Consider the following 137024-nt stretch of genomic DNA (forward strand, 5'->3'; position numbering starts at 1 on the left):
TGAGCCAGGAGTAACCCTTGTGTATCGCCGGGTGTGACCCAAAAACCAAAAAAAAAAAAAAAAAAAGAATAAAGACAGAGGGCTATAGTGAAATGCTCACATAATTTTCTTCTCAAGAATCATTCTAGGGCAGGAGCAACAGCACAGCGAGGAGGGCGTTTGCCCTGCCTGTGGCTGACCCGCGTTTAATCCGGGCTCACATGGTCCCTGGAGCCTGCCAGGAGGAACCCTGAGTGCAGAGCCAGGGTTGCGCATGTGTGTGGGCCAAAAGCAAAAACAAAGACAAAAAAAAAAAAAAAGGTTGCTTGCAAGGTGCTATTAAGTCTCACAGCTATTTGATAAGGTAGGTGTTATTATTCCTCTTATTTAAAAAAAAATGTACTTTCAGGGGTCGTGGGAGCCAGGCTTGGTAGTTCAGGGGGAGGGCATCAAAGCCAGGTGTCACGCCAGGCATGTGCCGCCCCTAACTCCCCAACTCAACTCCCATCCCTAGCTCAACGCCTTCTGTTCTACAAGGAGGCCACTGGCCACCCCAGCAGCGCCCAGGCAGGGGTTACTCCAGCCTTGGCAGCCAGGATCACTCCTGGTGGGCCGGGGGGACCCTACAGGGCGCCAAGATTGAACCCTGTCGGCATGAAAGGCAAAGGGCCAACCCACTGAATTATCTCTCTGGTCCCTCGGGCAGCGTTTTAAATTGGTTAAAATCCCACAGCCAGAAGTTTCCCTCTCCCCCTCTCTCCGCCGCCTGCAGGAGGCCGGGTGGGTTGGCAGGGCAGCAGGCGGGGAAGTGCCCGGGACAACAGGCACACTCTCCTGGGGCTGGCCGATAATTTCCACGGTGTTTAAGTGCTTTTTTGCCTCATGGAAAACAAATGAAGGCCCATTTTTGCAGAATTTTTCTCCGAGGACTAGCGGATTTGAGGAGAGGTGCTGCGGGCCAGGAGAGGGGAGGCTGGGAAGAATGGGGGAATGATTAAAGAGATGAGATGAATCTTCTAGTCAAGACTAACACTGAGGGACTTGTGGAACAACTTATTTAGCGGTGATTTCATTTCCACAGTTGCAAGAACGCATCCCCAAGACTTTTTTTTTCCCCCTTCTGGAAGCCCTGCGGTTCCTCCTGGCTCTGCATTCAGGAATTCCTCCTGGTGGTGCTGGGGGGACCATATGGAATCCCGGGGACTGAACTTGGGTTGGCCGCGTGCCAGGCGAGTGCCCTTCTGGCTGTACTGCAGCTCCGCCCGGCTCTTTCAGGCAGGTGATCGCCGTCCTTCACCCCTCCTGGGCATATTTCTCCAAAGAAAGGATATCCTTTTCCGGAACAAACTGCATGATCAGAATCACGGACTCACCAAGAAGACAAAACAAACACACAGAAAACCAACCCCCAAGCCCCTCTGACAAAAACCTTACATACAAGGATGGCAGCACCTCCCCTGGGCTCCGTCCCTGGGTCCTGCATGCTCCCGAGTGTGACCGACCCCCATAGAAACAAACACCCAGAGGATCCCAGGTCTTATTCGGCTTCACGGCGTCCAGGGCAGAGCAGCGAGGACCCAGGGCACCGGCTGGTTCACCGCGGCCCATTCCTGGGGGGTCTTCTCTGTCTCCGGGGTCACAGTGTCTTGTGGAAAAGTGGGGTCCAGGGTGCCGCTGTGCGCCCGTCTCCCGTCCTCATCATACTCAGGGTTTGCACTTTTGACCGGAACATTCCAGAACAGCCCGGTTCCTGCAGCCCCGGGCGGGGTGGAGGGTCAGTGCGCCCGCGTCTGAGGGGGCGCCGGGAGGTGTCCCTCTGCCCCCAATTCCAGTCCCGAAAGCCCTGCTTTCCTCTGCATGGGCCTGCACCGAGTCACTGCTTCCCCTTGGCGGCTGTGCACCGGCCACGTGCACCCCCGGCGGCGCGTCCCTCGACGCCTCCCGGAGCCACTGCCCCGCCAGGGCCGCCCACGCCGCTGCCCTTCCACCTCACCGGCCGCCTCGCCTCGTGGGAGGAACGGCTGGCGCTCCCCGCCTCCCCGCCGCCCCCCGCAGCGTGCAGCCCACGCTCCCGCCCAGGGCTCCCAGGACTCGGGCCCCGCCCCCGCCCGCGCCTCGCCGCGGACTACGTTTCCCAGAGGCCCCCGCGCGCCGCGTCATCAGCGCGCGCGGGCGCCGCGCCGGGCCGGCCCCGCGGTTCCATGGCGGACGCGCTGAGCGTCGGCGTCAACCTGGAGGCCTTCGCGCAGGCCATCGGCGCCGTGCAGGCGCTGCGCTCCAGCGTGAGCCGCGTCTTCGACTGCCTCAAGGACGGCATGCGCAACCGCGAGACGCTGGAGGGCCGCGAGAAGGCCTTCATCGCGCTCTTCCAGGACAACCTGCACTCGGTCAACCGCGACCTCAAGTAGGTGCCCGCCGCCGGGGGTCGCGCCCCGCCCCCGCCCCGCCCCGGGAGCCGCGCGGGACCCCGGCCCGGGCGGGCGCACACCCCGGGGTCGCGCCCCGCCCCCACCCCGCCCCGGGAGCCGCGCGGGATCCCGGGGACCCGACCCCGCGCCCCCGCGGCCGGGCCGCCCGTCATCCCCGCCCCCTGCGGCCCCGCGCGTCGGGTGGGGGGCGGCGCGGCCCCGGGCGGCGCGGTGGACGCTGGCCCCTTCCTTCCTCAGTTGGTCTCCTTAGGAAGCAGACGGGAGGGGGAGGGAGCTCGGAGGAGTGGGTGACCACGTGGTGCCCACCCCCAGTTGCCCGTCTCTTCTCTGGGGGGCCCGGGGGAAAGGGCCGGGAAGTCACACGCCCCTCCCTCCCCCTCGTCGGCGGTTGGCTGTTGGGTGTCCAGTTCATGTTCATGATGCCCAGGGGGCAGGCTGGGGGTGCCCCTCTCTGCCGGCCCCTCGCATGCCCGGGAGCCGCTCCCCGCCCCTTGTGTCACCTCTGTGCGGTGGTGGCAGGTGGGTGGTGGGGGGAGCTTCTGCTGTGGTGTCCCTGCGCCCGCGGGGGTCTGTGTTAGGGTGCCCGCGGGGTGGTCCCGGGCAGCTCTCTGGTCCTTGCAGTCCTGCCGGTGACACCGCGGGAACCTCAGGCGGGCTGCCCCCTGCCAGGCGCGGTCGTTTGGGGTGGCCTTTCGGGGTGCTGCCGCTCCCAGCGCCCTTTCCCCTCTGCCTCCCCCAGTGGCCCACGCTTGATTTTTATTTTTATTTTGCTTTTGGGGTCACACCCAGTGATGCAGAGGGGTCACTCCGGCTCTGCACTCAGGAATTAACCCTGGCGGTGCTCGGGGGACCCTATGGGATGCTGGGAATCAAACCCTGGTCAGCCACGTGCAAGGCAGACGCCCTCCCTGCTGTGCTGTCACTCCAGCCCCCCACGCTTGATTTTTAAAGTAGGACAAACTCCTGGGAACTGTTGATTCCTTCCACCGTATGAGGAGCATTCCCTCTGCGCCGGGAATGACCCCTGGCGGTGCTTGGGGGGGACCCTGTGGGGTGCTGGGGTGGGGAATGACCCCTGGCGGTGCTTGGGGGGGACCCTGTGGGGTGCTGGGTGGGGCCAGGGCAGCCACGTGCTGTCTGTCCAGTGCCCCCAGGTCTCCTCTGTGGGGGGAACAGGAGGTGCGAGGGGCAGGTTGTGGGGAGGGCGGGTGTTTCCGAGCCAGGCTGACGCGGTCTGTGGCTTGCAGTGAGCTGGAGCGCCTGAGCAACCTTGTGGGCAAGCCCTCCGAGAACCACCCGCTCCACAACAGCGGGCTGCTCAGCCTCGACCCGGTGCAGGACAAGACGCCGCTCTACAGCCAGCTCCTGCAGGCCTACAAGTGGTCGAACAAGGTAAGGCGCCCGCGGCTGGGCTGGGGATGGCGGGCGCCTAGGGCGCGTGGCTGTCGCTTTTCTGGTGTCACGATTCAGCGGGGGCGATCGAGCTGGACGTTTCAGGACTTAGGAGCGGTTTTTTCTTCTATTTGCTTGTTTCTGGTTTTGTTCTTTTCTTGTCTTGCTTTTTGTTTCGGGGGCACACGCTGGGGGCACCCTGAGTGGTCAGGGTTGGCTGGGGCAGCCTGCTCAGGCCCAGAGCTTGCCCCGGGGCCTCCCTCTGGCCTGGCAGTGCGCTGTCTGGTTTTGGGTCCCTTGAGGTGTTTCTGGGGGTCTCCGGCCTGCCCAGGAGGCTGGGACGGCTCCTGCCTTTCTCGGCCTGCTCGGCTGCTGGTCCCCGTCTCTCCAGGCCTCCTTTGAAGTCTCTGAGCGGCGGCCAGACCGATTTGGAGATTCAGTTGGAAAGAAAGTTCTAGATCAGCTGTGTGGAACCTGGGGTACAGCTGTGGGGCAGCAGCTGGCCCCTGGCATCAGGGGGACTTGCTGGCGTCCTCAGGGGCTGCGGGTCTGATGGTGGTAGCCTGCGTCTGGGGGCGATCATCTCTGCGGATGGGGGCGCCTTTCTCTTTGTGGGAGGGGGGCTGAGCGATTCCCCCGATGGGGTGGGGTCAGGGGCCAGCTGGTCTGGTCCTCCTGTCCCCACGCGTGCCTGTTGTCCTCGTCTCAGTGTCCTTGCGGCAGATCTTGCCTCACTCCTCTCCAATGGCCAGAGGCCCCGTGGTGGGAAGGGGTCGTTCTGCATGTGCCCCCCGGGACTCACAGCTCGTGCTCCCCCGCAGCCGGCAGGCCCGTGGTGGCCCAGGGAGGCTGGCAGGGCCGCTGTGGCCTAAACAGCAGCGTTTGGAGAGATCTGGCTGTCCGGTGCCTCGGGCTGTTGCCTGTTTGGAGAGTCTGGAGGCCCTGCCCTGTGGGCGTCCCCCAGGCCATCTCCCTCTGCTTCCTGCCTGGGGCTGAGGCCCATCCTCCAGGAGGGCAGTCCCTCTGCTCCCAGCCGCACCTGCTGTCCTGCTACCTCGTTGCCAGGAATCCCTCGCTGATGTGCTCTGGGCAGTGGTTAGCGCCCTGCGGCCGGCGTTGGAGCCTGGGGGCCGCGTGTCAGCGGGTGCCCGCTCTGTCCAGCACGTCAGAGCAGGAGCCGGGGCCCGAGGCGCTGCCCGAGGCGCTCACACTCAGCCCTGACCGCCGCTTCTTGCGACCCTGCGGCGGCTGGAAGGCCTGTGTGAGCCATAGGCTGCACACCACGTGGGCGTCTGCCGCTCTGGCCGCTGCAGGCAGCCTGCCCGTCTCCGGGGGCCATCATCCCAGTGGCCTTCGGGTGTCCAGGCCAGAGCCCGCGGGATTGTTCGCTATGGCCAGCCCGTTCCGTCTCCCCCTTCCTTCTCCAGCACAGTTCAGTTTGTGAGTCAGCTGACACTGTGTGTGCGTGCGTGTGCGTGCGTGCGTGTGTGTGCGTGTGTGCACGTGTCTGTGTGTCCCCGCCCTTGTCTCCCCACTGGTACCCTGATGTCTCCCTTTGACCTGCTTCTGGGGGACACTGGGTGTGCCCGGGGTGAGGCGGGCGCCTCTGGGTCAGGGAGTGCCTGGGTTTTGGGAGCCTGGGGCTGGGCTGTGGGCTGAGGCTCCGGGGCTGGAGACACTGAGGACATGGCACTGCGTCTGTGAGTGTGTGTGCATGTATGTGCGCGTGTGTCCGTGCGTGCACGCATGTGTGCATGCGTGTGTGCGTGTGTATGCATGTGTGCGTGTGTGTGTGGGGGGAGTGTTGTCCGTCTCCCTGGCTCTGTGCTCACTCCCACTCGGGCCGGTGGCTGCGTGTGGTCTGGCGTGCTGGAGGCGGGGGGGGGGGGGGGGAATCTGGACCCAGCGCCGGTTCAGCCCTGACACACAGGCCGGGGAGCGGAGCCGAGGGGCGAAGCTGTTTTCCAGCTTAGCTCCGGGTTCTTCCCTCGGAGACTTGCGGCTCAGGTTCAGGTTAGGACCCCAGGAACCCCCCACACCCCCTGCACGGAGCGCCTCAGGCTGCGTCTGCTCCTGAAGCTGTATCGTTTGCCCGCCCCCACGGTCTGGCGGGCACGGGCGTGGCCGTGTCTCGCCCTCCCGTCCTCCCGCTGAGGCTGAGAGTGGGCCGGGTGGCGGGGGCCCTCCCGAGTCTCCTTCTGTCACGGGTAGGCTTTCGGGATAGGTTGTATGTTACATGTATGTATCACGTGTGGAAACCCCTGAAAGAGAAAGACAAGGGGAAGGCGCCTCGCCTGCATTTATTTGGTAGCTCAGGACTCGCCCCGGAGATCGCCAGGGCTCTGGTCTTCAGCCGGGTGTGCACGCCGGCAGCAGGCGGTTAGAAATAAACACGCTTATGTTTGCCACTCCTGCAAATGAAAAGTCTCGTGCATATTTTTGGGGGTGGGGTTGGCACCAGCTGTGCTCAGGGCTCGCTCCTGGGAGGCTCGGGGCACCCCATGGGACGCTGGAGATGGAACCTGGGTCGGCCGAGGGCAGAGCAGGCGCCCTCCCTGCTGTACTTTGGCTCTGGCCGGGGTGCTCGTCTAACCCCCAGGGGCCGACCACGCATGGGGCTGGGACCCTGGCGGGCTCGGCTCGTGCCGCCCCGTGCCATCCCTCGGGCCCCTGAAAGAGCGTGGGGATTGTTGAAGCTCCCGTCACCGCTTTACCCTCAGAGTTTTAGCCGTCAGCACCCTAGTGTGTTGAGGGAAGCGTGGGGGCACTCGCCGGCGGCAGCTTTCTGCGCCCTGCTGAGAGTGGGGGTGGGGTGGGGGGGGAAACGCGGGCTGGGCTCTCCGGCCCGGGCGGTGCCGGCTGTCTCCCGCGCTGCTGGCCAGAGGGGCTCGTTCGTGCCCGTGACCAATTATTTCTCCGGGGGGAGTTTCTCGTTTTTGTCGAGTCACTCGGGATGTTAATTGCGTGGCGGCTGGCACGAGCGTCTGAGGAGCACGTTTAGAGATGCATCCGGTGGGGGCTGCTGCCAGGCTGCCGGGAGCCTCTGCTGAGTCGGAGTCGCGCTTGGAGCTGCTCGGCCCGCAGACGGCCGCTCCGTGACGGGGCCCGGGCACGCTGGGCGCCCTGGCCGAGGCGGGCGCTAATTGGCATTGGCACAGCCCTGTGACGGCCCGCTGAGGCCTCGCTGACGGCCAGAGCGGCTCTCGCTGTGCCCGGTGGCCCACGGCCGGGGCTGGGAGCCCTGGGGAGGGTGTCCATGGCCTGGGGCCAGCGCTGCCCCTGCTTGTGTTTCCCGGCTCACTCCTGAAGGGGTGTAGGGGGGAGAGCGGGTGGGCGCTTCCTCTGCGCCTCTGTCCCCGGAACCTGCTTCTGTGGCCGCCACCATCCCTCGAGGCGTGGCCCCGTCCTCCCGGGGGCCTGAGGGCCAGGCTCTGTGCCCAGGGTGCGGGGCAGCCCTCAGAGAGACGCCTGGTGGGGCCCGGGAACCGTACGGGTGTCAGAGGTCAAAGCTGGGTTGGCTGAGTGCAGGGCCAAGCCCCCCCCCCCCCACAGGCAGGTCACATGACCGCGGGGCTTCCAAGCTGGGGTAGGGCAAAGCAGCCCCCCCATTCAGGACGCGGGGGCTTCCCAGCGAGCCCGTGGCCTCAGCAGGCGCACGTCCCCTCTGTCTGTGTCTGCCCCACACCCAAGGGGCCTTCTGTGGTTGTGGAGGTGGCGACACCCACACTCTGTGCATGAGGAGCTCAGCGGCCACTCCACAGCGTCCCAAAGCAAGGAAGGTTCTCGCCTGCACGTGGCTGCCCGGGGTTTGGCCCCCAGCACCCCTACGGCCCCCAAGCTTGCCAGGAGTGGTCCCTGAGCACAGAGCCAGGAGTCAACCCTGAGCACGGCTGGGTACGGCCCAGCTGCCCCCACCTCTCGAAGAATTACTCTTTTCAGAAACTTTCTGCAGGTGTATAAATTAGGGGATTGAGAGTATGATTCATTCCATGCTGGTACATTTTAAGATTTACATGAAATTCGTAAGTCCTATAAATGAATAATTTAGTGAGCGTGAAGACAGACGAATTAATGAGGGAAAATCTGAAAGAAAATTGTGTTTTATCCTGAAAAGGAAATGTTTGATTTTGGATGGAAAATATTTTATTAAAGATAATGCTTGAGAATGTTCATTAAGATGGAAAATAAAATGTCTATGGATGAAAAAAACGGACCTGCATAGATACAGAAAGAGCATTAAGAGTAAGTGAACTGTTAACTCACACAACACGTGGCTAGCGGGCGTAAGGGACCTTCCTGCGGACAGCGGCCCCGAGAGAGCCACGCCCGGGCGAGTGTGAGAGGTTGTCCTGTCTCAGAGAAGCGTGTCCAGCCGGGCAGCGGGTCGGGCTTGGCCCTGCACTCAGCCAGCCCAGCTCTGGCCTCCGACACCTGTACGGTTCCCGGGCCCCACCAGGCGTCTCTGAGGGCTGCAGTGCTCGGCCGCCCGCACCCTGAGCACAGAGCCAGGAGTCAGTCCTGAGCACTGCCAGGTGCGGCCGGCTGGTCGTGCGCCAGGGCTCGCGCAGGCCGGGGACTGTCCACGCGGCCGCATGTTGGCCTCTCGAGTCTGCGCCGTGACCTGGCGCCCGAGCGGCCCAGGCGAGGGGTCCGTCCACGGGGCGCTTGCTGCTGGCTCCTCCGTCCTCTCGAGGGGTCCGTCCGCGTCCTGCTGCTGTGGCTTCTGCCTGTCCGGGTGTGGCGCTGCTGGCTGCCGCCCGGCCTCGGGGCAGCCGTGGTTCCTTTGCCTCGGTCGCTCCGTCGTCCGCCTCTGGCCTTGGGCGCTGGTGACGCTCCGTCATCCACGTGTTCTCGGGCCGCTGTGGGCTGGTTTCCGGCCCCCCCACCTTTCCCACCCCCCACCTTTCCCACCCCCCACCGTCCCAGGGTTTTCCAGAGGTTTCTGCGTCTCCTCGGAGCTCCCTGGTCTTCCCCGCTGCGCCCAGACCTTCCCTGGCGTTCCCCCTCAAGCCACGGCCCTCAGCTGTCCCCGAGGAGCCCTTGTGCCCTCCCCACCCCCGTGGGCCGCTGACCGGCTACGGCGTTTCTCCCAGCTCCACAGGCGTCGTCCCCACAAAGGTGTCTGGGCGCTCACAGACCGTCCGAGCTCGGTGGGCATCCCCATGGCGTCCCGTGGCGTCCCGTGGCGTCCCGTGGTGTCCCGTGGTGTCCCCGTGGCGTCCCTGTAGCGTCCCGTGGCACCCGCTGAGTCGCCGAGGAGTGTGGCTGGGCGCAGGCGTCCGCATGGGGTGTGGCGGGGAGAGCGGCTGGGCAGCAGGGGTGGCAGGGGCCGGCCTGCTGGCACGCGGACACTGGACGTGGTCAGTGCTCGAAGTCTGGCTGCTGTGCGTGCGGCGGGCAGCGGGGCGCAGGCGGGGCTTGGTGGGGCAGCTGCGCGGCCCGAAGTGTCCCCTCGCGACAGCCGGGAGGCCTGGGCCCGGGGGGCTCTGTCCAGGGCCGTGGCCTGAGCCCCTCTCTGTGAGAGGGGCCGAGGCAGGAGGACAGTGCGGGGCCGGGCCTCTGCCTGGCCTGGGCTGAGCCCGATCCGATCCCTGGCCCTGCCCGGAGAGCCCTGAGCAGGGTGCCAGCAGTGGCCCCTGGGCGAGCCCCGGGCCCTGTGGGTGCCGCCCCAGGCCACAAGCGTTAAGCAGGAAGCGTGGCTTGTCCTTTTCCCCCTCTTGAGTGGGACGCAGGCCACGGTGGGGGTGGGGGTGGGAGCGTCTCGGCAGGGGCTTGGGGCGACCCTGCGGCCCCCTCTGTCCGGGGAAGCTCCGCTGCATCCCTCTTGCTTCTGCGGTGGGCTGGGGCGTCGCTGTGGGTCCTCGTGTCCCTGCTGCCGCCACACCTCCATGCTGGCCCGGGCCCCGCCCTCCTCCCTCCTGCTGAGGGTCGGGCTGCGGGCATCGGGCTCAGCCCAGGGCCCGAGGCGAGTCTCACGGGACCACTCGCCGTCGGCCCTCCGGGTGAGGACTCCAGGGCCCGATGCGGTTTCCCTTCCTTCTGGGGGCAGATTCCGGCTCCTCAGCACGGGGAGTGCCCGGTGACCGCACAGGGTGGGCCCCAGCCCCCGGCTGCGATGTCTTGGCCTGTGTCTGGGTGAGTTGAGGCAGAGCCCTGAGCCTGGCACGGGACCCCTGGCTCCTTCCCACTTGCCTCCTCTTTGTGCCAGTTCTTGCCTGTCTGTCGCGAGGGCCGACCTCAGGGCCTTTGCACCATCTCCTCTCCCTCCTTCTCTGGGGAGGGTCTCTTAGGTGTCAGCCTGGCTGCTGCCCCGCCCTGGGTGTGCCCCCAGACTAGGTGCCCATTGCATCCCTGTGCCAGGACTCGAGACTCTGGGCTAAGAATCTCGGTTTGCCTGGGGAGGTGGCCGGGACGTCGAGGTCTGATGACAGAGTCTGTGTGGTTGGTGACCTGGTGGCGTTTCCTGACATGGTATCAGTGTGTGGGTCACTGGGGCCCCTGCGCCGGGGCGGGGTGGGCTCGTGACGGCTTCCCCTGACTCCCCTCAGCCCTTCCAGACAGGAGGCTCCCCTGGGCCCCCCGCCCCCGCCTCATCCTGGGCCTCTGGGTGGGGGGCCAGAGAGAAGGCGGTGCCCGCCCTGCCTGGGCGGTGCCCGAGTGGTGCCCACTGTCTGGGCGGTGCCCCGCAGCCCCCGGGCTTGGCTGTGCTGACTCGTGCTCGGCTCCCGCTTTTCCCCGCTGACCAGACGGGTGCCTGACTCTGCGCCCCACCTCGCTCCCCCTGGGCGCCCCCCCTCAGCGCAGCCTCCCCCGGCCCACCAGCCCGGAGCCTGCCCCGCAGAATCAGCTCCCGGCCCGTGTCTGGCCCGTCCCTGCATGAGGACCCGGCCCCTGCCTCTGTCCTCCGGCCCTCCCCACCCAGGCCGGCCATTTGTGATCAGAGCTTCTGGGCCCGGGGTGGGGTGCCGTGGGGGCTCCCCGTGTTTGCCACTGGGCCGGCCCCTTTTCTCGGAGGCCCCCTGGGCTCTGCAGGACGGTGTCGCCCGCGGGTGAGGCCGGCCTTGCGCTCACCCGCCTGCCTCCCGCGCCCAGACCCTCCACCCCTGTGACATTTGTGACGGGGACAAAACTCCAGGGCTGCAGGACGGGCTGCGTGAGCCCCAGCATCTGTTTCGGGGGGGGGGCAGGGGGGCTGAGCTGTGCCGAGCGCCAGGGCGGAAGTGGGTTCCCTGCCGCGTGCCGGAGGCCCTCCCCACCTGCCTCTGCAGTGCACAAGCGTCCGAAGACGCATTCTGGGGCCCGTCAGTGCCTTTCCCCCAGACGCCCTTCTGACTGCACCCCCTCGCCCCCCCCCCCACTCGCCGCAGCATGTCTGGTCACCTCCGCTGCCTTGGGCCTGGCTTGGCCGGCGGAGCTGCTGGCTCCCGTGGCCGGCCTCACCGCCTGCCCGCCCGCCTGCAGTGGACGCTCTCTGCAGTGCCAGCAGCTCTGCCAGCTGCTCCCGGAGCCTGCGGCCTCGTGCGCTGGGGCCGGCCTCCGCGTCCTCCCGTGCCCTTCGCAGCCCGCGAGCCCGGGCCGGCTCGCTTTCGAGGAAGGTTCTGCGCTGCTGGTGAGCAGAGACGCTCCCTGGGGCGGCCGCCGAAGCCGATGAGTCACCGTGGGGGCGGGACGGTGTCTACACTCGGGTGGACTCAGGGCAGGGCTGGCGGGAGTCGGGCCCCACTCCAGGAAACCAGGCGGTGGGGCCGTGCGCCCGCCCTCGCCCCTCCCGGTGTGCAGGGGTGCGGCTGCCACCGCCTGCGCTCAGAGTGAGGTGCCACCACTGTCCTGTGGGGACCTGTCGCCGATTCCTCCCCGTGCTGGCCTCAGGCCGCACCGTGGCTCGGTCAGATGCCGCCCGTCCGCTGGCCGCCGCCTCCTGCTCGCCCGCCCTGCAGCCGCACGTGTCCACGGCCAGTCACGGGCAGGGAGCCCTTGCTCTGCGCCGCTTTGCCCCTCGGCAGCGCCCCAGCCCCCGCCCAGCCCCCTGTCCCCGGAGGGAATGTGGCCACAGGGGCTTCCGGCCCCACAGCCCGGGGGGCTCGGAAATCAGGGTTTTCCTTTCTTGTGCTTTTTGCTGTGGCGGGGCTCAAACCCAGGCCCCCCGTGTGCAAGGCGAGTGTCCACTCAGGCTCCTCCGGCCGCGGGCTTCAGTCTGAGTGTGCCTGCTGGGAGCAGGGTCAGGCCCAGCTGGCTCTGCCCCATTGCTGGGTCCCGTTTCTGCCTCCCGCTCACAGCCCGGCTTGCTGAAGGATAAAGCCCATTAAGTGTGTGTGTGTGTGTATGTGTGTGTGTGTGTGTGTGTTAAACGAGTTTGGGGACACCAACAGAAGGCAAATTGTCTTAATTATCTCGAGGCTGGTACGGAAAGGGCAAAGAAAGGATACAGCAGAGTCGGGTCTCTCCTGCTTATTCCCGCTGTGTCCCCCCCCCCCATGTCCCAGGGCCTCCCGGGTCTGGGTCTCCTCCCGGCCGCCACCGTCTGTCCCCTGAGAACCTGCTCCGGACTGTTAAGTGACTGTCCCTGCCCTGCAGCCCAGACGGGCAGGAGCCCGGATGCCATGGCCGGGAGCCTGCAGAGGTGGCCCCGCTGGCCCGCGCTGCCCACTGCGGCTGATCCCCTGCTCCCGCCGGCTAATAGACGCGTCCTCGGCTGGAGATCTTCTCGCACCAGGAGGTGCCCCTTTTCCTTGGCATCCTTGAGGGGGTCCCTTTGTGGTACCCCCAAACTGATTTTAAAAAAGCGTCGGCCAACGCCTCATCGGATCTGACCGCGGCTTCGCGCCCGAGCAGCGGCTCTCGGAGCTCCCTGTGCGGGGCAGGTCTGGGCTGGCCGTGTCGCCGAGCTCCGGCTGGGGGTGTCGACGGACGCACCGTCACGGGCACAGGCTCGGGCTGCCCCCGGCTTGGTGGGCGTCGGTGGGTCTGTTTCCAGGAGAGGGTCCCGTACTGCCGCACCCTGCTGTGGCCGGGCGGCGTCGCCTCCCTCGAGGGAGGTGTGGGCTCCCCGCCTGTCAGCGCAGCCTCAAGCCGCCCCCCCCCCCCGCAGGCTTCCGGCACGGTGAACGTCACGGCCCAAGCTCAGGGCGGGCGGAACCCAGGGTTGGCGCCTGGCCGTGCCGTCACCTCCGTGGCCGCAGGACTCGCTGGCCCCTGCCGTGGGCCTGTCCATGCTGACGGGTCCGGAGTGTCGGGGACAGTCCCGTGACGCTGACTCTCAGCCGGGCCGGGCCGCCGCGGGGTGACAGGCAGGGAGACGGCACCTCTGGGTCTCTGCCGCCCGGCCTCTCCCGTGGCTTCTAGCACCTTCCTTATGGTAAGGGCCTGCAGAGGTGCTGGGCCGAGCTCGGGCCTCCTGCCGCCTCCTGGGAGCCTTCGAGAGAGACTGTGATACTGGCAGTAAGGTATTCCCGAGGCGCTCAGAGTCATACGCTAAAAGGTATTTAATTGGAGATGATTGTAGTGCTTAGCTCTTTGTGCGTGCGCGTGCCTCTGTGTGTGTGTGTGTGTGTGTGTGTGTATACACATACAGTGCCAGGGATGGAACTCAGGGCCTCACACATGTGAGACAGGTGCTCTTACTAACACCCAGGGTCGGTAGAAACCAGCACCGGGAAGATTGGGCAACGGTTGGAAGCCACAAATCAGGGGGAGAGGGGCCGGGGCGGAGAAGGGACCAGTCTGACGGTCACCGTGGGCGAGAACTGAGCACTGAAAGGAGGTAGAGGGGTGTGTATACATGACAGTGTATGTGCCGGATTGCAAACCATAATACCCAGAGGGGGGAGGGGGAAGGGGAGAGGGCGGGGGGGGGGGGAGAGAGAGGGAGGGAGGGAGGGAGCGAGCCTGAGTGCCACAGAGGCAGGCTGGGGGTGGGGCGGGAGGGAACCTGGGGACGCTGGTGGGGAGGAAGGTGCCCTGGCGGGGGGACGCGTGTCGGAGCACTGGGTGACTGAAACCCACTCGTGAGCAGCTTTGTATCTGGATCTCACGGTGATCCGTGAAAAAGGGAAGATAAAAGACCCGCGTTCTTCCTGCGGCCAGCCCCGGGCTAGCTCTGGGGCTCCTCGCCGAGGCCTGGGGGCACTCCGCAGGGCGGCACGGCTCCCGCAGGCCCGGTGAGGCCACGGGGGCACAGGACCAGGGCTGGCGTCGAGCGGGGGGCCTGGTGACCCGCCGGCCTCTCTCGGCCTCTGCTCCCGGGACTGGTGGGGTCTCTCTTCGTCACGGCCCCCGGAGCTGCCCTCCTGCGCCTGCCCGGGCCCTGGCAGGCCGGCCTTGGGTGCCGCCGGCGCGGGGACTTGCCAGCACAGTTTGTACTCTGATTAGTTTATTTAATCCATCTAGCACCAGCCTGCGAGGATAGTCGCGCACAAATCACTGTTTAAACTTGCAGCTCCCCGCCAGCCCTGCCCCGTGCTGCTGTGCAGCCCTGCCCGAGCCCCTGCCCGGCCCTCCCGAGGAGGCTGGCCCCGGCCCCACCAACGCCCAGAGGGAGCCGGACACTTCCGCGGGGAGGGACGCGGCTCTGGGCTGAGCCCGGGCAGCGTCTGTGCTTGCTGGGACTCCGGGGCTGCTCCGTCCCTTCGGCTGACCCGGGCCCGGAGCTGGAGGGCTGCAGGGTGAGCACGGCGGGGGCGCCCCCGCCGTCTCTGCTCTCTCTGCCGCAGGTGCCTGTTCCTTCTGGTGAGCCCTGGAGAGGACCCCCCCGCCCCCGCTCCCAGGTAGGGGGTGGGATGGCCCCCCGCCAGTGCTGTGGAGAGATGCCGGACACGGGCATCCGCCCTTGACCTTCACGTGCCCTCCCAGTGCTCACAGCGCCTGAGTGCCAGGAAGGGGCCAGGACTCCTCGGGTCTCGCCACCCCGCGCCCCCGGCCGTGTGCTGAGCTGGTACACGCCCTGAGGGGCAGCCCAAGGCCCACGCCGGCGGGCGGGTGCTTCTGGCTGCCGGCCCAGCCCCTGGGCCCCTGATTCCTGCTTTCATCTTCTGGCTTTCAAGACTTCGCTCAGATCAGCCGCCTGGTCTCCTAATTCTCCGCTCAATCCGCAGTCGAGAGGTGCTCCAGAGAGATGCCGTGCAGGGCCCGTCTGAGCGCCCGCCTTGCAGCTCGATCCCCCCTTTGACCCTGACGCTGCATGTGGCTCCCGAGTAGGAACAGAGCCAGGAGTAAAGGCCTGGGCACGTGTGACGTGACCCCCAAACCACAGAGCAGACATCCCGCAGGGGGCCGGAGAGGGGGCAGGGGTTGAGGCACTTGCCTTGCACAAGGCTGACCCTGGTTTCACCCCTGACCCTGCCAGGGGCGAGCACAGGACCAGGAGTAATCCCTGAGTGCAGTTGGGTGTGGCACATTACCCTCCCTCTGTACAAACCCCCCCAAAGATAACAATAGAAGCCTGGGGTGGGGGCTGGCGGAGAGCTGGCCGGGGTGAGGGCCTGCTGGGTGCAGGCTCCCTGCTCTGTCCCCGCACTGAGGGCAGCCCAGCCCCCAGGCCCCGGCTGGACCGGAAGCACCAGACAGACCTGCAGCCTCTCCTCTCCCTCTGCCCCGGCCTCCCCTGAGGGGGGTGAGGGAGAGTCACCGCCTCCGGGCCTCCCTGGGACTCAGCCACCCCCCCCCACCTGGCCAGCGGCCACTCGGGACACCGGGGAGAGAGCCCGGCCAGTGGCCTGGAGCAGCGCTTCCCTCTCCGAGACTAACCGGGCGTGGTCACCCTGATGCTCTCAGGAAGCCGGCCAGCTGGCGGGATGCGGGACGCCCCGTCCAGTCGACTCGGCCCCTTCAGGGCACATGAAGCACTGGCGCCTCTGAGCTGCCCGGGTGTGACCCCCTTGGCGCAGGGACCGCACCCTCTCCTCCTCCATCTCCCCATCTTGCGTGGGTGCAGTCGGTCACTGTGCACGTGTGCGTGCATGGTGTGTGTGCGAGTGGGATGTGTACATGCTGTGCACACACTGTGTGCACGCGCATATGGGGTGTGTACATGCTGTGTGCGCATGGTGTGTGTGCGTGTGGTGTGTATATAGTGTGCGCATGTGTGTGTGGGGTGTGCATGTGTGTGCGTATGGGTGTGTACATGTTTGTGCACGTGGTGTGTGCATGTATGCATGCATGTGGTGTGTATGCAGTGTGTGAGTATGCGTGTGTGCGTGTGGTGTGTGAGCATGCAGTGTTCAGGTGCACACGTATGGTGCTTCCTCCTGGCTTGCGGGTGGGTATGCTGAGTCCCCGCAGCCACGGCCCTGAAATGCCCGTTCCCTGGGCTCTCCCCCGCCCACTTCCTTTCCCTGAGGGATTGTGGAGCCCACAGGCGCCCCTGCGTTGACCGGCCCACCCAGTGGTCAGTGCTGCCGGCACATGTCCTGCTGGAGAAGGCTCGAGATCGTGGAACTAAAGGGGGCGGCGGGCGGGCCCGTCCCCAGTGTCCTTCGGTGGGGAGGTGAGAGTGCGGCTCCTTGGGAAACGGCCCAGGAGTGGAGCAGCCCCTGGCCTGGCCCTGCCCGGCCCGTGTCCCCGCACACGTCGTGTCTGCGCAGGGACCCCCGAGCTCCGGGAGATCCCGCCCTGGAGGGTTCTGGAGAGCAGCAGCCGCGCGCGGGGCGGGGGCGGGGAGGACACTGGCCTGTGTGTGCAGGGGTGGAGGGTGGGCCTCGCACCCCGAAAACTGCCCTGTGTGGCCACAGAGGTGGGGCAGTGCCAGCCCCTGCCATCGCGGCTGCCTCGTGCCGCCTCGAGCCCGGAGGAGTCTGGTGTCCGCCCGGCGCCCAGCGGGGGGTGCTGCGGGAGGGCTGCAGGCAGGCGGCGCGGGCAGGGGTGCTGCGGGAGGGCCGCAGCGGGCGGGCGCCTTGCTTCCCGGGGGTGGTGCTTCATCCACTTACTTTGGTTTGGGGCCACACCTGGCGATGCTCAGGGCTTAACTTGGGCTCTGCACTCAGGAGTCACTCCTGGCAGTGCTCGGGGGACCATGTGGGATGCCGGGGATTGAACCCGGGCCAGCTGCGTGCAAGCACCTCCCGCTGCCCTGTCCCTCTGGCCCCCAGGGACGGCGCTTTCAGCCATTTTCCCTGCTTTGAAGGTTGGGGCCCCGTGCGTGGCGCGGGTGTGGGCGCCCTCCCCCACAGACGCAGCGTGTCCGGCCCCCCTGGAGTGGGCGTGGGGGTGCTTTCTGCGCCCCGCAGAGCCTTCCTGCCTCCGCAGAGGGGCCCCGGCAGCCCCCGTCGCGGGCAGGCGCGTCTCAGCAGCGGATTTCATTTGCGGTTGTGAGGATGAGGTGACCCACAGCTAAATCCTCCTTGATCTAATCGTCTCCGCTGTCCTGTCTGATCTTGTAAATATTAATTTTGTCTGCTCGTCCGTGTGGCTCTCAGTGGGCCCGGGGTTAATGACGGTGTTTTGTGAGAAAGCGCCCGGTGGGGGAGGGGCGTGTGCGGCCCCCGTGGCCGTGCCGGCCGGGGCTCTGGGCTGGCGGCTGGCCTTCCTGCTTCCAGAAATGCCGGGGGTCGCTCCGCAGGCCTTTATATCGGCAGACGGGAGGGGCCGCTCTGTCTCCCGAGGAAGCCTCGGGGAGCTCTGGCTCGGGCCTGCAGAAGTGTTTCGGGGTGCTTCCTGGGTGCCAGGCCCGGTGGGAGAGGGGTCGGGGTCAAGGCCAGGCCCCTCCGTGAGGCCGGCGGGAGGGGAGGGGCGAGGCGGGAACACATGAGGTGCAGGAAAAGGACGAGTTCAGCGAAGGTTTAGTTGAAAAAATTCAAACCTAACATACGGTCTCGACCAACTAGGTGCCGAGACTTCCCCACCGGGAGAAATCGGTTCCCCGCCACCACCTCGTGGTTTTGGGGGTCAGCTGGCTTTGCCCCCTTCCCTGTCGCTGGGGCACATCTGGCCTTGCAGGCGGGTGGGAGCAGTCTCTGGACTAACGCACGGGCAGCGTGTGGGGTCGAGGTGCAGGGCTGGTCCCGCCGGTGGCCGCTGTCCTTCCCTTCCTGCGTGCCGCGCAGCGTTTGGGCTGTGGTGAGCGGAGGGGCCAGCAGCCCCCCAAGCCGTTTCCCGTCCTTTGGCAGGGTGCCCGGGGCGGCGCTGCCGATGGAAGTGTGTGTCTAATTTCATTGCATCTTCACTGGATTCTAATTAAATAACTGCGTGTGTTCGTGGCGTAGCAGGGGTGGCACGCCCTGGGGGAGCGCCTTCCTCATTTGGCTGTATCGTGCTGTGGGGGCTGGGGGCGGGTGGGGGAGGCCTGTGGGTGGGCGGGAGGAGAGCGGAGGCCCTCAGCAGCTCAGAGCTCCCCTGGATGCAGATGAGAGAAGGACGTGTCGACGCGCCGTCCTGGGGGCTAGAGAGATCACACGGGGTTAGGGCGCTGGCCAGGCCTGGAGTCAGCCCTGAGCCCAGAGCCGGGAGTCAGCCCTGAGCACAGAACCAGGAGTCAGCTCTGAGCACAGAGCCGGGAGTCAGCCCTGGGCACAGAGACGGAAGTCAGCCCTAGCCCAGAGCCGGGAGTCAGTCCTGAATACAGAGCCGGGAGTCAGCCCTGGGCACAGAACCGGGAGTCAGCCCTAAGCCCAGAGCCGGGGGTCAGCCCTGGGCACTAGAGCCGAGAGTCAGCCCTGAGCACAGAGCTGGGAGTCAGCCCTCCCCTCCGCTGGGTTGGGCCTCCTTTGGGTCCGAGCTGATTTTTCTGCCCGTTTGACAGTGCCCTGCGCTGTTACTGGATGTACCTCACAGTTGGAAACACTGTTGCCACATGGGACGGCGCTTGTCCCCACGCTGGAGCTGTGTGTGCTGGGCTGTTGCCGTGTGACCCAGAAGCACCAGTGATGGCCCCGCCCCTCCCGGTGCTGCCGGGGGCCTGGCCCAGAGGCCGCCAGTCTGGGCGGGAAACTGCCTCCCAGCCCCGCTGTGGGCTGACCCGCAGGGAGAGTCGCGTTGGGCAGAGTGACCCGGTGGGCCAACTCATGCTGCCTGGGACGGGGGCGGGGTCCGCAGGCGAGCTGGGGGTCCCTGCAGGCGCCTGCCTGCCTCTGCCCTGGGAGCAGAGACCTGTCCCCGTGCGGGGCTGAGTGGCTGCGTATCTTAGCTGGCCAGGCCCGGCTGGTCCGGGGTCCCCGCCGCGAGCCCCCCGGCCTCCCACCCCACCTGAGCCGCACGCCTGCTCCTGTGGCCAGGGGGGCTCCTGCTGTCCATGCGTGCCCTCGTGCTGTCCCGGCTCTGCGGAGACCTTTCCTCGGCCCTGCCTCCCGCGGACCCATCGTCCCTGGTGGCCAGGGCCAGGAGAGTGGGTCGGGGGCCGCGCGCAGCTGTGCGGGCCCCGGTGTGAGGACCTGCCCGAGCCCCCGTGCTCGGCATCAGCTCTCTCACCTCCTTGTGTGAGGTTAAGGAGAAGTATTGGGGGGCACTGGAGTGACAGTGCAGTGGGGAGGGCGCTTGCTTCCGTGCAGCTGGCCCGGGTTCGATCCCCAGCACCCTAGGGTCCCCCGAGCTTCCACCAGGAGTGATTCCTGAGCACAGAGCCAGGAGTCAGCCCTGGCCCCCCCGAAAGAAGAGGGAAAGACTATTTTAAAATCACACGGAGCCAGTGAGCACGTGTGTTACATGATGTGGCGTTTCGTGACAGGACCAGGCTGCACGTGTGCTCCAGTGCTGGGCGTTTTGTCCCGGGTGCGCTGAAACAAAGGGATGTTACCCGCTTTTGTTCTCCCGGCGCTGCCTGCTCCCTGCTGGCAGTGCTCTCGGCCGTCTGCGCTTTGATGGGCGTGTGGTTGGGGTGCCGTGGGGTGCTCCGCCCGTGGCCGCTGGCCTCTTCTGAGGGTACCTTCTCGGCCCCAGCCCAGCTCTCCCGCCTGTCTGAGGTGTGGTCCCGCCGGGGCCCGGAGCACTGGGAGCACGCGCCCCTCCCCGCCTCAGGCCTGAGCGCGCCGGCGGCCTCGCCTCGGATCATTGGCGGTTTCCCCTGGTTTTTCCCACAGTCTGCAAAGCCGGCTTCAGGCGCACCAGGATTAAGTGGGATTTACCGGCATCTCCTCTCCGTCTCCCGTGTCTCTTGTATGAATGTGTCCTAATAACTATTGATATCGAGTTCATCCCTCAAGAAGCCGGGCCCGACCTTCCGTGTCCTGCTGAGTTTGCAGTTTGACGATGCGTTTCCCCTGCAAGTAAAATCAATGGGGATAAATCTCGGGAACTCGCGCCGCGCTCCGAGGTGGCCAGCCCGCCGCCGTGGAGGGTCCCCGCGCGGGCCCACTCCCGGTTGCACACAGGGTCATTTTACCAATCGATGGGCCACGCCCCACTCGTCAAGGTCGAGCTGGATTGCATCCGGGCCGGGTGGCGAAGGTGCCGGGGCTCCCGGCGGCTGAGCGGGCTGCAGGGCCGGGGCTGGAGAGAGGCCCAGAGCTCGGTTCATCCTGAAAACTGGCCATGGCTGCTCCGCGCTGCCTCGCCGGTGGTCTGGCTCGCTCCCGGAGACCCTCACACGCGTGGGGCGGCGCCCTGGCGGGCAGCCCGCACACCCCCCACCCTCGTCACCGTGTCGGCTGACGGACGGGCCTGAGCACACTGACAGGCCCAGAGGGTCCTGTCGTTGGCCCTCCGCGAGCAGCCGGGGCTGGAGAACAGATGGAGGGGAAAGGCCTCCGCGGCAGGCTGGGGGCGGCACCTTTAGGTTGGGGGGGATCAAAAGAACAGTTTAGTTATTAGCGGCGTTCTGCGTGACAGCTTGACACTCTGTAATTGTCCGCAGAGACGCACGCCTTTGGAGCGGTGTTCCTGCAAACGTGTCAGATCCCATCTTCCCCCCGCCTAACAAGGAGGACTGGTCTGATCTGAATAGTCCGGCATAATTTCACATTATTTATTAACCGTCAGCGGTGGGAATGCCTCTCCACGCCACGGTGATCGAGGGAAGGCCTGGAAACGAGGAATTGATATTCCTGCGTCCAGGAAACATCCCCCGCCCTCCCCCTTCCTCAGAGCAAACTTGCCTGGAAAATCGAGAATGTGATTTTGGTATCCTGGGAGGTAGTGTTGAGCTTACTGCAATATAAGAGAACCGTTTTTTTTTTTTTTTCCTGGGGAATCAGTTAATTACTGTTTTCAAAGGAATATGTGCTCATTATTCCAGTCTGAAAACGTAGAGATGCAGAAAGGGGAAAATCACCGTATCCCACCACTTAAATTCAGCTCATTAGCACTCCCGAGCCTTTCTTCCCTCTTTGTTCCTCAGCCGGCCCTGGTTAACTCGGTTGCCCTCACGCTCCACGAGCGGCCGAAAGCCCTCCCTGCTTCCCTCCTGACCCTCAGGAGTTCCGGAAGACGCACGTGGCAGGGTTACTGCACGAGCCCCGGCCAGTGAGGTCAGACACTTCTCCAGCCCGATGCCCCACGCAGGGTCCCTGGCAGGCCGGGGTTCCGTCTCCTGTGTCAGATGCTGACGGGATGAACGTCTTGCCCGTAAAGTTCCAGCTTTGCCCACGAGTCCCGGGGGAGAGGGAGGTCCCAGAAGCAGGGCCAGGGGTGTGGGGTGTTCCGGCATTTGGAGGAGGTTGACAGTAAACTGTAGTCTCGACTCCGTGGTACTGTGTGGCTTGGTTGCCCTCCTGCACCAACAACCCACCCAGCCTGAACTGTCAGAGGTGCGGGTGTGCCCTGTGTGTGTCCCTGTGTGTGTCTCTGTGTGTGTCTGTGTGTGCCGTGAGTGCACAGTTTGCTGGGAATCCCTTTGGCCTCTCCTCTGTCCTCTTGCTTCCTGGCTGAGGTTTGCTGCCCGTCACAGGAGTGCGTGGCCGTACTCAGTATCCCCTGACCGCGGGAGGCGTCATCCTCGCACCGTCAGGAGGATCTGCCTGCTGGCCTGTGTGTTGGGCTGGCCACGGTCCCCCCCCCCCCCCCCCCCCCCCGCTCGCCCCGCCCCTGCCGCCGGCAGCTCTCTGCCCCTCCCAGCCTGCCTGCCTGCCCTGCGGGGTCTTGCTGTGGCCTTGGGGCCAGCAGCCCTCCCAGAGCAGCGGGTGAGCTGGGGAGGAGTCGAGGGGCTGGCTTTGTCTGCTGCCCCGTGAGGTGCTTTCCGAGAAGGGTGTGAGTGTGTGTGTGTGTGTGTGTGTGTGTGTGTGTGTGTGTGTGTGTGTGAACTTCAGACGGGCCGTCAGCGGAACAGCGCCGGTCTTCCTTCCCCGACGTCCTCGGGGCTTGGCGGGCAGGAAGACAGTCTGGGCCCCCCCTCGCCCCGTGTCAGGGGTCACTCCCGAGGGTGCGGGGCTGGAGCTGCCCATCGAGGCAGGCGCCTACACGGGCAGTTCCTGCCCCCGAATCTGTTCTTAGCGTGCGGTGAAACTGAGCTTTCGTCCCGCCCTGCCCCGCGCTTCTCGCCCCGGGCAAGTTACGAGCCCCAGCCCGGGCCTCCCGAGTCCAGTCAGACGTCGGTTGGCCGCATTAGGGGCCTCGCTGCCTGCTCGAGGCTGCACCCCCTCGCCTGCAGGGCAGCCCCTTGCCGCTGGCACAGCGCTCCTTCCCCTGCTGCCCGTGGTGGGCTGCCGCAGCGCCCGCTCTCTCACGCGGACCCTCGGAGCCACCCGACGGGCGGAGGGGCCTCGGGGCTCTCGTGCCTGCAGGGGCGTGTCCCGAGCCCGCAGACCCTCCTGCTCGAGTCTCTCGGCCAGGACGCAGAGCCCCAGCTGGCCTGTGCCTGCCCTGCGGGCTGCTGCGGGCAGTCCCGGGGCTGGAGTGCAGGTCCCGCGGGGAGGGCTGTGCCTCGCGCCTGCTGACCGGGTTCCATCCCCGCCATCCCCCGTGGCCCTGAGCACAGAGCCAGGAGAAACCGAGAGCACTGCTCGACGTGGCCCCCCAAAACAAACAAACAAGCTGGGGCTCCGGGCCAGGAGAGAGTGCTGCGTGTCGTGTCGGCCCGGGGCCAGCCTCACTGCGCTGGTTCCTGCACGACGGGGGTGGCCCCCGGCCCCTGGCTCTGGGGGTGGCCCTGCTGAAGTTGGGGTCTGCCACCAGGAAAGGAGATTGGGTGGTGACGGACACAACACTGCTGTCTTTGGGTCACAGGGGCGTGGAGGGGGAGGGGGGCTCCGCCCTCCACCCTCAAGACCAAGACGAAATTCTTTGAAGGCTGTGTGTGTGTGTGAGAGAGAGAGAGAGAGAGAGAGAGAGAGGAGAGAGAGAGAGAGAGAAGGAGAGAGGGGGAGGGAGAGAAAGGGGGAGAGAAGGGGAGAGAGAGAGAGAGGAAGAGAGGGAGAGTGAGGGAGAGAGGAAAGAGAGGGAGGGGAGAGAAAGGGAGGGAGAGAGAGAGAGGGACGGAAAGAGAGAGGGAGGGGGAGGGGGAGAGAAAGAGAGAGGGAGAGAGAGGGAGGGAAAGAGGGAGGGGGAGGGGGGAGAGAAAGAGCGAGAGAGGAAGGAAAGAGAGAGAGGGAGGGGGAGGGGGAGAAAAAGAGGGAGAGAGAGAAAGAGGGAGAGAGAGGGAGGGAGAGGGAGAGAGAAGAGAGGGAGAGAGGGAGAGAGAGAGGGAGGGAGAGAAAGAGGGAGAGAGAGGGAGGGAGGAAGAGAGAGAAAGAGGGAGAGAGAGGGAGGGAGAGGGAGAGAGGGAGAGAGAAAGAGGGAGGGAGAGGGAGAGAGGGAAAGAGGGAGAGAGAGAGAGAGGGGGAGGGAGAGAGAGAAAGAGAGAGAGATTGGGCGTTTTCCAGTGGCAGGAGACTGGGGTGGGCCCTTGGGCACTGTGGGGTGCTGAGGGGGGACTGGGCGCCCCGAGACTTAGATGCCAGTGTTGCTACAGACACTCTGGCCGAGAGAGCCGGGCGACTCGGCACCACCTAGGGCCCCCTGCGCCCGCGGGAGTGAGCCCCGAGCCCCCCAACAAGCCCTAAACCACAGCACTGGGGTGGCCTTCAGAGTGTACACGGGTCTCTCCGGGCATCGGGAGTGGCCGCGCTCGGCGTGTGCAGGGCCGTGGTCTCGGCGTCTTACCTGGGCGCTTACCTGCAGGGGCGGGAACCGTGCCTGCCGCCTTCGCTCTGACAGCACGTGGCCAGTCAGTGTCTTGGACACGTCCTTTTCACAAGCAGCCTTTTTGTTGTGTTCTTTGACACTATCACCATAAGTTTTCCTTTTCTCAGTTTTCCATGTACTAAGTTGTCGTTTGTGGCTTTAGACTTGGTTATATTTTCTTTTTTTTTGCTTTTTGGGTCACACCCGGCAATGCACGGGGGTTACTCCTGGCTCTGCACTCAGGAATCACCCCTGGCGGTGCTTAGGGGACCATATGGGATGCTGGGAATCGAACTCAGTTCGGCCGCGTGCAAGGCAGACGCCCTCCCCGCTGTGCTATCGCTCCAGCCCCTGGTTATATTTTCTTTTTAAAAATACACACAAAAATGTTAAGTAATTAGTTGACTCTGTTGGTTTGGGTTGGGTTTGGTCTCCCGGTGAGGGCCACACCCAGCTGTGCGCAGGGAGGGGCCACAGGGGGTTTGAGGCTTGGACCAGGTCGGCCGCGCCAGCCGGTGCCCTCCCGCCGTGCGGAGGCCGGCCCAGCGTTGCCGCTTTGTCTTCTGCTTCTTGAGCTGGGAGAGGAGTTTGCGCGGAGACGCGCGTCTCTCTCCTCCCGGGCTTCCGCTCTGACTGGATTTCACCCGTGTGACTCTAATTGATCTGAAACTCCTTTTGATGTGTGGTCTGAGGTAGCGCGAACTTCCCCTTCTGCTTTTAGTGCAGTTTCGTAGAATTAAAGAAAAGCTTATTTTTGCCTTGTCAATGGCCTGATTTCCATTAGATGAAAACTGACCAGAAACGGGGAGAAATGAAATGAGCGCCTTCATTTGCTCCAGTTCCACAGGTAATTTTCCACCCGTGGACGTGGCGGGCAAATGCGCCGGTTTGATCGTCTAAGCAGATACAGGATTGTCCTTCAGCCTGAGGTCGGCGGCAGCTGCAAAGCAGATAATTAGAAACAAAGTTGGCTTGCAGGCTGCAGTGGCGCAGCCTCCGCGCCCTCCCCGCCCGGCCAGGGGGCGGTGGGCGCCTGTCCAGCCGCCGGGCTGTCCGTGCTACTGCCCCGGACGCCGCCGGAGTGTCCCCACCCGGTCCTGGGCCCCAGCTCTGAGCCGGGCGCTGCCCACACCCCGTCTCCTCCCTCCTCCTCTCCCTCCCACCACTGCCCGAAGGGGCGGGTGAGCCTGGATGTGTGGGGACCCCAGGCTGGACGCGACTGGCAGCAGCCGACACTCGGCTGTGGGCTGGGGTGGGCCCTCACCCCCAGACTCTCCCCGACCCTCCCCACGGCCCCCGCCCGCCACCTTGCCGGAGCCCACATGCCGCCAGCCTTCCCCGCCCATGGCTCTAGGCGGGAGACCCCCCCTTTCTGCCCGGAGGCCCCGCGGCCCCCAGCTCAGAGAGGGCCCAGCTCCGCACTGGACACCAGCTTGGTTCCTGCTCCAGCCTGTGTGGGCTCTCGGCGTCCCGGCCTCCCCGTGCCCAGCCCAGCGTGATGGGGACGGTCACTCGACGGGCCCTGTCATCGACAGGGGACAGTCACCACACGTTTAATGCCCCGTTTGCCTTGCTGGTGTACCAAACAGTATGCAGTAGATTTGTTTGTCCCGCAAGGGGCTGGTCTGGGTGGGAGGTGAGGAAGGTCTGGGGCGGGGGTGGGGTGGGGGTGGGGCTGGTGTTGGAGCCCTGAAGGCCTGAAGCTGCTGTGCGGTGACCATCCTGGGAAGTCCTGGGCTTCCTAATAAAGAATTTAAATAAAAAACCCAGACCGGGAGCCCACGTCTTCCAGTCGTCACTGCCGGCTTTTCTCCCAGAAGCCGTTTCTCCCCGCCAGCTCGGGCCTGATTGCATGTATTTTCATTTGCTTTCTTTGGTGGGCAACCAGAGTTTTTTTCCTTTTGTAAATTATGAAAGATTTTATGTATAAAATATGAATCTACTCGCATGTGAAATAGGGACCTATGAAATGTATAAATAGTGATAAAGTGGGCCCCCGTGTGCCCACCCAGCTGGGGAGCCGGCAGGGCGCGCCTGGCCCCGCACGCCCCCTCCCAGACCCCGCCAGTGCCCCCCCACCACGCAGCCCTCGGAACCGGGCTTTATTACCACCCCAAGGCAGACATTTTTATTCCTTCTTTTTGAGATGGGAAAATTGAGCTTTAAAGGTTAAATGAGTTGCTCAGAGTTTGGCAGTAACAATAACTGAGACAGGAGCATCTAAATCTTAGGCTCTGGGAACCGAGGTTTTTTTCTTCCCCTGGCAAACCTTCTACTACCTTCTTATTTGACCTTTTTTTTGGGGGGGGGGTGTTGGGCACTCCGAGCAGTGCTCGGGGCTTATTCCTGGCTCTGAGCTTGGGCATCACTCCTGGTGGGGCTCGGGGGCCCTGTGAGGTGCGGAGATCAACGTGGGGTGTGCCACGCGTGAAGCCAGCCCCTGCCCGCACTCCTCCTTACAGTGCTCCTGGAGGGAGCACTTTCAGGTTGATTGGAGGGGTCCTGAGTCGGGGGAGGTTTACGTTTGCTTCCGAGGGCGAGGAGTAGAGTGGAGATTAGAACCCCTGCCCCGGCCCTCCGGAGTGCTCTGGGGGGCTCTGGGGTGCGGGTCCCGAGCCCCCTTCCTTGCTGCCCCCTCTGTAGGCGGGGGACGTGCTGTGACTGAGGGCCACGGCCCGTCCTTCTGTGGCCAGCTAATGGCTCAGCAGACAAATAGCCTGGGCGAGACTCGGCCAGTCCTTCCAGAAACTCAAACCTTGGGGATTTTCCACTGGATCGGGTTGAGGTTCTCGCTGAGTTTTACAGCGTCCATCAACATTCGGGTCACGGGCGTGGGTTGGAAGTGGGGCCCAGTAAAGACCCTCATGAAGCCGCCGTCGCCCGAGAGGGTGGTTCCAGGAGTCCACGCAAATCCCGGCCCGGCCTGGGCTGTGCGGCCTGGACCCGCGGCCTTGCCTCTCTGAGCCCCGTCCTCTCCGAGCCCCGTCCTCTCCCTGAATGGGGACACCCAGGTCTGCTGGGTGTGGGTCACACGGACCTCAGGGCACAGGTGACTGTGCCTCTCGCCTCCTCGCTCGTGGGGGCCGCGAGTCCTGGCCTTCCGGCCTCTCGGGCTCCACTGGGGCATGGACCCCCGGGAGCCCCCCACAGCCGCCCCCCTCCTCCCTGGTGCCGCAGCGCGTGGCACTTGCCTCTCCAGAACCCGCAGGATCCGAACGACAGATGGTGCTGTTTTGAATTAAAACAATTTAACTCCAGATCCATCAACTGCCAACATCAAACACCCTTAAAAGAAGGAAAGAAACTCATTATCAAGAGTCTTTAAGCAAAGTAGGTATTTAATCTAGCTTAATCATTTGCATTCTCGAGAAGACGCGGCCGTGGCAGCTGCCGCCCCGGGCCGGACCGTGGAGGCTCCTAATTGCTCCACGCCAACCCCTCCCCTCCCCCTCCCCCCCTGCTCTCCTGCCACTCGACACTAATTTGGCCGTCAGTCCTACATCCTTAAGTGACCCGATTGCTTTAAAATTTAAAAACGTCATCCTGTTCCTAGTCCCTGCCCTGCGGTGCCCCCACCCGCCCTCCCTCGTGCGGCCTGCCCACTTCCCTGCCCCTGTCCCCCAGACCCGGGCTGAGTAGTCAGACCTCTTGGGACTCGGAGCCGTCGGCTTGTCCCGAGGCTGACGCCTGGACAAGCCGCAGCTTCGCCTGCCCCGAAGGCACGGACACCCCCGGCCCCACGTTCTTCTTCCCGTCCTGGGGCTTTGGGTCCTGGTGCCACCTGCTGGTGGGCGTGGCTGAGGGTCCTGCGCCCCGTGAGGCCTGCACCCCTGCGTCTGGGCGACGGGCCGAGGCCAGGCTGGTTGGCGGGGCGCCGTGACCGTCGCTGCTGCTGCTGCGTGGCTGTGGCCCGCGTGGAGGCTGCTGGCCCAGGCCAGCCCTGGGCCCCGTCTCCGCCACCCCCGGGGCTGCCCTGGGCCCGGGCACCGGCGGCCCCTGGCCTGCTCTGGCCGGAGGCTTCTGAGCGACGCTTCGCGAGCTGCCTGCCTGCCACGCGGCCTCTTCCCGTGGGTTCAAACTCTCCTCCCGCGGGGAGGGGAAGCTCCGAGGTGACGGCACTTGCTTTTTCATCCTTTAATCATCCACTTCCCCGCCGCGGGGAGGACTGGGCGGCGCCGGCTTGAAAGGCCCTGGGTGTGCGGGGAGGCCGGGGCCGGCCAGCACCACGCGCTCCCGAGGGATGGGCCCGTTGCTGACACGCGTGAGGCGGTGCTGCGGGCGTGGGGGCTGACAGCTGACGGTCGAGACCCCAGCCGGAGCTGGGGACCCGGCACCGCCGGGGGGAGAAACGCCCCACAGGACAGGGGAGAGTGGAGCTGGTGCGGGGCGATGGGGTCTCCGGGGGACGGGAAGGGGCGGAGGGCACGGGCCTGGGGGCCACAGGCCGAGTGAAGGGCGCCCTGGGCCAGCCCTGCTGCGGGTGTCCTCCTGGTCCCTCCTCCCTGGCCCTGGCCCTGGCCCTGGCCCGTCTCTGTTCCGCCCTCGGAGCTGCACAGAGCAGGCTGTGGACGGCCCCGCCCCTGCCCTCCCTCTGGCGTGGCAGGGTCTCCCTCTGAGGGTCTCCCCCGCCAGGCGCCCGGGGGCTGCTTGTAGATATTTGCCCAAAAGCCACCATTTGGGGGACTGGGACATCGCTCACATCCTGCAGTTTGGTCCCCAGCGGCGAGTACCCGGCCCCGTCGCTCCGAGCACCGCAGGAGGCGCCTTCTGAGAGGACGCTGCGTCCCAGGAGCACCTGGCTTGCTTTGTCATCTCTTATTTCGGGCCTCCCCTGGTGGTGCTCAGGTGCCCTCCCCACAGTGCTCTCTCCAGCCCGGCTCACCCCCGCCCCACTGTCCACCTTTCGGCCATGAATAGCCTGTTTTTAAAACTCTTTTTGGTTTTGGGACACGCCCAGCAGCGGGCTCTGCCCGGGTCACTCCTGAGCGCTGGCACATTGCTCCCTCTGGAAGGTGGGCGTTAAATAAAGCAGCCCGGGGTCCCGGGAGCTCGGGACGCGGGCACGTGTTGGGGAGTGGCGGGGGGGTGGCCTGACACCCCGGGGACGGGGTCTGCCCCCCTCGGGAAGCCCCTCTGGTTCTGGCCCTCGCTCCCCCGCCCACCTGCCCTGCTTCTGTGGAGAGGGACCCGCCGTGGCAGCCGCCGCCCAGCCTGCCGTTGGCGTCCGTGCCGTCGGCGTCCGTGCCGGCCGGCCGCTGGCGGCTCCTGGTGCCGCTGTCCCTTCCCTCCGGGCGCCGCGGGAGCCGGCGCTGCGTGTCGCGGGCCCATCTGTTCCTGGAACGCCTGCGCCGCAGGTTTCGAAACAGAGCCGCGCGCTCCCTGGGTTTCAGCTGGCACCGTTGGTCCCACGCGCCAGCGACTCTGCTTTCAAGTGTCGGAACCCGAGTCCCGGGAAGCCCGCTCGCTCTGGCCCGGGTGGGGCCGGGGGCCGCGCTCAGGGCCTCCTGCTGGTCTCCGTCCCCTCGTGGGGGCGTGTGCGGGGGGCTGGCCCCCGAGGCCCCGTCCCTTGCCCCCTCCCCCCGTGGGGAGCACGCCTGCACATGTGTGTACACCCCTCTTGGCTTCTCTCCCGAGCATGGCCGCCCTCTGGGGGCTGCGCCCGGGACCCGTGGCCGTCTCCCTGGGACGGGTCTGTTGCTGGCCGCAGAGCCCGGAGCCCGGGCCGTGTCCCGAGCCCCTCCCTCCCGTGTCCTTGGCGCCGTGAGCAAGGCCTCGCGCAGCCGCCCTGGGAACTGGTTGTCTCAGGATGGGGGAACTGGGATCAGGGACAGTGAGCACTTTCCCGAGAGCAGCAGGGGCAGCCCTGAGTGTCTCTTCTCACGCTTATTCCCCGCACTTGCAGTGGGAACTCGGGCGCCTGCGCTGAGACCCCCGCTGACCGCCCGCGTTGCTTGGGATGGCGCTGGCCGGGGGCCGAGCACAGACATGGGCTTGTTTCTTGGGAGGACACCGCAGGCGCTGGCTGGCCAGGAAGACGCCGCCTCCGGGTGGGCCGCAGGGCCCTCACCTTGGCCATGGTGGGTTTCGGTTTCTATTTATTTTATTTTATTTTGGCTTTTTAGGTCGCACCCGGCAGTGCTCAGGGGCACTCCCAGCCCGGCTGGTGCTTTTGCTGGGTGCTGCCCACTTCCCCTGTGGTGCCGCCGAGTTGCTAGGTCTTTCCTGACGCAGGGGTGAAGGGCAGCGCCAGCCTGCGTTCCCGCGCGGCCTCGCGTCGGCGCTGTGTGTGGCCGAGTGTTGGCGGGAAGGCTCTCGGTGGACTCAACTCACGGGGCCAGCGGGTGAGTCTCTCGTTAGCCCCAGTCCAGGGGCCAGGGGGCCCCACCCGCACCCCAGCCCCCGGGAGACCGCCAAGGGCCTCGCGCTGAGTCCCTGCCCCCACACATGAGTTCACAGGTCAGCCCCCCCCCCGGCCTCATCTCCCCCCTGCCCTGGACGCGTCCCCGGGCACCTGCCTGTGTCCGTGCTGCTGGCTGCCCTTCCCGCGCTCTGCACGAGGCCCGTGTGTCCCGGCTCGGCCCGCAGGCATCGTGTGTCTCTGCCCTGCAGGCCCGGCCCAGCCCCCGTGTGTGTGTGTGTGTGTGTGTACAAGGGGGTGGGGGGGCACCTGGTGTCCGGCGCCTCCCCTTCCTGGGACAGCCCGCGGCAGGGCAGGTGCTGGGAGGGGTGCTCACCGCCGCGTCCTGCCTGGCCTGACCGGGAGTCCCAACACCACGTCTGCTCCACCCATGTGTCTGGGGTCAGCGTGTGTGTTTACACGCGTGTGCGCTGCTGGCTGCCGTGTGGCCAGGCTGCTTCACGGCTGCCTCAGCAGTGACGTCCCCACGGAGACACGGCACGGCAGCACGGTGGGGAAGGAGACCATCGCCCACGCCGGCTCGCACCGCCCGTCTCTCTGTCCCTGTCTCTGTCCCTGTCCCTGTCCCTGTCCCTGTCTCTGTGTGTCTCGCTGTCCCTTTCGAATCTTTTCCTTTTGTTTTTGGGCCCCACCGTGGTTCTCGGAGCTGACTCGCGGCTCTGTGCTCGGGGATCAGGGTTGGCAGCATGCGAGGCCAGTGCGTTACCCTGCACACTCTCTGCCGTCTTGGGCCCCTTCTCCTGGGCCGGTGCGTGCTGTGAGCCAGGCCACGCGGCCCGAGACGGCTGCAGGCGGCTGCGGCCAGACCCCACGGTTTGGGTTTTGTTTTTGCCACACCTGGTGGTGCTCCTGGCTCTGGTTCAGGGGGCCCTACGGGATGCCGGCTCTCGGACCCAGGCCAGCTGAGTGCAAGGCGAGCGCCCGCCCCGCTGTGCCATGGCTCCGGCCCAGACCCCGGGCTCTGGCAGCGCGTCCTCCACTGCGGCCCTGGCCAGGCCCTGAGAGGACTGCGGCTGGCGGCGTCCCCGTCCCCACCGCTGGCCTCAGTGACCTTCCGTCTTGGAGTCTGGTTCCCTTGAGGAGCCCCCGAGTCCCGCTTTCCTCTGAGTGGCTTCAGCGCCCCCCCACGCCCCGGAGTCCAGGCAGCCGTGCTTCCTGCTTCAGATCTGTTTGTATTTATGAGCTAATGATCCGCCGTGCCGGGGGGGGGGGGCTGCTCGCGAGGCTGGAGGGGCGGCAGGGCTCAGCGCCGAGATGGGCGCCGCTGTATTATTAATAGTCCCCGTCACCCATGCCGCGCGTTTAGTCAGAACATGAGAGGCACCTAGCATGAATGAGAAGCCGCAAATTGGAAGTGTGGATGCTATAAAAATTTTAAAGACGGGAATGTGTTATGCCTGAACAAAAAGCTATTTTATTTTTCTGATTTTTGAACCACACGAGGCAGTGCTCAGGGTGACTCCTGGCTCCGTGCTCTGGGGTCACTCTTGGCATGGCCCTGGGGCACGCACGGGGAGCTGGGGATCGAGCCTGGGCCACCGCGCGCCAGGCGCGCGCCCTTCCTGCTGCAGACGTCGCCCACCTAGGCGGCGTGATTCCAGTCACCGCCACATGACTGTCCCGGGATCCTCCAGTGAGGGTCTGGGCGTGCGTGGGCAGGCGGCGGGCAGGCGTCTCCCGCGTCCGTGCCGGGCGAGCCCCGAGAGCGAGGAGCGAACTGACCGGCACGAGCGCGAAGGCCCTGCCCGCCAGCCCGGCCGTCTCCGAGAGTTGGAGAGTCATGTCACAGATGCCCCCGCGCTGGTGACACTCCGCGGCTGACCTTTGATGATGAATTTTCTTGCCCTTTCGAGGGGAGTGGAGGGAGGCGGTGCTATACTTCACAGGACGCTAAATTTACCAAAGTTTCTCAAATTTGAATTTTCTTTAGGGGGAAAAAATGTCAAGTGATTGGCGATTCCAGAACGCCCGCCGTGGCATTTTAATGGCGCGTTCTTCGCGAGCGCGGCGTGGGGGGCGGCTGGAACAGAATTCGCTTCTTTTCCTGGTCTTCTGCTCCTGAGCCTGGGGCCCAGACGGCGTCCTTGGAGTCGTCATGATTTATGTGTCACGGGTGATCGTCCCTTAAACACTCTTAACCCATGCTCAGCACAGACGGCGCCGGGTCACACCGCGTCCAGGGAATCCCGGGTCTCGCGCAGAGAAAACGGTCCTTGTCAGGATCCCCAGGCTCTGAGTGAGGCTCTGGGGGGGCTTCGCAGCCCAGGAGAGGTTTCCAGGGATGCAGGCCCTGGGGTCCGCCTTTGGCCGGCAGGCCTCTGCCTGTGCCCGTCCCGTGTCGGGAAGGTTGGGTGAGACTTCCCGCCGCAGGAGCTGTCCGGAGTGCCAGGTGCTGCCCTCGGGAGGAGCGGTTGCCCTCTGCAGGGCTTCGGGGGAGGCGGGAGGGACCCCGCGGGGCGGCCACTCGGGGCGGCTCGCTCTGTGCAAAGTGCTGTTTTGCAAAGGTGAAAACAGAGATGTGCCTTCTTGCTCGTCTTATCATTCAGGTCATCTCAAAAGAAGTGAACCGGGGGGAGGGCTCGGTGAAGATGAGGAGGGAGACAGTTCTTTGGCAGAGCCGGGAGCCCTGTGACTATTTTTGACCCGTCTCCGAACAGAGCTGGCTCTCGGCGCACTCTGAGAGGAGGCAGGACGCGGCACATGTGTGGGCTTGCGGCGGCGTCTGCCAAGGCACAGAGGAGAGCGAGTTCAGAGTGCCGCAGCCTTGCCTTGCACCAGGCCGACCTTCTTGGTACACGTGGCGCCAGATCCTGCACGGGAGCCCGGGCCGGGCCGGGCAGGGCCCTGCCTCTCCGTCCTCCCCTCGCCTTGGGAAGCCGGGGTGCCCCCCGCCCCCGCCGGCTCTGGCACATTGGCAGCAGAACCGCTTAGCACCTCGCCCACCCCGCCACCTCCCGATGGCGGGCAGAGCTTCCCGCACCTCGTTATTCTACAACCTGCAGATTAGTTGCTGTGTGGGAGGAAAGGCATCTGCCATCACAGAGCCTTTAGGGCGGCAGGGAGCGCTGAAATAAAATTAAGTGTCACTACGGTAAACTAAGAGTCCCAGGTGGGGCGCGGCCCCCGTGCGGCTCAGGCCCTGCTCAGCGCGAGCCACGTCTCCTCTTTTCTTTTTTTCTTGGTCAGAAGTTTTTCCCCCGTGAGAGGAATGCGGAAAGGCAAGCGGTGATCCTCCCGCCGCTCCTGCCCCTCTTGTGCCTGGCGATGTGGCACTCGCCTTCCCGTTGGGTGGCCGAGGGCTCGGGCCAGTCTCGGCTGAGCGCAGGGCGGTTCTGGTCCCTCGTGTGCAGGTCGACTGTGGGGGTGTCGTCTCCTCCAAACCGGGCCTCCCCACCTGCCCGTGGCTGGGGTCCCCGGACCCCCGACCCCTCCTGCGGGCACATGTCCTGACCTGGGGCGGGAGGATCAGGCGTTTGGGCACCGAGGGAGGCGTGGCCGGCCTGCGGGCCCTGACCCCCACTGTCCACCCGCCCGCTCCCGCCTGGCCCTGCCGGGCCTTCCCCGCGCATTCAGCCTGCCGGTGGGGCAGGGGCTCTGCGCCCAGGTGTCCTGCCCCCCTGGGCTCGGCTCGGCGGGCAGCAGGCCCATGGCCTTTCCTGGCCGGGCTGCAGCCCCGTGACTTGCTCCTTCAATTCGTGCGCAGACGTCGTGGGCCACGTTCCCCACGAAGGCTCTTCCCGGGCCCTGGCTCCCCACCGTCACGAGCCAGACCACGGCCCAGCCCGCGGAGCTGTGGACAGCGGGGAGAGGCGGCGAGGGGCCGAGTTCTTGAGGAGAAACCCCCCCCCCGGAAACTGTATTCTCCGCTGCTCTCCTCCCTTCCGCCCGTGTGCAGCCGCCCTGTGCTGGGGTCTGGCGGGGGCAGCGGTCAGAGCTGAGCTTGCCCAGCGCCGGTCGGGGCTGCTGGCCTGGGAGGGCCTGGGGCGAGGCTGTCCCCTGGGACGCGTGTCACCGGCACAGCCTGCCAGGCCGGGGCCGCCTTGAGCAAGAACGGTGCCGGGCCCTGAATATTCTGACCCCACACTGCTTGCTCACGAGAGGTGGCCGGGAGGAGGTGGCCGGGGCTCCTGGCCGGGGCGCCCGCGGCGCACTCTGCCTCCGTGGAAGGCGGGCACACTAGGCCCACGAGCATGGTCAGCGCGTAGGGGGGGCGGTGGCCCAGCCAGCTCCGAGGCCTGAGAGGTATGGGCTGGGCACCTGGATGACCTCACCTGAGTGATGCTCAGACTGGGTGGCCGTGGGGCTGGAGCAGCAGGACCACGGGGAAGGCTGGAGGCCGGGGATCGATCCCCGGCACCCCCCCCCCCGAGTGGTTCCTGAGCGCAGAGCCGGGCCCCAGACAGAAGCAACCCGCCAGCCTGTCACTCTGCCTTGGCGGGGGCCCGGGGTGCTGGTGGGGTGCCGGCAGCTGTGCCCGTGCCAGCACACGCGCCCTCACCTCTGCTCTCCAAGCTGCAGCTTTGGGGCCCGCCCCGCCCCCCCGCCCCCACTCTGCACGCCGTTTTTGCACGCACAATGCAAAACTGCGGCTCACAAGTCTGTTTCCCACCTTATTAAAACATCATTTCCCCTGCCTGGCTCCCGGATTCCTGCGCTAAATCACAGGGCGGCGGCTTGTTCAAACAGACGTCGCCCGTGCCCGGGCGGCGCCGGCCGTCCTGCCCCCCACCTGGCCGCCCCTCGCCCTGCTCGCAAGGCCGTTCTTATTAAATATCATACTTTGTTCATTGGAGAGTTGTTTGTAAACTTAATTAACTCTCTGTCAGTGTCTGAGTTAATTTTCTCCCCTTAATTCCAGCCGCCCCGGCCCAGGCCCGCGGCCCCCCGGCCTGTCTGTTAAAGACTCGGTAAATAGTCCTGGAATGCCAGCCGGTGATGTATGGGCCTCTTTAACATTTCTTTGATTTATGTGCTGTGCTGTGGAAAAAGGCAAAGAAAGCAAATTATGTGGCGAAAAATGTTGCCAATCTTCACTTTTTTTCCCACTCTTGGTTTTAAAAAGTACACTTATCAATCAACTCGGATGGATTTCCTTCCTTACACAGATTGAAAATTTAACTCTGTGGAGACTCGCGGCCTCCGTTCCGGGCCGGCCCCACCAGGTGCTGTCGGGGGCGGCTCCCTGGCCCGGCTCCCTGGCCCCCCGTGCACTGCCGAGTGGGGCGAGGGCGCCCCGAGCTGGCCTCCGCGTGCCCTGTCCTCGCAGCCACCGGCTTCTCGGCGTGCCCCTCGGAGGCACAGCCTGGACGCCGGCGGGGCGAGCGTGAGTCAGCATCGGCCCCGGATCCTCCGAGCCTGTGCGTGCCCACCTTCCCGCCCGGCGTCACGGGGCAGCCGGGCTCCCGGGACTCTGCAGAGACCCTGTCCCGGGCTGGGCATGGGGCCTGTGGGGAGGCCGGGGAGGGGCTCCTCGGCGGGGCGGCCTTCGCAGGTGGGTGGGGAGCACCAGCCATGGGTGGCCCCAGCAGTGCCCACGCTCTGTGTGTGTGTGTGTGTGTGTGTGAGTGTGTCTGTGTGTCTGTGTGTGAGTGTGTGTGTGGACCCGAGGCCTCACACGTTGTGGATCGTGTTCATGCACACGGCCCTGGGAAGCACTTCCCGAGCCTCACCCATGTGCCCAGTGCTGCCCCAAGAAGGGGGGGTCTGTTGCCTGAGGGCACGGGTGTCAGGGCTCGAGGCAGGAACGGTGTCCTCAGCCGGAGCCCTGAGGTTTGCATCCACCAGGCGCCCTTCCGGGATGGCGTGGGATTTGGCGTGGGGGCGGGGGGGCCTCGGCGGCCGGAAGAGGCATTCCGAGAAGACGGGATCAGGTCGGGACCCGTGGGACAGGGGGTCGCCGGGCCGTGAGGGCAGGGGCCCTGCTGGCCGGCCAGGCTCTGCCTGCCGCTCCACACCCCTCCGGCACGCCGCCCTGACCCGGTGCTCCTGGGGTCTGAGTGGGCTTGGGTTTGGGAGGCCCTGGGTCCCGGGCAGGTGCGGCTCGGAGACCCCGTCCGCCCACCGGCCCGCCCGTCCTGCGGGGAGCGCGGCCCCAAGCAGACGCGCGTCACTGCATGTCGGGCTTGGCGCCCACGTGGGGGAGAGCGCGTTTGACTTTGAGAACTTTCCATCCAATTTTACACTGTGGGGGCACCCGGCGCTGCTGGCAGACTCCCTTCCCGCCCTCCGCCTCTGGGTGCGAGACAGCAGACGGCGCTGGGGGGAAAGGTGTGCGCAGCTTCACAGGCGGGCGGGGGGGGGCGGGGGGGGGGGGCTCGGCAGCTCCGCCTCTTTCAGATAGGGCGGGGCGGCCGCCCGGGCAGGGCTGGGGCCCCGGGGCCACTCCCCGCCCCTCCTCCCAGCTGGACAGGGCAGCGTGGGGGGCCCTGCCGTCCTGCCCTGCCTCCGAGGCCCGGCCGTGCCCCCGCGCTGCCCTCCGCGTGCCGTGGCCTCCTGAAGGCCGAGTGGGCCCAGCGGGAGCCGGGCCGTCCCTGTCACTCATTCACAGGGACTGCGCCCGGCCGCGTTCCGCAGCCGAGTTCCCGCCACTCTTTGATGCTGCGCGCGGGTCTCCCCCGCTGTCTCCTGTGAGTGAAACCTCCTTCATTCATTCACTTTGAACTGCTCGCCGGGAGCGCGAGCCGGGAGGCTGGGCAGTGCAGTGGTCTGAGCAGCGGCATCGGTCTCGGCCTCCGCTCAGTGAAGCAGCCGGGATGGCGCCTCCCTCGCCGGGGGGTGGCGCCCCCTCTGGTCTCTGGCTACGACCCCGGCTGCGGACGCGCCCCGGAGCCGTGGCCTCCCCTGTGCTGTGTCCATCAGGCGGCCACTGTCCTCGGTGCATCCAGGCCCCTGTCCTCGCCCACCTCGTGTCCAGCCAGAGCCGGACCCCCGCCCCCAGCGCCTGGGTGCTCCTGTTCCGTGCGTCCGAGGAAGCTCCTGCGCGCGGCTCAGCAGGCACCGCGGGCCAGTCCTCGCCCCGCTCACGGCCACTGCTCAGCGCTTCCTCAGGCGCCCACGGGTGTCGGTGCCTGGCCCTGAGCTTCCCGGCACCAGGCGAGGGTCCCGCGTCCCAGGGCCCGCTGTCGGATCAGCTTTGCGTGTGCTCCGGGTGCTGGTGTCGGGGCTCTGCTGCGCCCAAGCGCCACCGTCCTCTGTCCCTTCCGGCCGCCTCGCCCTCCGCGGTCGCCAGGACCACGACTGGCTGTCCCGGAGCTGGGCCGCACGGTCGCCTTGTTGTTGGCTTGGGAGCCGGGCATCAAGCCGGGTGCCCCTCGCGGCACACACACTCCCGCCCTCGGGCCTCCCGCCCTGCGGCCGCTGCGGGTCCTGTCTGCCCTCTGGAACTCGCGCTGGCCAGGCCCGGCCGCCGCCCTGGGTGCCTGCAGGACCCGTCGTCCCCACACCTGGGGGCGCCTTGGCATGACGGAAGGAGCAGCTGGGGGGGGCAAGGAGCGCCCAGGGCTGCCGTGAGAGCCCCCTGCGCTGCCCTCCTGCCCCTGCCCAGCCTCTGCCCTGCGTCCCCCACCCCCGCGCCCCGCAGCTCCCACCCCTCCCGCTCCTGAGGCGTCTCTGGGAGTTGGGGTGGCCAGCTGTGCCCCCCTCTGCCCTTGGGGCTTCTTCATCTGCTTGGCAGCTCTCCTTTGCCGCTCTTCCTCCTGCATCTGACCCCGGGAGCTGGCGCCGTGGGCCAAGGCGGCACTCCCTAGCTTCCAGCACGTTCCGCGCTGGCATCAGCCACTTCCAGAAAGGCCCGTGTGTGTGTGTGTGTGTGTGTGTGTGTGTGTGTGTGCGTGCGCGCGCGCCACTTCTGGAAAGGCCCGTGTGTGTGTGTGTGTGTGTGTGTGTGTGTGTGTGTGTGTGTCTTGAGTACGTGACTCTTTCTGTGGTGCCCAGCCGGTGGCTGAAGCTCCGGGTTGGTTCGGGGTCTGGACCGTGCAGGACCGCCCTGCGTCCGTGTGGGAAGCCGCCCTCTGCTGGGGCAGGACAGAGACTCGGGGCCTTGGCTCAGTCGCAGGAGTAGGAACATTCCGAGTCCCGTCGTCTTGCTCTCTGCCTGCCGGTGGTGTTCGGGATGAGCAGTAGTGTTGAGCAGATGAGCGCCGGCCTGCTCTGCCCGGCACCTGGTTTCTGCTAATCCCAGGTGCAGGGTCCGAAGAGAGCCTCGGAGGCCACGCCCGGACTGTCGGGAGCACCGAGGCCGTCTCTGCGTGGTTCCTTCCCCAGAAGCGAGGGCGGGGCCCGGGGCCCCTCCTAAGGGCGTGCTTGTTCTGCCCCAGGGTTCCGCCTGGACCCTTTGGTCTGTCCCCTGCTGGCAGCACTTGCCTTGGCCCCGTCCTGCTTCGGTTCGGTGCCAGGGCCGTGCGGGCAGGCGGACGGAGAGCTGGTCTCCGAGAGGCGGGGTCACGGGGGACGGAGCCCTGGTCTGCCCGCCGGGCACACTTCCCCACCCCCCGCGCCCCTCCTCTGCCCCCTCCCCTCTCTTCCCGTCCCCTTCCCTTCCTCTCCTCTTGCTCACTGCACCAGCAGCCCCCCGCGTGGCCACTGCCTCCATTTTTAGCCCCGCCGCCGTCTGCTCCCCGGTGGATGTGCGTGAGCGGGCATCTGCCGGCTGATTGGCAGCGCGGGGCCTGGCGCGTGCACAGCTGCCGTGCAGACGGAGCAGCGGTGGCGGGCCTATTAATAAAGGCGCGAGCGCGGGACATTCGGCTGCAGGAGGAGAAGCCGTGGCCCGTCCCCAGGTACTCCGGGGCGGCTCTGGAGGGCGGCCAGTCGAGGGTCCACGGGGCAGCCAGCCCCGGGGCCTGTTGCCCTAAGGGCCGCGAGGACAGGCCGGACCGAAGCGGGCACAGGGCCGGCGAGAAGGGCCCGGAGCTGAGCTCCCTCCCTTTCCGACTCCCTGCCCTGGAACAGACGTCAGAGGTCAGGGGAGGACAGACGCCCACACTGGCCGACAAACCCTGTAACAAGGGGGTTTATGGGTTTTCTGTGGCTGTTTTCCTGGGTGCAGCTAACGCGCCCCCTTGGGCCTTCCCCGAGCACTGTTGAGAGTGCTGGCCCTTCCTCGGGCTGGGCAGCGTTTCGGCAGGTGGGGGAGGGTCTCGGGAGTCTGATGGCCTGAGGTGAAGCCCGTGACCGACCTGGGCCAGCTGCAGGCCTCGGGGCGTGGGGGCTGGGACCCTGCTCTCCGCATACCCCTCTGGGTGGCCCGGCCCAAGCCCCCCAAAGCACAGACGCAAGAAAGATACGTGCTTCAGGGGTACGTTTCCTCGTGGCTCACGTCGGTGAGCGGCTCTGTGCACCTGTGTGGCTGCAGCTCGCCTAGAAACACCTGAAGATCTAACAAGGGGCCTTGCGTGGGGGGCGCGGAGGGGCCCTGGCTGAAGCTTCCGGAACAGGCTCACACTTGGTCCTGTGTCCCTGCGGCCGAAGGCAGGGCTTGGCCCGAGTGGCCGGTGTGTGGAAGCTCCCACGCCGTCCTGTATGGCGGGCTTTTCCGAGATAAAGGGGGTCTTCCCTTAGGGTCGGGAGTGCCCTCCCCCGGCGAGAAAGCCGTCTTCAGCGCCAGGCGGATCCACCCTCGATGTCCTCTCTGGGGCGAGCGTCACTGCAGGCCCGGCTGACCGCCACCTGCGTGGCCAGTCCCGCGGGGCCCCCGTGCAGCCCTCCCTGTCCTCCCAGACGCCGTCCACTGCGCAGCCCCGGGAGCGGTCGGGTGGCAAGTGGCAGGGCCGAGGCAGGAGAGGGCCAGCGGGGCCTCTGGACACGCGGCCTTGTGCCTGCCTGTCCCTGCGGGAGCTGTCTCCGGTCACTGTCGAGGCCAGCAGCGCCGCCGTCGCCTCTCCTTCTTCCCCTCTTCGGATCGTGGCGGCCGAGCCCCCGGGAGGGCGGGGGACGCTTTGCGCGTGCCCTGTCATTCTACTCACTTTGGGCCTGAAGAGTCTGGACTAGTTTGTTTATTTATTTATTAGTGAATCAGCGTGAGGCACAGTTACAGCTTATGAACTTCCGTGTTTGCATTTCGGTCATACTTTGGCCGTTGACCCGTCCCTCCACCAGTGCCCACTCTCCTCCACCAGTGGTCCCAGTATCCCTCCCACCACCCCGCCCTACCTCTGCGGCAGGGCATACCCCCTTGTTCTCTCTCCTTTTGGGTGTTGTAGCCTGCAATGGAGGTATTGAGAGGCCTTCGTGTTCGGTCCATAGTCAACTTTCAGCTCGCATCTTCCAACCCGAATGGGTCCTCCCGACTTCCTCTACTTGGTGTTCCCTTCTCTATCACAGCTGCCTTTTCCCCCAGCATGTGAGGCCAGTTTCCAAGCTGTGGGGCAGACCTTCTGGTCCTTATCTCTACTACTCTTGGGTGTTAGTCTCCCACTCTGTTACTTTATATTCCACAGATGAGTGCAACCTTTCTTTGTCTCTCTCTCTCTCTTTCTGACTCATTTCACTTAACATGAAACTTTCCATGTTGATCCACTTCTATGCAAATTTCATGACTTCATCTTTTCTGACAGCTGCATAGTATTCCATTGTGTAGATGTACCAAAGTTTCTTTAGCCAGTCATCTGTTTTTGGGCACTCTGGTTTTTTTCCAGATTTTGGCTATTATAAACAGTGCTGCAATGAACATACAAGTGCAGATGTCATTTTGACTGTACCTTTTTGCCTCTCCGGGATATTCCCAGAAGTGGTATTGCTGGGTCAAATGGGAGCTCAATTTCTAATTTTTTGGGAAGCGTCCATACTGTTTTCCGAAAGGGCTGAAGCAGTCGGCATTCCCCCCAGCAGTGTAAGAGGGCCCCTTTCTCCCCACATCCGCGCCAACACCGGCTGCTTTTGTTCTTTTGGATGTGGGAGTCTGGGCTTGTTCGAAGCAGGTTCTGTAAAGACCTGGGCTGGGGGCCGACGGCTCCTTCACCCTGTCTGCAGGCTGTGGGGCACTGCCCGCCTCCGCCCGCGGGTGCCCAGCTCCCCGGCTTCCTGCGTGAGCTTCCAGGGCCATTCTTGGCTCTTGCTGGACCGGCAGGCCCGAGGCTCCAGGGCAGAGCGGGCGGCTCCTTGGGGCAGGGGCAGGACCGTGCCAACAGCAGCTGCGGGGCCCCCTCCCCGCCTTCCCTCCTTCCCCGCTTGCCTGTTACCAAAACAGCAGCTGGGAAGAAACAGGATTGAGTTTTCCCGACACTTCGGCCCGCGTTTCCCCCAGATAAGCACGGGGTGTTGGTGCTTCCCGGGGAGTGGGACGGTCCGTGGACACGGCTGACAGGGAAGACCTGAAGCTGAGAACTGACCAAACAGTTACGGGCTAGTCTTAGGTTTGGGATGGATCGGGCGTGGACGTGGAACCCAAGGACGTGGTCTCAGAAGCCGGTGGTCAGGGAAACGGCGATCCCCATGGCCGAGGGGGGGCAGTTGACCAGGAGCCCGATGACCTCCGCCTCCTCGCGCCCAGGGCTCCAGTGCCCACGGCTGTGCCAGGTGCCAGGGACAGGCAGAGATGGTTCCCTTCCCCCGCCACGTCAGTTCTCCAGCTGGTTAGTGCAGAAACGGTCTTGGGTAGAAAAGCCCCACCAGAACCTCTGCTAGGTTGCGGTGAGAGAGGCTTGTTTCCCCGCTGCAGACGTTTGGAGTGGAGTGTGTTTATTGAAGTGTATTTTTATAGAAAATATTACGGAACCTGTGCTTGAAACTTATGGCAGCATTTTGGGCGTGCGATGTTCTTCGTGCTAGTGTGCGGCTCGGCGCGGAACTCCTTCTGTTGTTTGGAACCATTGGCTGAGCGAACGTTTTCCAGGACTCTCGGCGCTCGACTGTTTCATGGAACCGCGTGTTCGGCGCGTAAATAATGCAGCAGTCTAGTTGGACGGGAGCTGCCCGTCACTTTTATTAACTTTGACCTTTCCCCCATTACAGAGATGGTTGGGTAAATATTTAATGGCCCCCTGTAGATCCTGACAGTCGGACCCGTGTTCCCGGAAGCCGGGAGAGCTAGCTCATCGGCCGCTGCTGCCTTGGTGCCGCCAGTCAGCCTCTGGGCCGGGGGTCTTCGTTCGGGGCCAGAGCTCCGAGAGGTTTGATTGTGTCCAGGCCGCTGGGGACAGCCCCAGAGCCCGCTCAGAGATGGCCCGCGGTGAGCACCCGCCCTGTGCAGAGCGGGAGGGTGCCGGGGACCCACCTGCCGGCCACCCTGCCGGCCAGAGGGACTCTCTCCCCGAGCGTCGGCAGGCCGGGAGGGCCGCCGGGAGGGCCCTGCCAAGCGCCCGGCCCTCCCCTTCGAGAAAGCCCCACGCAAATTGCTCTCATTGCAGATTCTGGAGGGGCAGATCGAAACCCAGGTAGCTGACGTTCTGAAACATTGTCTTTCAAACTTGTCCTGTCCCTCGCTTCCATTGATTTCCCATTTAAGAAACCTGTAGGAGAAAAACAAATCTGGGCAGGATTCATGGGGCGAAGATGACTTGTGAGCGGCCGCGCCCCGCCCCCGCGGAGAGCTCCGTTTTTATTATGAATGTGATATGTCTTTGTCTCGTCTCGGCGGCCGGGAGGCTCCCTCAGCAGATCGACCGAGTAAATCAAGAGCCTCTTAAAAAGCAATATGGGTGCTCCGAGCGCGTCCACGCCAGCCTTGCTGGTCACCGGCCGTCCTCCTCTTTATGGCCACTTTCAAGGAGCAGATCTGGCAGTTGGTTTTGTTTTCTTTCGCTCTGTCTGTGCGCGGGCCAGTGGCCGGAGGCGAGGCCATTTATTTTTCGAAGTGCTCGTACCCCTTGCATCCAGTCCCGCCCTCCGAGACGCTGTCACGTTCCGTCCCGAGACGGGCGCACGGCTGACTCTGCAGAGGACAGGCCGGGCTTCGAAGGCGCGTTTTGAAGGGAAATTGATTGAGAGCTTCAGAAGGAATTATTATTTGTAGGTTCCGTTCCTTCTAAATAAACGTCTGAAAGACCTTGCTTAATTCGCGGAGGGAGGAGGAAACATATTGGGTGTTAGAAATGATCTCAGTCTGAAGCTCGGAGCTTGGCATTTTCACACTGCAGTGTTTTATTTACATCTGTTCAGAAATCGGGAGCGCTTTCAAGGGTAACTCTGTTACAGAGAGATTGATGACAGCTCACGATCGCAGACGCAGAAGTATGAGACTGTCACATACCAGGTGGACGCTCGGCAGTGTTTGGGGGGAGAGAGTGGCGAGATGTATTTCCAGTAAGATCCCGGTGCTCAGGCTTGACGGCGGGTGTGGGACACCGAGGGCGTCAGGGCCCAGGGTCTGCTGGGCTGTGGGGGTCCCCAGGTGCACGCTCATCAGAAACCACCAGGCGTGCCCAGCCGAAATGTGTGCATCAAACTTTTTGTACATCATAACTCAGCAAGGTGAAATTTAAAATTAAGAACTTTTTAGAAATCATATTTATTTATGCATTTATTTTTGTTTGGGGACCACACCCAGCGTGCTCACAGCTTGCTCCTGGCTCTGTACTCAGGGATCACTCCTGGTGGGACTCAGGAGGCCGTGTGGGCCGCGAGGATTTGAACCCGGGTCAGCTGTGTGCCAGGCGAGCGCCCCTAAGGTGGGATTGATTCTTAGACGGCCCCGTTGGGTGTGTAGGCCAGCAGTGAGACGTCTCTCTCAGAAGGGGCATGCCTTCCCCCGAGAGACCTCAGCCAGGGAGGGCCGGGCACTGAGCGCTCTGACGCGGGCACTCGGCGGTCGGGCACCGGATGTGGGACCCCCTGGGCTGCGTGCGGCCTGGCCTCGGTTTAGGGTGTACGTGTCCCGAGCTCTGTCTCGCTGCTCCCGGGCCGGAGTCCGGGGTTCATCATACGCAGGGCAGGACAGCAGCCAGGGCCCCGGCAGGTTGGTTTACGGACGGTCTCCGGCTCTTCTTAGAAACGTGTTGTGGGCTTTAAAGCCGTTTCCAGAAACAGTCTGTGAAGAGGGAGGAGTGAGATTACGCCGAGTAGTTGTGATCACACCGGTAGCGTTTGGGAACCGCTCTCTGCCTGCAGCGACACCCTTGGCGCTGGGGTCACTTCCCGCTGTCACCTTCCCGTCGCCCCTCCCTCCCTCTGGGGCTTCGGTCCCTGACCCAGCTGAAGGTCGTGTGGTTCTTCCCGGGAGTCCGTGCCCAGCTGTCGGCGCGTCGCGGGGGCTGTGGGTGGGACGCAGGTTTCTCTCCCACTCCTGCATCACTGCCCGGAGCGCGTCCCTGGAGTGAGTGACGTGTGGCTGTTGGGCAGTAGGTGAACTGTGCGTGTGGGTGTGGCGTGGGGGGTGTCAGCGCGAGCCTCCTGCCCTCGTGCCCGGCCTCACCAGCGCTTGCTCTGTTCCAGCTGCAGTACCACGCGGGCCTGGCGTCCGGCTTGCTGAACCAGCAGTCCCTGAAGCGCTCGGCCAACCAGATGGGAGTGTCCGCGAAACGGAGGCCCAAGGCCCAGCCCACCACGCTCGTCCTGCCGCCCCAGTGAGTAAGGCCTGCCGGGGGCGCCGCAGAGTCGCTTCTCTCCCGAGGTTGGCGCGTGGCTCGCGTCCAGGGGGGCTTGAGGCGCAGTGTCCTGTCGCTGTGGCTCGTGCGTGACCGTTCCAGCTAGTGTGCGGGGACGGCCACTGGGCGGGGGGCGCCTGGGCCCGGGGCTGAGGCCCGGGAGCTGCGGCTCTCCGGAAGCCCGAGGCTGGCCAGAGTCTTCCCGCGGGAACACGGCACGGCTGCTTCTCCCACTGGGGGACGGCAGGTCACACCTGCGCTGCCCTGGGCCGAGCCAGGGAGCCCCACCCTGGGACCCCCGGGACCCCTGCTCAGGGCGTGCCCCCCAGCCTCTGCGAGCCAGTCCCTCGGCCCTTTGCGCCTCCGCCTGAGGGACTCACATGCTCCTTCTTGCTCTGGGGTGTCGGGGCTGCTTCCGGCTCTGCACTCGCGGCTCACGCCCGGCGGTGCTCGGGGTTCCTGTGGTGCCTGCTCAGTGCTCGGCCGTGGAGCCGCCGTGAGGCCCCGTGTGTGGTCGCGTGGCCCTTGGCTCTGCCGTAGTCGGTGAGTCTGCTTCCAGGCGGGTTGTTCTGCACTAAGGGCCGGTTGGTGGGGGCGGGGCTGATGGTCCAGTGGGAGATGCACGTACTCTGCCCGCTGAGCGCCCACCCCGAGCTCGCCCTGTCTTCCCGCGGCTTCCCGCCCTCGGCCATGAACCAGGCTTCATAGCGCCAGCCCGGAGGTGCCTCTGAAGGCGGGACTCCGTGGCTTGCTTTTGTGCAGGGTCAGAACTCGGTTATTTCAGATTTGCCAATATTTGAGATTAGCAGAAGCGGTGGCTGTTTGATGAGCTCACAGGGAGCCCGTCCGGCACCGTCTGCACCTCCGGAGGTGACACGGGTGGTGACATGAGGCAGAGCCGCAGGGCCGGGGCTCCCGGGGCCTTTCCCGTCGCCGTCGCCGCCCTGCTGGGATTCCCGGGCTTCCTTCCCAGGACCCGGTTGCTTCCGACCAGGACACTCAGGCCAGCCGCTCCGGGTCCAAAGCCCCCGAGCGCATCCCCCGGGTCAGCAGCGAGCGTCCTCGTGCTGCCCGCCACTCGCCGTGTGGGTCTGGTCACCATGCCTCCCCGCCCAGAGTGCTCGGAGCCGAGCGGCTGGGAAGACGTGTTGCTTTCCCGCGTGGACTGTGGGCCGAGGCAGGAGCCGCCTCCTGATGGCCGCAGGCTGCAGCCAGGAAGTCCTCCTCGCGGGCTCTCTTGACAAAAGTCGGCTCTCGGTCCATCTGTTCACCATTTGTTAATTTGCATTGGCTCGAAACCTGTTTACAGGTGACATGCGATCATGAGGGCACTCAGGAACTATTCTAAGCGCTGAGGCAATCAACAGACTCTGTTCTCATGCCAGGAAATAAAAAAGAAAGAGAGAAAGAAAGAGGTTCACAACTGTCGTTATAAATTTATAATAAGTCCCTCAAAATACTGAGTTTCAAAGAGGAAAGCGGTTCCTGTGTCCAAGAATAAGGCGTGGAAATGATTTCCTATAGACAGCCGCTGGTTTCCTGCGAAAGTTGATGCCTGCCTTTGACATCGCGGAGGGCCTGGCTCGAACTCCTGTCTAGGAAGCAGCTTATGGTTCTGAAAGGCAGCCATTGAGTTTTGTTGAACACGTACTACGTGCCACTTCCTGTAGTGCATGTGGGGGAGAGAAACACCCTAACTGGATTTTAAAAACAGGCTGCAGTGAGGGTGTGGGTTGAAAATGAAGAAAAGGCAGCGAATGTTTACGTAACGTGCGTCGTCAAACACAGACGACCCCTCCAGATACGGTGACGTGGTTCTGCGTCAGATCTGGGCTCACCACCGCACACACCAAGGTGACCTCATTCAGTCTAGGGGTACGTGAGCCTGCAGTTCAGTTAGCCGCGTGTGGTTTGTCCTGTAGGAGATGAGCAGCTAGAAACTTGACCCTGAGCGTGATGTGGCCACGAGGAGAGCCACTGAGGAGACCCTTGGGCCCCTCGTGAAACGCCCCGTCCCCTGGTGGCCGCGGGCAGGGTGGGTCCGTGTTGGCAGGGCTGTGCTTTCAGCCTGGTGGTGCTCGGAGATCCAGGGGGCCGCTCCTGGCTCTGGGCTCCGTGTGTCGGACCCCGGGCCTCCACCCAGGCTTGGCTGTCCCCGCGGAGCGTCTGGGCAGCAGGAGAGGACGCGGCGTCGCCGGGCGGGCGTGGCTGGCGACGCTGGCTGGGGCCTGCTGGTCCCCGAGGGCAGGCGGTGCTGGAGACTCCTCCCTGGGGCCTCGCCCACGGCCCTGCAGGCTGTCGGGGCGCCTGTCCCTCCGGGGGACACGGCCGGGCCATCCTGACCGAGTCCCGGAGTCGGGTGTGCAGGGACAGGTGGGAGGTCCTCGCCGACCCTTGGGCACATCAGAGTCGCTGACGAAGAGAGACGCGGCCGGAAGGAGCTGGAGGCCGCCCGCTGCCGTGGCCCTCGGTCTGGTGCCCGGCTCTTGCTGCCGCGGGGCTGGAGGGAAGAGTAGAATTAGGTTAAAAGTTGATAAGTTGGGGCTGGAGTGATAGCACAGCGGGCAGGGTGTTTGCCTTGCATGCTGCTGACCCGGGTTCGATCCTCGGCATCCCATATGGTCCCCCAAGCACCGCCAGGAGTGATTCCTGAGTGCAGAGCCAGGAGTAACCCCTGTGCTTTGCTTGTTGTGACCCAAAAAGCCAAAAAAAAAAGTTGATAAGTTGCTATTAAATCCTTCAACTTGGGTGATGATCGGCGCCTCGAGCGAGGGCACTTGACATCTCTTTGTACTGTCTGTTCTGCCTCTGAGCGGCGAGGCAGTGAGGACTCCTGGCCTGAGGAGCAGGGCGGCTCCTGTCCGGGCCCTGCTGCAGGGTCCTGCCCTCCCGGGGGCAGCAAGGCCTCTCGGGCACTGAGGCCCCGGCAGGAAGCGGAGAACTTGGCGACTCCTAAGTTTCCCGGGTTTGGGAGGAAAAAAAGTCATCAAAACTTGGGTAGAAATTCACTAAGACCCTCTTTCCCCGGCTGGCAAGTATTAAGTAACAATATTCATTAAATACCACTGAGAGACTGTGTAATAAAGAAATAATCCTCGGACTCGACGGCTCCGACTCTCCCGAAGAGTGGAAATTGAGAATCTAATTAAAGATTAAAACATTGTTTGCATTCTAGAACATGGCGGGATCTCCGCCTCCATGGCGGGCCCGCATTAATAAGGAGGAGATCAGTTTGCAATAACAGCGCTGCCGCTGCGTTTATTAACACCAGCCGCGCCTGAGCGGGCCGGCCCGGGGCACCGCCCCGGCTCAGCAGCGTGCCCAGTGATGGCGTGCCCTGGCCTTGGGGGGGACGGTCCTCTCGCCCGGGCCGCCTGGCTGCCCGCCTCCCTCCGCGGCTGTTTGGCCAGCAGGTTCCTCCCGTCTCTTCCTTGCAGCCGCTCCCTGGTGGGCGAGCGGGGAGGAGCCTGCTGCCCTCTGCCCCTCTCGCGCCCCCAGCCCTGCCCGCGTGCCTATAAAATTTGAACCGCTCAAGCATCACTTCATTTCCTCCCCTGGCATCTTTGTTGCTGTTGGCCGTTTGTTGATTTTCAGTTTCATTTGACTTGAAATAGGCCCGGGAGGGGGCCGAGGCCGTGGGCGCGGCTGCCCGGGAAGCCAGACTCACCCCTGCGTCTCCGACACCCTGCGGCTCCCCCGTAGACATCGTGTGTATCGGCGTCGGCCTCGGTTTCCCTTCCAGGCCTGGCTTCAGTTGGTGACTCCACGAGGACCAGGCTGCTGCCTCCTCCCCCGTGAGTCTGAATGCCGAGGCGTGTCCCAGTGGGCACGTGTCCACGCTGTCACGGCGCCTGGGGGCCGAGTGGGAGCACCTCGAGTGCCCGTGGGAGCCTGGGGCCCGGCTGGGGGCAGGGACGAGGGTTCGGCCCGACCCTCTTCTGCCCGGCCGGCCCAGGGTGACCAGGAGCGGCAGGACTGGTCAGCAAAATGCCTTTCTTTCGTTTCCCGCCAGCCGGCTCGTGGCGGTGGGCGGGCGAGAGGGGCGCAGCCTGGCCGCGAGCGGAGGGTGGCCTGCAGGGGGGTCTCGGCCCGTTGTAGCTGCTGGGAAGGTAATTGGTCCGTGTTGCTTATCTTTCATCCCCTCTCTCCGGGCCAGAGACGACACGGAGCAGTGGACGAGGAATTCCTTGTAAATATTAATGTGCAGATCTGTCTTTGGAGGATAAATACTGGACATTCTGTTTCCAGTGCTCGCGCCACGGTGCTTCTCTGGTGTCTGTGGTACGAGACACAGGGCCCCGCGTGGACAGCTAATGGCTGCAGCTCCGCAGCACTGGCACTCTTCGGGAGGACGGAGAGTCACCGGAGTGACCGCTGCTGTCTTCCCTGGAGGGTCTGTGGCCGCCTCCCGGCCTAGGACAGACGCCAGTGAGAGGCCAGACCCTGCCCTGATCAGAGCAGGACTGCCCAAAGGGAGATGCACCCTGGGTGTCCAAGGGGAAGATCTGGGGTGCCGTGGCCTCGGGTGCAGGGGTGAGGGGTGCCTGTGGCCTCAGGTGCAGGACTGGGGGTGCCTGTGGCCTCAGGTGAAGGACTGGGGGTGCAGGTGGCCTCGGGTGCAGGGGTGAGGGGTGCCTGTGGCCTCAGGTGCAGGACTGGGGGTGCCGGTGGCCTCGGGTGCAGGACTGGGGGTGCCTGTGGCCTCGGGTGCAGGACTGGGGGTGCCTGTGGCCTCGGGTGCAGGACTGGGGGTGCCTGTGGCCTCAGGTGCAGGACTGGGGGTGCCGTGGCCTGGGGTGCAGGGGTGGGTGCTTCCTCTTTGGGCCCTTAGAGGTAGATGGTGGGGGAGATACCAGGTGAATTTCTCTGTGAAGGGCAGTCAGCCAGATCGGTTTGACTCCGCTCTGGGCCTCCTCTGGGACCTCGGTTCCTCGTGTCTGATCCTGTTTCGTGCCTGATCATGTGTGCTCATGTATGTGTGAGTGCCCACGTGTATGCTTGCGTGCATGTGTGAGCGTGAGGGTGTCAGAGTGTGTGCATGTGTGTGTGAGCATGCATGTGTGTGTGTGCAGTTATGTGCACATGTGCGTGCGTGTGAGCGTGTGTGTGCTGTGTGCATGTGTGCGTGCGTGTATGTCTGCGCACGTGTCCATGCATGTGTGAGCGTGCATGTGCGTGTGTGTGTGCATGTGCGTGTGCGCATGCTCTCCGTGTGGGGCTTTGTGCTCAGACACAGCAGCGAGAGGCCGGGGGCGCCGGGGCCCTCGGGTGGGCCGGTTGTGCAGCTTCGCCCTTCCCGGCGGGGTGGGTGGCGGGGGTGGTGCGAGCCCGTGCCCCGGGAGCCCTGCCTGCGCCCCTCTCTGGGGATTGGAAAGGTCTGGGGGGATGTCCGGGAGGCTCGGGCTGGGTCGTCGGTGCAGGCGGGGCGCTGGCAGCCCCGGTGCCGGCAGGTGTCGGCCAGGGGGCACGAGGGAGGCCAGGAAGAGCCGCCCTGGCCTGTCTGTCTCTGTGGCAGGGGCTCGCTGGCCGGGTCTGGTCCGGCTGGCCCCTGGGCTGGGAGCACTGCCTCCCGAGGAGGGGGAGGGCCCGGGCACTAGGCAGGGGTGCCGTGGGGCTGCGGACTCCGCTTAGTCCGACACTTCACGGCGGCCTCATTGCGTCTCCTGTGCCCAGTGTCATGTCCGGGAAGACCGCATTGGCGGCGGCTGTGACGTCACTCGGGCCGCTGCTGGGCACGGAAGGAAAGGTCCGGGCAGGGCGGCTCAGTGGAGAGAGCTGGTTTGGCATGACAGGGGCGGAGCTCGGGTCCTTAGTATTTCACTCCGTCGTTTCCAGCCCGTCGTTTCTCCTTTCATCTCTGCCCTTCCCGGAGTGGCAGGTAATTTGGGGGTCTCGGTATGTTCTCGCCCGCTGTCTCTGTGTGTGTTCTCGCTCCCTCTCCCTCTTTCTCCCTCCCCTCCCCCTCCCCTCTCCCCTCTTCCCTTTCCCTCCCTCCCTCCCTCCCTCTCTCCCTCTCTCCTCCCCCCCCCCCCCCCCGTGTAGTTTATTAGTGGCCTGTATGGGCCCAGAAAGTCCCAGCTGGCAGTGTCGGGCCCGGAGCGGTGAGCCTGTCCGTCCCTTCCGCGAGAGCCCGTGATGCTCCCGTGTAGTGTCCCAGGTACAGGGCGTTTGGGAGCAGGGCTCTGTCTCAGCATGAGCCCAGGCGGGCGGGTTTGATGTGGTGGTCCTTCCCCCCCTCCCCCGCCAGTCCTAGTTCATGGTCGGCACAGGGGCCGTGGATAACTCGGCGGAGGACCCGTTCCTAGCCCGGGTTGTGTTCCTGCCTTCCCCAGACCCGGCGTGTGCCGCCTCTCAGGTTTGCCTGGCACAGCAGGAGCCAGCCCTGTCTTTTGGGGGGGATGTGGGGGGCAGAGTCCAGCCCCCATTAAGCTCTGAGCTCAGGGCCGCTGGCCCTGGGAGGAGGGCTGAGACCAGGTGGGTAATAGTGGGCCCCCCCCCAGCAGGTTTGGGGGGTCCACGGCTGGAGGTGAGGGTTCAAGGCTTCACTCCGACGCCTGACCTTCCACAGCGAGGGCGGGGTGCCTGGCCGGCCAGAGTTTCAAGTGGTGCCCGGGACCGGCCTGTTGGCAGCGAGGTTCCTGGGGGCGTCGCTCTGGGGGGTGCAAGTAGGCCGGGCTGGCGGGGTCTGGGAAACAGCTCGTGGGGGTCCTAAGATGAGGGGAGAACCGGGCAGGACTCCCGGGCGCAAGTGCAGAGCAGACCCTCCGGCACTGAGAGGCAGAGGGCGGTGGTGCCAGCCCCGCAGGCCCTCGGCCTCCCGGGTCCGGGCGTCTGCTGACGGGGCACTTGCCGTGAGTGTGCCCTCACTTCTCAGCCACGGCTCGGTGCAGTTAAGTTAGGATCGCGAGTGTCTTGCTTTGTCGCTGTGGATACTCGGAAACGCGTGTCTGTCCATCAGCAGCACGTGATTCCGCGCCGCTCTTGATTCTTCCCTGCCCTGTGATTTAGTTTCCGAGTTACTGGCAGGCATGGTTGGCTTCTCTTCTTGCAACTTCATTGCTTTGGTTAGTTTTTTCTCTCTGACTTGGTCCTGGGGACTCACGGCCACGCCTCTCCCTGCCTCTGGCCGCGACACCTTCCTTTCCGGGAGCCTGTTTGGGACGTACAAGAAGCATCATTGATTGCACATGGTAAAGCCTGCACAAGCAGGCGCACCTGTGAATTGTGACCCTGTCGGCGGGGCTTCCAGGGCACGGGTCAGGGACGTGCTCAGGCCCTGCCCTCTGTTCCTCACCTGCCCTTATGTGCCCGTTCATGCCCGCCCCCATCCCACACGGCTCAGCTCCTCTTCGGTTGCTGTAAATGCACTAGCTTCGGTTCTGGACACGTAAACCACAGAAGCATACGCCTGCGTTCTTTTTTTTGTTGTTTAAGTGTGTATCTTAAATTCAGCGTGATTGCTTTAAGGTCATTATGTTGTTTCATAACCCAGTAGTTCCTTCTTCGGTGCTGTGTAATATTCCGCTGGCCGGACACGCTGCCTTTCGCTTGGCTGTTCCTCTGTGGCTGGCGTTTCCGGGTTCTGACTCGGCGGTGAAAGGCAACCTCCCCACTCACAGCCAAGCTTTTGTTAGACGTTTGCCTTTATTTTTCGTGGCGACTGAGACCAGGAGTGTGATGTCCGTTGCACACAGTGGGTGGGGGTGTGGTGCCGGGTTCAGACTCAGAGCTCACACTTGCAGGGCCCACGTTGTGCCGCACACGCTGCCTCTCCCGCACTGCCCCCTCAGTTGCTCGGCGTTGGCAAACCGTGTCCCAGAGAGTGACGGTGTCGTTTCATGTTGCTGCTGGCCCGGGAGAGTCGGGTCTGCCACAGCCCTGTCACCCGTAGCGTTAGTCAGTGTCTGACTTTCGCTTCTGGGGCCACACCTGGCGCTGCTTGGGGCTTCCTCCTGCCTCTGCACCCAGGGGTCGCTCCTGGCGGGGCTCAGGGGACCTGTGGGATGCCAGGGATCGAACCGGGGTGCATCACCTGCAGGGCAAGCGCCAGGCGAGGCTCTAGGGGTCTGGGACCCCCTCCTGGCGCTTCTTAGCCCCCCGGCTGGTGGCTCGGTGGCAGGCCCGTGGAAAGGGCGCGATTTGGCTCTGCAGGGACACAGTGACCAGGCCCAGGGCCACCAGGACCAAACCTGGTGGTGCTGGGGGCGGGGGGGCGGGCATTGGGTGCTGATGAGGTCCACGCCCTAACTCCCAGGCAGTCTGACGACTGACCGTTTCTCGGGTTTTAGTGGTAACTCATTTTGGTGTTGTTTCTTGCTCTGTGGCTCCGGGGCCGTGCCCAGCCGTGCCAGGGCTCCCTCCTGGCGGAGCGTGGGCATCACCTGGGCTTTGCGTTCTCTCAGGCCCTCTGAGAACCGCCGCTCCCTTTCCTCTGATGGCGTTGAGGGGCCCTTAGTGCCCAGCCTCACCCAGTGCCCACGGCTCGTGTGTTGCTTGGGGGGGCTGTTCGGTACCCACTGTGTACCCAGCTTCCTGCCAGTTGCCCCAGAGCCCCCCAGGGACGGGTGTCGGGGGGGCGGGGGTGTGACCGTCGGTGGGGCTTCCTCAGGGCGGATGCATTCCGCCTTCCCCGCTCTGCTCTCTGGGCCGGGGCCTCCGCCCGCCCCAGGACCACAGGCCCTTCCTGGGTCTTGGGCCCTTGGATCCGCACCTGACCCAGGGCTGTCATGCTGTCCGCAGAGCTGGGCTTGCGTGGTGGACACGCCTTCCCTTCAGGACGAGAGTCCTGCGGGGGGGGGGGGGGGGCTGATGGCCCCCAGGGACGAGGTCCAGAAGTCTGTGTTCCCAGTAATAGTTGAGTTCCTGTGTGTCCTGCCTCCAGGCTCCGCTGCCCTGAAGGCTGTTCCTTGCCTGACGCAGGAAGGGTGAGTGTCGGGAGAGTGGGGCAGGCTGAGGCCAGGCAGATAAGGTCGTTGGGGTTAATTATGAGAATGAAGTGGGGGGGCTAGCCCCACCCGCCTCCCGCCTCCCTCCTCCCACCGACCCCTCCACCTGCTGATCGAGTGCTGGGGGCAGGGTGGGGCGGGGGGGGCACTTTGCTGTGAGCCTTGTTTCTAACCGAGCCTCTGACGTGACAGTGTCCGGAGGCCAGCGAGTGGGGTGCAGCTCCTGCTGCTGCACACACACGCGTGCACACACACGAGACACACATGCACACACGAAATATACACACAAGTGTGCACATAGACACAAACACACATATGTACCAACACACATAGACACGCACACGCGCCCGCTACTGTGGGCCGAGCCAGGGCTGCCCTCTGCCAGGCGGCGGGTGTCGGTGCTCCCGCGCTCCCCCCAGTGTGGGGCCGGGAGCTCAGAGACCGCTGTCTCGCGGGGTCCTGCCCACCCTGGCCCAGCAGGGCAGGGCTGGCCGCACGCCGTGCCCTGGCAGAGCTGTTTCTGTCGCACAAACGAGACCGACCGAGCGCCTGCAGCCCGCGTCTGCAGCGAGGGCGTGCGTGCCGGCCGGGCCCGGAGATAAGCATCCCAGGTGACCGTGTGGCCCCTGCCCTGGCTGGTCGCCCCGCGGGCGCGCCGCCGTGTCCCTGGAGACGTCCTGCTGATGGCCGAGGCCCCCGCGCCTCTCCCCGCCGTCACTCCGCCCGGCCAGGGCAGTGCCTGTTGCCGCAGGAAGTGGGCGGCGGAGGATAAAGCACGGCAGAGCCGCCAGACCACCTTCTGAAGAGCTCCGTTCACGGGCGTTCCTGGTGAGTGCCCTGCCCAGTAATAATTAATGGGTCCAAGACAGTGAAAAATCTATGAGTTCCTTCCTGAGCCTTCCCGAAAAAATTAAATTCCACTCCGTGCGTTTTGTGTTAAGTGTGTTTTTATTGCATCTTAATTTTGAAAATTAGAATTTATATGGAGTGCGGGGCCTGGGAGCAGGAAGATGATGATGGATGCTTCTAGTCTCTGGGGCGGCTGACTGGGCCTCTGGCCTGTGGTCCAGCTCTCGGAGAAAGTCTGCCTCCCTCCGTGGCGTCTGACCCAGGGCCTCGCTAGGTGTGAGAGGGCTAAGGGGGGCTAAGGGCCAGGGGGGCTTTTGTTTTGAGCCTCTCCTGGCGCCGCCTGGGGGACCCTGTGGGACGCCAGGGACCGGGTCCAGGAAGGCCGTGTGCAAGGCCAGCGCCCTCCCCTCGGGCTTTCTCCGGAGGGGCTCTGGTCCCTGGTGGTCGAAATTTGGACCAGGGCCGGCTGTGAACTCCGACAGTGGCCAGTGACCCGGGAGCCCCCGCCCGGGCCTGGGGCTGGTGGCAGTGGCCCGCGGGCTCTTCCCTCTGCACCTGGTTTCTGAAGTGCAGCTGCCTGGCGCGGAGCAGACGCCTGTTGTTTTGCATGGCGCCTCCAAGCTATTTGGGTACCAGTCACAGCTGGGCGGAGTGTCACAAGTCTGGCAGGGAAACGGGCACGGCCCGGAGGTCTCAGCATTCTGCCCCTGGGCTGTTCCTGGCTCTGGTGGATGACTCAGCCACAAGGGTCCGGGTTTGGCCAGTGAACGTTGTTGGGGACCACTAGGACCTCGGCTCCCGGGGGCTGCCGGCCGGCCTGCGGGAGCCGGTGCAGCTGGCACAGTGGCCTTCCGCCTGCCAGGGGTCAGGGGAGCCCGGGGGCCACGTGGACGGCCACTAGGGCACCGGCCGGGAGGAGGCCGGCAGCTCGGAGTCTGCCTTGGGGTCCCCGTCTGTTGGGAGTGCTTGGGCCGCTCCCCGGCACTCGCCCCCGGGTGCTGTGTGGCCTCTTCGCTCGGGGCCTTGGGAGCGGGATCACCCCGAATCGGCCATTAGAGAACAGAAGGTGCTGCCAGAGCAGGAGCTCGGGGCAGAGCGGGGCCCAGAGCACAGCTGGCAGCGGCCTGGGAGGGGCTGGCGGCCATCAGCAGCCGGGAGTGGGCCCAGTCTGCGGCCCGCGTCCCCGGCGCCTCGGCAGGTGCCCAGTGCTCCGTCAGGCTGAGATGCAGCGAGGCGGCCTGGTGCCATCGAGGGTCTGCCGTGTTTTCCCCCTCGGCCCAGGTGCGCTTACGTAGGGGGGAGTGAGTGGAGCAGGACGGTGGGCTGGAGGGGTGACCCGGTGGTGGCACATGCCCTGCGCACAGAGGCCCCAACCACACAGACACGCACACACAGACACGGTCGTGCACGCACACGTTGCCAGCGGTGACCCTGAGCACCGCCAGGCCTGGCCCCGCACAGAGACAAACGCAGGTAACACGGACGGTGCAGCGCGGTCACCGCTCCAGCCAGGGGACAGGCCTGTGTGCAGACGTTCCCGGGTACGGGAGTGGGTGACGGGGAGTTGTTGGCGCGATTGTCTGGTTGTGCTTGTGCACCACTGAACTGAGACGGCCGAGTGTTGGAATCTGTTATTGGAAACGTGGTTTAGATGGTTCCTTGTGTGTGTCTTACCACCTAAAAAACGTGGCACAGCTTCCCCCTTCATCCCTCTGCTGAGTCCGGGCCCCGGCGCCTGCCCCGTCAGGGGTTAGCAGGGCAGTGCACTCTTAGCTGCTCGGTCTGAACGGCGGAGGGTTTGCCAAGTGCTCTCAGCAAACTATTTTTTGATATTCCCTAGCAACTTACATAACTGGCCTAAATTTTGGCTTCTCCGTCCACAAGACAAGGGCTACTAATATTAGCACCTAGCGGCGGATCTCGGGGTTGGGGGAGGTTGGGAGACAGCCGGCCCCCTCCTCCCTGGGGGCCTGCCTCCAGGGCGCTCAGCCCTCTGGAGCACTCTCCTGGGAGCACCTCTCTCTGGGCTGGAGCACCGCCTGGCCGTAGATAGACACACCCCATTGCTTGGGCCGGTGACTGCCCGGACACTGCCCCCAACGGACAGCGCTGTCTCAGGCCCGGCCGTGGAGCCACAGATCTGTGGAGGTGGCGGTAAAGGACGCGTTCAACCCAGGGGGCTGGGGGTGTGCCTGGGCTCCCCCCGGCTCTGCCATACACATATCACTGTATCACTGTCGTCCCGTTGTTCGTCTGTTTACTCGAACAGGCGCCAGTAACGTCTCTACTCCTCTCAGCCCTGAGATTTTAGCAGCCTCTCCTTACTCTTCTTTCCCAGCGATTCAGGGTCAGGGGAATGAGACCTGTCATTACTGTTTTTGGCATATCGAATACGCCGTGGGTAGCTTGCCAGGCTCTGCCTGTGCGGGCGGGGTAGTGTAAGTAGCTGCTAGGGAAAAAAGTTTAGAGGACAGAACTCAGAATCTTGCCGGCTGACCACGGCCCTGTCTGCCTGTCCTCACTGAATGACCTTCCTGCAGTGGGCGACGTGAAGCCAGCTCGCCAGCCCGACCCAGCAGGTGCCCCGGCCTCTCCCACCCTGTTAGTGGCAGCCCTCGGCACACGGCCCGGGTGTCGCCGAGAGCGCGGGCAGGAGGGACGGGCCCCTCCCCGTCACTGGGAACGGCACCCGAGCGAGTGTCCCTGTCCCGATTCCCGGCCGGCCGATTGCCCCTCCCGGGAGCTCCCGCTGCTGCAGGGGGGCAAGGGGCGGTTGATTAAACGCGCGTCTTCACGGCTGCCCAGAGCTGTGTCATCGCTGGCGGTGGCATCAAAGCATTGCCCTCCTGGCGCCGGGGAGCGTGCCAGCAGGAGCAGCAGGGGATGGAGGAGGCCGTAGATCTCCGACAGGCAGCGCGGCCGGCTCCTGCGGACAGGGTGACCCGGAAAGAGCTCGGCCTCCTCGCTGCATCCCACTGGGTCACTGGAGCCACTCGGTCACCAGATCACTCGGTCACTGGATCCAATAGACCAGGCCTTCCTGGATGTTCCTGCTCGCGATCCTGTTCGCCGTGGAATGTAACCAAACGCCCTCCGGAGCTCCCAGTTTCTGGCGCAGACCATTCTGGCTTTGCGTTTGGTCATGTATGCACCCAGAACCCATTGTTTGTTTGTTTATTTTGATTTCTGGGTATACCCGGCGGTGCTCAGGGTCTGCTTCTGGCTCTGCTCAGGGGACCGCCTGGGGTGCCGGGGACTGAGCTTGGGTTGCCGCGTGCGAGGCGAGTGCCCTCCCTGCTGTAGCACCGCTCCACTCTGCACCCCAAAACCCCTCAGTCACCAGCCTCCACCTTCAGACTCAGACGGGCCACGGGCCGCCGGGGAGAGGCTCAGTTTGGGGCCCACTGTCGCTGCTGCCCGCAGCTCCTGCCTCTGCAGTGGCCTCCCAGGCCCTCCCTGCAGGCGCGTCTCTGCACAGGCCTCGGCCTGCCCCCGGCTTGAGAGCAGCACGGGAGAAGCCGGGACCCTGTGTCCTGCCCAGGGTTGTCAGAGAGTCCAGGAGGGGGGAGAGTGGGGCAGCAGGCACGTGCCTCACCTGCGCCCCACCCAGGCCCCACCCCTGCCCCCCTCCTTGAGCCCTGCCAGGAGGGACCCCTGAGCCCAGGGTTGAACGCCCCCCGGTATGGCCCCCAGACGGAAGTCAGGAGCCATAGGGGCTTTGTTTAAAGCCCTGCTCAGCTGCCAACCCACTGGGCCGGGAGCCAGCCCCATCGGGCACTCTGTGTGCCGCCCTGCCCTGGCACCCGGAGTGACCAGCTCACCCGCTGACGTCTGCTGCAGGATGCCAGCCAGGGGCCTTGGCGACTGTGTCGCCAGGGCGAGGCGGCTGGCGGGTCAGTGTCCCAGACAGACACGGACGTCCTCCCGGGGCGGGTGGACTCGGGAGGTCAGTGACCGTCTGGACTTAGCCTCCACACGATTTAGAATAAGCGGTTGGGCGCTCGCCTCTCACGCGGCCGACCCGGGTTCGATTCCTCCGCCCCTCTCGGAGAGCCCGGCAAGCTACCGAGAGTATCGCGCCCGCACGGCAGAGCCTGGCAAGCTCCCCGTGGCATATTGGATATGCCAAAAAGAGTAACAATAAGTCTCTCAATGAGAGACGTTACTGGTGCCCGCTCGAACAAATCAGTGAGCAACGGGATGACAGTGACAGTGATCACTTTAAAATTTAGTTTTAATATCAAATATAATAGTATAATTTAATATCAAATATGAATTTTAAATATCACTTAGGGGCCAGTGTGCTAGTGCGGGGGGGCTTTGCCTTGCACACAGCTAACCGCAGTTCAGTCCCATACGGGCCCTTGAACCCTGCCAGGAGTAAGCCCTGAGCAGTGCCAGCTGTTGCCCTGAAATCAAAGTAAAGCGAAAGTAAAATACACTTTCCTGAAGAACTTAAAAGGTTCAGTACGTTCCCCAAAGGCAGCCTTCAAGACAGAGCACCAAGCAAGGACCAGAGGCGGAGCTGCCAGCGGGAGGAGCACGGGGTCACGCACGAGCGGCGTCTGTGGTCAGAAGCCGCACAGAGGAGGGGTGGGCTCCCAGATGCAGGCCGCTGGGTGCGGGGCAGGGGCAGCCGACCCGGGTTCGATCCCCGACACCCTTCAGGGTCCCCTCAGCACCCCCAGGGTAATTCCTGAGCATCACCGGGGGTGACTCAGAACAGACAAAAATATTGGGGGTTTGAATTCAGGGTGCCGGGAGGCGTGACCGAAGGGGACGTCATAGGATGGTCCAGAGACCCCAGGAGTGGGGGTGGTGCTGCACCCCCCCTCGATGAAGCATGGTGAGTGCTCGGGGATGTGTGAGTCGGGGACCTGGCGAGACCCGTCCCTGCAGGCCTCACAGCTGCCCGCCTGCCCCTTCCACACAGACCCTGCGCAGGGCCCCGTGCTGCGGGCTGCTCCCTCCTGGCCGAGCACTGGCACCATCTCTCTGCGGGCAGCGCTGCTCGGTGCTCCGAGCGGGGAAGGGAGGGGGGACCGGGCCGGGAGGGACAGCTGGACCCTAGGACTCCACAGCCGGGCACCCAAGGGAGACGCTTGGACTTGCTCTGCACCCAGCTGGACTGGGCCAGGTTGGACCGGCTCAGTCCAGATCGGGTGGGGTGGGCTGGAGCCCGGGGAGCTGCCGCTGCTGGTCCCCCGGGGCAAGCCCCCCGCGCGCGCGGGCTCTCGCTCTGTCTGTGACAGGGACAAGACATCTTGTTTTATAAATTGTCGCGAGGGGGACGATGTGTGCTGCTTTCAATTATTAAAATGTCCATTTAGCATGTTTATTAGCACAAATGAATTCAATTATTTCAAGAATAGAAGCAAAATATTGTGGGGAATGAAAATATACGATATAATTAGGCCATTAATGAAAGCGCTTACATACCTCTGCGTGACGGAGACGGGAGCGCCGCAGCCCCGAAGGCGGGTGCTGAGTATTTACATGTCTGTCTGCGGTGCACAGTCTTAGGGCTAAAAATACTCATTGTTAATGGCTGGAGGGGAGTCTCGGTCTCACGGAGTCATAAACTGCTGTGGGCCCGTCTCCCGCCAGCGTCAGGCCACCTGGCGCACGGCGACCCGCCAACAGCGGCCCCGGCACCCGGGCCATAGCTGCACCTGCTGGGGAGGGCGGGCCCGTCCCGGGCGCTTGGCCCAGGCTGGGCGACACGTGTCGTGTCTTCGCGCGGACGACAGAGGCGCAGCCAGCAGACTGGGGAGGGGGCAGCCCAGTCTGCTCCTCCCTCAGGGGGCGGCGGGGGCTGCCATGCGCCATCCCTCTGGGACGGGGCCGCGCACACGCGTGCCCAGAGCAGTGCAGGCCGCGCGTGGCCACGGCCCAGTCCGAGGCGCGTTTTCCTTCTGTTGGGAAACTCCGCTCCCCGCTGGCCACGAACCCTCGCCCTCTCCCTGCCGCCCGTGCTGGTGGCCTGGGACTGGGGCCCCTACCATGGGGGACGTCGCTGCACCCACGCCCCCTGCTCCGTGGCAGGGCTTCTCCGAGCCCTGTCTGGACCCTTGGGCTTTTCTGGGGGATCCTTCTCGGGGGGCAGGATTGTTTCCTACAAAACAGCCACAGCTTAAGGGAACAAGGGATGGGGGGGCAGGGGTCTTCCGCTCTCCCCTGCGTCTCCTCCTGGGCCAGCCCCTCACCAGCGCAGCCTCCAAAGACTGCACGTTACACCAGTTTCCTTCTGTTTTTTGGGGCCGGTGAGACGGCTTCACGGCCTCTTGAGAGCCACTCGCCCTGCCACATCCCACCAGATCGCTGGGTCGCTGGACCCGCTGGATCGGGCCTTCCCGACCATTCCTGCTCTCGCCCCTTCCAGCCGAGCGCTGCTCGGAAGCGCCCAGCTCCTGGAGCGGGAAGTTCTGCGTCTGCGTTTGCTCGTTCTGGACCCAGGAACCATTTTTTGGTTTGTTTTTCCTTCTCGGGCCACACCGAGTGAGGCTCAGGCTCACTCCTGGCTCTGCACCCCTGGCGGTGCTCGGGGATCAAGCCCGGGCCGGCTGCGAGCGAGGCGAGCGCCTCCCGTGCAGCCACTCCGCCCCCCGCCCGCTCTGGGGAGACGGTGTGCTGCTACCTCTGTGCTTCCGAAAGTGGGAAGCGTGTGGTTTATTGTGCTTGAACCAAAACAAACAGTGGTTTTCCCTTAAAACTTGTACCAATTGCTGTGAATGAGCAAATGTTTATACAAGGTGTGAAATTAAGTTTCTTATAGTGGCAAAAATGTGAGTCTTAGCCAGCAGCTCTGAAATCACACTTATATTTTGGGTAACAATTTCCCTGCTGCTCTTTGTTGCAATTAGGAGCCCCGCTATTCAGGAAACGCGCGGGCCCGGGCTCAGCCGCGCCCCCCGGGAGCTGCGCGGATTCCCCACGAAAGCCCAAGGCTCCTTTTTGCTGTTAAAATGTGCAGATTCTGGCCGTCGGGGCTTGTCAGGCGCGCGTTCTCTCGCGGTGCGTACCTTTCTTTCCGCCCCGCAGAAGCCGAGTCCTCTTGTGCACATGTACTCCTTCTTCCCCTCATATCTAAGTAAGTCGCTTTCTGTGAAAAAAAAAAAACAACTATCTTGCTTCTCTACAGTAAATAAATAAAAACAAAACGTGCACATTCTCTCACCGAGTCTGGGAGAGAGAAACGCTCCCTCCAGCGTTTCATTTCCTAACCTGCTCCACTGAGCTGCGTCTCCAGCTACCCGGAATTAAACTGTGTCTCTGCTCCCCGGAGGGCCGCTTAGCAGTGGCCGCATGGTTAAAGGATATTTCCTGGGCTGGAGCGACAGCACAGCGGGGAGGGCGTTTGCCTTGCATGCGGCCGACCCGGGTTCGAATCCCAGCATCCCATAGGGTCCCCTGAGCACCGCCAGGAGTCATTCCTGAGTGTAGAGCCAGGAGGAACCCCTGGCAAAGCAAAAAAAATAAAATAAAAAATAAAGGACATTTCCTGCGTCTTCTGGAAGCAAACCCCGAGCAGAGGGACCAGGCAGGCTGGTGTTTCTCCAGGCTTTCCCGCCGCCAAAGCTCATTTCCAAGTTAGTTCCCACGAGGAGCAGAATTCACGAGACGGTTTCTAGGAACTCACTGGGAAGCGTCTGTCAGCTGCCAGAACCTTCCAGAGCAGCGAGACGTGATGCGGGGTCCGGTACCCGCCGTCTGCCCTGAGGTCCCATTGGCTGTACGAGAAGACAGCACAGACGCAGGAAGTCAGCCCCTCCTGTGTGCGCCGGGCTGGCGTCTGCCCATCCCTCCGCAGTGCTCCTGAGTTCTCTGCCGCCCTGCCTGTCGCTGGAGGGCTGACGCCGGCGTCGGCCGCGCGAGGGGTCAGAGTCGGGGTCAGAGTCAGGTGCTCTGAGCGAGAGGAGGGCTTTGCCGGGGGCACAGCATTGCTGTCCGGCCATCTCTGGGCGCCTCCCCCACGCACCCCCCAGCCTCCAGACCCCCTTCACAGGCCCCTTCCTAGTTCCTGCCCGAGATGCACACCACAGGCCCTTGGAAGACGCTCCTTGTCCGAGCCAGGCTCTGAAGTGTGAGTGGCCGCGTGGGCAGGCCGGGCCCTAGAAGGGAGATCGAGTAGCATCCTGCGGCCCCTTCCTGCCGGGCACCTCGGGGAGCTGCTCACGATGCTGCTCTCCCCAGGCAGGGGGGCCCAGTGGTCCGTGTCTTCCCGGAGGCCCCTCTCCAGGCGGGGGTGGGGCAGCACCTCAGGAGTGAGGACTCCGCCCACGTGGCAGGTTTGGAGCCCGAGGCTTGGTTTTGCCTCTTGCTTGCACTTTGCGGTGCTGGGGTTGCCCCCAGGGTGTGGGGCGGGGGGATGGAGCCGGCCCCCGCACACGCGCAGGGCAGGTGCTCTGCCTCGGAGCCACTCCCTGCCGGGTGGCACCGGAGCTTAGTACCAGCTCAGAACTGCGGCTCAGTTGGGAAACAGCCACTGCCATGTTGATGGAATGCGCTGGTGCAGACGGGGGCGCATGAGGTCGCTCTCCTAATCAGTGCCGGCGGGGCGCGAAGCTGCTCTGGATCTTGGCGGTTTCCAGTTACTGGCAGCCTGATCCCGAGGGCCAGAGCGATGGCGCGGCGGGGAGGGCGTTGGCCTTGCACGCAACCGACCTGGGTCTCACCCGGCATCCCACATAGTTCCCGAGTACCGCCAGGAGCGATTCCTGAGTGCAGAGCCAGGAGTGGCCCCTGAGCATCACTGGCTGTGGCCCCAAAAGCCCCACTCTCAAAAAACAAAAAAAAGAAAAAAACCCAGTGAGAAAGAGAGAAAGATGGCGGGTACCACGTGTGACCCGAATCCGGGGCCCACGGATCCCAGCCGTCTGCATCCACACAGCCAGAGAGGCCCTGGGGGCCCCACGGGAGGGGACGTCAGGCGACACCGTGGCCGTCCCTGCTGCTCCGTGTGGCCTTCCTGTCCCGAGCACAGCGGGTCCCGCCCTGACTCGCGCGGGAGGTGGGCTGGGGGTGTGACCGTCCGTCCCTGCGAGCCCAGGCTCCCCGGCTCCGTGGGGCTTGTGGATCAGTGGCGGAGCACGCGGGGAAACCCAGTCCTGAGACCGCGGCCGAGCTGGGTCTGCCGGAGGTTCTTCGTGGGTGAGACCCCGCGAGCACGGCCCCGGGGGCCACTCCCCCCACTATGCACCCCGGTGCGGTGTGTCGGGCAGGGCGAGGGCCGGGCATGGCACCGTGGCCTAGTGACCGTTCCTTGACGTGGTGAGCTTGATTTTTTTCCCCTTTATCGAAACACCTCGGTTTAGTTCCCGACGGTTTGTCACGGGCACTGGAGATCCCAGCCGCAACCCCGCCACCAGCACGACCCTCCCCCACCCTTCCCGCGAGCTCCCGGCCCGTCACGCCTGCCCCTGCACGGACCCAGAGCCATTTACTTTCTTGCTTATTCCCACTAACTGCCCAGTAGAACTAGCAAAAAAAATACCTCGACCAAAGAAAACCTGTGAAAGTTGTCACAGGTCACCAAGGGAACAGGAGGTCCTTATCTGCGGGTCCCCGAGTCCGTCCTCGGCTGGCGCCTGCGTCCCTCTCCCGGCCAGCGTCAGCCGTGTAGACGGAGATGCCGCCCAGAAACGCCGGAACTCTGACCTGGGCCGTGAGCGTGCGAGTGGGAAGGGGGCTGCCCACCCCCACTCCGAGAAGACCCCAGACTTCACTGGTAAGAGAATTTTGGATCTCCAGGGAGGAGCCGCGTGATCGCCAGGTGCAGGCTGCGGAGTTAGTCTCCTGGGTTGACCTGGAGTGGGTGCAGGGTGGCGTGAACCGCGTGGACGTGCCACGGCCCCGAGACGCCTCCGTGCCGTCCTGCTCGTCTCCAATACATCTCTCGGAGCGACTCGCCTTTTTATTTCATAGTGTTTTATTCTGAGCACCACAAGGTACTCAGAACTTCCTCCCGGCTCCGTGCTCAGGGATCCCCGTGGTGGGATTTGGGGGACCTGCAGGCTGCCAGGAATCAGTGGGTCAGCGGCAGGCCGGGCAGGCGCCTTCCCCCGGGCTCTCTGGCCCATGCTCGCTTTTCCAGACTCAAGTGAAAAGTTTCACGTGCACAACAGCCAGACCCTTCCGCGAAGGCCGCAGCGCCGCCGCTCCTTGGATCAGTGCAAGCCAGCGGAAGCCGTGGCCTTTGCCCGGGAGGGTCTCCGTGGCCACACTCCGAGCAGAGCTGAGGGCGTGAGCCGAGCGTTGTCTGGAGCAGCGGCCTCTCGGGCTCTGGCTGTCACCGTGTCCTAGCCCCACCCCCCCTTCCTCCTCGCCGCCACTCTCTCCCGGCCCCGGGGCCAGGGCGCCCGCAGCGCTGGGGGGCTTTGCCGGCTACTCTCCCTGACTGCGTTTGCTCACCGTGTGTCCGGGCTTACGTGCACGCGTCTCGCCCCGTCCAGGGGCCGATTCCCTGCAGGCGGCCATTGCCCTGACCTTGTCTCTCAAGGATTCGGGCCAGTTCTCGGCTACTGCCTGGAGCAGAGCGTTTGGGTCTCATTCAAACACACAGACTGCGTCCTCGGGGCTGTTTCGAGGCGTGCCGCTCGGTTCCGTGGTTCCTGCCCCTTGCAGGTGACGCCTTCCTGCGGGCGTCACGGGAACCCGCCTTCTCTTCCCGCAGCTCGCCGCCCCGGCTTTGGCCAGGCTGGGGCTCTCGGCGGCCCCGGCCCTGCACTGAGACTCGTTGTCCTTCCCCATGCTGTGGCCAGCGCTGCAGAGACCCATTCAGAGGAGGGTCTGGCAGAGACGGCCAGGGACTAAGGCTGCAGGAACCAGGTTGGCCTCCCTGGCCGGCCGGCGTGGCGGGGCCGTAAGGAACCCCGCTCGGGTCCCGCTTCCAGCTGGCATCAGAGCCCCGCAGCTGCTCCACTCCCTGTCAGTGCTCTGCCCGTTTAGACGGGCGCCCGCGAGTGGACGCCGGCGCCAGCCGTGCGTGAGAGCAGGCAGGGGAAGCCCGTCCGTAATTACAGTGCTCCTCGAGCGTAATGATGTGTTTGCAGCCGGCCTGATTGGGTAATAGCCGGGTAGATCAGACACAGCAGCCTTGGTCGCCGCTGTTTGCTTGGTGCCTTTCGCTCGCCTCGAGAGTCTTTCTCTCAGATGTTTATCTTTACGCGAGCGATGAGACAAGCCGTCCGGAGCGGCTGGCCGGAGGGAGCGAGCGCCGTGGCCACGTGGCTCCAAGGTGGCATTTGTCCACGTCTGGCCGCGCGTGGCATCATCCAGTGAGCAGAAGCGGCGTCTGCTGTCGTCTCCGCCCTCGGCCGTGGCTGCAGGGGCGGGGCGTATCGCAGCTGACGGGGACAGGGACCGGGAGATCGAACCCCCCAACAGGCAAGGCCCCCGTGTGGGACTGAGCCCGGGGCACAGCCCAGCTGGCTGCAGTCCCCTCACGGCGTCTGTCACGTGAGAAGTTGGGCCCCTCCGGTCCTGCGGCCCCTTCACCTCTGCGGGGTGAGACAGCGCCGTCCCCTTCTGAGCCCTGTGCCCGGCTGAGGGACCTGCTGCCTCGTCCACCTGCTGCTTGGCCTGGCTGTGGGGCAGCAGGCCGGAGACAGACAGACAGACAGACAGACAGACAGACAGACATGCTGAGCCAGCCACCGTGTGCCTCAGTCCTGTGCCCTGAGAGTCGCCTGCTATGCAGCCTGAGAGATGGTGTGTGTGTGTGTGTGTGTGTGTGTGTGTGTGTGTGTGTCCGTCCAAACTCTGGACTCTCTTGGTGTGTGTGTGTGTGTATGTGTGTACCCTGAGAGTCGCCTGCTATGCAGCCCTGAGAGATGGCATGTGTGTGTGTGTCCAAACTCTGGACTCTCGTTTTGTGTGTGTGTGTGTGTGTGTGTGTATGTGTGTGTGTGTGTGTCTCCAAACTCTTGGGTCACACCCAGCGATGCTCAGGGGTTACTCCTGGCTTTGCACTCAGGAATTGCTCCTGGCAGTGCTTGGGGGACCCTATGGGATGCCGGGGATCGAACCCGGGTCGGCTGCGTGCAAGGCAAACGCCCTACCCACTGTGCTATCGCTCCAGCCCGGACTCTCGTGTGTGTGTGTGTGTCCCCAAACTCTGGACTCTCTTGTTTTACAGTGCTCAGCGCTGAGTCCTGGCCCTGCACTCAGGTGTCGCTCCTGGCGGTGCCCAGGGGAGCCCACGGGGTGCCGCGGGCCGAGCCCTGCCCGAGGCTGAGTGGGAGGCAGAGGCCTCCCACCGGGCTGTGCTCCGGCCTTAGGTTCGGAGCCCTGGAAGGTCGTGGTTGCTGGAGAAGGAATTCCTCTCGTCCCCGTCCCGGCCTTTCTGCAAGCCCGCGGCCGGGTGCAGGGCCCACAGTGGTCAGAACTGGGCAGCAGGAGCAGGCTCCCGAGCCCAGCACACTGCCCACGGCCTGGCCTGCAGCATCGTCTCGCTGGGGCGCCTCTGAGCGCCTGGTAGCAGGGCTGTGCTCTTCCGGGCGCCTTGGTGGGCGACAGCTGGGTTAAGTGCAGGGCGTCGGGCCCCAGCGAGAGCACAGCAGGGAGCACTTGCCTGGCCCTCAGCTAGCCAGGTTCCATCCCCGGCATCCCCGATGGTCCCGGGCACCGCCAGGAGTGATTCCTGAGTGCAGAGCAGGAGGGACCCTGCGCATCGCCGGGTGGGACCCAAAGCAGGAGCGTCGTGACAGCATTGGCCCCCAGGCGGGCTCCTCGGAGTGGAGGGCAGGAAGGCGCTGCACCGGTGCTCACCCGGCATCCAGGCCTTCCGGTGTTGGCGCAGGATATAAAACGGCGCTTGAGCATTCAGCAGGCTGCCTCCAAATCACATTTTAAAGGATAAAAAATAAATAACAGTAACCAAAACAAGTTTTACAAATGACTGCAAAAGTAATTAAGTTTCTTTTAATAGCTTTTCACATTGGCTTAAAGGTCAGGGTGGAAATAGATGAGAGTAAAACTCAGAACCAAGGGTATTAGACAGAAAATCACTCGGGGCCTGCTGAGCACCCACGTGCCCCCTCGCACGCCCCTCCACCCCACCCTCGAGTCTGCTCATCTCTTAAAACACAGGTGCCCCTCCCGCTGGCAGGGTATGGAGGCACCTTCTAGAAAGCCAGTCGAGAAGGGCGCCACGGCCGGTCCCGCAGGGCGGGGGGGAGGCTGACCACATGGGGCCTGGTGGGGTCACCCTCAGCTGACCACACTTCAGCCCAGCTCACCTGAGGGCAGCTCGTGCAAAAGCCCCCGAGCCCTGCCCCCTCGCCGCGGTGGGCTCACTGCTGTGGGTGTCTCCCTGGACACTGTCCCCTCCGGGCGGCTGGCGTCTCATGGACACTGTCCCCTCCGGGCGGCTGGCATCTCACTGGACACTGTCCCCCCGGGCGGCTGGCGTCTCACTGGACACTGTCCCCCCGGGCGGCTGGCGTCTCATGGACACTGTCCCCCCGGGCGGCTGGCGTCTCACTGGACACTGTCCCCCCCCCCCCGGCAGCTGGCGTCTCACTGGACACTGTCCCCTCCGGGCAGCTGGCATCTCACTGGACACTGTCCCCCCGGGCGGCTGGCGTCTCACTGGACACTGTCCCCTCCGGGCGGCTGGCGTCTCACTGGACACTGTCCCCTCCAGGCGGCCGGCATCTCACTGGACACTGTCCCCCCCCGGGCAGCTGGCGTCTCACTGACACGATCGCGCTCCGTGGCTGGGACGAGACACCGAGTGGCCTTTCCCGGTGGTCCCACACAGGCGCAGAGTGGAGGCGAGCGTGCGGCTCGGCCCGCCGAGGGGACCCTTCCCCACTTCCCGTCGCTGCTGTGTGGGTGGGAGCAGAGTCCGGGGTCTCCTCGGCCGTGAGCAGCGGGACCGTTGGTTTCTGGTGACAGGAAGCTCCCGGTGGCAGTTCCCCACCGTGCGCCGGGATCCGGCCCCAGACGCACGAGGGAGACGCGCCCAGTTTATGCCGCCCCACGTCGGTGCCGCCGGGCTCGAATGGGGCGTGTGGGCACGTCGGGTCAGGCTGCTCGGGCGGGGGGTGGGAAGGGGCCACGGTGACGCCGCGGGGTCCGTGGCTGCCGTCGCCCTGCTCGGAGTGTTCCGTGCGTCAGGTTATTGCTGAGCTGTCGCAGTGATTACCCCCACGCTGTTCAACACAGTGAAACACGTAGTTCCTGTGGGAAGGAATTCTCCGGAGACCTTTAACGCCCCGGAGCCTATTCCCAGCCCCCCCGGTTGATCATGTCACCTGAGAGGACAGTTCCGGGATGGTGCCAGGACCCGCCTCGGACCCGCCCCTCGTGCACCAAGGCCTGACTGTGGCGGGCGCTGGACGAAGCGGGCGCGGGGTTCCCACCGCTCGGCCTCCTCGGGACGCACACGGCTGCCATCCTCCCGAGGGAAGGGCTGGGGCCTCCCCTGGGCATTTCCCTGCATGCTCCTGAAATGCTGTCGCTGCCTCAGTTTCCCGTCTTCTCTCCCCCGTGGTAGGCGGGTGTGTGTCTATTTCTCGGCTTCCCTTGCAGGACTGACAGGTCAGTCTAGTGTCCACTGTGCGGGCACGGCCCTCTTCCTGGCCGTCCTCTTACCCCGCGGGCCTGGTCTGGGCGTGGGGGGAGGGAGGAGGTGGACCCCCAGAGGTGTCCACACAGCATGCACACACGGCTTCCCGGGATCTCCTTCCCAGGAGCCCCTTGGCTGCCCGGCGGCGGCGGGGGGGGGTCTCTGTGCTCTGTCCCTGTCATGCAGTGCCCCCCCGCCCAGTGTCTCCCTGGTCTGTTCACAGTGCAGCGTCTGACACAGCAGCCCTTGCTGCAGGATCACCGAGCTAAAGCCGTAAGTCTGGGGGTCTTTTGTGCTGCGGACTCGGTCCAGTCAGCACTTGGAATAGGAAACTCGGCCTCCTTCCCGCGGAGGGGGCGGGGCCGGGTCGCGCTCGTATTCATCCCCCGAAAGCGTCTGCGATAAATATTCATTGGCTCGAGCCTCTGGTATCTGAAACCTCTCGGTGGTGATGGAACAAATCCAATTAGGAGATGTCTGCACGGAGCCCAGGGGCCCGGGGAGGGCGGCGGGGGGGTTCCTTCCCCTAAGCTGGGGGGCGCGTCTCCTTTCTCTGAAGTCGGAGAGCTGGCGGTCAAGTGTCTGCCTGGCCGTCCCCTGCGCGCCCGTGCCAGGCCACATGCAAGTCAGACTTCTGCCGGGGGTTACACTGTGACAGCGCCTCTGAGATGTCACTCTGGAGACGCAGCCGCCTCTGCAGAGCGTCCCCGAGACTAACCGCCGGGGACGCGGGAGAAGGTGCAGATCAGACAGATAACTGGGAGGGACCGGGTCCAGCGCGCGAAGGTTTTCTCTGCCCCGGCCGCCCCAGGGACTCGCCTGCCCCCCCAGCCTCGCCTGCCCCCCTCCCCACACTCAGAAGGGGCAGTGTGGACCCCCAGGCCCCAGCGTGCGTCCGTGTGTCCAGCCGCTTCCTTTGCTGCTCTGACCATGTTCATCCATGCGCCCTCTGGCGTGGGGGCCACCGCGGCTGCCCCTGGGTCTCGCTCCTTCCCCGGAGCCGTGTTCCCGCGCCCACACTCAGCTCCCGGCCCGCCCTCAGCCCCTGCCGTGGCCTCGGGTGGGGTCCCGCTGCCCGGGGCTCCCTGCTCTGGCGCGGTGCTGGTGCCTGCCGGGGGGGTCCCTTCCCCTTGCTCTCGACGTTGCAGCCTCCCCTCCCTCCCGCTGCTCTCGGGGACTCCAGCCCCACCGCCCGACCCAGGGGAGCGTCCTGCCTCCCGATCAGCGTCTTCCCGGGGATCCCACCCAGTCAGCGGCGTGCAGGGCGAGCGCGCCCCTCCCCCGAGTGCGCCCGCCCCGCGGTTGCCTTTCTCGAGTCGTGGGGTCCAGTCCCGCGTTGGGTGCAGGGCCGGGCTCCTGTTCTGGGCGGGGAGCAGCGCCCACCCTCCCGTCTCCGGAGGCTCCCGTGGACCCGTTACCCCGCCCGCCCGAGGCGCTGTGCCCGCACGAGGGTTTCACCCGTCTTCTGTCCGCTCGCTGCGTGAGGGTGTTTCCGAGGGAGGCCTGGAGAGATGGCTGGCGCTGGCGCGGTCAGATGCCTCAGCAGCCGTCCCGATGCCCTCCCAGGCTGCTCTCGCCTGCCGGGGTCGGCGTGCCCGTCACCTCGAGGGGAGGACCCCCCCCACTCCCCAGCCGGCCCTCAGGGCGCCCAGATGCCCGCCCGCCTTGCAGAGCGGCAGCTCAGTGTCCCGGAGGATGGGCCCAGGGCACCGAGGCCCTGCCCGCCCCGCCGCCCGCAGACTCTGACTGAACCAGACCGGGGGAGAGGCACACGCCGGGACCCGAGTTCGACCCCCAGGTATCACTGGGACGGGCCCCAGGCCTGAGCAGCGCTGTGGCTTAGCCAGAAAGCCTCTGACCCCTCAAACACGGCAGGAGTACCCTGAGGAAAAGTTGTCTGCAAAGGGCTTTCTCAGGGCTCGAGAGCACTGAGCTGCGGGTCGCAGGGGGCTTGGTGGGACCCTGCCGGGTTAAATACGTTCAGGGCTCCAGCCCTGCCCTCCCGGCCCACCTGCAGGTGCTTGTGCGACCTGCGGTCCGGGCCATTGTCGGTTCAGAGCCAGGCCGGGACGTGTCCGTTAGGGAAGCCTGTCCCAGGGACGGGAGAGACGGGCCGGCCCAAGCGGAGCGGGACACGGGCCCCTTTCCGTCCCTTCGTCCCTGAGCTGTGCCGGGCGCTGCCTCCAGCCCAGCTCGAGGGTTCTCGGAGGCCGAAACGTCTTCGGCCCAGCCCTGGCCCTCGGGTCCAAGAGAGCCGAGACAGAAGCGCCCTCTGACCGGCGGCCCCGGGCCGGGCTCCGGAGCCGTCCCCTCACGAGCAGCCCTGGCTTGTGGGAGCGTTGCTCGCAGCGGTGGCACCCCGGGGAGCCGCTTAGGCGCGTGCTCTCAGTGAGATGCCGTGCTGAAAATAGGTCCGCGCGATTCTGGAAATTTTGAATTAACACCCACAAATTGGAGCGGCCCGGGGTTTGTGCGCTGCATGAGCTGGTGCTTATTGCTCCTGCAGCCCCGAGAGGCGCTGGCAGCGCAGGGCAGGTGTGAGGCAGCGGCCGAGACGGGTGGGGGTGGGGTGGCTGCCGCCCGTGGGGGGCACAGGAGGGCGCACGCAGGGGGCACGGGCTAGGGGACGCACAAGGTGGGTGGATGCGTGCAGGGGGCACGGGCTCCGCTCGTGACTGTGTTCCACCCTGGGAACCTGGAGCCGTAGCAGCCGCCAGGGCGACGGGCCCCAGAGCTGCGGGTCGGGCAGGGGGAGCAGAGCCCCCGCCTGGAGCCCCCCGGGGAAGCCGAGGTGGTGCTCACCCTGGCCCGTGGCATAGGAGTCTCCCTGGCACCCGGCCAGGGAGTGAGACGGCGTCGGGGTCTGGCCACTGGTTAGGGAGAGGAAGAGGCGGGGCCGGAGCCGCTCACCCCCTGCCTGCCCATGTGGGGTGGAGGCCGGTGCTGGGTCCTGCCTGGGGTCCACCCTGCGGAGAAGCCGTCAGTGACAGTTGGGGGAGGGCGGGTCTGAGAGCCGTGACTTGGGGGGGCGTGTGGGGGTTACTTCCCGGGTGGTGCCCATGCAGCCCTGGGGCCACTCCCTGGCGGTGTGTGCACCCCAGCTGCTGTGATGTCACCTGCTAGGTGACGTTTTGCTTTATTTTAGGGCACACCTAGCGGGGCTCGGGGCTTACTCCTGGCTCTGTGCTCGGGCCCCGCCGTGGTGCTGTGGTGACGGCTCTGGGGGCTTCTCAACGCGGAGAGAACAGCTTGTTGGACACGAGCACAGGGGCCCCCGCTGGGCCTGACCATCTCAGACGGCGACTGACCGCATGGGGACGGCCACAGAGTGACCGCGGGCAGCTGCCCGGCTGGGAGGGGCCGGCCCTGGCCTGAGGCTGACCAGCCGCCCTCCGTGGCCGCGCAGCCTGTGCAGCCATTGATCAGAGGAAAATGACCAGTTAGCAAGTGCCGGTTCCCTGGGCTGCGGCTTTATGAATAATGCGCTTTTCGGTTAAAAACAGCACTTTAAGCAATTGTTTAAAACTAACCACTTGGGAATGAGGGAGCGAGCTTCATGAATAATTTATTTTCCGAAGAAAAGATTAAGGGATCTGAACTTCTTCACCTTCTCAAACCTTTTCCTGCAGATGATACTGACCGGACGAATAGGATTCACAGTGCCTATGTGACGTGGGTAGTTTTAAATGCTTTCTCTTTTTTAAGGAGAAAAAGCCTGAAACCCCCTTTATGGAGGGGGGAAGGGAGGCAGGGAGGGGGAGAGAGAGGGATGGAGAGGGGGAGAGCCCTGGGCATGTGAACAACATGTTCAGAACAAGGTTTGGGTCGGGGGGGGGGGTTCTGTAGCCCTGAGCAAGCCTCGGCACGGAGTGGGTCGGCCGGAAGCGCCTGCGTCTGTCCAGTGCCGGGAAGGACCCGCCAAAGCTGACCAGTGTGGGCATCACACTTTCCACCGTCTTCCAAGAAATGAGGCGCGTCCCTGCTCTAGGGACGAAGCGAGCGTCAGGGTGGGCGTCCGGCACCAAAGTCCCAGAGACCGAGGGGGCCCCACCCCCCGGCCGCCTCTCCCTCGGGGCCCCTGTCACTGAACAGGCCGAGGCTTGTGTCCGTGGAGCTGCGTCAGCGGGACACCTGTCACCGGCCATCTCGGCTGAGCCCGCTTACTGCTGCCAACGTCCCGCCTGGTGACCGCCACTGGCCACCACTTCCTGTGACCACCGCTAGCCCCTGCCGCCCGCCCCAGCCCACTGGCCACCGCACCAGTTGGGTCTTTGTTTCTGCCACGTGAGGCTAACGGTGTTGATCACCGCGGGGTCCCCCAGTTGGCCGGAGCTGGCCTCGCCCGCGGCCTCCCGGCTCCGCCGCTCACTGCGGGGCTCCCGGAACACACAGGCCAGGGGAGCCGAGTGGGGGCTCTCGCCGGGCAGGTCCAGGACTGCCCGAGACCCCTTGTCCTTCTCCTCCCAGTTGTCAGGGGCAGACGCGTTTCGGAGCGTGTGACGGAGCTCACGAGCGCGTCCATGGACTGGGGCAGGGCCGGGAAGAACTCAGCCCCGGGCCCACAGACGGGCCGATGCTCACAGTCCCGGGCCCCGGCTCGCGCCCTGGCTGGGGGCGATACAGCGACAGCCTGAGAGATGCTCCTGCAGCCTCCCTCGAGTCTCCGCTCCCAGGGGGGCAGCCGGAACCGCGGCCGAGGGAGGAGCCGGGGGGGCCGCTGCACCGACTACCTCGCCCCCGGCCCGGGAGCCCCGGCCGGCACCATCTCCACATCCAGCTTGGGAAGCGGCTCGTGCTGCAGAAAGCAGGTTCCCAGCCAGTCACACTTGAAAAGTCTCCCTTGAAATGATCTGAACTTAATTTCTGGCCATTTTGTTTCAGAAATTCTAACCTCCGGGGGTCCCTGTTCTCCACACTCCAAACACAATCTGCCTGGAAAAATTCCATTTCCTCCCTGTAGAAGCCGAGTGGCCATGGCTGCTGAATGACACGCTTCACCCCGAGCCGGTGAAATGGACTCAGAGCCGGCGGCCAGGCTCGGGAAAGGGTGTCGGGCTGGAAAATGGTTTCGTTGAGCACTCGGCTTCGGTATTATTTCACTGGTCATCGGCACGGACCTTGTAAAGGCTTGAGGGTTGTTTGGTTTTGTGTTTTTTTTTTTCCAGATTTATTTTGGGACTGGAAACATTCTCCCAAACTAAAATAGATGAATCAAGTGTGCTTGAACCGATGCTGAAATGCACCTGCACCTGCAGATTGGGGATCAGTAGCTGTTACTGGGATCCGTGCGGAGTGGAAGCCTCGTTCTCGACGCGCTTCCGTCGCTGACGGGAGAGGGTGGGAGGGCCGGAAAGGCAGCCTCGGGCCCCGCAGTTTGGGTCCTACCCCCCCCCCCCCGAAACCGCCAAAATAGGTATTAATTGGGTGTCCGTAGCACACGGTAGGAATTGCTTGTGGCAAGCACACATTTCAAAGCAAACTCCTCATTTTTCCGGAGTTGGTGTTGGAAACAGATGAAGATTCCACGAACCTTTTGCACCATCTCAGAGGCCGTGAGTGAGGCTGCATGAGAGGAATCCGTACCACGGACAAGGGAACTCTCCACGCGGTCCCCGCCGCGCCCCTCCATCCCGTGGAAGAGCTTGTCAGTTCACAGCAGGCTGTTTTTGTTAATTTTTTCTTTTTTTCGTCAGTCACGAAAGGCCTCTGGTTGTGGCCGGCAGATTTGCAAGTTTTATGACCTGGTCGTGGTTCCGCCAGCACCAGGCCAGGTCTGTTCTCCGTAGAGAAAGAATTTGGCTTTTAGATCTCGGCTGCCCTTCACTCCTGATTCCTAGACTCCCTTGGGGGCTTTTGCTATACTTTGTTTTGTTTTGTTTGAGGGGGCCACATCCCGCAGTGCTCAGGGCTGACCCCTCACTCTGTGCCCAGGGATCACTCCCGGCGGACTCGGAGAACCATACGGGATGCTGGGGATCGAACCCTGGTTGGCCGAGTGCGAGGCAAACGCCCTCCCCACCGTGCTCTCCCGGCTCCCCGTTTTCATTCCCAGGCCTGTCGACGCCGTGCTTCTTCGTGTCCTTCCTTGGGAGCGGGGGCGGGAGGGACCGCCAGGGCGGAGCGCCCCAGCACGGACTGCCGGGCTAGCTGGCGCAGCCCAGTGCCCGTCCCGTCCCCTGTCGCCTCCATTAGGCCCCGGAACTCGGGGCAGTGGCCGGTCATCATTGCCAGGGGAGCTTGCGCATCCCTTTCCCCTGCGGCGGAGCTGGCCCGAGTGCCGATGAAAGGCTCAGCGCTTGCTAATTGGGCTCAGATGCTGCACATTGTTTAACAACTGGTGGCTTGTTCTCCTGGACTCGGCAGAGCATGAAGCCTTTGAATTAAAGCTGGGAGCCAGCGCCTGTGGGGGCTGGAGAAGAGCCGGCCTGGGCCTGTGATTCCCCGGGGCCTCCACCCCGGCCCCCAAGCCCAGGGCTCACCACGCCCCGCAGGCTGGAGGGTGGGTTTGACCTCACTCAGAGCAGGGGGTTCAGAGGGGCCGAGAAGCAGCAGCTGGGCCCGCCCGGTCTCCTCCTGTGGACGCCGTTTCTCCCCGTCCTCCCGGGCCGCGGCAGAACCAATGCTGCCTCACTCGGCAGTGTCCAGTTTGGGCCCGCACGCCGGGAGCTGGACTCCTGCCGGGAGCACCCCACCCGTGCTCTCCCCCGGTGAAGCTCCGCCTCGCATTTGACCCCGTGCCCTTCAGGAACTCGGCCTCGCTGTTCCCGGCCCCGGGAGTAACTGATCGTCCCCACCCAGCAGCTCCTGTCGGTGTGTCCCAGGAGTTTCCTGCCGCCTCTCGCCTCGCCACCCTGGCTGTCTCGGCGGCGTCCCGTCCACTGTGTCATTACTCATGCTCCCCGGCACCTGCCTTTCCTTCCGTCGCGCCGGGCGCGAGCCGCGTCGTGCTTCTGACTCACTCCGGCTGATTCACGCCGGGCCCCGCACGTGACGCGCCCGCTCCCACCCCCAAAGCCTGGCGTGTGTCTGCACGCCCTGCCCGCACGCACCCCGCACGCACGTGCATTCAGCCCCTGAGCGCGAGCATCCCCGCGCGCGCTCACTGCAGCCGGGTCGGCGCCGGGTCGGGTCAGGGCTGTCGGGTGGGCACAGGCCGCAGCAGCTCCCGTCGGCTCCTTGCGCCTGTACTCGGGAGCGGGGGGCCGGGGGCAGAGCGCCCCAGGACTGTGTTTGCGTGAAGACTCGCCGTTCCCGTCTGCATCCTGAGACCCCTGCCCGCACCTGCCCTTTGATCCCGTTTGCTCTCGGGGTCCCCGCTCAGCCGTCCCGAGCGCTGAGTTTCCTTCCTGTACGTCCCCATCGTCGCCAGGTCGCCGTTTCCCGGGGTTCTGTGTGACTCTTTGCCGCCCTGAAAACCGTCCCGGGCTCCTTTCCGCTAGATTGCCCCGAGGGTCCTGGCAGCGGTGCCCCTCCCCCGCCCGGCACCCCAGGGGTTCCAGCAGTGTGTGTCGCGCCGCTGCTGCTTACCGAGGTCTGATGGAGCCCGGGGTCAGTGGGGGCTGAGGGACGGGGCGTCCCGAGGGATGGAACTTTCTGGAATCATCACCAGAGACATAATTGCTTTGTCACTTAGTTGCCTCTTAGGGAATCTCTGCTGAGTGGGGCCCCTGGGAGCCGCACCCGGCCCCCTGCACGCCAGGGGAGGGGGTGTCGGCAGGGAGTTGCGTGGCTCAGCCCCCCCCCCCGCCCCCCAGGAGAGAGCTGCCGCCCCAGAGCTGCCCGCGGGACCGTCCATCCCGCAGCTGCCCGGCCCGGCCCTCATTCCCAGACAAGCGTGGCTCGCTCGGTGGCACCCGAGTGTCAGAGCATCTGAGACTCACTGGGCACCTGGTCCCGCAGTGCCGGGCACGGCCCTGGCCAGGCCATGGGGGCCCCCGGTTGCCCGAGGTTGAGGCAGCGGCTCTCTCGGGCGCTGGTTTGCCGGGAGCCCAGCTGGACGCTGCGGACTGAGCCATTTGGGCCAGTTCTGCAGGGTTCCGAGCCCAACTTCTGTCACCTGTCACCCGGTGCCCCGGGGCGCCAGCCCCCCCCGTGTCTCTCCCAGGCCTAGAACTCGACCCGTTCCCGTTTGAGGTGAGTGCAGGGAACCAGGCCCATAGGTTAAGCTTTTTTTTTTTTTTTAATTAACCTTATTGACCTGGAGAAATGACTCAGGGCTAGAGCTCCCGCCTTGCGTGCAGGGGACCTGGGGACCTGGGTTCCAGGCCCAGCACCGCACGGTCTCCTGAGCACTGTGTCAGGAGTAGCCCCTCAGCACTGCTGGGGGTGCGGCCCACAGACAAGGGGGAAAGGTCAGCCTTCCTGGAATGCCGTGTACGTAAAGCACGGGTTTTGTGTAGGGCATGTTCATGAGTGTCCAGCCGGTGACTTGCACGTCCTTCACCGCGGCGGGCTAGAGTGTGGCGCCCCTGGAGTCTCTGTGGCCCCACTCAGGTCCCCGAGTCCTTGCCTGTGCCCCGAGGCCTCCCCGCCCCCTCCCGGCCTGATCCTCCCTCCACCCCGGTGAAGGGGCGTCCCTGGCGCCTTGACCGCTGCGTCTCTGCCAGCCCTGGCTTGGGGCTCGAGGAAGGAGAGCCCCGTGGCTGTGTGGGGCCTTCCTGTGGGCAGGGGAGAGTGTCCGTGGTCAGCAGCGCCAGGAGGTGAACAGACGGAGCGAGTCGGAGTTGACCTGTTCGTCTCTCCGTGAGGAACGGTCTCGGCTCTCCATGCGCCAGTGGCCCCCTCTGCTCTCGTCCTTAAGGACGTTGGGGCCGGGTGATAGGACAGCGGGGAGGGCGCTTGCCTTGTACATGGTCGGCCGGGGTTCGATCCCCGGCATCCCACCGAGTCCCTGGACTCCCAGGAGTAATCCCTGAGTGCAGAGCCCGGAGTAAACCTGGGCATCGCCGGGTGTGGCCCAAAACGACAAAAATATCCTCTCCCCCGGGGCAGGACATCAGGACGCGGGGGTGAGGAGGTGGCTACTCATCCTTCCTGGACCCGCCCCAGGGCTCCGTTTCCCTCCATCCCTCACTGGGCGCTAGCCTCTTTGCAGGTCCTTAATGGCCTCGGGGGTGGCGTCTTGGCTGTGTCCCCCCAGATCTTTGGCCCCTTTTATTCTTCTATGCCATTTTCTCCTGAATTATGAATCGAGTATTGAGTTGTGTAAAAGCTTTTCCTGCCTCTTTTAAGGTGATAATAGGAATTTTCTCCTCAATTCTTTGGATATGTTGAATTACATCAGTTGGTGGCCTGGGGGTTTTCCCCCCAGCCTTTTTGTCCTAGTAAAACACACAGTGTGCGGTTGGTGTCTTAGCGTAGCTGAGGGCACTCGGAGCCCCCGAAGCCCACCCACCGCCCCGGCCCGGCCCCCCGAGTCCTGCTTCCTGTCTGCAGGGTGTGGCCATCCTGGTGCCTCGTAGACGTGGCATCGCACAGAAGGAAGTCAGGGGCAGTTCCCTTGGTGACCTCCGGCAGCAGCCGAGGGTGGTCCGGGCGGCCGGTGCCCTGTTTCTGGGGCGGAGAGTAGCATCTCGTTCCTGTGCGCACAAAACCGCCCCCAGCTGGTGACTGTGGGTGCCGGCACAGTCGCACATCTCGAGTAGACTTGATTGTGGTCTTCCCTTTTCTTTCAGTCACACCCGGCGATGCACAGGGGTGACTCCTGGCTCTGTGCTCAGGGGACCATATGGGATGCTGGGGATCGAACCCAGGTCAGCGTGTGCAAGGCAAACACCTCCCTGCTGTGCTATCGCTCCAGCCCCTCTTTTCTTCTTGGTTTGGGGGCCGTACCCGGCAGTGCTCAGGGCTTCCTCCTGGCTCTGTGCTCACGGACCCCCTGTGCGGTGCTCGGGGGACCCCCGACACTGGACATTGTCTCTTCTCTTTTCCTTTGCTATTGGTTTTCTCTGAAATAAAGGATTTTTGGCTCCGGCCATTCTTCCCCATTTTCCAACATTTCAGTTCCATTCATTTATAAACATTTTCTCTTACTCTGGCTTTAAATTGCTTTTCCTTACAGAGTGGAGTTACAGCCCAGCAGGTACAGTGCTTGCCTTGCACACCCCCGACCAGGGTTCGATCCCCAGCATCCCAGAGGGTTCCCGGAGCACTGCCAGGAGGATTCCTGAGTGCAGAGCCAGGAGAAGCCCCTGAGCATTGCTGGGTATGGCCTGGAAAACAAGAAATAAATCGCTTTTCTTTATTTTTTCCCTCTTCAGCTTCTTAAAATGGAAGCTTAGGTCTTTAAGTCCTTTTTCTTTCTTTATAGAGGTTTTTAAAACTGTAAATTTCCCAGCCAGCTCAGCTTTCGCCGCATCCAACACTTTTTGATGTTTTTAGTATTCACTTGAAAATATTTTCTAATGGGCCCCGTGATTTCTTCTCTTTCTCATGAATTATTGAGCAGCTGTTTGACTTGCAGCTCCCCAGGGCGCGGGGGTTGCCTCTTCTTCTCCGGCCTGTGTGTGGAGACACTTTTTGGGGTCCGTGGTGCCGGCCCTGGGTGCCGTATCCTGCTGAGTGCCCCCTCGCCGCTTGCCTCCGCCTCTGATGGCACCAGGGGCTCTGCACCAGGGTTGGTTTTGTTGTTTTGTCTTCAGAGGTATTTGTTTCGCTTTGGGGCCACACCCAGCAGTACTCGGAGCTGACTCCTGGCTCTGTGCTCAGGGATCACACCTGGCGGGGCTCTGGGGGACCCCATGGGATGCCGGGGATCAAACCTGGGCCCCCAGAGCGGAATTTGGAAGTGGGCAGTGGTTTCCCACGTTGAGTCGGGGGAGGCCATGGTGGACCCGGGACGGTGCCGCCTGGGGACAGACACGGCCCCCGGCACCCCTTCGTGGGGAGCACCCCGCAGCTGTGTGGGCCCGACACCCCTCCAGGCTCCCCTGGAGGCCAGCAGCCGCGTTTGGACACCGACCTCTCTGATCCCTGCCGGACTGGAAAGGGGCGTCGGACCCCCACAGCTCTCAGCCTCCTGGGGTCCGGCCCGGCCCCTGGCCAGCTGTCCAGTTACTTGCAGAGTAGTTTTCCTCTCTCGGGCTCACGCTGAGACCTGCCTCCGGCCCACCCTGCTGCTCGGGGTCACCCGGGCCCTCGGACCCTCCCTGAGCCGGCACGTCCGCTGAGGATGGGGAATCTGGGGCTGCGGCTCTGGGGGAGGGGCGCAGGGGCGGAGGAGGGGCTGAACGCGGGCAGGCTCGGGGCCCAGGAGCCCGGGTGGGGAGGCCGGTGGTGGGGCAGCGTGGAGACGGGAAGCCTAGAGGAGAGTGGGCTGGAGGGCCAGGCTCTGCGCCTCCCCACACCCCACAGTGCTCCCCAGCAGGGCCAGACTCTTCGTCCGCACTCCCCCCACAGTGCTCCCCGTGAGGGCCGGGCAGTGTTGACTAACAGTGCCCGAGTGCCCAGCCCGTGTCCCAGCACCCTCTGCTGCTCTGACGGGCGCTGGGCGGGGCCTGCGCCGACCCTTCGCTGCTGGGGCTGGAGCCCCTCGTGCTTGGTCTCCATGGAGCCCCCCGCACCCCCGTCCCCCAGGACACAGGCCTGTGTCGGCCAGACCCCGCCGGCAGCCAGAGGACCAGGCGGCTGCGCTGGGGAAGCAGGGACCCGCCTGCGCATCCACACGCGTGGGCCCGGCCCCACAGCCACCAGCCCGCTGGGTCCGCCGGGCCACAGAGCTCGCCCCTTCCTGAGTGTGGCCAGGGGTCGTCAGAGCGTCTCCCGCTGCCCGGGCCCCTCTCCGGAGGGTCACGTCTGCACAGTCAGAGGAAGCGCTGGTCCAGCCAGCTGCTGGCTCCGTGTGAAGTGCTCTCCCTGCCTCTCCCCCCAGGAGTCGGGTGCGAGGGCTGGGCTGCGGCAGGGGCACAGCACTGGGGGGTCTTGCTTTGGAGCCTCTGGAGCCTCATTCAGCAGGTTTGCCGGGCGGTGCCCACTGCAGACACGGGTGGGGACGCCTCTTCCCGGACCCCCCTTCCCCGCCAGCCAGGGGTGCCGTGTGCTCAGCCCGAGGACCTCAGACACTCCTCCAGGGGGCGGCCCCCCAGTCAGGAGGGAGACCCCCAAATGGCCGCCCTGCAGGGTATCTGCCTCGGGGCAATGCCCGAACTCTGCAGCCGCCAGCTGTGCCCCGCGGGCACTCTCCTGGCACCCCGCCCCCCTGGAACCTGTGTCTGAGGGACAGTAGCGGGTAGGGGGCTGGCACGTGGCTGGGAAGGAAAACGGGGTCTCCTGGGGGGGTTGCAGCACCCTCGTGCCAGGGCCAGAGCTGCCTTCCCGGCCGTGGCCGCCTCTCCTCCAGCAGCCGGGTCCCCTTTCCCGACCCAGGGTGACACGGGTCCTTCCCGGCGCTGAGTGGGGAGCCTCTGGTTTGGGTGTTTCTCTCTCTCGGGCGCGTGGGGGCTGGCGGAGGGGCAGCTGCCGAGGGAACGAGGCTTCCTTCCTCCCCGGGCTTAACTGCATCATTTAAGCGGCTGAGGGGAAACCGGGGCCCGCAGGAACTTGGAGTGAATCTGTGATGCCAGGAGGGACGAGTTTGGGCAACAGCGGCACCAGCCCCTCCCGCCCCTCCTCACAGTGCCGGACCCCCGGGGCCGGGCGCAGGGCTGAGTCTCCGCAGGCCGCCCCTGCAGAGGCTTGGGCAGGGGTGCTGACCACTCCAGGGACCCCCGCAGTTGTCCCTTCTGCAAAGGGTGCAAAGGCCGGGAGATGGCAGGTGACGCCGGCCTCTCCCGGAGTGCTGGAGAGGGCTGAAAGGGGGTGTGGATGGAAGCCTGCGGGGGCGGGCAGAGACGCAGTGGGGGGTACGCGGAGTGGGGGTTGGAGACACAGTGTGGGGCCGGAGACGCAGCTGGCTCGGGCTCCCCGGGCGGGTGTGGGCCCCCTCTGCACGGCGCATCCCTGGTGCTCCCTCCTGCTTCCCCCCCGGAGACAGGAGGGGCGGCCGTGGGGCTCTCCCGGCTCTGGGCCGGGCCCAGGGACTGGCCTGCCACCCCTCGGCGCCCCAGCAAACACCCCCACACACGCTGCACTCGAGTCTGCGGCCCCTTGGCAGCCCCTGTGCCCCCGCCGGGGCCTGCTGCGGCCCCTGGCGCCCTCGCCGAGGCCAGTGGGGGGGGGTGCACAGACTCATTGTCCGCAGCTCGGAGCGCGGCTCCCGTGGACGCCTCTGTTCCGGCCACTCGCGCGAGGAGGCCGAGGGAGAGGGGGCAGCTCGGGGGGACAGGCTGGCCTCGGCCACACCTGGGCGCCGTGCAGAGACTGAAGTTCCGGCTGCCTCGGTCGGGCGGGAACAAGTTCGGCGGGTGGGGCCCCTCTCGAGGCGAGCCGCCTGCCTATTAATACGCCGCCCGCAGGTGGGCGCAGGCGCTGCAGCCGCGCTGTGCCGCGCTCCTGGGGCTGGCGGCCGTCCAGGCGCTTCTGGCGGGTTTTCCCCTTCTGAGGAGGGTCCGCGCAGGGCCATCTGCCCGGCAGACTATTTTAGAACATCTACCACGGTAGTTCGCCCTGGGTCCCGAGTGCAGCAGCTGGGGATTCGCGTTCTGTGAGACCGGTCGGCTTTCGAAGCGGCGTCCCCGTTCTGTTGGGTGACCGTCCGGGTCACGTGCGTCCGTGGGCTCGGCAGAGGGCTGAGGGCCGGCGTGTGGGAGCCGCAAGCCCGTCCACGCACACGGCCCGCCAGGCTGCGGCTCCGGCTTCCTTTGAGGTTGGTGGGTGAGGTTCAGCTGGTCACGGGGCCCGTGGGTGACCCATCCACCCCTCGGGTCAGCTGTGCTGGGTGCACTCCTTGACGGGGACTCTCTCTGTGGCTGGCTGGAACACCCCCTCCCTCCCTCAGCAAGTGCCTGAGGAAGGCGGGCGCACGACAGGCTTGGACCTCAGCGTCCCCCAGCCAGGAGACACATGGAGGCCACACGACGTGTCCAGGGGGCAGGGGGCAGGCCCAGGGGGGCCTCCTGAGGACATGTCATCAGTCAGACCCGGACTGCGAAAGATGCTGGTGGGGGCAGCCATAAGAGCCCCGGCCGGAGCAGGATGTGCCGGGCGGAGGGGCCCGGGGGCCGTGGGGAGAAGCCCCCCCGCTGAGGGGCCCCCTCGGGCCCCTGATGGCGAGGACAGCGCTTCCTTGGCCTGTGCACGAGCCTGCAGGGGCGACAGAGGCCGGAGTCTTCCCGAAGGTCTGGAGCCAGGGGGCATGCGGGCCCGTCAGGCCGGGAGAGAGGCCCCGCGTCTCCCCCTGCTCGCGGCTGGACGGGCGGGGACGGGTCTGTGGTCGCTCCTCGAGGACTCCCCGCAGCCCCCCGGCACCCGGCGAGCCCCGCTCCAGGGGCATCTTGGCCGGAGCCCCGCGCTGCCGGGAGAGGCGCGGCGTTCTTGGCCGTGGGAGGGCCTGTCGCTCGAGCGGGACCCGCAATCTCCCCGAGTTATTACCCCGCTAACAGGTCGACAGATATGTGCAAATTGTGACTCACTGCTCAATTTGGCACGGAATTAATGTCTTTCTGCACGCGGCCTCAGCCGCCGAGCGTGTCTGCCTGGCGCCCAAGGTGGAGATGAGAGTGATTGGGCGCCCGTGGCTCGGGGGGGGGGCATGTGCGCGGTGGGGGGGCCCTGCTCCTTCTGCCGGGCCGCGGCTGGGCTTGTGTTTGGAAATGCAATGTTTGGGTTTAGCTTCTGGGGTTCAGACACTGTTTTCCTCCGCTGAAGACGCAGCCGAGTCTCTCCTTTTTGGGCAGGTACAAAATGTCACCTGGAAAAGGGAAGTTTGCGTCTGCTGGAGTCAGGCGGGTGGAAGGAAACCTGGCTCCTCGAAGCTCCTTTTTGGCAGAGTAAAATCTTCACAGCGATTTTTTTTTTCCTTTCCTGAGCTTCATCTGAAAGCACGTTGGTTGGGAAGGAAACGAAAAAATATGCCCGCGAGCCTGAGTCCCGGCTGTCTCTCCCCCCGGCCCCCTGCCAGGCCCCCCCGGCCCGTGATGCCAGGAGGGGTGGGCGGCACGGGTGGGTGGGCGTGCAGGTTCCCCATCCCTGCCTCAAACCAGGTGCTCCCGCGTGGGCAGGACCCAGGTCAGCTGTCCTGGGAAGGCCGGTCACCTCTCCCTGTGATGCTTTCTGGAAACTTTCTCTTTGGCATCCCAGACAGCAGGCAGAAGAGATGACCCAGACAGCCTCACGGGAGCACTCGGGGCCCCACCTCACATGTCAGGAGCACTCAGGCCCTGTCTCATCTGCAGGGAGCACTCCAGGGCCCAGTCTCACCTGTTAGGAGCACTCCGGGCCCTTCCCATCTCACCCTGGGAGCACTCCGGCCCCTCCCACCTCACCCAGGGAGCACTCCGGGCCCCTCCCACCTCACCCAGGGAGCACTCCGGGCCCCTCCCACCTCACCCAGGGAGCGCTCCGGGCCCCGCCCATCTCACCCTGGGAGCACTCCGGCCCCCCCATCTCACCCTAGGAGCACTCCGGGCCCCTCCCACCTCACCCAGGGAGCACTCTGGGCCCCCCCATCTCACCCTGGGAGCACTCCGGGCCCCTCCCACCTCACCCTGGGAGCACTCCGGCCCCCCATCTCACCCTGGGAGCATTGCGCAGCCCCTGCCTCACCTGGCTCTCCTCTCTCCACAGGTACGTGGATGACGTGATCAGCCGCATTGACAGGATGTTTCCGGAAATGTCCATCCACTTATCCAGGCCCAACGGGACGTCCGCCATGCTCCTGGTGAGTCCGAGGGGCCGTGTGGGAGGAAGTTCTGGAGAGTTCTGGAGAGCAGAGCTGGGGACACGGGGTGGCGGGGAGGCGGTGGCCACCGGACGGCTCATCGCTGCCTCCGCAGGCCGAGAGTACTGCACGGGAGGCAGAGAGCGTGCCGGGGCTCGGGCACTGCGAGCACCCCGCTGACCCCCTGGGGCTCGGGCACTGCGAGCACCCTGCTGACCCCTTCCCGGCCACAGCCCTGCCGAGACCTCCCGGGGCCTCTCCTGAGCACAGAGCCAGGAGTTGTCCCTGAGCACTGCTGGACTGGCCGAGCACTCTCCAGGCTCCCCGTGACCCTGCGGGGCCCCCTAAGTGCTGGCCACAGCACTGCCCAGGGCTGTGGGGAGGTGGCCGGCCTGTTCAACGGCCCCAGCGGCCAGGCGTGTCCACCTGTCACTCCACACGCGCCTCACTGAGCACCGTCCGTCGGCACGGCCTGAGGCCTTACTGGCCCAGCCACCTGCTTCGCGTGTCCCCCAACTGGGTGGTCTCCGCGTGAGCCCACCGTGGAGAGTGTGTGGGGGGAGGGGCGAGCGCCGGATTACCACAGTCCTTCACAGGCGGGCCGGCCTGAGCACTGAGCCGGGAGCAGCTCCCGGGGGCCAGGGGTGAGAGAGACACGAAGGCCGGCTGGGCATCAGGGAAGCCGCGGGACCCCCCGTGGACCCCCCCGTGGATGTCCCAGCTGCCCCCGGCGAGCGGGGCTGGCGTGTGCCTGTGGGGGTCACTTCTCACCAAGGGCAGCCGTCGGGGGCCCCGTGCCGGCGAGAACGGGGGTGTCCGTGCACATGGCCGCCGGTAGGAAGCCCGGTGAAGAAGATGACGGCCCGGCCCGCCGCGCGGAGGAGACGATTTGTATCTGTCTCCCCGAGCATGAAGTATTTCTGCCTCCGTTAAACAAACAGATTGTCTAAATTTTAAGATCCTCTCCGGCCGGCGGCTGAACATAAATCCTGCTCTCGGCGCACCTGACAGGGCCCGGGGAGTTAATGAAGACGAAAGGGGCGCGTCCCGGAGAAATAGGCTTGTTGGCGGCATCCCGGGTCATCGGCCCATTTCCTGCGCAGGGCGGCGGGCGCGGCGGGCGGGGCCAGCAGTCCCTTCCACCTGAAGGGCCCTTTGATGTCTCGCTGCGCCCCGGCGGGGGGGAGTCCCAGCCCGCCCAGAGGCCCGTCCTCCCCGAGCGAGGCCGAGCGCGTCCCTGTGCCTCGGGCCTGCGGGTCCCTGGTCTCTGCTCCCGTCCCAGCAGCGGCCGTTGGCTTGGGCCTGATTCCCGAACCCACAGTTCACGGGCCGTGCCCGTGCTGCCCCCGGTGCCCCCCACAGCGGGCGAGGAACAAGCCAGGGGTCCCGCGGGAGGGGTCGCGTGTAGGACGGGGCGGCCAAGATCCCGCTGCTGGCGCCGTGGGGCAGGAACGAGGCTGGTGCGGGCCTTGGTTCCCTTTCCTGCTGCGCCTGGCGGGGCCCAGACACGGCCTGAGGCATGGGGAGGGGGGGCCAGGCGGCCCCCTGGGGACCTGCGAGGGGACCTGGCGCCCGTCCCCCTCAGAGTGCGCAGTGCCCGCTCCGCCCCCGGTGACCGCCCTGCCCGCTGTCTTTGCACACGCAGGAAAGTTCCCTCCCCGGTGGCGCCAGACGCCCCTGCCCTGCGCGGCTCCTTCCTGGGCTTTGGTTTGTGCACACGCAGCGCCCACCACCCTGCCCGGACGGTGCTGACACCCCGCTCTCAGTTTCTGCAGTTGCTCTCATTGCGTCATCGCTGCAGCTTTTGGGGGGTTTCTGCTCCTGGCTCTGTGCTCAGGGCTGACTCCTGGCTCTGTGCTCAGGGCTGACTCCTGGCTCTGTGCTCAGGGCTCACTCCTGGCTCTAGTGCTCAGGGCTGACTCCTGGCTCTGTGCTCAGAGCTCACTCCTGGCTCTCCCAGCTCTGTGCTCAGGGCTGACTCCCGGCTCTGTGCTCAGGGCTGACTCCTGGCTCTGTGCTCAGGCTCACTACCGGCTCAGTGCTCAGGGCTCACTCCTGGAGGGCTCAGGGACTGCCTTCAGCCGGCTCCCTTCCCCACTGTTCTTCACTCCATCCCTGCAGTTTCTTCTTTCTCCTGCCACTGTCTGTCCTCAGGTTTGGGGTCTGGCTTTGTCCCTCGGGGCCCGTGTTCTCCGGAGCCCCAGGCACAAGGCCCTGCCCGGGTGTGAAGGGGAGCACTGGGCGAGGCTTTTTGCTAAGAATCAGCTGGGCTGAACTGGCGCCTGAGCAGCCCTGGCGTCTGCCTCCCCGCTCCCCAGTCCCCTGTGACGGGCCCTTCTGGCTGCTGGGGGGGTCCGGAGGGGCTCCCGGCGGCCACGGCCTGCAGGGGAGGGCAGCGGCGTGGCTGGGCCCTAGAGCGCAGCCCCTGCCGGCCACCGGCCCCGCCGCGTGAGCCGGGCTGGCACCCACCTTCCCCTCGGCGCTTCACGTCTCGAAGCAGAGAGCGAGCACCAAGGTGGGCCCGAAAGGCTGGACGCTGGGGCTGAGGTCCGTGTGCCCCTCGGCGCTGGCCCGGCCCGGAGAGCGGGGACGGGGCGGGCCAGGTGCCGGGGGCATGCTCCTTCTCCCCCAGCCCCCGCAGGCGCTGACGCGGGGCCCCCATGTGCCTCTCACTCCGCCCCGAGGGGATGCGCTCACCCTCCCGAAATACATCTGACTCTGTTGATATTTAGTTTCAGCTCATCTCCCGCCTAACATCCCATTATTAATTTCCTCCCAACAGTCAAAATATTGTTGGATCCTGAGTCAGAGACGGAGCGAGCAGCTGGCTGCTTTCGGCATTCACAATATTAATCGCTAATTTCTGAGGGGGCCGCTGGGTCTGAGCATGGGGGGGGGGAGACTCCGGCCACCGCGTCCCTGCCCCGCCCTCCTGACGGTGCCCGTGTCCGGGAGGCGCCCAGCTGGCCCCTGCCCCTCCCGCACACGCTAGTGACCCACCCGTGCCCCGGCCAGAGGCCCTCGCTTTCCTCGGGCTCTTCAGACACCGTCTCCTTTCACGCCCCCGAGCCCCGGGCGCTGGGGCGCAGGTGGGCGCGGCCACAGCTCCCTCTCATCGGCTCTGACCGTCCCTCTGGCTCCGTCGCCCTCGGCCTGACGGGCCGGACAGGCACCAGGGCCCCGGGGTGAAGTTTCCTGGCCGCAGCCCCAGGGACACTGTCCTGGCCTCGGCTGGCCCACAGGGCAGATTCTGACAGCCACGAGCGTCACTGCCGCCTCGCAGCCCCGGGGGCCGTCCGGGTGGGTCCAGCCCCGGGGGGACCATCCAGGCTCGCCCAGCGCCGTCGGTGCCCTCCCCCGAGCTCGGTGCAGCGGGCATGAGCTGGGCTCCAGACAGACACCCGGGCGGGAGGGCGCCTGCCTCGCACGCGCCACCCCTGGCTCCATCCCGGCACCCCAGGAGCAGGTGGCCCCTGAGCACCGCTGCGTGTGGCCCCAGAACAAATAAGGAAGCACAGGGGTCACCCCCCAGCTCCAGACCCCAGGTCAGCCGGGGCCCCTGCCCGCTGCCCCATCTCACTCGCTTGTCTCCTCGGGGCTGAAGGCTCGGCACCTCGCCCCAGGGGTGCCCTCCCTCCCCTCAGGGCGGGGTCTACCACCTGTCAGAAACGCCTCAGAAACAGCGTCTTCAGGTTTCTGGCTCCACCGTGGTTTTAAAGTTAACAAGTTCACATGAGGGCTGGAGCACAGCCGGGAGGGCGTTGGCCTTGCACGCGGTCGACTCGGGTTCGATTCCCAGCATCCCATAGGGTCCCCCCGAGCACCGGCAGGAGTGACTCCTGAGTGCAGAGCCAGGAGTGACCCCTGAGCATCGCTGGGTGTGACCCAAAACAAGTTCGTGTGGATGCCACCTGCCAAAAAACAGTTTTCATTCCGTGGTAGTTGTGGGAATTTTTTTTTTTTTGATTAAATTTTGTTCGCGTGGTTGTTTTACCTGTCGCTTACTCGGTTTGCTGATATGTACATTCCGCGACATGGCTATACCCTAATTTCATTATCTGCTTTTTCCGTCCACGGTCATTTGATTTGCTTCTGTTTTTCTCCCGGTGTGAGGAACGGTCTATTCTGAGCCATCTTTGTCCCTGTTCTTCACGCCTGGGGCTAGTTTTCCTTGGCGCCGTTCCCAGGAGGAGGCTGGGCTTGGGCGGCGGGTCTGCACGGAAGGTGGTTTTGCCTTTCAGGGGACATTCTAGAAGAATTTTCAGTTGCCACAAATCGGGGGGTGGTGCCACTTTTGCACCCTGCAGTGGACAGGCCAGACCCCCCCGGCCCCAGACTCACGGCCAGGGTGGCGACATCCGGCCTTCGGGGTGCAGGGCTGCATTCCCGGGACGGTGCTGAGGAGGTCACAGGTGGTCACGTGCCGGGTCACACGTCCCCGGGAGCTCTGAGGCGGTGGAAGCTTCTCCCAGACGAGGCAGGACGTGCCCTTGGGGACTCGGACCCGTCAGCTCCAGCCCCCGTGGGCCTCTGGACTCTGCAGCCGTCGCTGCAGCCGCAGGCCCTGCTTTACTGTGGCCATTGGCGCGTGGCAGTGAGTGACCACAGTCACTCGAAGGCCTCGTTTGCCCTTTGCTCGTTGGATGAGGGGAACAAGCAAACCCAGTTTTTATAGTTTTTCATTTTTTGACACAATAAAAAAGCATTTTTATCAACCCTGATTCCTGATTCCAAAGACATGGCTTTTTTTTAAAGTCCCATCTAGGGGGCTGGAGCGACAGCACAGCGGGGAGGGCGTTTGCCTTGCACGCAGCCGACCCGGGTTCGAATCCCAGCAACCCAAATGGTCCCCTGAGCACCGCCAGGGATAATTCCTGAGTGCAGAGCCAGGAGTAACCCCTGTGCATCGCCGGGTGTGACCCAAAAAGCAAAAGAATAAAATAAAATAAATAAATAAAAGTCCCATCTAGTATTTTTTTGTTTGCTTTTTGCCCACACCTGGTGGTGCTCAGGCCTGACTCCTGGCTCAGTACTCAGGGGCCAGTCCTGGTGGGACTCGGGGCCCGTGGGGAGGCGGGCCGTGTGTAAGGCAAGCGCCCCTCCCGCTTACTAGCTCCCTGGCCCAGTTGCTCCCAGGAACGGCCTGGCCCCGGGTCCCAGACCCCCTCACTGGGGCCCTCACAGCGGCAGGGGCCGGGCGCTGTCCTCGGGCGCCCAACGCGATCCTGCTTCTTTCTGCTCGGGTGACAGGGCCAGGCCCTCGCCGGGGCCCACACACGCCCTCCGGGCTGCGGAGACATGCTGTGGGCCCAGCACGTGGGGCGACGCAGGTATCAGTGGCAAGGACGCCGCGTTTGCACGCTCGCCCTGCGGGACGCGCCAAGGTGAGGCGCGTGTGGCGTGGCGGGGGGTAGCGGGGGGCCAGGGACTCCAGAAACGCTCGTTACAGGCACCCATGTTGGGACCGGAGCTGCAAGGAAGAGAGACGAGCTAGCCGGGCAGTCTCTTGCAAGGGAAAGGTTTATTCAGACCAACATGCTGGGGCTGCACCCAGGTGGATGCCGCGGTCTGTGCTAGTTAGGGCAGCCTTTTATAGGGCTGAGTCCTCTGGGCCAGTCACGTAGTCACGGAGCCTCGTCCGGAGCCACTGTCTCGGGATCCGCGTGTCCGAAGCCATTATCTTTGCCCTGCGTCAGGAGCTACTATCTGTAGAGCCGTGGGACCGGGGTCACTACTATCTGGGCTCTGCGTCAGGGGCCGTGGGACCAGAGTCACTATCTGGGCTCCTTGTTCTCAGCAACTCCTTCTGTGAGCGGGTCCCTATCTTTTAGGCACATACGTGAATCCCAGCCCAACCGACAGGCAGATGTCAGGATGTATGTGACAGGGCCCAAGCATAGTACATTATTATATACAGTTCAGGGGCATAAGCACGGTTACAGAAGCAGAACAAAGCGAGGTTACAAAGGTCAAGAGTGGGCTTTAACCTAATATAATTTCTTTTTTTTTTTTTTTTTTTTTTTTTTTTGGTTTTTGGGTCACACCCGGCGATGCACAGGAGTTACTCCTGGCTCTTCACTCAGGAATTACCCCTGGCGGTGCTCAGGGGACCATATGGGATGCTGGGATTAGAACCCGGGTCGGCTGCGTGCAAGGCAAACGCCCTACCCGCTGTGCTATCGCTCCAGCCCCTATAATTTCTTTTAACTTAACACCCAGAGAGTCTCGTCAGCTTGGTCTGAGCCCCATTTCCAACAAACCACCCCCCGGCTCGAACGTTTCTGAACGATCGGAAAGATTTGGACGTGGCCTGAATTTCACAGGCTGGAGACGGGGTGAGACGGCCGCGCTCCAGCCCAGCTCGGGCGCGGGGCTGAGGTCTCAGGCGTGAGGTTTGCTTGCAGGCCCGAGTCGGACGCCGCAGCTACCAGAAGTGACCCGAGCACAGAGCTAGGGGTAGTTCTGGAGCCCGGGGGGCCCAAAACCAAAAAGGAGTGCAGAAGGCTAGTAGGTAATAAAAGCAGGGTGAGTTAAAGAAACTTTATTTCTGAAAGTATTTACAGTCAGAAGGATCCGAATGTTCTTCCAAACTGCAGAACAAGCGCAGATAAAGCCCCAGGTCCATCCCGGCCAGAAGACCGAGAGTCCCGAGTACAGAAGGGAATGCGGCAGCGCTCTGGGCGCTGTGTTGTTCCGGAGGGTTCTAGAACAGCCCCACGCCTGGCTGAGGTCGGGGAGGACAGTGCATGGGGTGAGGCCCCTGTGCGTGCGCGGCAGGGACCAGAGCACCCAAGGGCGCTGTGTGTTCCCCTCAGCCGCATTTTACCTCCAAAAATAATTCAGTGAACAGTGAACTCTGTACTGCGGTGCTTCCCTTAGTACTTCAGTGCACACTTGCGGCTCAGAGACGGGGCCCATAGCTCTGAGACTGTTTTAAATCTTCCTAAGTAAATGCAGAGACCAAAAGCAGGTTCGGAAGGGAAGAAACAGACCATTCAAACACACCCCCCCAAAAAAAATTAATTCTCGCTGTATTAATACTTGCGATTTTCAACTGTCTCAAAATAAGATGCCTCCGAAATAAAAAACGAGCCCCGTGGAAGGGTGGGTGACGCGGTGAGGCGTGTCAGGCCGAGCCGTGGCGGCGCAGAGCCTGGCCCGGGGGAACAGGGTGGGCGCAGTAACGTGCTTTCAACTTTCTGAGTGTTCGAGGACTTTCATAATGAAATGTTGAAGGAGAAACACCTCTGTGGAACAAAGGAACAAAACAAAGCGGGGGGAAAAACCCTCGTACAGCACTCCTAACTAATTCTGATGTCCTCAAGCACTTGGAAAGAGGGGAGGGAAAATCTTTGAATCAGACGTCAAAAAACAAAAGGGCAAAACAGAGCAAGAATCGACTGCATATATGAGGAAGTAAATAACAAGCTGGATTGGGGTTTGTTTTATGTTTTTTGTTTTCTGAATTAAAGCTGAGATCCAAGATAACCGAGGAAAAATAGATTCAAATGAAATTTAGTAAAGGGTATTTTAAAAGGACTGGGAAAAAACCAAGAGCATGAACAAAAGAAGTAAACCAGATGCAAGAGAACACGACCAGAGCCGAACACAGCCAAGCAGAAACATCCAGTGGAGTGGAGTCTCTTAAGTCACGAGGAAGAACCAAACTGTCCAACAGAACTAACGTGTAAATCTCACCTGAGAGAAACTTCCAGAAATGAACGGTCAGTGCACTGAGCAGCTCACGGACACAGCAGCACCCCAGGTATATAGTCAGACTCAAAGAAGAGAGGAAAAATTCCCAAGGCTTCCCAGAAGGAACAAAAGGCAAATCATGTGCTCAACAAAACAGTGTGTGGGGGCCAGAGAGATAGCCTAGTGGGTAGGGCTTCCATGCAGCCAACAAGATTCGATCCCCGGCATCCCGTCTGGTTCCCCAAGCCCCGCCAGGAGTGATTCCTGAGCACAGAGCCAGGAGTAACCTCTGAGCATCGCTGGGTGTGGTCCCCAAACGAAAACAAGACGGTGTCTGAAGCAGTGGTGGGGAAGCGTTTTCAAAGCAAGTGTGAGCTGGCTCAGGCGTTGCATGTGGGAGCCCCGAGTTCAGTCCCGCAGCTCGGGTGCCCCGAGCACTGCTCTGAGCACAGCTGAGCCCCTCCACCACCCGCAGTAAAAAGTCTGTCCAGGATCTGTTTTCCCCAGTGTCCCAGCCTGGGGGAGCAGAACCGGGCGTCTCTGCCGCTGCCCTGCGAGGAGTCGGCAGCCGATGACCCTCACCCGACGGTGGGGGGCGGGTTTCAGCCGGGGCCAGTCGCCGCCGCGCTGGACCTGACGGTCGTGAGGCAGAGACAAAGGGGAGCTGAGGCCAGGGGGAGGCTGGGGGGCGCGGGGGCTCGCACGGAGGAAGGCTCAGGTGGCGAGCACCAGGGAGAGGCGGAAGCCAAACGAGCCGCTGGTCTTCGTGTCTGTCCTGCCGGCGCTCGGGCCGTGGCTGTGCACGCAGTTCAGGGAGTGAACCCCGAGCACCCCCGAAAGTAATCAACACACATGCTCTGCGTCTGGAAGTACCGCGCCGTGATGTTGGGGCTTACGGGCAGACGCCGGGGTAGTCGAATAAATCAGACTAGCAATGGACACGCGTACTAGGAAATGAGATCTCTGGTTCGGGAACCGTTTCGAATCAATCTGGCCTCAGTCAGAGACGCGTGTAGAAAGCCGAAACGACGGAAACGCACAGGACCACTGGCAAGCTGGGGACGCACGTTTGCAGCACAGAGACGGGGCCCGTAGCTCTGAGACTGTTTTAAATCTTCCTAAGTAAATGCAGAGACCAAAAGCAGGTTCGGAAGGGAAGAAACAGACCATTCAAACACCCCCCCCAAAAAAAAAAATTCGAAATGGTAATTAGACTTGAAAAGATGTTCAACCTCACCCATAATTAGAGACATGCAAATTCAGACCGCTCCCGGGTACCGTTTCTCAGGTGCCAGGTTGGCAAAAAGGGAAAAGCATAACAACGTGTTCTGCGGGTGAGGGACCCCGGCCGCACACCCCGGCCGCACACAGGGTGCCGTGGGCCAGGGCGGTCGCAAAGGGCTCCGGGGGTGTCCGAGGGGCCCTGTCTGCTGGCACCCAGGGTCGGGACGCATGAGAGTGAACTCATCTCGGCCCGAGTGGAGGCGGGACGTGCTGGTTCTAGCCTCGCGTGCGCGCGCAGGGGTGCAGGTGGGTGCACCTCGGTGCAGCTGCCGGGGGCCGCTCTGCTCCTCGTCCGTGTTTAAAGAACGCAGAGCCGGTGCGTGCCGGGGCGGGCTGTTGGAGGAAGAAGGCAGAGAGCAAGCAAAGGGCGCAGAGCGTTGGGAACGGCGGGCGGGGCTCAGGGACGAGCGGGGAGCGTCTGGGTGGGCCTCAGCCTGCGGCGTCCCCCTCTGGCACACAAATGTCACGTTCTCGAGGAATAGGTCATCGGCGAGACTGAGCATATTTTAAAGTCGTGCAAACAGAGGCGGGCAGCTCCGGGTCGGGGCCGAGTGCTCGGGGACCCAGGAGTGACTCCGGCCCTGGACGGCCCAGAAGTAACCCCCGCCCCGCCCCCAGCAACCCCAGCACTGCCAGCAGCTGGCCTGCTACCCCCAAGCGTTGACCCCCTGGCCAAGCCGGGGGTCCCAGGCACCCTGTGCATGGCCCCGGTGGGCTCCCCACTCCCCCAGGGCCCCTAAAATAGCCGTGTGGGTGTACCGCAGGGGACTGACGTCGTCCGACACTCTGACTGTCCTGGGCGCTAAGCCACACACAGCTCAGGTTTCTCCCGGGCCGAGCGGCCCAGCAGTCAGGGGGAGACCCACTGTTTCCTTTGCGTCCCCGTTCTTGCTCGGCTTGGGCCACTTGTCCCCCTCCGCAGGGCTGGGGCCTGAGCTCAGGGGGGCTCCCGGGGGCTGCTCTCTCCTGGCAGTCCCGGCGTCTGTCCGTTGGTCCTGCAGTCGGCTCCAGTTAATCCCGCCTCGGGTTCCTTCCCACTAATCCCGCCTCGGGTTCCTTCCCCGGGTTCCTTCCCGCTAATCCCACCTGAGTTCCTTCCCACTAATCCCGCCTCGGGTTCCTTCCGATGCCTGCACAAGTTCCTCCTCCCGAAGTGTCGCTCTGTCCCGGGGCTGTGCCCACCCTCCCGGGCAGGCCGGTCCCTGTTCTCAGCGGGGAAGACTGAGGCTCAGAGGTCCAGGAGGTCATTCAAGGTCACGCTGCCCAGCAGAGCTGGGTGGGATCCAGGCAGCTTCCAGTCCTGGTCTTGCCCCCCGCCCTTGGGGGACCCCAGGAATGCAGGCCCAAGCGCCCCTGGCCCGGCGGGTAGCCGGCATCCACCCGTTGATCCTTCGGGCTCCAGAAAGAACACGGGGTCCGATCACACAAATACTTTCTGACTGCATTTCTGGTTTTCGCCCTATTTCCTTCTCGCCTGGGTTTTATCAAATGATTGTTTTGTTGATAAATTTAGTGCGCGGCTGGGACTTATCTGTAGATTGTACCTACTCTCAAAGGGAGAGAGGGCTTCATAGTTTCCATTCATTCTCATTAAAATCAGAACATTTGCATCTTAACTTTTACATCTTGTTCCAGGAATTTTAAGCAGTCTGATTGTATGGAAGTGGGTCGTATTAATTGCAAATGGGCTAGACATCTGCTCGCTAACACAGAATGATTTTTTTGAAGCTCTGTTTTGTTTTTATATATGATCTACCAGCGTGATTAAGCGAGGCCTGTCTCTGATGCTGGTAGACGGGGATTTGCAGAGACTTAGAATGGAACCATAAAACACGGATTTGAGAGTGAACCTTTGGAAGTTCCTGAACAGGAAGCAATTAGCTGTCCTAGACTTGGTAGATTGTTTGCCCACAGCTGTCAGGGAGCCCCCGTCGGTCCTTGGCACCTCTGTGGGTATCTGGGTGTGAGCCCGGGGCCGGTGGGCTCCAGGCTCGGGGTGGGGGTGGGCGTGAGGTGTGCCTGGGCTGCAGGTGGGACTGAGCCGGTTCTCCCTCTGGGCACCCAGCTAACGCCGGTCCCCAGAGCAGAGTTCCTAGGCTGTTTGCGGGTACGTTAGCCGCACCTCAAGATTTGGGGGCGCACTGGCCGGCTGCACAGAGCAGAGTGGGTTCCGAGCCCCCGATAGACCGGGGACCCCCAGGGTCTCCAGGCAGAAGCCCGTGTGGGCAGTTTCCCTGCCAGACTTGCCTGCCCCCAGGACGCTTCTCCATGGAACGAACACTGTCATGGAGAAAGTCCCCCGGACTGACCGCGGCGTCAGGGACCCGAGAGCCGGTGAGGGTCTGTCCGTCGCCCCTTCCCTTCCCCGTGGACTCTCCTCTTGCCATCCTGGACCTCTCGGGACCTGGCTTTGTCGGGGCTGCAGCCTGCACACCCGTCACACGGCCGGCCCCCGGGGGAAGGAAGCGGGGTGGCTGGAGCCGGGGCCTCCGTCTGCAGGGAGGATGGGGCAGCGCAGGCGGGGCCAGTGCGGGAGCAGAAGCCCCTCGGCCAGTGCCGGTTTCCCGGGACCCACGAGCCGAGTCAGCGTTGGTGGAAGGAACCGAGAGCTGGGTGCCGGGCGCCCTGCAAGCAGAGCTCCCGTTGACACGCCGTCAGAGCTGTTTCGGCTGCCAAACGTATCTACTCTTTCACACCTTCTCAATCAAAGGTTAAAACACTGAGAACTTCCCTTTTCCTGTAAATAGCAGCTGTCCCTCTCGTCCCAAAATATCTCCCTGCGTGCTGAAAGCAAGTGTGCCTGGGCATTATTCTCAGAGCGGGCGTGGAGGCACCGACGGGCACCCGCCTCTGCCTCGCCCCCCTCGGAACCAGCGGCAGGAAGCTGGCAGGTGGGCGCGGGGAAGGAGCGCCCCGGGAGCTGACGGGAGGCCCGTGACCTCGAGCTCGTCACCCCGCCGTCACTCGGGAAACGCGTCCCGTTACCCTGAGGAAGGATCGCTTCTCGCCCTGGAGGTGGGGAAATCATTTAGAGCACTTAATTTGTGTTGACTCTTTATTGGCGCACCATAGCAATTAAGTTAGATTAATGAAAGGTAAATTCCAGTCTATACTTGACGAAGGGGGGAAAAATCTCTTGTAAAGATCCTAATTAGTGTGTGTGTTTATTTAGCCTCTCATGGCTTAATTGCATCCCGTCTTGCTATTTACAAACAGGCGTCATTAAAGAATAATAAGCATTAATACAGCAGCCGACGAGGGGTGACGGAGGTGAACGAGACAGCGGGACGGGCGGGACGTCGCGGCCGGCTTCCTTCTGAGCGAAGGGAGGGGGCACAGAGGGGTCCCGTGCCCCCGGCTGCCGAGAGTGGCACCACTTGTCGTTGTCGCTGCTTGATTCTGGAGAGGTGAACACGCGCCTGCCGTCTTGGCCAGCCCAGCCCGGGTCTCTCCAGCCCGCGTCGCAGGGCACCCGCCTGGGCATCTCTGAGGGTTCCCGGGGCGGCTGGGCCGGCCGTGGGGCTGTCCTGGACAGCCCGGTTCCTCCGCATCCAGAGAGAAGCAGGCTGTGGTCCTCGTGACACGCTGACGGCAGGTCACACACTAGGCTTCCTCGAAGTCACGGAGCAGCTGTGCATCCTGTACCGGGTGCTCGAGCGTTTGTCTCCTGTTTGAACCGGGGTGGGGGGTGGAGAAGCCGGGAGTCCCGGTAGGAGAGCCAGAGCAGGAGAAGGGCCGGCACAGGCGCCCACGGAGGTGACATCCTGGCCACCACTGTCGTGAGACTCTCTGAATCCCACCGGAGAAGAACAAGTGTGGAGGTGGGTCCGGCAGGGAGCAGGGGCCCTGGAGTCTGGGTCTCCAGACGCCTGGGCCCGGTGCCTCAGTTTCCCCTCATCTCTCAGTCTCCGGGGCAAGCAGCTTTGTGGACGCCCTCATCAGGGTTTGCTGCTGTTTCAGACCCTGTTGCCGTCCCTCCGTTTCCCGCGGCGTTCCTGGGTGGAAGTCCACAGTTTAATTTATTTCAAATCGGATTATAGGAATTCACAGTTTTCAGTACATTTTTTTAATTTCTCCTCAAACAAACTACAGTTTAATTTTAAACGACCGTAAGTAGAAGCCCAAAACAGCCAAGTCGCCGGCTGTCCCGGGCGCTGCGCACACAGGGACGCCGCTCGCCCGCCGCCTCGTCACACGTGGGCCCGGCCGGGCGCGGGCCGTCCTCACCGTGCCCCCTCGTCCTGCTCCGTTTTCAGCTCACAGAACTGTGGGGCATATTTTCCCATTCATATTAATTGGATTTTAAAGTGACCTTGGCCGTGTATTGATTTGAATTAGAATTTTTACATCAAGGTCAAGTTGGCACACGTCCGACAGTTGAAATATTAAAAAGCCAAGCGCCGCTAACACAGTATCGACAGAAGAGGGGGAGTGGGGGCGGGGGGCAGGCGCGCCCCCTCTGCCCTGGGGGTGGCACACAGGCTTCAGGGGTCCCGCTCCCTCACTGCCTGAGGGCGCTTGGAGGGAGGCGCCTCCCCCCGGGGCTCAAACCTGAGGCCTCGACACTTCCTTCGTGCCCCCGTGTCCCCCCCCCAATCCGGGGGCTGCACGTGGGTGTCAAACGGCCCCTCCCGGGCTGGAAATGAGGCCGCAGCCTCCCCTCCCCCCAGAACCTGGCTCAGTCCGCTGTGCTGCCCGCCGGCCCCTCCAGCCTCCCCTCTGCGCCGGCCCTGGCTGGGCGGTCCCAGCGCTTCAGAGACCAGCAGAGCCTCACCCAGCCGGCTCCGGCCACACGCGGCCCCAGCCAGACTCACGCTCGAGGCCCGTCCAGGTCTGAGCAGCGTCCGGCTCTGCCCCTGCCGCCCAGGCGCTCCCGGGGCCCGGCCTCACCCACGCCTCATCTCCGGCCCTCAGAGCTCCACCTGGCACAGGGCGGGCGCCCAGTCGGATGGGGGCAGCCAGTACCAGGTGCCTCGCGTGCCCCAGGCCCCGCTGCCGAGCCGGGGGCCTGGCCCTGCCCTGCTGGGCGGCACGACCCCTGCCTACCGGGCACCACCAGCCTTCTCTGCTCACCTCCACCCGGGCGGGCTGAGTGTTGGTGGCTCGTGAGTGCGAGTGGGGCCGTTGCTGTTGTCTGACTTAGAGCTGTTGCAAACAGCCTGAGCAGCATGCTGTCTCGGCTCCCTGCTCCGTGTGTGATGCTGTGATCGCGGGGCGGGGCCGGGGAATGTGTTTTTGCCCCAGGAAGGGGGACCCGGGCCTTCAGCTGCCCCGGACCAAGCCTTTTTCCTTTCTTTGGTTTCTGGGTCACACCCAGCAGTACTTGGGACTTCCCCGGGCGGGCGCTGCTCAGGGAGGGGGAGGGGAGGAGGGGTGCGCCAGGTTGGGGGAGGGGTCCCCAAGGGAAGCCTCTTCCCAGGGCAGCCCTGGCTTTCAGAGGGGGAGAGAGGGAGGGATGTGGAGCCCGCTGCGCAGTGACGGTGTCTGGGTGACGGCAGTGGAGGGGCACCGCCACCCTGAGTGAGTGCCAGGAGGAGCTCCCGGCCGTCAGGGACGCGCCCCCGGTCCCGTGCAGCGTATTCGTTCATTTATTTGGGTTTTGGTGGTGCTCAGGCCAACCCTAGCCGAGCATGGGGAACCCGTATGGGATGCCGAGATCCGACTCAGACTGGGCACGCGCTAGGCAGCCCTTCCCGCTGTGCCCCGGGGTCTGCCCGTGTAGACCGGCCGGTGAGCCCGGCGGTGTGTGGTCACGGGGGGTCAGGGCTGCCACCTCCACCTCCCTTCCCTGAGCGAGAACGTGGCAGGGATGTGGGTGCCGTGGGGTCCCCCCGCTGCAGCCCAGAGTAGCCGAGCCCCCCACACAGCCTCCTAGCGCTCGCAGGGACCGGAGTAGGGGGCGGGGGGGAGGGGCTGAGCGAGCTCTTTGCAAATGTGCTGCTGGGGATTGAAGCGTTTCCGTGGCAACGGCAGCCGCTCCGGTACCAGATGGCGCGGCTTCATCTGCTCACACAGCCGCTGCCGGGCCAACCTGTAGCCTTGACGTGGGCGTCCTGCCCGGGACCAGCGTCCGCGTGGCCGCGCTGGCCCTGCAGACCTGGGGCGTGAGGAGCCCCGTGCGCCCCCCCACTCCAGCCCCGAGCCCCCTCACTGACTCCCCGCCGAGGACGCAGGCACAGAGTTAGCGGCGGGGTCACGTGCCCCGGGGCAGACGGGGACCGAAGCCCAGCACCCCTGCCCTTCCCACCCCAGGGCCGTCTCTGGGCGTCGGCGGGGCCCGGCCGGTCCCTCCCTAGGCTGCCCCCACCCCACCCTCATTGACTCCTGCTGCGGCCGGGCCATAGAGTGGCCAGAGCTCTCGCCCCTCCGGGAAGGCCACCCGGCTGACGCCCACGCGTCCCCTTCATCAGTGCCATGTGGCTCCCGGCAGCCGCTCACGGGCTGCCCGGCCACCCCCTGGGCCCCGGGCCAAGGCCCCCGCTGTGGCCCTTGCTGTGGCTGCGCAGCTGACCAAAGCTACAACATACAGAAAAGGGGCCAGGGTGGTGGGACAGCAGGGAGGGCGCTTACCTTGCACATGGCCAACCCGGGTTCCATCCCCGGCACCGCCAGGAGTGACCCCTGAGTGCAGAGCCAGGAGGAACCCCCGGGCATCGCCGGGTGTGGCCCAAAATGCCACAGCCGAGCAGACTTACTTCCAGCACCGCCTTCTCCCTGCCCCGAGGACCGGGTGCCCCTTTCAAAGCTCCCCCCAACTCAGCTGTGGGTCCGGTTTTCGGCTGTGTGGCCTGCGGCCCTCCTTGCTGTCTGGTGTCTCTGAGGGTCACTCTGTGGCCATCGCCTCCCTCTGTGCTGCCCTCCGGGTGTCTCCTGTGTCCGGCCGTGTGGCGGCAGGCCAGGCGGTGCTGCTCCTTCTTGGCGCTGCAGATGAGTTCATCCTGCCTGTGATGTGCAGGCGGGCGTCGTCCGGGTCGTTGCTGCGTGTTGGCCGCTGCGGTGAGCACGGTGTGGAGGTACGGACTAGCTGTGCTCACATGCTTTCCAGTTAACGTCCTTGGGTCTGTGGGTGGGAGATGGGGGGTCAGGCACTCCCGCAAGGCACTCCCACAGGCAGCCCCCAGCACTGCCGGGTGGGACCCCTCCCACCACAAAAAAAAGAATGACAGAAGGGAAGTCGAGCCCAGCATCACCCTGAGCACTGCTGGGCGTGGGAAGGAAGGAGCCTCACTCGGCTCAGGATTTGTGCCGCACGCAGCCCTGGGTCTGGGGGGCTGTGGGCCGCTGCTGGCGTGTCCAGGGTGGGAGGATGAAGGACCCTGCCCCACCCCGGGGGGTCGCCAGTGCCCAACCCCTCGGGCAGGACTGCAGAGCTGGGAACGCGTCTATGCCATCATCTTCCCTGAAACTCTGACGTGAAATTGTGTGTGTGTTTGTGCGTGGAACTTCAGTGACAGACAGGTGGAAAACTCAAAAGCAGAAATCTTTGGGCTGGTTCTTTTTCTTTTTTTATTTTTTCTTTTTGGGTCACACCAGGCAATGCACAGGGGTCACTCCTGGCTCAGGGAACCATATCGGATGCTGGGAATCGAACCCGGATCGGCCACTGCAAAGCCCTACCCTCTGTGCTATCACTCCAGCCCTGGGCTGTTCCTTATTTGAGGCCACACTTGGCTGGACTCCGCCCCGCTGTGCTCAGGGGGCCCCAGGGCACAGGCTCCCACCTCGGAGCCAGTGCCCCAGCCCCCTAAACATACTCATTTTTCTTCTCCCCCCAAAAAACATACTTCTTAACTAGTAAGACTATGGAGAGGTCAGGGCGATAGTTCAGCCCACAGGTCATCCGTCTTGCACCTGGCGGACCAGGTTCAATCCCAGCACCACCAGGAGTCAGCCCTGAGCACCGCCAGGCGTAACCCTATCCTCCACCCCCGAAAAAAAAAAAAACTAAGAAGTACTCTGAAATATTAGTGGAAAAATCTGGGAGCAGCTGACAATTATTTTCTTCCCTTTTCCTCTAATTGTAGGTTTTTCACGATAAGCTTTTATCAGCTCATTCTTTTTAGTGTCTTAGTGTTTAATGAACTTTAAAATACCAAAGTTCACTTTCAGAAGCAAAATTTCAATTTAAAACTCTAGTATCATTTTCTTTTCCTTTTCTGAATGCTACTTGAAGAAACTTAAGAAATTACTGGGGCCACATGTAAGTTAATTGAAATCCACTTTTTTTCACTAGGAGGGTACGCGCTCGCTAGCTCTCCGCGTCTCTAGCCAAGAGCTGAGCTCCGCCACCGGTGGCCCGTGTGTTGGCGGGAGACCACCCCTGGCATGGGCAGGGCCTGCTCCTGATTCTGCACGCAAGGATCACTCTGAGCAGACCCTGAGGACTGCATGGGGCATCAGGTTCCACCCCAGGTCAGCCAGCTGCAAGGCCAATGCCCTGTCCACTGTGCCTTCTTTCCAGCCCCCGCAGCGGCCCTTGTATTGGGCCTTCCCTGTGGCATAGCCCGGTGCTCCTCCGGCACCTGTCCGCAGAGCCGTGTGGCGCGGGAGCAGGGAGGCGGAAAGCCGCCGTGTGCCGCCTCCGTTGCCTTGTCCAGTGGTCAGGTCCATGGACAGTATGCAGGACCGGCGGCAGCCTGGACGCAGGGGACTGTTGGGGGACGCTGATTGGTTAGGCTGTGACCTCGGAGCTGGTGATGGACGGTAGCCCACTCCCCTTCCCGCGTGTGCTCCGTATCCGCCACCCTTCAGCGCCCCAGCGCTCCTCCGTCTGTGTCTGACCCTGCGTGTGTGCTGGACCGAGGTGGGCAGACGGCTGGGGACCCCATGACCAGCCGCGTGCCTCCCTGAGGGCGCCGTCCAGGGGTGGTCGCTGCTGCCCAGACGGGAAACCCAGCGGAGGTTCCGGAGGGCGAAAGAACCCGAACATCTCTCCCAGCTTCGTGATGCTTCCTGGAGATGGGTCTGGCGGTTTCTCTTCACCTCCAGCGTGGGTTTGGTGCCGCTGCGCCACTGTGCGTGTGTGTGTGTGTGTGTGCGCGCGTGTGCGTACCTGCGTGTGTGTGTTTGTGTGTGTGTGTGTGCGTGTGTGTGTGTGTGTGTGTGTGTGTGTGTGTGTGTGTGCCTCCGTCTTCCCCGTGTGCCCCGCTCAGGCCGGGCTGCAGTGGGTCCGGGAGTGGCGTTAGTGCTGCAGTTGGGCCTCGGAAGGAGCCAGGCTTAAAGCCGGGAAGGGGGCAAAGGGGGTTGCGTTGTCCTGCGAGGGCGAGGTAGGGGGTTTCCTGGAGAGCTGCTCGGCCGCGGCGCCCCGCTGTCCCTCAGCCAGCGCATCCTCGGGCTGCCCGGGGGCCGAGAACAGGGACCCTTCTCAGCAGCGTGCCCAGCTCCCGCCTTCACGCTGCCTCGCGTGTTTTGCCAGGTGACCTTGGGGAAGGTGTTGAAGGTGATCGTCGTCATGCGGAGCCTGTTCATTGATCGCACCATCGTGAAGGGCTATAACGAGCGAGTCTACACGGAGGACGGCAAGGTAAGCGGGCCAGGGTCTCCGTGGGGCTTTCTTGTGTGTGTCCCGGAACAGATGTCGGGGGCCCAGATCAGTGGCGTCAAACACGCGCCGTCACGCGGAAGTGGTCCCCAAGCAGAGCGTCTAGCAGAGGGAGGCGAGTGCCTGACAGGACGTGCCTTTCTTCTCCCGCCCCTTGCATTTTTCATCAGGCTTCTGCCTTTTCCTTTAAGCCTGATGCCCGTAGTTGAATTTCTAATTTAGCACCTTAGACCCCAGTTGCCTCATTAAATGTCTTTGGAGGGAACGGGAATGCCCCCCTTCTTGCCTAGTCGCGGCACATCAGTTACTCAGGGTCCTGCGTTTGCTCTCCTGGAACCATGAGGCAAAGGCGTCAGTTTGACAAGAAACCCTGTGACGCTGCTTCTCCGTGAGAGGATGAGGAGCACCAGGCAGCGTCTCCGTGGGCGCCGGCGCCCACCTGCCCGCGCCCTCTGGCCCTCGGGAGCGGCCGGGACGCTCACGGGAGCTGACAGCCTGCGCTTGTGCTCGGAGCCCCGCCAGGCCTCTCCCTGGCCGGGGGCTGCCCTTCCTGGAGCGTCACTACAAAAGCCCCCGCGTTGATGTAGTGACAGGCACGCACGTGGATGTAAGGTTGATGAGGGGCGTGGCCAGCCTGGGGGCGTGGCCAGCCTGGGCAGGGTTGTCGCAGGGGGCATGACCGTTCTTTGCGCATGGCCATCACGGGGGCGTGGCTGGCGTGGGCGTGGCTGGGTGGGTGGGCGGGGTCAGCGGCAGCCACGCCCCTGCAGAGGCTCTGGAATCAAGCCAGGTGGGTAGCAGCGTTCCAGGCTTGGAGCCGGCGCGGAGGAGGTGCTGGGCCCTCCTGAGTCATTAGCTCTGAGCACAGTCCTTCCGGGGTCACCCCACAGGCATTTCTAAAGAAGTTGCAAATTCTGTGGCGGGGGACAGAGCACTCCCAGCTGGGGTCCTCGAGGTGCGGTGCCAGGAGACCCCCGGCGTTGGGAGGTGCAGGGAAACCCCATCATGTGGAGTGGGCCTCTGCCCCAGGGTGTGGGGGTCTCCGCCCTCCAGGGAGCCTGTGGCCAGAGGGGCCTCGGGTAAGGACACTGAGTGACAGCCACTGCACCCCACTCCCTAGGGGGTCCCCAGCCTCGGGCGCAGAGCCCAGGAGAAGCGTGGGGTGGGGGAAGGGACAGGAACCCCCCCGTGAGCTCAGAAACGGCTCCGGTGCAGGACCAGGAGTATGGTGGCCCCGGTGATGGGGCGGGGCACGGAGTGCTCATGAGACCCGCCCGGCGTATCAGAGAAGGGGCGGGGTGCTGACAGCGGGGCCCATGCACCGAGATTCACCTGCACCTGGAGCCCTCCAGGGCCCCCCACAGCGCAGCCAGACCCCGCTCCGTTGTCGTTCTGCAGACCCTGAGCCCCCTTTGCCCAAGGACAGTTGCCTCAGCCCGGAGTGGGACCCTCACCAGTTTGCTGGCTCCTCCCCGTTCCCCGAGCACTTCACAGGCCACAGAATATGGCGCGCGGGAAAGGCCCTGCCTGGGCGGGCGTGTGTGTGTGTGTGTGTGCGTGCACGTGCGTGCAGACAGGCTCAGCCTGGGCGTGTGTGTGCACGCGTGCGCTTCCATCTCCACGGGCATGCACGTAAGCGGTGCAGTTCTGAGCACAGTGTCAGGGCACCTCCCCGAGAGACGCGCCTTGGCAGCGGCCCTCAGCCTGAGGTGCGCCTCAGAACAAACGGCCGTTGCAGTCTGCAGGCAGGGCTGCGGGAGCTGGGCGGGAGCCGCCTCCTGCCAGACCCTCAGAGCGCCGTGTGGAGCTCAGAGACCCCCCAGCCCACCCTCCGGGGCGCCCTGTGCCCCAGTGCCCCAGCAGCTGGCCGTGGAAGCAGGTTCCCCTTCTTCGGGGCACCCTGCACCCCCTTCCTGGCCAGAGCCCGGCGAGCCGAGCGTGACTCAGCAAACCGCCAGGCCGGCCAGTGCTCCCCTTGTTCTCCCGCACCCGGCCCGCTTCCAGAAGAGAAACCTGCGCCCTCCCGAGTGTGTCTGCCGGGGAGACTCGGGCTATGTTAATGCTATAGCTTCATTAATTACCCCATTATTGACAGGGGGGGAGGCAGCTCTTAGCCTCCTGGCGTCCGGGAGGAAAGCGATGCTGTATCAAAGGAAGCTTCAAAGGCGGCCCGCGCTGTCTCCCGGGTAACTCCTGATCCGCGCGCTCCCCACTTCAAAGTTGGCCGAGCGCGCGCAGAGGGCGAGGGGGCTGCGGAGCCCAGATCTGATTCCTCTAATAAGTGTTGGCATCAGCCCCGTTTGATATTAGATGCGGGGAACATTTTGATTTGTTATCGCCTTTGAAACTGTTCAGACGACCTTCAGAAAAACGGCCTCTCGCTCCTTGCGGCAGGGAGGGGGAGGGGAGACGGGGCCAGGGCTCGTTCGCATGCAGCGGCCGCACTTAGAGGAGCAGATGGCGTCCTGAGCTGGGGGGGGCCTGCTCCTGCACCCCTCACCCATCGGCTCGCGTCGCTGCTCCGGAGGACGGTAGACCACTCGGGGGTGGGGCCGGGCGGCTCGGGGCTGCTGGGCTGGGTCTTGGGTGCAGGAGGAGGCGTGGGTGGGCCGGGCCCCGCTCTCCCCGTGGGCTCGCAGATGTGACCGTGACAGAGGTGTCTGTTTGGCTCATTGCGGTCACTCACTGTTCCTCTGTTGAGGGTGACAAGCCACCGAAACTTCCCCGGGGTCACGGTGGGCCCCACTGACCCTGCCCCCAGAGGCTGCGGCAGCTGGGGGTGCGGGGAGGGGAGAGGGCCCGGGTGAGCGTGTCTGTCCGGGAAGGCACCCCCTGGCGAGACACGAGGGTGGGCGGCAAGGCCAGGCCATGACCGGAAGCAGGCGTGGGCCTCTGCTTTCCCCGGACACTCGCCTTGACCCGTCTGGGAATTGGCCCCGTCCCCGCAACACTGAGGGGCTTTGTCGCTCCCGACGCTGGAGTCGAGAGTGACGTCTTGTTTATTTACCAGGTGGGAAGTTTGTAGCTTCCAGAATGCTCCTTTTCTAAGTAACGCAGCCAGCAAGTTAAAAAAAAAAAAAAAAAAAGAAGAAGAAGAAATAGAAAATCGTGGTGGGCACCTGGTCTGCAGCAAAGGCGCAGGCTGATAAATATGCGCCCGGCTCTGCCCGGCTCCCTGAAATGAATTCCTGAGATCTTGCTGGACCCGGCGAGCGCCAGGGCACCGGCTCCAGAAGGCTTGCTTCAGTGGCTTTCTTTGGCATAAATCTAGCAGAAAATCAAGTGCGGGCCACCTGCTGGGCCTGCCAGCGCCAGGGAAGCCCATTGTCACTCGGGCCCTTTCTCAGCCGCGCACCTGGCCCGCACGGCGCATTGTCTCGCGTCCCCGGGTCCCAGATGGCCACAGCTGCCCCTGGGGTCCTGAATAAGACAGGGCAACGTTTCCCAAAAGGGCAGAGCGTGGCTTGCGGTGAGAGCCGCGGCCGGCCCGGCGGGGTCCTTCCGCAGCCGCACACGGCTCTCCCTCCTGCGACCCGCACCTCTGCAGGCCCACAGGCTTATTGAGAAGTGGCCGTGCTCCAGCCAAGCGCTCCCGTGCGGGGCCTCGCGGCACTCAGGCCCTGACGCCGGCCGCCTGAGATGCGGGTTTGGGAGTTTGGCGGCTCCCCATCCCCCCGGCAGGGCTGGGGGCAGGAGAGACTCGGAGCGACCCCCGGATGCTCCCGCAGGCCCACTGCCCTCCCAGGCCGGACCTGGCGCCAGGGAGTGCGGCCACGGGGCTGCTCTCCGCAGCTAACCTGGGGGACTGCTGCTTCCCTCCCGAGTAGGGTCCCGCGGGGAAGGCCAGTGGGCCGGGGGTCCGGCCGGAAACAGGCAGCCCCACTTGGGGGAGCAGCGGGTCCTGCAGAGGCGGCGTCCAGGCAGATCCGGGAAGGAGACGGTCAGCGGTCACCCGTGGCCGCCCCTGGACGCACGCCGGCAGCGTCCCCATCCTGCGGAGGTGGGGTGCCTCTCCGAGCTCTTGCGCCCCTCCTGCGGCCCTCGTCCTCTGGCCTGTGCCGCTTACATCGGCCCACACGAGTGGGAGAGGCAGAGAGCTGACGTGTGCCTGCCCCGGTGGCTGTGACACGGGCTCTGAGCTGTCCCGAGGGTCCTGGGGCAGGTCTCAGCCTGCACGTGACGGTGCTGCCACACACACCTGTACACACGCCAGGTCTCGCATCTGTGCCCTGACGGTGCCACCACACACACACACACACACACACACACACACACACACACACACACACAAACACACTCCAGGTCTCGCATCTATGCTGTGACTACCACTATCTCACACACACACACACACACACACACACACACCAGGTCTTGCATCTATGCTGTGATGGTGCCACCACACACACACATCTGTGCCATGAGCATAACACCACACACACGTGCACACACCAGTCTCATGTCTGTCCCATGACTGTCCCACTTACACGCATGTGCATGCACCCAGTCTTCTGTCTGTGCCCTGGACACCCCCACCCCGTGGGGGGTGGCCAGGGGACCGTCCCCTGGGGGTGTAGTCTCCTCAGCTCTCGAAGCTTCTGCCGGAGGGGAGAGGGCGGGAGGCCCCTCCCACCGCCACTGTCCTGCCTGCTGTGTTTGCTGCCCACACCCGGGAGCAGAGAGGCCCCCCGAGGGCCCGAGGGCCCCTGTTGATGAGGCCCCGCGGGGCCTGGAGCGCGGCTGCTCACTCCCATCCCTCGGGCGCCTGCACTGGACCCTGGTCCGCCTTCACTCAGCGCAGACTCAGCTGCTGCCAGGGAGTCAGGCTCGGGGTCCCTTTGATTATGGGGGGCCACACGCAGCAGTGCTCGGGGCTCACTCCTGTCTCTGTGCCCAGGGACCCCACAAGGTTCCGGGGCTCACACCCAGGCCAGCCGCCTGAGACGAGGTCTCCCTCCCTCTCTCTCTGGCCCCAGGAATAGGAGTCCGGTTGCTGGTTGGTTTTTGTTGGTTTGTATTTTTTCTTTCAGTTGGGGGTGGGGGGGTCACACCTGGCAGTGCTCAGGGCTGACTCGTGGCACTGTGCTCAGGGATCACTTCTGGTGGTGCTCAGGGGAGCATATAAAATGCCAGAGATCGAGCCCGGCTCTGCTGCACGCCAGGCGGCCACCTAGAAAAGAGCAGGGGCCTGCACACCCTCCCCCAGCAAAGTGCTCGCGGTGCCCCGGCATTGGTGAGCCTCTGGGGAGGCCCACGAGGACCTTCACGTCCCCAGAGGCCAGTGAGTGGCCCCCGGACTATTGTTTCTTCTGCTGGACAGTCACGTTGCAGCGGGTCCGGCTGAGCTGGGCCTGGAGCCTGGCGTCACCCTCCCCGCGTCCGGCCCGGCCCGCCAGGATGCCCCTCTGAGCTGACGCCAGACGCCGGGGAGGTGGTGGACACGGGACACAGCCTGGCCGGAGAGAGGCCAGAGAGAGGCCAGTCCCCGCCCGGGCCTCGGCCGACCCAGCACCTCGCACGGCTCCGCATTGCCCCTGGAAGCCCCTGCAGGACCCCTCAGGCCCCCACACCGAGAGTCTGTTATTCTTGGTCTCGCAGTGCTTTTCCCAAGCTTAAGACTTGCGGCCGTGGTGGTTTTATTTTCCGAAGCCCAAAATTCTAAAGTAGATGTTAACTTTTTTCTCTTTTTCTCTCTTCCTCCGCAGCTGGACATATGGTCCAAATCCAACTACCAAGTATTCCGGAAGGTACGTCGGGGCGTGGGGGGCCGTGCCTGGGGGTTTCTGCAGGAGGCTCGGCGCAGAGGCCCGGGTGGGGCGGGCCAGGACCCGACCCAGGGGAGCCAGGCAGCATGTTGGATGGTGGATACGTGTCAACTCCTTATTCTGTTGCCTGTTCTGTGTTGGTTTGGTTTGATTGGGGGCCACGCCTGGCAGTGCCCAGGGGTCACCCCTGGCGGGTCTCGGGGGGCCCTTTGGGATGCTGGGGATTGAACCCGGCATCAATCTTGTCGGCCGTAGACAAGGCCAGCGCCCGTCCTGCTGGGCTGTCGCTCCGGCCCCTCCGGCTTCGTCTGTAACTTCCCAGGCAGTCGGGGGTCTCGGGGCCACCTTCGCTGGCCTTGCCCACTGGCTGGGCAGTTTGGTGGCCAGATGCGGGGCCCGGCTCGCCCTGGACAGGACCTGAGCACCAGCTGTCGACCCACCCCACAGAGTGTGGTCTTGGCCGTGGGGACGAGGGGCCTGTCGGGCGGCCGCTCCACCCCCAGCCCGTCCCTCCCACCTCGGCCCTCGTGGGCAGGCGCAGGCTGGCCCACCCCACGTGACCCCCCCGGGCGTCCCCCTCAGGCCTTGGGACGCAGGGGACCGAGAGGCCACGTCCAGCTCTCAGTGGCAGGACACGTCCTTCCTGGCCGGGCCCCTGGGGGACAGCGGCTCCCCCCCCCACCTGTGGGTGTCCTCGGGCCATGGCGGGGCTGCAGGGCCGGGAGGGAGCTGGGAGCCCGAGGAGCAGCCGGGGCCCGTCCACTCTCGGCTCCCAGCGGGGGACGTGGCTTCCAGGCCTTCCTGTGGGGTCAGACTCCTAGCGGGGAGCAACTCAGAGCCTTAGGGGGCCTCGGGGTGCAGGGGGCACGTGCCCCCCACAGCGGCACCGGGCACAGCGGGCTGGCCTGGCCATGCAGCTCTCAGGCCGCGCGTCCCCAGCCCCGCTGCCCTTGGGGGGCGGGGCCAGAGCAGGAGACCCCTGGGCGAGGCCAGGCCCGGCCGCCCCCACAGCCCCACACAGACACCTTGGGGCACCGGGGACGCTCAGCCACGCAGGCTCTCCCGCTGGGGTGCCGGGGCTCAAACCCAGGTCGACCGTGTGCAGGGCAAACACTCCACCCGACAGCCGCCCCCGCCCCTCCTGGAGCAGTTCCGCACAGCAGGTCGGAGATGCGGGTTCTCGGCTCACCCCCTTCTGAGGGAGCTTGTGTGTGTGCGTGTCTGTGTGCGTGTGTTCCCGTGTGTCTGTGTGGCTCTGTCTGTATGTGTGTGTGTCTGTGTCTGTGTGTCTATCTCTGTCTGTGTGTGTGTCTGTCTCTGTATGTGTCTGTGTGTGTCTGTATCTCTCTGTGTCTGTGTCTGTGTGTCTGTGTGTGTGCGTGTCTGTGTGCGTGTGTTCCCGTGTGTCTGTGTGGCTCTGTCTGTCTGTGTCTGTGTGTGTGTCTGTGTCTCTGTGTCTGTGTGTATCTGTATCTCTGTGTCTATGTGTGTCTGTCTCTGTGTGTCTGTGTGTGTGTCTCTGTGTGTCTGTGTCTCTGTATCTGTGTCTGTCTGTGTGCGTGTGTTCCCGTGTGTCTGTGTGACTCTGTCTGTATGTGTGTGTGTCTGTGTCTGTGTGTCTATCTCTGTCTGTGTGTGTGTCTGTCTCTGTATGTGTCTCTGTGTGTCTGTATCTCTGTGTGTCTGTGTGTGTGCGTGTCTGTGTGCATGTGTTCCCATGTGTCTGTGTGGCTCTGTCTGTATGTGTCTGTGTCTATGTCTGTGTGTCTGTCTGTGTCTGTGTGTGTCTGTGTCTCTGTGTCTGTGTGTGTCTGTCTCTGTCTGTGTGTGTGTCTGTGTGTGTCTCTGTGTGTCTGTATCTGTGTCTGTCTGTGTGCGTGTGTTCCCGTGTGTCTGTGTGGCTTTTTATGTGTATGTGTCTGTGTCTGTGTGTGTGTCTGTTTCTCTGTGTCTGTGTGTATCTGTATCTCTGTGTGTCTGTGTGTGTCTGTCTCTGTGTGTCTCTGTGTGTCTGTGTGTGTTTGTGTGTGTTTGTGTGTGTCTCTGTGTGTCTGTATCTGTGTCTGTCTGTGTGCGTGTGTTCCTGTGTGTCTGTGTGGCTCTGTATGTGTCTGTGTCTGTGTCTGTGTGTCTATGTCTGTGTGTGTCTGTGTCTCTGTATGTGTCTGTGTGTGTCTGTATCTCTGTGTGTGTCTCTGTGTGTCTGTGTGTTTGTGTGTCTGTCTCTGTGTGTCTGTGTGTCTGTGTGTGTTTGTGTGTGTGTCTCTGTGTCTGTCTGTGTGTCTGTATCTGTGTCTGTCTGTGTGCGTGTGTGTGTTTGGGTCACACCGTCATGCTCTGGGCTTCCCCCTGGCCTGTCAGGGGTCACGCCTGCTGGTGTTCAGGAGACCATGTGTAGTGCCAGAGGATTGAACCCAGGTTTGGCGCCTGCAAGACCGGTGCCCCAGGCCCTGTGCATGCCGCCCGTGTCTGCTCCTGCTAGTGCAGGACATTCCCCGGCTGTTTCTGGGGCCAGGGCGACAGCACAGCGGGGAGGGCACTGCCTCGCACCCAGCTGGCCCGGCCAGTCCCCAACACCCCTCCAAGCCCTCCAGGAGTGACGCTGAGCCAGGAGGAAGCCTTGAGTACGGCCGGGTGTGACCCCCGGCAGCCCGGCTCTCCCCACGCTCCCTTGTGGGCTGCAGTGGCCCCGTGTGGCCCCGCCCGCCCGGGGTGGGGATTAACCTGGGCGCGGCTGTGGTCTGGGGTTGGCGTTAACAGTGACTTGGTTTCCATCCAGAGAACAGGGGCGAGAGGGCGGGGGGGGGTGTAAGTGTGCGTGCAGGTGCGCTGTGCATGCATGTGTGTGTGCACTTGTGTGTATATGTTGTGTGTACCCACAGAATGCACTGGAGTATTAAGTATTTCTGATTGCGAGTAGAAAGTTTATTAGGAAGTTGTAAAATGTGTAAAAATGTGTGAAACACAGATTTGGGGAAGCATAGATTGGGGAGCGTTATTTTTATTCCTCGCCCTCTAAAAATAACTCTCCAGGCAGCCTTTGTGTTTGTTGGAGCTGCAGACACGCGCAGAACCCAACTGAGCAGTTGGTAACCGCCTGGGCGGGGCGTTGCCGTGTCCCGGGCGCCTCCTGGTCCTTGGCAGCGGTGACAGCGGGAGCGTCTGAGGGGGTCGCCGCAGCGCCTCACGCCCGGTGACCCCTGACGGTGACCCCAGTGCGCGGGGACAAGCCCCTTGGTTTGGTTTGGTTTTGGGGTCACGCCCAGTGTTGCTCAGGGCTCCCTCCAGGCTCTGCCCTCGGGGGCCACTCCTGGTGGTGCTCAGGGGCCCTCCAAGATGCCTGGGCTCGAACCCGGGTCGGCCGCCTGCAGAGCAAGGGCTCTCCCTGCTGCGCTTCCGCTCCGGCCAGATGGTGCTTTCCGCTGGGCGGGTGACACTGAGCCCCTCGCCCCACGCCCCCTCCTGTCAGATTCGGGAGGAGCCTGGAGATACACCCGGTGAATGACAGCCCCCCCCCATGGGCCGTCCCTGGCCACGCCCCGGGGGAGGGCGGGGGAGAGGAGGGGTGGGCGGGGCTGACCCCCCCCCCTGCGGCTTGTGGCAGCCCCAGCAGGACACGCCGGACGGACCCTGTGGTGAGCATGTCCCTGCTGCCGGTCCCAGCCCCGGCCAGGTGCGGGCGGGCAGGAAGTCGGGGCCGGGGACAGCCCGAGGAGGTGCTGGCCTTCCCGGGCGCGCGCCTGCACGGCCTCAGCTGTCCACGGGGCCTGCCGCTGGGCCGCGGACCCCAGGCCTTCCTTTCTCTGCATTCGCTGTGTGGTGCAGCCTCTGTGCTTGTGTGGGCCTGCGGGCGGGGGGCGCCGATCCTTTCATCCCTGGCAGACAATGCCCAGAGCGCACAGAATGGCCGCGCGGGTCGGGGGGCGCACGGCGGCCTTTTGTCCACTGCGGGGTGCGGCCAGCACGGCCGTTCCCCTCATTAGGCCCCTTTCCCGCGCAGCCTCGTGGCCAAGGGCAGGGCCAGCTGGCGGTGGCGCCGGGCCCTGGGTGGCCGGCTTTGCTCCGCACGGCGTCCAAGAAGCGCCCGGAGGCGGCCCGCAAAGGGCAGGGCACAAAGGCCGGGAAAGGTCTCGGGCGCGTCCGGCCTCGCTGACATTTAAACCCAGCAGGGCGGCCACTGTTTGCGCGCTGGGCTCAGGCCAGAGCTGGACGCCGCTGTCCACACCCACGCGGGCCGCTAGCCCAGCCTGGGGGGGGCGGGGGGCTCCGGGCACACTCGCCAGGCCGCCCCTCCGAGGGCAGGTGGGGGCCGACGGCCACATTTCCTGCGTCCACTCACTTGCCCTCTGACCCCTGCCACTCACTCACTCACTCATTCACTGGCTGCTTCGCCCAGAAGCCCCTCACCGCCTACCCCTGTGCGCGTGCACCTGTCCGCCGGCTCCTCACCCTCGCCTCCCTGCCCTGCGCCCCTCCCCGTGGGTGTGCCCCTCGGCCCCCGGGGCCTTTCGCTGACCGCGTCCAGGAGAGGCCATCGCGCACACGGAGTCCGGGCACACGGAGCTCCGGCAGAAACCGAGCGCTCCCCCCACCCCCCAGGTCACGTGAGCGGCCAGGGCCTGGGCCAGGGCCAGCCGCCCATTTGAGAAGCCCGCCCACCTCGTGGCCCTGCCCTGCAGAGCAGAGCCGACCCTGGGCGTGGCTGGGCCGTGGGCTGGGCTCCTCCGGGCACCAGGGCTGACTTACATGCCCGCTCCCGCCAGCGCCCCCCAGCCCTGCCTGCCCCAGGCCTCCCCTGGCCCTGCGGGATTGCTCCCCGCCGGCCCTCTGGGTCTGCTCTGGGTGTCCGTGGAGCCAGTTGTCCTTGGCGGGCCCCGCCCGCGGCCAGGCTGCTCCTCGGGAGCTGGCGGCCGGCCGCACCAGCTGGCATTTAGCGGCAGTGGGCAGCTCGGAGCGCGGGTTCCCTGCAGAGGCCCCGGGCGGTCAGCACCCTGGACAGGACCGCGGCGCCCCGCCCCGCCCAGCCCGAGCACACACAGACGGGCAGGGCGCAGGGGTGGGGGGCGCCTGCAGCCTCCCTGAGAGCTGGGACCTGGCCTGGCGGCCCTCTCAGCGCTGGGAGCAGGGCCGGGGCCTCCGGCCTCCCTCACGGAAGCAGCTCTGACTCGGGTGCCTGACTGACCTCCCGTGGGCGGCTTAGGGGGCCCTCTCCGGGGGCCGGGCCTGCCCCCTGGTGGTGGCAAGTGGCCACGGCCTTCCACTGCCCTCCCCCCCCCACGCGGTGGCCCCGGGGCCCACCTCAGACTTCTCCCTCACAGGCCAGTCCCCAGCGTGCCCAGCACTGGCCCCGCGTCCACTGGCACATGCAGGGGCGGGGCCAGGGGGCAGGACAACCTCTGACCTCAGGGCCTGGGAAGGCTTTGGTGCCAGCCAGGCCGGTGCCAGGCAGCCGCCCCCACCCGCAGCGTCGTGACCCCCAGGACGCCCCCCCCCCCGCCCCCTGAGAAGGCTGTCCCGGGCTCCCCTGGGCACCAGAAGGAACAGCGGCCAGGGCCCTGGGGGCGCCCTGAGGTCAGGAGCGACGGCTGGGCTGCTGGCGCCCCGTGTGGCCCCCCCCCCACGAGGGAGGCTGTGGCTGGGAGAGAGGCTGTGGCTGGCACCTCCGCGCTGACGAGCAGCTGCCGCAAGGTCTCCTGAAAGATGCTTCTCTCCGCCCGAGGGGCCGGGCGAGGCAGCCAGGAAGGAGGGTCCTGGGCACGGCACACCCCCCAGCCAGCGCTGCCCAGTTGCTGAGGTGGGGGCCCAGTCCCCCGCCCCCCCACCGGAGCCTTTTAGTTACCGGGGCTCTCGGCTGCCGTCTGCTCTAATCTCCCGCCCCGGACCCCTCCCCAGGCGTCTGTCTCCCACCCTCTCATTGGCGGGGGCTGGGGGGACAGCGGCCTTGCTGCTCGGGGGGCGGGGGGGAGGGGGTCTCGGACTGGGTCAGCCCCGCTAAGCCCCAGCCCTGGGAGCTGCCCACTCCGCTTGTACAGGGAAACCTCCTCCGAGGGGCTCAGGGGAGCAGCCGCCACGGGACCCCCCTCACCCAGCCCCCTGACCTGGCCCCCTACCCCGACCCCCCCACCCAGCCCCCTGACCCTGACCTGGCCCCCTACCCCGGCCCCCCACCCAGCCCCCTGACCCGGCCCCCTACCCAGCCCCCTGACCCGGCCCCCTACCCCGGCCCCCCACCCAGCCCCCTGACCCAGCCCCCTGACCCGGCCCCCTACCCAGCCCCCTGACCCGGCCCCCTACCCCAGCCCCCTGACCCAGCCCCCTGACCCAGCCCCCTACCCCGGCCCCCCCACCCAGCCCCCTACCCCGGCCCCCCCACCCAGCCCCCTTACCCGGCCCCGGACAGGACTCTCCTTGGTTCTGTGGGTGCTGCGCCTGCCCCGGTCATGTGACTGGCCCGCGCCCATGGCAGACACTGCCTTCCAGAAGCTTCTCTCCCTGCAGGTGTGGGCAGCCAGGCCAGAGCCTGGCTCTGCCCCTGGGTGTCTCCCCCACACGAGCTGGGGTGCAGAATGGCAGTGAGGACACCCCCTCGGGTCCTGGACGCCCCCACTCCCGTCCACAGCGTCTGTACACCCCACGGAACCACCTCCGGTCCAGAAACGGGCCCAGCACCCACCCCAGCCGCCCCCATGGCACCTTCTGCTGAATCGAGGGGCTGCTGGGGGTGGGGTTCCTGAAACAAACCCTCCTCCGGTGGCACGAGCCCCCACCCGCCCCGCTCTGCTCACACGCACACACATACACACGCACGGGACACGGGCCCCGGCGTGCCACCCCCAAGGCAGGGAAGAGGGTCCCTGCGGGCAGGAACCTGATGTGTCACGAGAACTCAGGCCAGTGGGGACGGTGACAGGGGCCCCTGCCCTCGGGCTCCCTGGGAGGGGGCGGCAGGCCTGGCGGAGAGCCCAGCACGCAAGGCCGGCAGCCGGGGGCCCGGGGCGGGCTGGGCCCTCCGCCCAGAGACAGGGGACGGGCTCGGGTGACGCTCCCCGGAGTTTCAATGTTGTCCCTCCTGTTGGAGTCGTGCTGAGGGGCCACCCCGAGTGGGCGGCGCTGCGTGGCCTCGTGGTGGCTGGGCAGGAGCTGGGCAGGGCCTAAGGGCCAGCGAGGTCAGCCCGAGGGACGAGAGCCCGGCAGTCTGTCTTCAGTCGTGGTTGGCGGGAGGCCGGGCAGGGCCTCGGGGCTCAGGGAGCGACAGTCCTGTCTCTTCCTCCCGGGAGGAGTCAGCCACCCCGACGCTCGGCGCCACTCTGGCCCGGGGACAGCGCGGCCCCCGAAGCTGGGAAGCGGGGCCCCTGGGCAAGACACCCCGGACCCCCTGCCGCCTGCCCGTCCTGCGGCCCCACAGGGCAGGTCCCCCCGCCTGGGTCACAGGCCAGTGTAGACGGTGTCCAGCAGGGGTGGGACCTGGCCCTCAGGGACAGCATGGCCCCCTGCTGCGGGGTCTATGCTCCCCAGAGATGCAGGCAGGCGGGGAGTGAGGGGCCGCCCTCACCGAGGCCCAGAGCTGGGACCCGGGTGCTCGCCCAGCTGGGCTCGATCCTGAACCTTCCCCACCCAGGTGGAACCTGGCCCAGCTGACCGCGCCGGTCAGGACCGTGAGCACGGTGCAGGGCTGGAAACCGCCGCGTCTCCGGGTTAGGCCTGTTCGTTCTTGGTCACCCCCAGCCCTCCTGTCCTTGGGGGCTTCTTTCCCCACCTCGGGTGCCAGGAATTCTCAATGACGACAGTGTGCCTCGAGCCCGCACAGCTGTCAGACTCCGTGTGATCCGCCGGGTTGCTGGCGGGTGACAGACGGAAGGACGACGCGGCCCAGACACCTGGGACAGGCTGGGGTGCCCTCCTGGACTGGGCTCAGGGGTCCCGAGCAGCATGAGGGGGCTGGAGAGGTGGGGCCGTGCCCCCCACCCCCCGTGGGCCTCTCGATGGCCTCTGGGGAGCCCCTCCTGGGTGCTCAGTCGCTGGGATGCTGAGTACTCTGCTCCCCCACAGGCCTGCGTCCCCACACATATGCGCATGCACATACACACAAGCACACACATGCCCACACGCCCAGGCAGTCCCCTCGTTTTCCAGTCTCACACAAACACACATACCCAGACTCATTTTCCATCACGCACACGCACATACACACACACACACACACACACACACACACACACACACACAGAGGCAGTCTCCTCGTTTTCCAATCACACGCACGCACACACACGCACGCACACGCCCGGGCAGCCTCTGTTTTCCGGCTGGAGAGTGTTGCAGGCGTGAGGGCGCTCACGCAGCTCTCTCCCGCAGGTCACCGACCACGCCACCACGGCCCTGCTCCACTACCAGCTGCCGCAGATGCCCGACGTCGTGGTGCGCTCCTTCATGGTGAGTGGCCCCGGGCGCATCCCCCCTCGAACCCGGCCCCTGCACAGGGGTGGGCTCGGGGGCTCCTTGGAAATGGACCTGCCTAGCAGCCCTGGCTAGAAGTCAGCGTGCACCCCAAGGGCGGTGCTCGGGCCTGCTGTCCCGGGCGTCCCCTCTGGTCCCCCGCAGAGGGGCCTCGACAGGGCAGGGGGGCTCATGCCGTCGGCCCCCTCCCGGCACCGCCCGTGTCCCCCCTGCTGCCGGGTGGGTGGTGCCCACGAGGTGGGACGCGCGGCCATGTCACCCCTCCCTTGCCACCACACTCAAGGTACAAGTGGGGCCATTTCCTGGGGACGCGTGTCCAGTGCCAGAGCCTTGGGGTCACTGACCCGCTCACTGCCGGGACATCTCGCCACAGCAAGTGTGCTGAGGCGGGGCGGGGCCGCTCCCTGGGCACCCTCTGATGGGAGCTTGTCTCGCTCGTGCCGGGGTCCGGAGGACGCGTGGTGACAGGGCGCGGGGGCTGGTTCTGGGGGAGTGTGGCTCCGTCGTCACTCACCCTCATGCAGGATGCCCGCGGGGCCCCTCGCCCTGACCCTCGGGGTGTGTCTGCTGGTTTGCCTTACTGGGGGCCACTGGCGACCCTGCGGGCGGGCCACCTGGGAATGAGATTAGCGGGCAGACCCGCCGCCCTTGGCCGGCTCTCAGGGGGCCCCGCCTTCCTCTGGGAGGGCGGCTGGGGGCGGGGCTGCTCGCGAGCCCCCCTCAGCGCTGGCTTCTCTCTCCTGCAGACCTGGCTGCGGAGCTACATCAAGCTCTTCCAGGCCCCGTGCCAGCGCTGCGGGAAGTTCCTGCAGGACGGCCTGCCCCCCACCTGGAGGGACTTCCGGACCCTCGAAGCCTTCCACGACACCTGCCGGCAGTGACCCCGCCCAGCTGGGCCCTGCAGACCCTCGGCCCTTCCAGACCAGCCCACCTGACGGGGTCACTGTGCTCCCGGCGGCCCTGCAGCTATGCCCTCCTTGGTGAAGCCCCAGGGACAGGCCCGGTAGAGGGAGCCCAGGACCAGGCTGGGACTGTGCCCGGCACCTTGGGGGCCACCGAGGTCACGCCTGGTGGCTTGGACTCTTCGCGGCGACTGGCCGTGCTGGCCTGGCAGACATGGCCGGGTCAGGGCTGTGCCAGAGACTGGTGGGGGGGGGGGCGGGACTGTTTTGAATAAAGCCGTTTTTGTCGGGAATGTCTGCGTCTTGCTTTCGGGGGCGTTGGCTTGGGACGTGGATTTTGTTTCGGGTCACACCGGCTGTGGTCAGGGGATCCTGCTGGCTCTGCCCAGGGATCAGGCCTGGCGAGCGGGGGACCTACGGGATGCGGGGGTCGAACCGGGTGGGACGTGCGCCTGGCAGGCGCCGCACCTGCCGTACTGTTTGAGGGAGGAGGACACAGGGGGTTCTGATCCCTGACGCTGGGCACTAACCACTGCCCGCCTCCCTGTGGGTGCGGAGCAGCCCCACCCCTGCCTCCCTGTGCTGACTCCGCCCCTTCCTTGTATGCTGGTGGCTCCGCCCCTCTGCCTTGCACGCTGGCTCCGCCCCTTTTCAGTTTCTCTGATTCCACCCCTTCCTGTGTATGCTGGTGACTCCGCCCCTTCTGCCTTGCACGCTGGCTCCGCCCCTTTTCAGTTGCTCTGATTCCGCCCCCTTCCTGTGTATGCTGGTGACTCCGCCCCTTTGTCCATGTTGCAGTGGCTCCGCCCCCTTATCTGTATGCTGGCGGCTCCGCCCCTTTTTAATGTTGCTCTAATTCCTCCCCCTTCCTGTGTATACTGGTGACTCCGCCCCTTCTGCCTTGAACGCTGGCTCCGCCCCCTCCCTGTGTATGCTGGTGGCTCCGCCCCTTTATCCCTGTTGCAGGGGCTCCGCCCCCTTCTCGGTACTGGTGACTCGGCCCGTCCCTTGGCCGTGCTCACTCCCGCAGAGGGACAGTACAGTGACTGGCTCTCGTCCACCTTGCGCCCGTGCGGAAGCCACGGGCGGGGCTGCTGACGTGAAGAGGCGCCGCGGCTGGGCGCTTGGGTGGCGGGGCCAGAGCTCGTCCGCTGCCCGGCCCGTGCGGCTCTGGGGCTGCTCCCTCCTGCCCGGGGGCGCCCGTCGTTCTGGGGTCTGGGACCCCGCCTGCCTCTGCAGGGGCGGGCCCAGGACGCTGCCCAAGGCCCACCTGTGGGGAGCGATGCCCGTGGCCAGGGGCGCCCCACTCGGGACGGCGGCGTGGCGGTCCCTGACGGTGGCCATGCAGGACAGCCCGGGGACAGGGAGTGCCAGGCCGTGGGGCTGTCGGCTGGGTCACGGCCTGGCCTGGCCCGCAGTGCTGGCAGCCCCGGGCCAGCAGGACCCCCCAGAGCATTTCTCTAAATACTCGTCCGTGCCACGCCCCCAAGTTAGCTGGTGGGCAGACCAAGCCCCCGAGGAGGGCAGTGGGGTGGGGGGGGCATGTATCGGCACTGGCAGGGCTGCCCCGGAGGGGGACACAGCACCACTGCCCCAGGGGGCCGGCAATGACACCCCACCCCACCCCTGCATCTGCCCCAGGGCTCCGGGAGGTCCGTGGCTGAGACCCCCGTGCCCAGAGGGTCGGTCCCTGCTGCTCGGCCGCCTCAGCAGGGCGGGGCTGCTCCTGCCGGCCTCCGCCCACCGGCCCAGAGCTTGCCGCTGGCCAGTCCCTGGAGCCCCCACGGGGCTTGGAGGCCTTTGAAAGCACTAAATCGGGACGTGGCCTTTTGGAACCCACGTGTCTTTACACTTCCTCCTCCGGTGGGAAAGCTGGGCTCTGGTGTGAATGCGCAAGCTCTCTGTGCACGCCGTGGCGGGGTGGGGGCCAGTGCTAAATCGGGAGTCCCTGAAGGTCACCCCGCCGGGAGGGGGGAGGGGGACAGCAGCTCCGGCCTCCAGGGCTGGCCTGGGGCCGGCCGTGTTCCTCGTCCACGCCTCTGGCCTGCTGCTCCTCCCGCCCCCTCCCCCGCCCAGCCCCCTGGGAAGGGGCCTCGAAAAGCCGCCCACGAGCCACCCATATGCTGAGACAGGCCTGCAAGGTCACGGCTGGGACCCCAGGCCAGCTCCCGCCCATCTCAGCGCTGTGGGGGGGTGTCAGCCCCGCCCAGCGGGTGCTACTGGCTCCCTTCCCCTCCCCCACCCTCGCCTCGGTCAGGTTTGCTCCCTTGAGGCCAGCAGGAAGACACACTCCGCCCAGTGGTCAGCCTCCGCGCCAGCGGTCAGCCGTTGGGGGTAAGCGGCGCCTGTGCGTATTTGGGCGGGGGGCGTCGGGGTGGGGGGCAGGCTTCTGCTTCATCCTGTTGTGACCTCCATTGTTTCCCAGCCCTGGGCGGCCAGATACAGTGGCGTGAAGGACAGATACTGTATCACAGGGGAGCAGAGCCCCACTGGGTCCCTGCACCTCACTCGGACCCGTGTCCTCCTGCCACGTGGCAGAGACAGGAGCTACCAGGGGGCAGCTGGGCGCCGGGCACTTCCCCCGGCTGTGGGCAGAGACCTGGACGCAGACCAGCTGTGCCCGTGAAGGCCGTGGGTTTCATTAGCAAGAGCGGGGGCGGGTGGTCACGGCCCGCTGGTCCTACCCTCCCTTCCTCCCTCCCTCCCTCCCTCCCTCACACCCTCCCTTCCTCCCTTTCTTCCTTCCTCCTTGTTTTGGGGCCACACCCAGCAGGACTTAGCCCTGGCTCTGTGCTCAGGAATCATCACTCCCGGCAGTGCTCAGGGGGCTGTATTCGGTGCCCGGGTTCAAACTGAGGACAGTGGGGGCTGGAGCGATAGCACAGCGGGTAGGGTGTTTGCCTTGCACGCGGCCGACCCGGGTTCGATTCCCAGCATCCCATATGGTCCCCTGAGCACCGCCAGGAGTGATTCCTGAGTGCAGAGCTAGGAGTAACCCCTGTGTATCGCCGGGTGGGACCCAAAAAGCAAAAAAAAATAATAATAATAATACAAACTGAGGCCAGTGCCATGACCCCTGGACTCTGGCCCCACAGCTCTATCCTGCCCCCCCCCCACACCCTTCTCCCTCCGCCCCCCCCCCTCACCGCCTGCTGTCCTCACAGTGGGCTTTGGTCCTGCGGGGCCGGCCTGGGAGGAGGGACTCCGAGCACTGAGCACCGGGCAGGGCTCTGCGGGGGGCCGGCCGCAGCCGGGCTGGGGCTGGCGGGTGTCGGGACATGGGGCCAGTTTCTCTGCCTGTGGCCCTTGGGCGCCCCCGGCTCTCCGGCTCCACCTGGGGGTCCCTCTGAGTCAGAGCGGGGGCGGCAGGAGAGGGGCTGTCTGCCCAGGCCGCAGCGCTGAGACCCCGGCAGGGCGGGGAAGGCCCCCCACGCTCCTTTCCGTCACCCGCCCCCCCCCCCGCCCCGTCACAGCCTCTGCTTGGCCGGGCCGGGGATACTCGCCTCTGCCCTCGTGCGTGGTGCAGTGCAGCCGGTCACACTAACATCGCCAACGGCCCCGGGACTCGCCGCCCTCCATCCCCCCCTTTGCAGGGGAGTCCCAGGACACTCGAAGGGGTCTGGGGGGGGCGGGGGGCACTGGCTGGGCCTGGGGGCCGGGACAGACCTCAGGCCTACGGTGTCCCCATCCCCGTGCTCCCAAGGACCCCGGCCCGCCCGCCCCTTCCCCAGTCCAGGCGAGGCCCAGCACCAGGGGGCGCTCTCCCCGCCGTCCTCCTTCCCCCACTCTGTGGGGCGTGTCACGGCCTGCCTGCTAGAGGCCCAACTGCAAGCGGGCAGCCTTGGGGTCACCGTGTTGGGGTCGGGGCACCACGGGGCACCCTCGGCCCCTCAGTCCCTGGACTGGGTCAGCTGGGACCAGGTTCCACGTCCGGCCTCTGCTCCAGCCCATGGCGGGCAGTACACATACACAGCACACACGTACCGTATGTGCACACGTGAATACGGGTGCACACACCTACAGGCATGCACACAGGTGCACATGCATGCCTACAGACATACTACACAGGCATGATACATTCACACGTGCACGCCTGCAGACATATAGAGGCAGACAGGCATGCATGTATGCATGCAGACACACGCATGCATGCATACAGGCACACACATGCACGCATGCAGACACACACATGCACGCGTGCCGGAGTGCTGCTGGCTCTGGCCCGCCTGTCCACAGCAGGCAGAGGCGCGGACGGGCCGTCCCTCAGGGCTGGCTGCGCTGACTGACCCTCAGGCCGCCTCTGTCCTGCCCTCCCCACGTCGGCAGCGCAGAGGGGCCGAGCACGAGGCCACCGGGACCCGTCACAGCTGCTTCTCGCTCCCCCGAGATTCCAGCCCCGCCTGGACCCCACAGTGCCTGAGATGGGGCCCCTGAGACATGGGGGGCCCCTGAGACATGGGGGGCCCCTGAGACATGGGGGGCCCCTGAGACATGGGGGGCCCCTGAGACATGGGGGGTCCCTGAGATGTGGGGGTCCCTGAGATGTGGGGGGTCCCTGAGATGTGGGGGGCCCCTGAGATGTGGGGGGTCCCTGAGATGTGGGGGTCCCTGAGATGTGGGGGGGTCCCTGAGACATGGGGGGCCCCTGAGACGTGGGGGGTCCCTGAGATGTGGGGGGTCCCTGAGACGTGGGGGGTCCCTGAGACGTGGGGGGTCCCTGAGACGTGGGGGGTCCCTGAGATGTGGGGGTCCCTGAGATGTGGGGGTCCCTGAGACATGGGGGGTCCCTGAGACATGGGGGTCCCTGAGATGTGGGGGGTCCCTGAGACGTGGGGGGTCCCTGAGACATGGGGGGTCCCTGAGATGTGGGGGTCCCTGAGATGTGGGGGTCCCTGAGACATGGGGGGTCCCTGAGACGTGGGGGTCCCTGAGATGTGGGGGTCCCTGAGATGTGGGGGTCCCTGAGACATGGGGGGTCCCTGAGACATGGGGGGTCCCTGAGATGTGGGGGTCTCCGGCGTACGGGGCTGGGGGCGAATGGCAGCCTGAACGCCGCCCTCAGTGCCCGGCTCTCCTGCTGACGCCCGTCCCGCGGTTTCCTACTTCTCCCACCCCACCCCTGCCTCGGCTCCGCCTGTGGCCGGTGTGCTTCCTGTCCTCCTTCCCTCTGGCCAAGAGGGAGCCTCTGGCCCCTTCGTAATTAGGAGCGACTAAAGAGACTCCAGCTACGTACGGCTTCGGGGGCGAGTTCCTAAGAGGGAGGTGAGATGGGCCACTCGACCCCCTTCCTTCTCCGGAACTACTGAAGTGTGGCGTGATGGCAGGCACTCAGCAGCCCTCCTGGGCCGTGAGGCAGCAGGCCGTCCAATCAGCAGCGCGGGAGCCCAACTCCCCGCACCTGTGTCCGTCAGCTCCTCCAAGTAGCACGGAGAGTGCGTGTGACCCACCACGCTGGGCTCCTCTCCCTTCCCGTGGGCCTGAGCTAACTGGCCCCGCGAGGTCAGAGGCAGCGTTTCAAACAGCCTCCCCTGGGCTTGCTTTTGCTCCTCAGCGGCTGGCTGGGTTTTGCTCTGCAGCGCCCCCCCCCGCCCCCTGCCCGTGTCCCTGGTGACTGTTCCCACGGCCCCCCAGGGCGCCGGGCTCCTTCCCCCCAGATCATTAGCGCCTTTACTCCGCCAAGCTCCGCGGAGACCCGAGGGCTCGGTGTCTGCCGGCGTATAGCACGGCTGAGGCTCTCGGAGCCTCTGATCAGGAGGAGCCGTTTAATGAGCATGTTCCGGGATGGAGGCGGCCCCCCGCAGCCCCCCGGTCCCGGCTCTCGGCCCAGCGGAGCCGCTGGTCCCGCCTTCCCACCGGCCGCCCCGGCGCCTGCCTCTCTCGGCCCCGCGCACGCCGCGCCCCGGGAACCGTATTGATCGGCCGATTAAACCATCAAGTCGCAGCAAACAGCCTTAATTTTCTGACTCCCGGCCGCTGCTCCGCCGGCCCTTCCCGCCGTGGCCTCTCGCCCACGGCAGCCTGCGCCCCCCTTCCCGGGCAGCCCTCCAGGCCCTCCAGCCCCGCCCCGGGGGACCCGCTGGCCAGTGTGGTCTCCGCAGGGCTGGGCTGGCCCGGGCGCTGCCGCCCACTCACCCGGGCCCCTCGGCAGAGCCTCCCCGAGGGACGCCCCGGGGCAGCGGGCTGGGCCCCCCCAGCTTCTCCCTGCCTGGCCGTGTCCCTGCTGTCGGGGGCTCAGCACCACCCCCCCCCCCGTCCCCACAGACCCCAGCTCTGCCTCTGCCTCACCCGCAGGAGGGACCAGGGCCAGCAGCTGGGCCTGACTCAGGAGGGACCAGGCGGCCCTTCCTGCCGGCCAGCACTGCCCGGAGCATCCTCGCCCGGGGCCCTGAGCCCCCGACAGGCAGGAAGCTCCACGCTCGTGCCACGGCCGCCACTTCCTCCAGGAAGGCGGCAGGGAAGTCACTGCCGCCTTGTCAGTGCGAGTGGGGGTCTCCCAGGTCCCTCCCTGGGGGTTCCCAATCACAGGACCGTCCCTGTGACCCCCAGGGAGGGCCCGTGGCCAGCACCCCCACACCTCCCCACAGCCTCCTGTGGACAGCCCCAGTGGTCAGGGACAGCCCAGCCGCCCTGAGGCAGCTCCGCCCGCCCGGCCACCTCGCCTGGCTCCCCTCGGGCCCCATCTCCCCGACTAGATGCCCAGATGTTCCAGCCCGTTTCCGCCGCGTGCTGGGGACGGGCCCCCTGACCCCACTCGGGAACACCGGGCCAGGCGTTTGCCCCCGAGGAGAGCAGGGTCTGCACACGGCACTCGCACCCGGGCTCCCTCTGAGCGACCCACAGCGCCAGCCTGGCCCCAGCCCTCTCTGAGCCCCGGCCGTGCCCGTCCTGACTCGGGGCCGCCCGCCTCGGGAGCCTCCCCCGCCCCTGGACATGGACCTGCCCCCGGGCCCCGCCTGGCTGTGGCCCCGCCTTGCTCTGGCCCCGCCTTGCGTGCACCCAGTTTTCCGCTCAGCCCCCCTTCTGACCCGCTTCCCCGGGGGTCCGGCCGACCCGCTCGAGGCCCCTGGGGGCAGGTGCTGGGCGCGGGCCTGTGCAGGACACAGCCGAGGGCCTGGGCACTGCCCGGTGGCCAGCAGCACCTGCCTGGCACCTGCCCCCCCCCGCCTTCCCCACCACCCCTGGGGGGAGATGCCGAATCCGCTCGTGCCCGCGTGCCCAGAGCCCAGCGGGCGGCGGGCGCCCGAGACAGGCCACGTGCACTGCAGCCTTCCTGGTCACACCAGCTGCCAGGTAGAGCGTCCGGCCGCTGCCATGGGCCTGGGCACTGCCACCCCTGCCTCCACCCGCCCCAGCATCTCCCGGGGCCCGTCAGATGCCCTGAGACTCCCGGGGTCTGCCCGCCCCGGCACCGCCCTGGCAGAGCTGAGCTGCGGGAGCCAGGCCTTGCCTGGCGGGCACAGAGGCAGCACGTGGGGGGGGCTGCACCCAGATGCCCGTCGAGCCTCCTGCACCCCAGCCCCTCCCGGCCGGGCCCCCACCGCCTGCCCCCAGCCACTGAGGCCCTGCCCAGCCCCACAGACGCCCCCGCCCGGGCGCAGGGCCCCGAAACTGGCCGGTGGCCCTGTGGCATCCCACGGCCGCTCTGCCCCTTGCTGGCCCCAGGGTCCGTGGGCCCAGGATTCTCGGGGGCGTCCATGTTCCACCTCCCGCGGCCCCCCCTCATTAGCCTTGAGGGGTGGGCGGGCCCTCAGCTCCTCTGTCGGGTCCCCTTGGAGGCATGTGGGCTGTTCCGAGTGCGGGGCCACGGCCTGCAGTGCGGTGGAGACTGCCCCCGGGCACTGCCGAGGGCGGCGCTGGCAGCTCTGGGGTGGGAACCCACCCCCCCACCCCGCGCGCACACACACACACACACACTCACACACACACACACACACACACACACACGCTAAGTCTGCACGCGCCCTCGGGCCCCCGGGACCCCACGTTTTTATTTTGTTTCAGTGTTTTGACACTGAGGGCGGCATGCGGGGGGGGGGGCACCTCGCCTCCTGCCTCCCCCGCCCTGGCCTGTCTGCGTTTGAGCCCACAGCACCCAAGGAAACGCTCCTGCTTTACTGGGGTGTTTGGGCCCCCCTGGCCCTGCTCCAGGCTGACCCCTGACTGCGCGGGGGCCCTGTGGGGGGCCGAGAACCAAATCGAGCTCGGCTGCAGACAAGGCCGAAGCCTGACCCCGCGCTGACCCTCGGCCTGCGCACTTCTGTGTTCAAAAGCAAGAGACGGGCTGGAGCGACAGCACAGCGGGGAGGGCGTTTGCCTCGCACGCGGCCGGCCCGGGGTTCGACCCCAGCATCCCACAGGGGCCCCCGAGCACCGCCAGGGGTGACCCCTGAGCATCGCCGGGTGACCCACCGTCCCAGGTGCCCAGAGCCGTCCCGCTCCTCAGAGGGCAACCCCGGGCGCCAGACCCTCTCTCAGCTCTCTGGGCCGAGACGCCGCCGTGGAGTTAGTTTCTAAACCTGGTTGTTTTGTATTTTTGTCGTTGTCCGCTGGTCCTGGGCGGGGGCCGTCGCGGACGCCTGGGGCAGACCGGATCCTGTGCCACCCCCACCCCCGCGGGAGTCTGGGGGACTCACAGAGGGTGCTCAGGGCCTGTGAGGCGGGCAGGCAGAGGCCCTGGGGGACAGGCCCAGCACCCGCCCCTCCGTGTCCACCCCGAGCTCTGAGGACACGGGCCTGGGGCAGCCTCCTCCCTGGGCCCTCACTGCCGAGAATGTTCTACTGGACCTGACAGAGCACGAGACGGACCAAGGACAGCAGAGTCGGGGCCAGGGAGATTGCCCTATGGCTGGCAGCCGCCTCGCGAGCGGGGGGAGACGGCAGCTGGGGTGGAGAGGGGGCACGGGGCCAGGGATGGTCGGGAGGACGCTCGGATGGGAGACGGTGCTGGAAGTAGGTGAAGGACCAGACGTGACGGCTCTCGGGTCTGATTGCAAACCACGATGCCCGAAGGAGAGTCTGGGGGAGGCTGTCTGCCGTGGGGGCGGGGGGTACTGGGGACACGGGTGGGGGGAATGTGCCCTGGTGGGGGGATGCGTGTCTGACCGTCGTGTGACAGACTCAGACGTGACAGCTTGTGACTATCTCACGGTGATTCAGTAAAAAAAAAAAAAAATGTTCTGTTGGGCGCCATGACGACGCCATCTGGGAGCCCCTGCTGGCCGCCGGCCCTTGGCGCCTTCTGACCCACCCCGAGAGGGTTCACTCTGCTTCAGTGGGGGGTCCCCACCCGCCCCGGCTCCCGCCCACGCCACTCTGTGACGTCACCAGCCTGGGCCAGGGCACCTGCCCCTCACGGCAGGCGCCCCCGTGTCCTGTGCCGGCACACCACCCGCTCTGCCCCCGAGGGCGACCGTCCCCGCTCGTCTCGGCACAGGCTCTCGCACCCGCGTCCCGGACTGCCCGAGGCCTGAGAGGCCCAACAGGCACTGACAGATGAGTGGACGGAGAGGGTCAATAATTTATGCTGATGTTTTCCCCGCGCGCCGCCGAGGCCCGTTTTGATGCCGTTTGACAGGGTCGGGCACACCTTGGTTTAATTAAACCTGATCCAGAAAATTAAAAGGGGGGGAGATCGTCCCTCCCTCCGGCCCCCCGGGCCGGGCTCGATCTCGGATCGATGTGAGGGATTGAGGGGCAGGCGCGGGGTGGGAGGAAAGCTCGGATTCAGCAGATGCTCGGCAGGGCCCCGGCGGCGGTCAATGCGGGAATCGGCAGCTCCTCAGAGTGACCACGGCCACCATGATGGATGGGCCCGTGGGGGAGGCCGCCAGCCCCGCTGGGAGCCGCGAGGAGACGCACGAGAAGGGCAGAGGCGTGCTCATTCTCGGTGCCAAAGGGACACCCCCAGACTTCTCCCGGTGCTGCCCTGTCCCTCCGGACCTGGGGGAGGCTTGGCACCCCTCACTCACTCTTCTCAGTAGAAGCAGCACTTTTCTCTCCCTCCCTGGGGATATGGTCTTACAGGGGGGTGAGGTGCCTGGAGCAGTGGCAGCCATTTTGTCACCATGAGGCGAGGCCCTGCCGTGCTGGGGGGTGCCTGGGGCCCTGCAAGGCCAGAGGGCAGAAATCCCCGCCTTGGCCGCCTTTCCCCGGGGCCCCGATCTCTGCCCGAGGCATCACGAGCAGCTTTCTTGGGCCAGTTCTATAGAATCACGTGCACAGTGCTCCGGAGGGAGCGGCCAGACCAGCCTCCCAAGGCCGTGAGCAGCAGACAGACAGATGGAGACCTGCAGACGTCCCGTGGGGGCGGCCTGTGCCGGGCGACGCGGGTCCCTCAGCCTGTGTGGCCATGACGAGGGCTTGTGACACATCCCTGGGGGGCTGACTTGGCGGGGCCGCTGCAGACTACGGGGCTCAGGCGGACCCCGCAGCTGGAGCGTGCGAGCAAGGGGACCGGGGACACCGAGGACGGCCGCGTGGGGGTCTCAGAGCGCCCCCGCGCTGCAGCCTGACCGTCTGCCTCTCCCGTCCCTCCCCCGCGCGTGGGCACCCGGGCAGCTCGTCCCCCAGAGCCCCTGCGGGTGCAGTCACTGCCACGGCGAGCCGGGCGGGCGGCGGTTCCCTGAGGTGCCCCAGGGGTCGCGGGCTCGGGCCTGGCCGGGGAGGGCAGCCCCCTCGGCCCTCGTGCCGCTCTCTCCTCTGAGGGGCTCCACGGCCGCCCGGCCTCAGGGCCTCCGTCCACTCTCACTGTCACCCGCGGTGAGAGGCCACTTGGCGCCCCAGGCGGGACACCCGGGGGTCACAGCCCGCCCCCCTGCAGGTGTCTGGGGCCCCGAGGACTCCCCGCTGGGCCCCCCCACGCCCCGGTGCCAGGCCCTCGCGAGAACGTCCCCCCAACGCCCCCCTCTGCCGGCCACCACCGCCCCTCGCGCAGCGTCCAGGCCGTGGTTCTTCCTTCCCGGCCTTTAGAGACATTTGTCAGAGACGCGGGGGGCGGGGAGGGCGGGGGAGGGCGCCCAGCCCCCACCCCGCTGCCCCGCACGCAGCTTTGATCTTCCTCTGACGGATTGATCAGGCCCCTCCATAATTCATGAGCCCCCCCCCCCCCCCCGAGCAGCTGGAGCTTCTGGGCAGGTATTTCCCAGGGGGCGGGGGGCAGGGTGGGCCTGGGCCCCAGCGCCCTCTGCAGACCCCCTCCTGCCGCACCCCCAGCTGATGCCCCCCGAGAGGCTGCAGAGTGGGAGTGACGACCCAGCTGGGGGTGGGGGAGGAGGTCCCCCGTGGGCCCAGCACCTGGGGGCCGCCCGCCCCTCGGAGCCCCTCGGCCTGGGGCCCTGCCCGTCCCTCAGCACTCCGTCCCGGCACACGGCCCCGTGTGTCCACGCAGCTTCCGGGGGATGGCTTCACTCCCAGCTCTCAGAAACCGCGTGTCTCGAGCCAGGGGCTGGGAACAGGGTCCTAAAGCAACCAGGAGGCCGGAGCCACCGTCCAGCGGGGAGGGCGTTGGCCTTGCACACGGCCAGGCCTGGCTCAATCCCCGGCATCCCAGATGGATAACTCGACAGGCGTGATCCCTGAGCATCGTGGGTGTGACCCAAGAGTAAAAATAAACAGAGCCGAGGCTGGAGTGATAGCACGGCGGGGAGTGCGTTTGCCTTGCACACTGCCAACCTGGGTTCGATTCCCAGCATCCCATATGGTCCCTGAGCACTGCCAGAAGTAAATCCTGAGTGCAGAGCCAGGAGGAACCCCTGTGCATCACTGGGTGTGACCCAAAAAGAAAATAAATAAATAAATAAATAAATAAATAAATAAATAAATAAATAAACAAACAAACAGAGCTGGAGAGATAGCACAGCCGGTAGGGCATTTGCCTTGCACACTGCCGACCCAGGTTCGATCCCCAGCATTCCATAGAGTCCCCCGAGCACTGCCAGGAGTAAATCCTGAGTGCAGAGCCAGGAGTAACCCCTGAGCATTGCTGGATGTGACCCAAAAACAATAAATACATAAATAAGCAAACAGAGCCACCAGCAGCCCACCTGCCATGGAGAAGGTCCTTTCCAAGGCCACTCGAGTCGGGGCTCAGAGGGACAGTCGGGCACGTCCCCTGGTGGGGCCTGGGACCCCCACGCAGCCTCCAGGCCAGACTCGCCTCCTGTGGGGCCGCCACTGAGAGCCGGAGAGGCTGGAGGTGCGCCTGCAGAAAGGGTTAAGCCCCGGCTTTCCAGGGGTCGGACGGCGAGTCTGTCCCCGCAGTGTCGGCCGCTGGCAGATTCTTTCCCCAGTTGCAGAAGTGACGCGGTGGCCGCTGGTTCCCGGCTGTTTGGTGCTGAAACCTTTGGACGTGAGAAAAGTCCTTCTGGTTCTCGGCCGACTGAGGAACGGGGAGCAGGGAGAACCCCGTCCTGCCCGGCGAGGCCCCAGGGGAGGCCAGGGCGCGTGGACGGAGCTCCCTGTGGCCGGGGCAGTGCCGGGCATGAGGCACCAGGGGCGGGAGCGGCCCTGGCCCCACCGAGCCCTCTTGAGCCACTGCCCAGCGGCCACCCAGGCCCACGGCTCAGCACATGCCACTCCTGGGCGCGAGACATGGTTCATTCATTTTATTTCACTTGACTTAGGGGGCGAAACCCGGAGCTTCCCACCCACAAAGCAGGCCCGGAGCTCGTCCTTGGCACAGCAAGGGCAGAAAATCACATCAGGGAACAGACTGGCGCCTGAAGCCCTGCCTCGTGCGTGGGGTGTGTGTGTGTGTGTGTGTGTGTGTGTGTGTGTGTGAGCGTGCATGTGCTTGTGTATGTTTGTGCGTGTGTGTGTGTGCGCGCCTGTGCATGTGTGTTTGTGTGTGAGCATGTGTGTGTGCATGTGTGTGCGCGTGCATGTGCTTGTGTATGTTTGTGCGTGTGTGTGTGCATGCGTGTGTGCGCGGCTCCTGTGCTTGTGTATGTTTGTGCATGTGTGTGTGTGCGCGCGTGTGTGTGTGTGGGCGGGTGTACAGGGCTGGGCCACACCCAGTGGCACCCAGGCGCTACTCCTGGCTCTGTGCTCAGGAGTGACCGCTGGTGGCCCTCGGGGACCGGCTGGCGCTGGAGGGGGAGCGGGCTGGTCACTCGCCTGCCCTGTCCCCCTGTCCCCCGCTGCACCACAGGAACCTGAATGGGGTTGTTCTCTCTTCTCTGCATACACCCCAGGGCGCGAGGCCGGCCGCAGCAACGCCCACGAGAGGACAAGAACGCCGTGGCCACACTCGGCCCCGAGCACCCCGGAACCACTGGGGCGTGCCCGGGCGCCCACGGCAGCTGGGGGGCGTCTTTGTTTCATTGTCTCGTTGCTGTGCTCAGGGGTCTCGGCACCACCCGCTGCCGTGATGACAAGGGCCAGTGTGGCCCGAGGGTCCGTCCAGGCACCCCGACGGTCCCACGAGCCCATCAGGCGGGATCCCTGGGCACAGCCAGGGGTAGCCCCTCTGTCCCACTGGGGGTGGGACCCCAAATCCCAAATCCCCCAGCGGCAAAACCATCTTCCTGCTGTGCGGCGTCTGGGCAGGTCCCACCCCTCCCACCCCTCCCACCCTCCCCCTCCCGGCCACCTGCAGGGGTCGGGGTGTTTCCTGGGGGGATCCTGACTCCTGCAGCAGGGCCCCCGCCAGCCCTGCGAAAGCGAGAGCAGGGCCAGGCAGGGGTGCGAGGTGCGGGGCTGCGGCTCTCACAGGGCGCTCTGCTCCGGTCGCCCCTGGAAGGGGGGAAACCGAGGTCCCGCCTGCCTGGGGCCGGCCCAGGGCCTTCCCGGGGCGCCAGCAGCCGCAGCGCTGACCCTGCCCTTCCCCGGCCCCCGGCCATCGATCTGGCACGTCCGCGGGTGAGCAGGGCCTGGCCCCGCCGAGAGGTCACCGCTAACAACATGCTAATGGCAGCAGGGACCAATCAATCCCGCCCTAATCAGACAATCATCGCGCCCTGCAGGTGTGTCCGTCCAGGCCCACGTCTGAGCGGGGCCCCCCAGCACAGCCCCCCCAGAACACAGCTTCACACTGAAATCCCCGCAGAGGGGAGGGGAGGGGAGGGGAGGGCGCAGGGCCCAGAGTCCTTCTAATCAAGGCTAATGAATTCAGGGTTCCTGCGCCCCGACAAGCCTTCTGCAGGCGAGGGCCCCTCCCTTCTGCAGGCGAGGGAGGGCCGAGCCACGGGAGGCCCCAAACCTGCGGGGCGGGAGGGGCGCCCACGTGCCCCTCGGACCCCTGGGACCGTCCCTCAGCAAGGGCGGCCCAAGGTCGTGCTGGGGCTTCACTCATCCCCTCCCCCTTTGAAGAGAGCCCCCCAGGCCTCGGCCCCGGCCAGGGTCCGTGGTCGGTAGGGACAGGCGCTGCCCCCAGACCCGGCCTCACACGCAGACTGCTCCTCACGTGGACCCGAAACCCAGCAGCCGGGCCCCTCCTGCCCGGGGAAAGCCAGGGCGAGGCCAGAGCAGACTCCGCCAGGCGGGGCGGGCGCTCGTGGCTCCAGGCAGCTTCCTGCCGTCCCGTCTTCCCTGAGCCCGGGTGACAAGGCGCCGGGGAGGCCACCGGGAGGCCCCCAGCCCCCCAGCTGCTGAGCCCCTGACGCGGTGGCGCCCCCTGCTGCCGGCCCTCCAGGCTTCGCCAGGGCAGAGCCAAGACCTCGGCTGCTCCGGCGCCGGCACGACAGACACCCGCACCCACCCCGTGACGTCACCCCTGCCAGGCCCGCGCAGACCAGCTCCCGGGGCAAGACGCGCCTTGCGCCCCCCTGTGCCCGACTGTCCCCACCAGGTGCTAAGCAGGAAGCAGGTGGAGGAGCTGGTCTGCCCAGACACGGTGCTCAGTGCTCAGTGCTCAGTAAGGATTCACGGCCTGGGGGCATATCCCAGGCTGCTCCCACAGGTGCTGCTGGGGGGTCAGTGGCTGCCATGGGGGAGAGACTGGAGGGGGAGCATCGGCACCTTTGTCACCTCCGCGCCTCTGCCTCCCGTCATATGCTCGCACGCACACATGCATGCACACCCATGTATACAAGCATGCGCACACTGCACACACACATGCACACACACGCACGATCACCTGCTGATATGCATACACTCACACGCATATACACTCATGCATGTGCTCACACTCGCACTCACACCCATTCACACACACCCACACACACACGCAAACACACATGCATGCATGCACGTGCACGCACGTACACTAGCACACAGATTCATACACACTCAGATGCACTCACACACAAGCACATGCTCACACAGTCACATGCACACACACTCATATGCGTGGTCACACACATGCACACACACGTGCACACACTCTTGCATACACATACATGTATGCACTCACATGCATACATGCACACACTCATAGACTCATACACACCCTCACAGGCACTCACGCACATGCTCACCTGCACACGTGCATTCATGCTCACACACTCACGTGCACATCTAGAGCCTTGGCAGGACCAGACACCTGACGGGGGTGGACCTGGCCGTTCGGGGTCCCAGGACACCCTGCTCAGGAGCTGCAGCGGAAGGGGGCTGAGTCCCCTGGCTGAGGGACAGCGCCCAAGTGCCGGAACTGCAAGATGACGGCCACGGGCCCGCTGGGGTTCAGGGTCTGGGTGAGACTGAAATGTTTCAAGGCCCTAACGTGACTCCCGGCCCACCAGGGCACAGTGCTGGACCCGCGAGGGCTGGAGCTGCGGTGTGGCCGGCCAGAGGCGTGGCGGGAGGGAGCGGGCTCCACACAGGCCTGCAGTGACCGGGTTCCCCCCCGGGGCCCTGCACGCGGGAGTCTGTGAAGCGTGTGGACTCTGCGGCCTCTCAGGGCAAGGACGCCGCTCTGCTTCTTCCCGCAAGAGCAGACGCAGAGAACTCAGGAATGGGCACGGCTGGGGGCCAATGAAACTTTATTGAAGGAGGGCCAGAGAGGTAGTGCAGTGAGCAGGGCTCTTCCTTGTGCCCGGGTTGGACCCCTGAGCCCCGCCAGGCGTGGTCCTAAGACAAGAACAACCCCAAAAATAAAGAAAAACTTTTTTGAAACCTTTATTGAAAGAACAAATGAGAAACCCCTGGCAGGCAGCCTCGGCGTTCCTCATGGGATCCTCGGCAGCTTTCAAGGAGACCAGTAAGGAGAGAGCCTGGGCCCTGGCACTTCCCCCACCTCACCCCATTGGCCAGAACCCAGTCACATGGTCTTGTCTTGCCCGGGGGTTGCTGGGAAATGTAGTTTTCCCTGTGAGTCCAGGAGCAATCAACTAGGAGGACTCGGGTGCCGCTTCTCCTCCAGCCCCGGTCTGTGCTGGTCACTCCGGGTAGGTCGTCCTCACCAGATCCTGGGAGCGTCTCCTCAGCTTGTTGGCCTGAGCACAGAGTGCCCCAGAGTGGACACAGGATGGTTCCCTCCCTCCGTGCCCCTGGGACACACCTGGGCCAGCCCAGGGCCAACTCCCCAGGGTCACCCCAGCCAGCAGCACGCTGACCCCCAACAGGAGCGAGCCAGACGGTGCCCGCAGAGCTGGTGCTGTGTGAGCTGCCACTGAGATGGCGTGGCTGTCGCGTGGCACCCTGATGGCGTGGCTGTCGCGTGGCACCCTGGCGGCGTGGTTGTCGCGTGGCACCCTGGTGGCGTGACTGTCGAGTGGCACCCCGATGGCGTGGCTGTCGCGTGGCACCCCGATGGCGTGGCTGTCGAGTGGCACCCTGGTGGCGTGGCTGTCGAGTGGCACCCTGATGGTGTGGTTGTCGTGTGGCACCCTGGTGGCATGGCTGTCGTGTGGCACCCTGGTGGTGTGGTTGTCGTGTGGCACCCTGGTGGTGTGGTTGTCGCGTGGCACCCGGATGGCATAGTTGTCACATGGCACCCTGATGGCGTGGTTGTCATGTGGCACTCTGCCGTGGTGCAGACACACCCTTCACCCCATTTTTCAGACCGAGATCCTCAGGGATGTGTCAAGGTCCTGTGCTGGCAGGTGTCAGCGCCTGGATTTGCCCTTATCTTACTCCTTGGGCGGTGCCCAGGAGTTACTCCTGGTTCAGTGCTCAGGGATGGCTCCTGCTGGCGCCCGGGGACCCTGGGCAGTGCTGGGGATCAAGCCCAGGTTGGCCACGTGCAGAGCAAGCGCCTCCCCTCTGCGCTCTCCCCGGCTCCCCTGTCGCGAACGCTGTGCCCACTGCGAGGGCCCCACGTGTCAGGGCATGTGGCAGACAGCAGGTGCCCGTGTCTGTGGGGCGGGAGGCGGTGAGAGACCCTTCATGCCCTCAGGGCACCCGGAGCACTGATGCCTGGGGGAGTCGCAGACACAGGCGAGACCCCCTTCCCCACACGAGCACTTTGTCCTGAGCAGCTCTGGGGGGCGCAGGGCCCTAACCGGGAGAGATGCTCTTTAGAGGTCGGCAGCCCCCCGGGGTGGGGGGGAAGGCCGCAGGGCTGGGGGTGGCGGGGGAGGAGCAGAGACGCCCGGCCCACCCCAACCCCGAGCCCCAGGGGCTCCCCAGAGAGCCCCCTGCTCTGAGAGCACAGGAAGCAACACTTGGTCCTGGGCTGGAGTCACACACGCACACGCACGCACACGCACACACGCACACACACCGGGGAGAATTGATTTCCACTGATCTTATCTCCCCCCGCGCCCCGGGCTCCAGTAACCTCATGACCCTGTCCCGGCTCCTGCTCCCTGTCAGCCTCTCCTGTCTCAACTGAAAGGAGAACAGAAGGGCCGCCTGCGCCCCAGAGAGCTCACGGTCCCCCCGGGGCCCCGAGCGCCCAGGCTGCCCTCCTCGGTCCTTCTGGACGCCGTGGGCCGCCCCGGGAGAGAGATGGGGCGGGGCTGGCCCCTCTGGAAGCTGCTGCCGGCGTGTGTGCAGACAGTGCTCAGTGAGCACCCAAGAACAAGGGCGGTCCCCGGGGATGCGGCTGGAGCTGGAGCTGCACCTTGGCGGCAGGGGCAGGACGGAAACCCCTTCGCGGTGCCCCTGCTTCGGCTGCGCGGGGCAGTGGCCGGGGGCCCCTCCAGCACGGCTGGGCCCTGCGTGTTGTCGCCCGGGGCCGTGGCTATGAATCAGTGACCGCCGGCCTGGAGCTGGACTCTGAGGTCTCCGGGACCTTGGTTTGAACCCGCGCCCCAGGTGTGCAGGGCCCCGGGCGAGCTCTCGGAGCCTCGGAGCCGCCTGTGATAATGGCGACACTAATGGGACCCTGGGAAGAGTTATTGCGAGTGCTCGCGAGGCAGAGCGCGGAGAGGACCCCAGAGATGCGACAGAGCAGCCCCCTCCCCGCCCAGGGTCCATCCGCAGAGCTGGGCGGAGGGGAGGGGGGAGGGAGAGGAGGAGGGGGAGGGGATGGGGGAGGGGAGGGGAGGGGAGAGAGAGGGGAGAAGGAGGAGGCAGGGGAGAGGAGGGGGAGGGGCGGGGAGAGCCATGGATGAGGGGCTGGAGGTTCGCTGCCCGTTCCCTGACTCCGTGGCCCTCGGCAGTCAGCAGCCTGGAGGGGGCGCTGCCCTC

The 137024-nt window shown here is 65.0% G+C and overlaps 1 protein-coding gene across 1 annotated transcript; it reads left to right on the forward strand.

The window, feature by feature from the left end:
* Nucleotides 1-2140: 2140 nt before the first annotated feature.
* MED27 (mediator complex subunit 27) lies at nt 2141-118778 on the forward strand. Its single transcript, XM_004613264.2, has 8 exons — nt 2141-2383; nt 3656-3800; nt 44605-44735; nt 84783-84876; nt 103271-103378; nt 109099-109140; nt 117511-117588; nt 118359-118778. The coding sequence occupies exons 1-8, from the start codon at nt 2181-2183 to the stop codon at nt 118491-118493; spliced, it is 936 nt and encodes a 311-aa protein (XP_004613321.1). The 5' UTR covers nt 2141-2180; the 3' UTR covers nt 118494-118778.
* Nucleotides 118779-137024: the final 18246 nt, after the last annotated feature.

This window comes from Sorex araneus, chromosome 1 (genome assembly GCF_027595985.1).
Source record: "Sorex araneus isolate mSorAra2 chromosome 1, mSorAra2.pri, whole genome shotgun sequence".
NCBI lineage: Eukaryota > Metazoa > Chordata > Mammalia > Eulipotyphla > Soricidae > Sorex > Sorex araneus.

Excerpts from the sequence above, each read along its gene's own strand:
- MED27 (XM_004613264.2), top strand. The coding sequence starts at position 2,181 with ATGGCGGACGCGCTGAGCGTCGGCGTCAACCTGGAGGCCTTCGCGCAG. Across the intron at positions 2,384-3,655 it reads TCGGTCAACCGCGACCTCAA|TGAGCTGGAGCGCCTGAGCA; the intron begins GTAGGTGCCCGC and ends TGTGGCTTGCAG. Across the intron at positions 117,589-118,358 it reads TCGTGGTGCGCTCCTTCATG|ACCTGGCTGCGGAGCTACAT; the intron begins GTGAGTGGCCCC and ends TCTCTCCTGCAG.